Source organism: Phoenix dactylifera, chromosome 16 (assembly GCF_051530095.1).
Source record: "Phoenix dactylifera cultivar Ajwa chromosome 16, Ajwa_hap1_PhDact_Kaust_v1.1, whole genome shotgun sequence".
Lineage (NCBI taxonomy): Eukaryota > Viridiplantae > Streptophyta > Magnoliopsida > Arecales > Arecaceae > Phoenix > Phoenix dactylifera.
The window spans coordinates 319,761-463,429 of NC_143205.1; the positions used below are offsets into that span (position 1 = coordinate 319,761).

Here is a 143,669-nt window from a genome sequence, read left to right on the forward strand (position 1 = left end):
TTAACTTACTCTGGTGGAGATCATAAGTATGATGTTGACAATGAGAAGAAGCATGCTAAAAATAGACATTTGGGTGCCAAGATAAATTCAGAGTGAATTTTCCATACTCACTCATTTACCACATTGGTTACTACCGTGGTTTAACATAGGGGCTAACTCCGAGTCAAATGACTCAATTCCAGTCTGCTACATCTCCAGGTCGAGGAGCCCCCGTTCAACAAGCATCCCCGAGCCATTGTAACATTTTCACGCCCTATAACCGTCTTGCTATTATGTGTAATGATAGAAAAAATAAGAGTTGCTATAATATATTATTTAGTGTTACGATGATCGATTATAGTAATATAAATAGCGGTGATTATTCTCACTTGTATCTTTTTTAATTAAATAGTTTTTCTTTTTATAGAAAATCGTATCAATTTTCGTCCAAAAGAGGTTGCGCAGCTTAAGAAAATTATACTTTTATTAAACGAATAGTATTTGAAAATTTATTATATTATTTTTATCTAGTTATTTTTTATTATAAAATTATTATCGCAAGTACTATAATAATTATTATTCGATATTTTTTTACCACTCGCGAACCCAGAATATTAGGGGAGTAAATCCAACCAGGCCAAAAGATCTCCTTCGACCCCCCCGCCCCCCCCCTCGTTCTCGACGGACCGTAAGCTTCTCCTTCTCTCCGCCTCTGTCCCCACTGCCCTAATCTCTCCCATTATTCATTATTCTTTCTTTAGGGTTTTGCTCGGCGCTGGGTCCTGTCATCCGCGAAGGGAAAAGATCGATTCGTCTGCGATTCTGTGAGCTCAAGTCCGTCGCAATGGCAGTGGCGGCGCGGCTATTCTGTGAGCTCCCCCTCAGACCCCCCCCACCACCACCATCGCCTCCTCCTCCTCCTACCGGAGGTGCTCCCTTGCTCCACAAAAGATCGTCCACCAGTTGCCTTCTTTCTCGTAGACCTTCGCGTTTAGGCGCTTGTCTTGCGGCCTCGGGAGACCACCTTTTTCCCCTCTGCGAGGAACCGGAGAGCCAGGAGCTCTCGTGGGAGTCCTACGACCGTTTGATCCAGGCCCATTGCTCGAGGGGCCGCCTCGACCGGTCCCTGGACCTGCTGGCCCGGATGGAGGCTTCCGGGTTGCGCCCCAGCGCCGCATCCTACGCCCGTCTCGTCCGCGCACTCGGGAGCGTCGGCCGGACTCTGGAGGCCGACGCCGTCTTCCGGGAGATGAAGTGGGCGGGTCTCCGGCCGGGCCTCAGGGACTTCAACGCCCTCCTGCGGGCGTTCCTGAGTAAGGGGCAGCTGCGCCTCGCCGACTGCTTGCTGGTGGAGATGGGCGAGGAGGGCGTCCGCCGGAACAGAGAGACCTATCTGCTCCTTCTCGACTCCTACGTCCGCGCCGGGCGCCTCGAGGACACCTGGTGGGTGCTGGGAGAGATGAAGCGGAGGGGGATCTGGCTCGACTCCCGCGCGTACAGCCAGGTCCTCAGGCTCTACAGGGACAACGGGATGTGGAAGAAAGCGATGGGCCTCGTGGCGGAGATGCGGGAACTCGGGGTCGCGCCCGACGGTAGGATCTACAACGAGATCATCGAGACGTTCGGGAAGCACGGTCAACTGGATGAGGCGGTGGAGGCCTTCGAGACTATGCAGGGCGAGGGTCTGAAGCCGGATATCGTCACCTGGAACGCTCTCATCCGGTGGCATTGCAAGGCCGGCCATCTCGACCAGGCTCTCGGGTTCTTCGCCAAGATGCAGGAAGACGGGTTGTACCCTGACCCCAAGATCTTCACCATCATCATCAGTCGCCTGGGGGAGCAGGGAAGGTGGGATGAGATCAGGAACATCTTCGAGAGCATGAAATGCAGGGGTTTTCGGAACAGTGGGATCATATATGCGGTATTGGTGGATATATATGGTCAGTACGGCATGTTTCAGGATGCCGAGGAGTGTGTGGCTGCTCTTAAAGCACAAGGTCTGCAGCTCTCGGCTAGTGTGTTCTGTGTACTCGCAAATGCTTATGCTCAACTGGTATGTCTGTCCTCTTTCCTTTTCCTTTTTCCGTAATTGATTCAAGTTTATTGTTTCTGTTCGCTGTCTGGCTGTGTGCTGCTTATGATTTGGATCATCTGATACTTCTAGTTCATGCTTTGTGCTTCGAAGATAGAATTGAAAGACCATTAAATTTGGGATCATCTGATACTTCTTGTTCTCTTCTGACAGACAATGCAACACACAATTTAATGTCACACTATTAGATCTCGAATCCCTTCATCTGTATCATAGTGCTTTTTCTATAATAGGCTTGGCTTTAGGGTAAGATGAATAGAACCAGACTAAGCAAAAAAATGGGTAGGAGGATAAAAGGAAGAAATAACAAGAGAAGAGTTAAGAGGAAATATGGGGAATCCACCATGAAAACCAAAAACTTGCATATACAAAATACCCAAAATTATCTTTTGGTGGCTCTGATATCGAAAGGATCACTCATGTGAACCTTGTAACAGCTCTAAATTCAAACTCCGTACTTTAACGAGTTCTTGATCAACTCATCACTCTATAAAATATATGCTAATTCTTGTTTTTCTCTCATAAACTCCAGAAAAAAATTAGAAGAATAAAACATAGCACATGGCCTAGATTCGATAATGTAAGTAACTAATAAAATTTTAATATTGAAAACCCTTTAGGTAGACCTTTTCTTAGTTTCCATCTTTGCCGTCTACCTTAATATTTTATTTTTCATCTCCTTTCCTTTGTTCATGTTACTCTTCCTTTTTTTCATGGGCTTGTTATACCACCATGCGATGCCCCCAACCCCCAACCCCCCCCCCCCCCCCCCAAAAAAAAAAAAAAAAAAAGCGCTCGATATCCAACTGTACTGTCATACACGGATATTAGCTTTTGTTCCTTTTTCTTCAAGTTTAATTTTGAGATTATAGCAATTGTTGTACAAGGGATGGTTTTCTTTGAAGCAAATGATGACAGTGTTGGGAAGGTTGGATTGCTAATAAGTTCCTAAGTGGTCCTCTTGCAAGTTCATTTGTTACTCTCTTGCAAGATTAAAGGGGTCTCAATGGCCCAAGGCATCGATATCAAAAATTCATGGTTCTCATTTCTTGCTTTTCTTCGTTTGATTAAAGGTATTGAAGAAGATGCATGACTAGATGCTAAGATCTTTAAGGGTGGACCAAGGGGAACTTTTATTTTGGAAATAATTTTTACACCAGCAAGTTTGTTCTTGATTGGTGGTTTTGCCAATAAGAAGGATTGGAGGCATTAAAGCGTATGGAAGACAGAGATTACATGAGCAACAGTGTGGAACAGTGGGTCTACTAGGAATTCAGAATATCTCTATAAATTTGGTGCAACTGCCTCTATAACTTTGGCACTGCCCCACTTAATATCTGGCACTGTTTATTATACTTATGCTAGTGTTGCAGATCAAAGAAAGACTTATTTATCACTCAGTGGATGACCCTGCATTGCTTTCCTTTGGCAGCTTACATATCTGCAATGCTTTTCCCTTGTATATTCCTCCATCAATTCCTTTTCTCTGATTAAAAGTAAAACCTTTATTATTTTGTAAATTTCTTCACTAGGCATACTTATCTCCTATACTGCAACTGCAAAACATATGTGCTTTTCTTATTTTTAATATTGACCTCTTAAAAGTTTCCAATTACGAAATCCTTTTGCTTCTGTAGTCCCACACAGACTTCAAACATCAGGCTACAAGGTTTTGAGCATGGACTTTCTGAGGTCATTTGTTTCCCCGTAAGGGGAGAACATGTAGGAAGTGCTCTTAGCAATTTGGTCAGGTGTGCGAAATCAAGCAATAAACACCCTACTGAAACAATTCTTCTATGGTTTCCCTAATGGCATCAGTAAGATCTGTGCTTTTGAATGAATTAGACATTCATTTTGTTGGCTGATACCATTATCCTGTGTGGAATTTAAACAAGTATTCCATCTTATACAGAAGTTTGAAAAGTAGTATGTGTCTCTCACTTTGCACTGGAGCAATATTTATTTTCCAGATATAACTAGTTTTGTGGCGTACATAATTTTGCTCTAAACAATCTAACATATCCAACAATTAACTTTGCAATGTGTCTATGCATGATATGTAGGACATGTATTTCCCATCAAATGAAGATCTATGCTTACAAACAATGAAGTGTATTAGTATTCTGATCTAGCTTCTTGTTCTCATCATCTATCTGCATTGCTTTTAGATGTACTTTTATCGGAGTAATATGAATAACTACACTCTTTACCTTATAACAATTTCTTTTTTGGAAGAATCAATTTAAAAATATCCTTACCTTATAATAATTTAAAAATTCTCTCTTTATTTCTCTCTTTATTTCTCTCTTTCTCTCTCTTTGAACTAAATATTTTTATAACTCAATTATTTGCATCTCTTTCTGTCTAGGGGTTGTGGGAACAAACCATAAAAGTACTAAGAATGATGGAAGCAGAAGGGATTGAGCCAAATCTTATAATGCTGAACTTGTTGATCAATGCATTTGGTATTGCTGGAAGGCATTTGGAGGCACTGGCAGTTTTTGAACATATCAAGGAGAGTGTAAGTAATTAATATAAAGGAGATAAATTTCTTTATAGTTGTCTTCTCCTTTTTTCTTCCATTTGGTTTATTTTTTTCTTTGAATCATTACTAACCACACAAATACTACTGCTTCTGTAGGGTATTAGTCCGGATGTGGTTACTTACAGTACTCTGATGAAGGCATTCATGAGAGCAAAAAAATATGATCAGGTCAGATTTGTTCGATACTTAAACAGCTGCCATTAATTTTGAGGTGTTGGTTGATGCGCAACCTTAAAATTTATATTTCAGTAATCTACAGAAAAATGCCATGCTTTCCGGTTCCATTAATCAATGTCAGTCGGAGAAGTAATTATGTAACTAGCATTTAGCATATGCTTCCTCATGTCTCGATGAAGGAAGAAAGGAACATAGAAAGGTTACTATCTCTCTCAGTGAAGTAATAAAAATAAAGGGGAAAAGAGGGAATGGATTCTTGAAGGAAGAGAGAGGGAAAAAGAGAAAATTGGTGGATCTGTGGGAGGGCTGGGGTCCATGGTCAAGTGCTTTCATGGAAATTAAGAAAATTAAAGGGACAGATTCTTGAAAGGTTGCTCACCCACAACATAAAAAATAAAATAACATAAACGATGGAGTTGAAGGAAGCATAGGTCCAGGTGGAGGGGAACTTAGAGGGTGGAGATAAACGCCCCAAAGTTCAAATTGTAATAGTGGAAGATATTTATTTATTGTTCTACTGTAGAAAAAAGGTGGATTTTAAAAGAAAATGCTTTTCCACTGTTGTTGATGCTATTCTACTTCTTTAATTTCATATGCTAGATCTGGAGGCTAGTGTTGCCTAGACACTTGGGCATGGGTGCTAAGCATCTAAGCCTCCTTTGGCATCGGATATGAAAGCCTACAATAGTCTGGGCATAGGAATACAGGATGGTATGCTATATAACAAATAAATTAATAGAATAGCCATGACTTTGTGAGGTGTTTAAGTTATTCATTTAGTGTCATGATAACTTTATACAAAAAAGATAATGGCAGCTCTATGTTCACATAACTGTGATAACTTAAAGTCAAAACAATAGTATCAAATGAGCATTCAATGAAGTGTCAAACACTCGAAAATAAGGGTACTCTACATGAGAGAGAGAGAGCATATCTACATGTTTTGCTGATGTCAATGGTACATCTCAGAGTGGACTCTCCAGCAATGTCATCTCATGTCAGTGTCTTGCTGTGTCTAAGAGTCGAAAATTATTGACACTTACAAAAATCTTAAAAGTGGAGTGTGAAGGTGAGTAGTCGGAGGCAGACACCTTATTCTGGAAAGAGCATAAAGAAATATCTTTCATTCTCAGGTTTCCTTCGAGAAATATCTTTTATTCTTGGGTTTTGTTATAATTTTACCATAAAAATAATAGCAATCCATTTTCAAACTTCATTAGAGGCTTCTGAGGCTCTATACTTAATTATTTATTCTTTCCAATCAGGTCCCAGTAATCTATAAGGAAATGGAATGTGCTGGGTGCACACCAGACAGAAAAGCTAGGGAGATACTGCAAAATGCTATAATTATACATGAACAGAGAGGTGGTAAGTGATACATATGGTGAGTCTATGTGTTTACACAAGAAAGGAGTAGAGGATTTATCTTATTAATTGCCTTTGTAACAGGTCGTGTTTCACTTGATTCAAAAACCTGTTTAACTATTCTTCTAGTTTATTAACATCTCTAAGAATCCCAAATCAGGTTAGCTGGGATATCCTGATTTCTTGAAACAATGTCAAAAACAGTTAGAGCACTTTGTCATTCGTATATAATGTCGAAAAGCCTTTCAAATATTGTTTTCGTTTGATCATTTGACTTTTTCAAAGTACGAAAAACAAGCATTTTGCTCTGTGAAAAAAAATGATGATAAATCTATATTTATCCTTTCTCATAAATAGTGTCATTATTAGACTTCACGGACTTTTTTGTGTAGACTACATTTGCATGCATGCTAATTGTTTTTTCTCCTAGGTCTATATTTGTAGTTTTATACTTCTGCCTTGGTACCACATAAATAGTGAATTGTCAAACTTGAGAACCTACATTATTGGTTGCATTTTGTAGAAAATAGTAATCACTATTGCTTGCGATACAATAGAGTACTAAAGAATTTATTTTCAGTGGGTTGATTAATTGTAACTGATTTTAGTATTAGAAGCCTAGAAAGGCAAGATCAGCTTTGATATTTGTTCCAGATATTTTTCCAATTGGTTCTGTTGGTCATGCTTTCAGAATTACTCATGCAAAGTTACACAACTAATTTATTGTAAAGTCTATTAACATATTTGCATGGAGAACATTTTGTCCACTTTATTTTCTATAAATTTGATTAACATGTATTTATTTTTTTTAAAAAAATACAGTTTTCCATTGAGCTTTATGATTGTTAATGGATTGCATGGTACACTTCTTAGAAATGATTTGGCATCCACCCCCTATGAAAATGCTCCCATACAGGGCAACCTTTATTTTTTTCTCTTTTTTTTTTCAGGTGGTCTGTTCCTCAAGGATGGTTAGATGTTGCCTCAAATCAAAATGCTCTCATCTAAATAAGGATGTATGCGCAGCATTTTTCAGATCTAAATAGTTTCCAAGCATAATAGAGATCTGTGAGCTTGGTGAGATAAGCTTAACTCCGGTTTTTTATCACAATTGTAGCTGAAACATAGCTGCACGTTTCATTATGGTTCCATGAGATACTAACTTCTAGCTTGGGATAAAAATATGCAGTGTTAACAAATTTCTGCATTGGGACAAAGATTTCAAATATTGCCGGTGTTTGTTATTGCAATTTACCAAATGTCCTCAAATCAGTTGGATCAATGACAGTGATTGGGAATGACGACCCGAGCAATTTAAAGCAGCAGCACACTGCATGATAGCCTTACATCATGGTGTATCCATACTTATGAAATTGAGGAGGAGAATGTGTTGACTTTCTGATCAGCTCACTGTAGGCGAAATTTTGTGTGGCTGCTACTGTGCTATTTCCTTCAGGAGAGCGGCTTTGCACTTTGGCCTAGTTATGCTCCCAATGCTGCCTATCAGATGGCCACTTGCATCCGAGAATCTGTTTAGGAACTACTACTGTAGACCTTGTGGCCCCCTGATTTATTCCTTGAGATCGATTTCTGCATGCTCCAGCTGATATACTCCAACGCTGGTGATTTTTTTATTATATAATTCACAACCTTTCCATTGTGTTCAAGCTCTGTGTCTTTTTTTTCCTTTTTTGAAGTGGGGAAGCTCTCTGATTTGATTCTTGTTATTGCCTGGCAACTGTAGAACACACTACCCAATTTCTCAAAATGAACTTGAGGTTTCAAACTGACCACACAACCTTGGAAACTCATCAGAAATATTTGGAAGCCACTGACGAAACACAAGGGAACAGGATTTTTGTATGACATATCTATTAGTTAAATGAAGTTATATAGATTTACCATGACTTGTGAATTTTTTCTAATTTGTTTTACTTTTTAGGATGCACGCTAAGCCAGCATCCTGATTTTGTTAGTTGTCTCAGCTGCCTGCAGTAATTTTCTTAGTTTGGAAGCTACTCTCAAATGGCATCTTCATGGTTGAAAGCCTGCTTGTTATTGCTAAAATGGGGACAACTGTTATTTTCTGGTTTCCCTTTGATCCCCCCCCCCCTAGAGATGATTAACAACCATGCATTACATTAGGAAAATGAAAGGAGTATATTGAACGCCCGTAAAGGTAGAAATTAGTCTCTTGTATCTGGCAGGTTGACATGTTGTTGCAGAGAAAAGGGTGGAGATTGGAAGGACTGCTGATGGATTTGCGCATGCGGAAGCTGGCCTTCTTTTCCTTCCTCGGAGATATCAGATTAGGTACTAGCAATCAAATTTCTATGTAAAATTTCCATTTGCTGAGCTTGTGACAATCTTGGTTGAGCAATGCTATTCTAATGCACTTCATAAGTATGATGCTTTCTTCATGGCATATATTCTTTGAATGCTATCCATCTAAGTAACTACTTCCATATGCTCAAATTCTAATACCATTCTAGACCAGGGAGACCTGAATTCTGGAATAGCGAATCAAAACATGATGATATTTTACATTAAAGATGGACTAAAGATGATACAATTTCTTCAAATCAAACCTTGTGTTACTTTTTGTTCCGGACTTTCTCCTGCTCCATGAGAATATTGAGAATTATGCCTTGACTAGAGGAACTGCAACTTTGTACTCAAACATGCCAGGTCTCCTACCGAGTTCGGCAGGCCTTCATCATTCAAGCTGCCTTCCTGGTAAATTCAACGACAATTTGAAGGATTGATATGAGGTTGAGAGCTAGCTCTAAAACGCTCATGAGCTTTGACGGATCTTGCAATGATCCATAAAGACAGGACTCTTGGTGGAGGGTAAGATTAAATTTTAAGATTAAGAAAAAACTGGCATCTTTTCACAAAGTTTATCTTGCATTTGATTGCAAAAAGAAGGCGGATGGTTCACGCAAGAGGCAGAATCAACAAAAATTGTTCAACTGGTAATGTCATCAGCTTCCTTTTTCTGGTCAAAATACTAATCAATTCACAAGAAAACTTAGATGCCTTTACCAAATTATGCATTTTATTAGATTTGGATTTCGTAAGTCATGTGATCTCCCACAGTATAATTGAAATGTCACTGGGTACTGGGCATCTTCACACTTGGTTATTTAAGGACCTTTTCTTCGTGGGCGTTCTCTCTCCTTCCGAACCCCCTTTTCTCTCTCTGTCGCGGCCACAGCCCGCCCCCTCCCTCTCCCAAAACGAGATCCTCCATGGAGGAAGGGGAAAACCCCGTCGCCGACTGGCCACGACCAATGCGGAAAGGAGATCCACCGCGTCGCCGCCGACCGCGCCCCGATCCGGCGAAGAGCTGTCTTCCCCGAGCACGGCTTGCCTTCCGAGCGGAGAAGAGATCCATGGCAGGATCCAGAGGAGGAGGAGGCCTCCGCTAGCGGCCGCCACGGCTCGCGAACCGCACACCGGGTCGGCCGACCTCCTCCCGCGGCCGCGGCGGCCCGCCCTCCTTCCGGCGCCGCCGACCTCGCGGGAGGAGAAGAACGGAGGAGAAGCAAAGAAAAAAGAAAAGAAGAAAAAAAGAAGAAAAAGGAAAGAAAAAGAAGAAAATAAAAAAAAGAGAGAAAAAATAAAAAATAAATAAATAAATGCATAAATAAATATATTTATGAGGAACGAATAAAAAAATAAATAACTAAGATAATAACTAAATATATCTCAATGAAATAAAATAATAAATAAATAAATAAGAAGGGAGGAGAGGAAGAGAAGAAAAAAGAAAAGAAAAAGGAAAGAAAAAAGAAGAAAAGAAGAAAAAAAGAAATAAATAAATAAATGTATAAATAATTATATCTATGAATGAATGAATAAAGAAATAAATAAATAATTAAGATAATAACTAAATATATTTCAATGAAATAAAATAAAAATAAATAAATAAGAAGGGAGGAGAAGAATAGAAGAAAAAAGAAAAGAAAAGAAAGAAAGAAAAGGAAGAAAAGGAAAGAAAAAGAAAAAAAGAAAAAAAAGGAAAGAAAAAGAAGAGAAGGAAAGAAAAAGAAGAAAAGAAAAGAAAAAGGAAGAAAAAGAAAAATGATTAGTGAGTGGCAGTTAGGTTAGTAAGCTTGGTATATATGTAATATAGTATGGCACATATTTAAATAAACTTGGCACACAGTTAGTCAATATTTAAACACTTAATCCAGCCTAGCACACAGTTAAATCTTACTTAACTGTGTGCCAGAAGATTTAACTATATGTCAGGCTAGATTAAGTGTTCAAACATTGATTAACTGTGTGCCAAGCTTATTTAAATGTATGCTATGGTATATTACCTATGTGCCAAGCTTCTCTGCACGCACTTAAATCTTCTCTGCATATAGTTAATTATTCTATACATCACACAATTAAGTTAAGTATTATATGTACACAATTAAGTCTTTTTTGCACGCACTTAAATCTTCTCTGCATACAGTTAAGTGTTCTATGCATCACACAGTTAAGTGTTCTTTTTCTTTTCTTCTCTTCGTTTTCTTTCCTTTTTCTTCTGCATCTTTTCTCTTTTTTTTTATCTTTTCTTCCTTTTCTTTCCTTTTTTTTCATTTTCTTTCCTTTTCTTCCTTTTTCTTTTATCTTCTTCTTTTTCTTTCCTGTTTTTCTTTTTCTTCTTTTTCTTTCCTTATTTGCTTTTTATTTCCTTTTTTCTTTGTTTCTTCTTTTTCTTTCCTTCTCTTCTTTTTCTTTCCTTTTTCTCTTTTTCTTTCCTTTTTTCCTTTTCTTCTTTTTTTTCCTTATTTGCTTTTTCTTTCCTTTTTTCTTTTTTTTCTTCTTTTTCTTTCGTTCTCTTCCTTTTCTTTCCTTCTCCGCACACAATTAGGTATTCTTTGCATTACACAATTAAGTGTGTGCAGAAAAAACTTAATTGTATACAGAGAATACTTAACTGCGTACATCACATAGTTAAGTATTTTTTGTAGACAATTAAGTTTTTTCTGCATACAGTTAAGTGTTCTATGCATCACACAATTAAGTTAAGTATTTTCTGTACATAATTAAGTCTTCTCTGCACACACTTAAATCTTCTCTGCACATAGTTATGTGTTTTTTGTACACAATTAAGTTTTCTCTGCGTATACTTAAATCTTCTCTGCACAAAGTTAAGTGTTCTATACATCAGATAGTTAAGTTAAATATTCTCTGCATACAATTAAGTTTTCTTTGCACACACTTAAATTTTTTTTGCACACACTTAATTGTGTACAGAGAATACTTAACTGCGTGCATCACACAGTTAAGTGTTCTTTTTCTTTCCTTTTTCTTTCTCTTTTTTCTTTTCTTTTTTTCTTTTTTTCCTTTTCTTCTTTTTCTTTCCCTTTTCTTCTTTTTCTTTCCTTTTTCTTCTTTTTCTTTTCTTTTCTTCTTTTTCTTGCCCTTTTTTCTTTTTCTTTCCTTTTTTTTCTTTTTCTTTCCTTTTTCTTCTTCTATTTCTTTCCTTCTCTTCTTTTTTTCTTCTTTGCACACAGTTAAGTGTTCTCTGCATCACATAGTTAAGTGTATGCAGAGAAGACTTAATTGTGTACAGATAATACTTAACTGTGTGCACCACACAGTTAAGCTTTTCTGTACACAATTAAGTTTTCTCTGCATACACTTAAATCTTCTCTGCATATAGTTAAGTATTCTATGCATCATACAGTTAAGTTAAGTATTTTCTGTACACAATTAAATTTTCTCTACATATACTTAAATCTTTTCTGCACACAGTTAAGTGTTCTATGCATCACACAGTTAAGTGCTCTTTTTCTTTCTTTCTTTTCTTTTTCTTTCCTTTTTCTTCTTTTTTTCCTTTTTTTCTTTTTTTTCCTTTTCTTCTTTTCTTTTCTTCTCTTCTTTTTCTTTTCTTTTTCTTTTTTTTTCTTTTTCTTCTTTTTCTTTCCTTATCTTCCTTTTTCTTTTCTTTTCTTCTTTTTCTTTCCTTTTTTCTCTTTTTTTTCCTTTTTTCTTTCTTTTCTTTTTCTTTTTCTTTTCTTCTCTTCTTTTTCTTTTCTTTTTCTTTTTCTTTCTCTTCTCTGCACACAGTTAAGTCTTCTCTGCACACACTTAAATCTTCTCTCAACATAGTTAAGTATTCTATACATCACATAATTAAGTTAAATATTTTATGTACACAATTAAGTCTTCTCTGCACATACTTAAATTTTCTCTGCATACAGTTACGTATTCTATGCATCACACATTTAAGTGTGCAGAGAAAACTTAATTATGTACAGAGAACACTTAACTATATGCATCACACAGTTAAATGTTCTCTATACACAATTAAGTCTTCTTTGCACACACTTAAATCTTCTTTTTCTTTCCTTTTCTTCTTCTTTTTTTCTTTTCTTTTCTTTTTTTCTTTTTCTTTCCTTTTCTTCTTTTTTTTCTTTTTTTTCCTTTTTTTTTCTTCTCTTCTTCCTTTCTTCTTCTTTCTTCTCCTCCCGCGAGCCGGCGGTGCCGGAAAGGGGCCGCGGGAGAGAACCTGGCCGTGGCGGCTTTTATTTATTTATTTATTTATAATTATTTTATTTTTTATTAAAATATATTATTTATTTAATGATTTATTTATTTATTCGTTCATTTATATTTATTTATTTATTTATTAATGCATTTATCTATTTATTTTTCTTTCTTTTTTTCTTTTCTTTTCTTCTTTTTCTTTCCTTTTCTTTTTTTTTCTTTTCTTTTTCTTCTCTTCTTCCCTTCTTCTTCTTTCTTCTTTCTTCTCCTCCCATGAGCTGGCGGCGCCGGAAGGGGGCCGAGACGTGGCGGCCGTTGGGAGGAGCCACGGGAGGGGGCGTGGCCGCCGCCGCCGCTGCTGGCCAGCGGAGAACGCCTCTCCTCACGTGAGGTCGGCGGCTCCAGAAAGGGGCCAAGCCACGACGGACGCGGGAGGAGGACGGGCCGTGGCCGGCGACGGCCGCAGGAGGGAGCTCGGGCGGGGGCAGGCCATGGGAGGGGGCGAGGCCGCGGGAGGGGGCTCGGGAGGGGGCGAGCCGGGGCCGGCGGCGGCCACGGGAGGGAGCTCGGGGGGGGGGGGGCGTTCAGTGGCGGCCGGGCCTTTTTCTTCTTCTTTTTCTTCTGGGAATGGAAAATCAGGAGGGGCAGGGGCACGGGAGGGGGCGGGGCTGCGGGAGGGGGCGAGCCGGGGCCGGTCGCGGCCGCGGAAGGGAGCTTGGGCAGGGACGGGCCATGGTCGGCGGTGGCCGTACCTCCTCCTCCTTCTGGGGATGGAAGATCAAGAGGGGCAGGGGTATTTTCGGCATTTTTTGAAAAAAATAAAAGGGGCTCAGGGACCAGGAATTAAACTTGGTGGAGATATTGGACGGAACGGGGACTTTTTGTTATAACCCGGTCTTTTGGAGGGTGGGGAATTAATTATCCCTAACTTTTAAAAGTGGGTATATTACTAATCAGATAGATTTATTTCTTACTAGAAAAATTGATCCAAGTTTTGCATAAAAATTATAAGGTTGTATCACTTGAGAGTTTAACCACTCAACATAGATTGATAGTTTCGAATATGTGTATTAGAAAATAGAGAAGAACTAAAGAAGTAGATGCTGAGTCTTATAAGGAGGAAAAAATGACTTTTAAGAATAGAATATCGAAAGAAGAAAAATGGAGTTATACGGAGAAATCAACACTATGTGGGAAGGGATGGCTAACCATATTAAGAAAGTCGCCACAGAGGACCATCATGTAAAGAAACTAGTTGCTAGAATGAGAATATTTAGTTGGTAATTAAGGCTAGCTAAAAGGAAGTGTTATAAAAGACTACCTAAATGTTGGAATAAAGAAGTTATAAGATGGCTAAGAAATAAGTTAAGATGGTGATATGAGATGCTAGATTCAAGGCATCCGAAGAGTTATATCATAAGCTAGAAAAATATTTGTAAGATTGCAAGATTAAGAAAAATGAAAACTAGAGACTTGATTCAGGTTAAATATATCAAAGATAACGATCAGAAAATTTTGATTATGGAGGATGAGATCAAAGAAGATGGAGAAGTTATTTTAATAAGCTATTCAATAAAAGTCATTTTAGGATATCTTACTAGTTCAACCGAGGCTAGAAATATTAGATCTACGTAGAAATATGTGACACAAAGAATGCTATGAAAAAGATGAAAATAGAAGAAATAGTTGGACCTGATAGATTTCCTCTTAAGATTTAGAAGTGTTTAGGTAATATAGGAGCAACTTGGTTAAGTAATTTATTTAATAAGATCTTAAAGACTAAAAAATGATCTCTAATAAATAGAGAAAGAGCACTATAGTATCGATTTTATAAGAGTAAAGAAGATATTTAAAATTATTATAACTATCATAGTTTTAAACTCATGTTCCATATTGTGAAACTTTGTGAGAGATTTAGTACAAATTGAGATGCGATACAAAAATATCAAAGAATCAATTTGCTTTTATGCTAAGAAGGTTGATTATGGAAGTTATTTTTCTTCTTTAGAGGTCAATGGAGAAGTATAAAAAAAGAGGCAAAATCTTCGTATGATTTTTATTGATTTAGTGAAAGCATATAATAGAGTCCCTCGATAATTTTATGATGGATATTAGAAAAGAAAGGAACTACCTTTAAATATATTAAAATGATCAAGAACATGTACGGTAGTGGTTATTAGTGCGAGACTATTGGTGGCAATACTAATGAATTTCTAGTCATAATTAAGGATGCAAATGGGTCGAGTTAACGTGTGATCCGACCTGCTTAGATTCGATCCGACTCAATTTTTGGACCTGCGGGGCCTGGTCGGGTTTTAATATTGGATCTGTTCTATGTTTCAGATCGGATATGAGTTTATTAGAATCTTGATCTGGGTTTGGACCCGATCTAACCCTTTTTTTGGGATAAATTTTGAATCGTTTATTCAATGACTGATTCAATCCGAACCGAATCCGAATTATCCGTTTAGACCCGCAGTCCACATGTCCATGATCTACTAAGTTTTAAAAAAATAAACAAAAGGAAGGAAAAGGAGGTGGGAGGAGTGGTGTTGTGCTCAGGCGATGGACCACAGTCCCCCTTGCACCAGACGATGGACCGCAGTCCCCCTTGCACCGGACGAAGGTGTTGTGTTCTCTAGATCGGATGGGATGGGGGACGCGGGGCCGCTGGCTCGCTTCCCTTGTTCTGCCTGGCAATTATTGCAGCGGCGAAGCGGACAAGGACAAAGAGAGCGATGCCATTGCCGGGAATTGTTTTCACATCGTATCATCATCATACGACCACGGGGCTATCAAATCCCCTCGCATCTCCAAAAAGATCATTAATTGGAGGGTTTGGAGTTGGTGGTTGGATCTCGGACAGGCCTAATCGTGAAAGACGGATCACATGGAGCTGCGTGGTCACAGTTATCGATGCCGAAGTTGATGGGAGAACTGAGCAGCATACTCCGGTCTCCATTACATCCAATCATGGTGTATGCTGCCGCTCTTCACTACTTTTCACATCTCTGGTAGACCGGCGCCGAACCACCCATGGCATGACCCAACAGTACTAGTCGTCTTCCCTTCTCCTCCCCCCCCCCCCCCCCCCCCCCCCCCCCCCTCTCTCTCTCTTCGGTCCTCCTCGTCGTCGCTCGATCCCTCCCTGCCTCTCTCTCTCCAACCACACCGTAACCCCTTCCCCTTCACCTCTCCAAATCCACCCTCAGACCAGCCGTGGCGCTCTGAGCTAGCATACAGGGGGACGTGCTGAGCGACGCGGGGACCGCGGGCTGGCGGTGCTGAAGATGGCCGCGGACGAGTCCGGGGTGGCGGCGGGGCGGCCGCAGGTGGTGGTGGTCAAGCGGGAGCTTCTCGCTGCGTGCATGAAGAGTCCCCTCTGCCACAACCTCCTCCGCAACGCCACCACCATCACCGAATGCTTTCATACGTATGAGCCGTCCCCTTATCTGCTAACTTCATGCGTTGCCCTTGTTCATAAATTAAATTTAAGCAGTAAGTTCCGATCCGAACCTGATCCGGACTCGACTCAGACCCAACGCAACCTGAATCCAAATTTTTTGGACCTGGATTATATGTGGACCTAACCCGACCTAAATGACTCATTAGGTCAAAAATTATAGTTATGGACCTGATCTGACTCGATCGGGTCTGGATCCAAAATTAAAATCCGAATAAAAAATCAAAGTCTCTTAAGACTCGACTCGATCCATTAACACCCCTAGTCATAATAGATTTACATCAAGCCTATTGAGGATGATATTTTTTATTGCATGCTGTTTGCAGATAATATAGTTTTGCTAGATAATACTAAGGTCAGAGTTAACTGTAAATTAGAAATTTGGAGAAGTGCATTAAAAACCAAGGATTTCAGGTTAAAAGGACCAAGATAAAATACATGAAATTTTATTTTAGTAAAATTAGACATAGAGACGAAGATGGAGTCAAAATTGAGGATCACGAATTCTCTAAAAGTGATCATTTTAGGTATTTAGAATCAATTAATCATAAAGAATGGGAGATATAAGAGGATGTTAAATGGAGAAATGTAATTGCGATATTATATGATCAATTAATACCTTCTAAGATGAACAAAATATTTTACAGGACATCAATACAACCAACTATATTGTATGGTACAGAATGTCGTGTAGTTAAAAAATATGTGCCTAAGATTAGCATGGCTGAAATGAGAATGTTGAGATGGATGTATGATAATACAAAAAAAGCAGAATAAAAAATAAAGTCATTCTTAAGATATAGAGGTAGAACCAATAAATGACAAATAGAGAGAAGGATGGCTAAGATAGTTTGGACATATACAATATAAACCAAGAATACACAAGTACAAAGAAATGATTTGATATATATAGAAGATGGACCGAAAATTGAAGTAGTAAGGAAGGACTTAATATCTAAATATTTTTCAAAAAGTATGATCCTAATTGAGCGAAATGAAAGAAAAAGATTTATGTAGCCGACTCTAACTAGTTTTGGATTAATGTTTAGTGGAGTTTAATGCTGCCCATTTGTGCAACCCAAGAGCGGAGATGAATTGAGCTTTTAAAAAAATTTAAACTATAAGTGCTGCGAGATAAAAATTTAATATATATGTGACGTGCAATGGGAGATATAAGTAATAAGTAAGTAAATATGCAAAAAGAATAAAGCACACAAACCAAGTACCACAAGCACAAAAAATTTATAGTGGTTTGGTGCCAAACCGTGCACCTACGTCTGCTCCCCAAAACACCATTTTTAGAAATTTTCACTATAATCTCTTCAAGATTATAACAAGATTATTTTTAACGGGCTCACAATCAACCTAGTTGATTTTTTACAAAAAATCAACCAAACCACCAAGCTTTTTCTAGGCTTGATACACTCCAACTCAAGATTTGGATGGATCTTTTTTAGTTTTAACTCTTGAAACTGGTTACAACAAAGTATGAGAATTTGTAAAAGAAATAAACTAAAGCTCCCTAAAAGAAATTTGATGGAGAGTTGATGGAGCTTTTGAAAGTAGCTGGTTGGCCTTAAATGGCTTTGAATGCTCTGCGCCAAATCTTATTGACAGTGAAAGATATAATCTTTAAGCTCACACTTAAAGCACTTAAATATTTTTTGTTTTTCTCTTTCTTTTCTTTTCTTTTTTTGTTCTTCTCTCTCTTTTTGTTCTTCTTTTCTTCCTATCATCACCTCTGTCTTTCTTAGGTATTCTTATGCATTTATAGCTTCAAAAAGTAGTTGGAAGATGTTTCTACCTGTTAGACAGATTGAATGAGTCATTGTGAGATGAAACAATCGTTCTATTCTTATAGAAAAATTAGTCGTTACTATTGTCATGTGCAAATGGGTTGACTCAACATCTTCAAGAGTCGGCTCGTGATCTTTAGAGATCGACTCAAGATCTGCAAGGTTGGACTCAGGACAACTCTTGTTTTTGTTGCGTTGTCTTTCACCTGTGGTCATTGTGGAGCCGACTATTTTATTCTTTAGGGTCGACTTGTCCATGACTAGGGTCGACTCGCTAACATACTAATTTTGGTTGCTTTCTGTCTTCTATTTGTGGCTATTCTAGGGTCGACTTTTGTTCAACAAGAGTCGTGTTGCCCAAGGTGACAACCCAAGAGGGGGGGGTGAATTGGGTCTTTTAAAACTTTTAAACTACTTCTAATCTTTTAGATTAATTATGCTAAGTTGTATGGATGCTTAGTGAAGCTTAACCTTAGCAAGAGTATGATTCTAATCTAATCAACTATTAAGCAGTGGGTTCAATAAAAGATTAGTCTAATTTTGCCCTAGTATGCTATTCAATTTAATGATTGAGTAAATTGATTATGCTTGCAACTAAAGGATGCACGAAGAAGAGTTAAGCAAGCTTAATATCTAAGTAAGTGAGTGAGGAGGTCAGTCAACAAAGAGCATCACAAACACAACAAAAATATAGTGGTTCGGTGCATCCCAGCACCTACATCCACTCCCCAAGACCTCTTGGGAATTCCACTATAATCCTACAGATTACAGCCGGTTGTTTTACAAGCTCACAACCCAACTTGTTGTTTTGCGAGATAACAACGAACTCGGTCGGTTTTCCCAGGCTCACCGACTAGAACCACCCCCGATTGTTTTCCCGGGATCACAATCGAACCCTTACACGTTGGTTTTACCCTCGGCTCACCAACAAACCTAAACCCCGTTGGTTTTCCCTTTGGCTCACCAACAAACCTTACACCGTTGGTTTTCCCTTTGGCTCACCAACAAACCTTAACCCCGTTGGTTTTCCCTTTGGCTCACCAACAAACCTTAATCCCGTTGGTTTTCCCTTTGGCTCACCAACAAACCTTACACCGTTGGTTTTCCCTTTGGCTCACCAACAAACCTTTAACCCCTTGATTCAATCCCTTGATTGAATCAAGTTACAAGATATTGAAACAAAGAATAAAAACAAATCAAAGCTTCTTAAACAAGCAGATATGACAATATAAACAAATAGAGTAAAGAGAAGCCCTCAAACGAGTTTTGAAGATGGAGGAGCTCGGCTTCTTCTTTACTTGATCCTCCTCTGATTTGGCATGAAGTAGAGGATCCCCGAGGCAGCACACGGATGGAGAGGAAGCTTTCGGATTCACTTGGATGCTCTTCTTCTCTCTATTTCGTTTTGGATGGCCCTTTTGTGCTTATGGGAGATTTCCTTTGTAATCTCTTTGAGATCTCTTTCCTAGATGATCTCTCCCACTTCCATCAGTTCTCTCCTAGCTCTCTTCTTGTTTTTATAGCTTTTGATAACGTGGAAACAAGAATATAGCCGTTAGAGACAAAAATAGAGCCGTTGGAACCAGTCTGCACCTCCTGACAATATGACCGTTGGGATCGGAGTCGACTCGCGCGATCAGGAGTCGGCTCGCCTGTTGCAGGAGTCGGCTCGTGTTTTACCGGAGACGACTCGGCCACTGTTCCAAATTTGAATTAATGTGCTTGCCTCGACTGGGAGTCGACTCGTCTTAACCTGGAGTCGACTCGCCAACTTCTGGAGCTGACTTGGCAATTTCGGAGTCGGCTCATCCACTGAAGTCCGTGGATCCAATTTTGAATTTTGTCCTCTCGAGTCGACTCGACTGTCCTGGGAGTCGACTCGAATCTCAGAGCCCGAACTCCCGATCCTCTGTCTTTTGGCTCGTCCAGTCTTGGAGTCGACTCGAACTTCCTTGGAGTCGACTCGGCTCTCAGTTTCCGAAAGTTGGTCTTCTGCCATCTTAGTGTAGCGCTGCCTTGGAGTCGACTCGAGCTGTCTGGGAGTCGACTCGAATCTCAGAGTCGGAAAACTGATCCTCTGTATTTTGGAGCCGCGCTGCCTTGGAGTCGACTCGACTTGTCTTGGAGTCGACTCGCCTCTCAGAGACGAAAATACCGTCTTCTGTCTTGGGGTTGCGCTGTCTTTGGAGTCGACTCGGACTTTGTGGGAGTCGACTCGAATCTCAGTGTCCAAAAACTGCTTCTCTGAGTTTTCTCTTGTGTACCACTGAGAGTCGACTCTCGCTTTCTTTGGAGTCGACCCGACAACCATTGGAGTCGACTCGCATTCCTCAGGAGTCGACTCGAATCTCAGGGTCGAAAATCCCTCTCTGACTTTTCTGCCTTTTACACCCTGGAGTCGACTCGTTCTACTCTCGAGTTGACTCGCCAAGCATTGGAGTCGACTCGAATTCCTCAGGAGTCGACTCGAAGACTATTCTTTTAAATTTTCCTTGAATTTGCTCCTCCAATTTGAATCTTTTGAACTTGAGACTTGGGCCAATAACTTGTAGCTTTCTTCCAACTTTTCTTGAGTGCTTTTAGAGGCCTTCTTGTGTTCTTCCAACTTGCTATGTTCCTTGCAACATAAATATCTTTCTCCTTGCAACATAAACATTAGTATCTATACTTCAAGGTTTTGTGATCATCAAAATCAATCTATGAATCAATCTTTGGGTCATCAATCTCCCCCTTTTTGATGATGACAAAACTTGGAGTATATGCAATATAAAAGATATTGTTTTCTAGAAGTAATACATAGCTAAGTTGCATGAAGTAGAAAACATATATATTTGAAACATACTTCATGATACTGCTTTAGATTCAATCAGCTTAACACAATCAATTTAAGCTGATTTGTACTCAATACAAAAAGCATTATAAGCATATACTTAAATATTTCTCCCCCTTTTTGACAACATCAAAAAAAAATAGGGAAACATTAAGCACAAATATTTCTTTTCCTTATTGTACTCTGATTTGAATGTTGAATTATTGCAAGAATATGAATCATATAACTCAAGGCAATAATATTGGAATCAGATTAGTGAGCACAGATCAGAGCCAATTAAGATAATTTCAGAGCAGAACACATTGAATGTGATTTCAAGAAGTTTTCTAATTTGATACCACAGATAGTTTTCTAATCAAGTGTGGGTGGAATCTCTCTTAGGTTAATTCAAGAAGTACCACAAATGATATTCAATGAAAAGCACGAATGGAAGTCTAACATCTCTTCAATAATAAGTATGAAAGCTTGTTCATTTAAGATCTTTTGCCCAATCTATTAAGTGTTTTATCAACAGGAGAGCAATTTAATTAATTTTCAGAGTAACAGGTCAAAACCTATATATGTAAAAGACACATCATCATGTTGGATCATTAAGTCTTAATAACTTCAAAGTTCTTTAATGATAATAAGATCATTGGGGCACAAACACCAAAATATGAAATCATGCAACATGATTTCTTTAGAGACTTTCTTTTATCTCTGTAGAAAGTAAGCACAATTTGATACATAACAATATGAATTGGCACACAATTTAAGTTCTAAAGTTCAAGTCAATTACACGTTATTCTCCCCCTTTTTCATTAAGTTAGAGGCTCTCAAGATTTGTAATTTGGTTCATGAGTGATGCATAAGATATACTAACCAAATAACACGCCTCAAGGTGTATCATAAAGATTTTCAGATTTAAATTTCAGATGATACATATTGGAGAGTATTAGGATCACTTTTCATTTAGTATTCTTTCCCTCTCCTATAGATTCATGTAATTAAGTTCCATAAGACCTCTCCTTCTGAAATTTTCTTTCTCCCCCTCAATTGATCATTCCATTTAAGAGTTTAGAATCCTAAGATAATGTTCAACAAAATTGTCAATCTCAAAAATATATTTTCTATAAGTTTCAGCTTATTTTCATAAGACTCAAGGTTTGAGATAAGACAACCTTTATAGAACTCATCTCAAGGTAATTAAAGCATGTCTTGCAATATAAGGAGGTTCATCAAAATCAATCCATAAAGTTCAAAGCATGCATCAAAATAAAGTGTCTTTGGGATAGGATACTGAATATCTAAAGCTCCCCCTCAAAAGATGCATTCTTCTTTAATCATTTTAAATTGTTGAATTTCAGATTATAGTGATAAACGTGAATAACACTGAAATTCTATGACATCGAGAATGTAGAGTAATCTAGTATTATTCAAAATTTGTAGCAATTACTCTTTCTAATCCTTTAAGAACAAGGTATGCTTCCTCTTCAACTTTGAGAAAATGTACTGAAATATTAATCAAAAATGATTCATTTGAAGCTCAGTTTCTTTCAAAACCATTTACATTTTCTTTCTTTTAGACTCATTTGAGTGAGGTGAAATATTTCTAGGCTTTAAGATCATTCACTATATTAATGGAAGTCTTTTATAATGTAGGAGGGAAAAACATATAGATGATCATTGAGGTATATATTTTATAAACTTCAATTTCTTAATCACAGTTTTTCAGCTATGTACACATGAAGCTCAATAAAATTTTAAATATTAAAATAAAGTCATATATTTAAAAATATTTGCTTGTAATCAAGATCATTGAAAGACACACCATTTAGACCAATATGAGTACACTTTGAAGATAAGAAATGATATGTTTCGGAAGTGTATCGGAGCGATCAAAATAAATTCTGTTTTTCTTACATTAACATTTTATTTAGTAATCATATGGAGTTTAAACTTTTATACAAAATCATATTCTGAATTTCATAAAGATTTTCAATAGAGGCTTTTTAAGTCATAGTTTGAGATATGTATCTTTCACATTGTGGCTCATCTTAAATTATTACAAAATAAGGATATTTTAACAAGTATTAGAACATTATGTATCAAAGTTAGGCAATTAGAAAGATAGATCAAAATCAATTTATTTTTCCTAAATAGAGATACTCTTCTCTTCTCCTTTCTACAATTTTATTCGACTTTCAGATTTTAGAGATGATTATGAATGACAAATCTGAAATTTCTTTTCAATAGAACCAAACAAAAGATGTTATGTAGCAATTCAAACATTCAAACAAATTGTCCAAGGATGAAGCATTACAAAACATTGAGAATCAATAAATCAAGACATCATACCATATGCAAAATATACCATGTGTTAAGTCATGCATTAAAATACTAAGTACAAGAATGTCAAGGATCAAAATCAATTCTTTTCAAATAAACTCCCCCTATTTATATATAATCTTGCACTGAGTTCATCCTTAAAGTATGTTTTCAAGTGTTTAAAAAATTGACTTGATTCTTCTTATATACTTTTATTAACTTTGTCTTTCATTTTTACTTTCTTATGCTCTATACTCTATTTGCTCCCTATCCGGTGGAGTTGGGAAGGGGCACGAGGTACTACCACTAGCCTCCCTCTTGTGCCGTCCCTAATATGCCCTACACCGAATAGTTGGGTCAAATAGTGCCGGGTACTACCACTAGCCTCCCCATTGGCACCATCCCTATGATGAGCAATATAGAAAGGTTAAAATATTCACTCCAAACTCTCCCTGTTTGAGTGTAATTAATTATAGATTTTATCCCTTCCAAATGTGCCGAATATATTATGCTTGTTTTGCTTTTCCTTAAGATTGAAGTACTTGCCTTTACTCAGATTTTTCATCTCTTGAACAATGTCCATTTTCTTTTCTTTATCTCTCTCTCTTTTTGTCATTCTCAAGTAATTTACATGAAAGAGTAGAATAAAGAGATAATCTTATGTATCATATAGATGTATATTATGCAAACAACATTTTCATTGTGCTCAAGGATTCATAACTTCTCACAAGTTATTTTACATCAAAATTTTAAGCATATACTTGTGTATTTCATGGTTATGATATAGGCAAAGATATATTTTAGTTTGGGCAAACCATGAAATAATTTCTAAAAGTATAAGTCAGTCACTACACATATAGACATGATATCAAAAATTAATAATTAAAGAATTTAATCATGCCATAATAAGGTTTAAGTTACTGACTTTGCTCAACTAATTTGTGAGAAAGGTATCTAAATTACCTATTCATTATATGTTCTTCAAGCCAAACTAGATTTCTTATGTGTGAACTTTTGGCTGAAGAAGATCCTCTCTCTTGTTTGCATGTGAATCTTTAGTGTATCTTACATGAAGATATCCTTCAAGTTGAAATTTCTCATTTTTCTTTCTTGAAGGAAGGTCATTAGTTTCTTCAAGATACAAAACATTCAACCAACATATTTTTATTTAAACTAGATGACTCAATCATAAGATATGACAATAATCAAATGTTGAATCACTTTACTCAAGAGATTGCCTAAATATAAGCAAGCACATTTCACTTGAACTAAAGAGATAGTTTCATTAACCAAGATAGTTCAAGGACAAGCATGTGAGGCAATAGAAGATTTATCAAGGTCAATTCAATTTCTTATTTTCAAAAATAATTTAGTTTAGATTCTATTTGTTTAAGATAATTATCAATAAGATATTTTAGCTAAGTTTTAATCAATTTTATCTTAAACAGTTGTTTCTATCAGAAATTCAGATTATGATTTATTTGTTATCAATAAAATAAGATTCATTAAAGTTAGATTGAAGTCTTGCCCAAGTGCACATAATGAGCATACATTCTGGTCTATTAGCTGTATGATGAAATAATTATTCTATCAATCTTCAATACAACTTTAAACAATAGATCTACTTTGCTCATCCTATTCAAATTCTACAAGATGGGGTCTTAGATGTACCTTCTTCATGCCAATCTTCTATAAGAGTGTTCTTGTGGACTAACATTGGTCAATGAAGATCCCCTTTCTTGTTTGTCTTAATTTGGAGTTTGAGAGAAGATGTTAATTCATTCATCACACATATTTCAAACTCACCTTACATGAGCTAAGTAAAATCTTCATATAACTCTTCATTAGTAGAACCAAAACTGATGTCATCAATCCATTCTTTGAGCAAATAAAATATTACAAATTCTTCTTTTTGATCCATAGATTTATCACTATTGCTTTCTATCAAAAAGTTTACTTAAGCTTTTATATATTAAGTTTTTGATGCTTGTATCAAATCTCATATTGCTTTATCATATATGTAATGTGTATTTTTAAGTATGGTGGTTATTTTACATAGATCTCCTTTTTAATGAAATAACCACACAAGAGTGTGTTCTACACATTCATTTGATAGAAAATAACGCTCGTAAAGCAAATAAATGATAAAGGTGATTTTTACTTCTAATTATGCAAGAATCTTATCAAGATCTATTTTATCTTTTCTTAATTTAGTCTTTTAATAGTCAAAAATTTTTTTTTATTAAGAGCATATCTGAAAAATCCAATTTGGTTCTAATTATTAACAAGTTTTTCAGATTGTTATATGTAAAAGATTAACCATATAATTTTAGTATCTTGATAATAAATCACTAGTCTCATAAAGAATCAAAATGAATTGATACTTCTACAACTAGAATCTTTTCATGAATGCTCTATATGCATTGCTTGATGAATGATATCCAAGAATAGAAATATCTTTATCAGATTTGGCATTATTTTCATAAGAGCATATCAAGCATAACATGTACGACTGAAAAGGATATGCAATGGTTCATTTTCCATTTTTCAGAAGATCAAAATTTTCATCAAAAATAGATTTAATAGAAGTCATATGTATGACAAGCAGTGATGATAGTCTTTTAAAAATTGTTTGAGTAGATGACTATCATACATAATTGTCTTTTTCATTTCTTCAAGAATTCTATTAATTCTATTTTACTTATGGTGTCCTTGGTGCTGAAATCATTGGATTTAATATTATTTTCTGTATAACTTTTATCAGGATTTTGGTTTTCAACACTGTGTCATGATTCTTCACAGTTTGGAAACCTTTTTCATTTGAAACACTTTTACAGGATTTAGCAAATACAGAAAATACTTCAGTTTTATTTGCCAAGAACAAATCCAATGTAAGCTTTTGAAAACTCAGTGATAGAAACAACATCTTTAGATTTAGAAATTGATTCTTGTTTGTTTCCTTAGTTAACATGCATAGCAAACTTTGACCTTTCAGAAGATACTCTAAGTAAGCCAATGCCAAAGTCTTTTGAAATTAAATCCATACTCGCATGAGTTGATATTATATGCCAAAGATGGTTTCTTTAATCTTGGTATTTATAGTGCAATATTCAAAGGCATACCAAGTACACATTTTCATATCTATGATCAATAAACAATAATGCCATGGATAAAAGCTCTCAATCAAGCATATAGAGAATTCATAGAGTTAATCTTAATAAATTGATTAATCATCTAGCAACTTATCCAACAATAAGTAAAGTATAATATAGAAAGATGGAGAAATTTGAAGTTATTTCTTCTATTTTAATTATTTTTCTTGATTACATTTAAGTTTTATTCTTTAATATATGTCTAGAGCACCCAATGTCCAATTTAACATCTTTTGTTGGAGCCTTGAGTGCTAGACACACCTGCAGAAAATATTTAGATTTTCAACTTAGGAACCCAAGCTCTTTTGGGTCCTTGCAGGTTAGCTATTATTGTTCCTTTTGGAACCCATATTTTCTTAATAGCTATTTTGTCCATAGGCTTGCAGATTTTTGGACTACAAGAAGTGTATTTCTGCATCTTCTTATTAAATTTAACAAACATGGATTTAACATGAGTGGTAGATAATCCTTCAGTTTTCTGTTTTTGCCTTTTAGGTTTATCAAATTTGTAATGTACAGATTTAGGAACAGAAGAGATTTTGCATAACCTTTGTTCCTGTTTATCAGCATTATAAGAATCTATTTTAAAATGATTAGAAACTGTTTTAACAAACATATTCTTGAAAGATTTTTGGGTGTACCAAGGTTGACATCCCAATCCAATATTATCAAATTCAGCTCTTTGATTATTTATCATTAGATTCAACTTTTCAGAGCTCAAAGTAAATCTTTCAACAACAGGTTTTAATTTGTCAACTTCTTTAGTTAATCTTTTGTTATCTTCTGAAAGCAATTCATTATTTTTCTTAAGTTTATCATGGCTTTCAGTGAGAAGTTGGTTTTTCTGATTTAGTTCTTGATTTTCTTTAATTAAGATTTCAGTTTTACTAGTTAGTTTCAGTTTTTCATCTATTAGAATTTGATTTTCATTCTTCAAGTTCTTGTTCTTACAAACAAGTTTCTTATATTCTAAATACAAATCAGAAAAGGCATCGTGGAGTTCATCAAATGTAAAATTGCTTTCAGTTCCAGCATGTACCTCATGTGCCACCAAGCATGGATTTTCAATATGATACTGCTCTCCTTCTACACATGATGTTTCAGATTTGTTAGTGCATTCATATTTGTCTTCAAGCATATTCCATATTCCTTTAGCAGTCATGCAAGAAGATATGCAATTAAACTCATTCCTATCTAATGCACAATATAAAAGGTTCATGGCATCAGCATTCAATTGTGCTAAATCCTTTTCATTAAAAGTTTGAGAGAGTGTGTGAAGATCATTTATTATGATTTTCCATAAATAATAGTTTTGTGATTGAATAAAGATGCGCATGCGTATTTTCCAATGTGTATAGTTTATGCCATTAAATAGTGGTGGTGTATCAATTGATTGTCCTTCTCCTAGAAAACTATCTATTTGAGTTGTCATGATCTTTGGCTCTAGTCGGTTAAGACTACAAATAATATTTGAGCACCTGCTCTGATACCACTTGTTGCCCAAGGTGACAACCCAAGAGGGGGGGGTGAATTGGGTCTTTTAAAACTTTTAAACTACTTCTAATCTTTTAGATTAATTATGCTAAGTTGTATGGATGCTTAGTGAAGCTTAACCTTAGCAAGAGTATGATTCTAATCTAATCAACTATTAAGCAGTGGGTTCAATAAAAGATTAGTCTAATTTTGCCCTAGTATGCTATTCAATTTAATGATTGAGTAAATTGATTATGCTTGCAACTAAAGGATGCACGAAGAAGAGTTAAGCAAGCTTAATATCTAAGTAAGTGAGTGAGGAGGTCAGTCAACAAAGAGCATCACAAACACAACAAAAATATAGTGGTTCGGTGCATCCCAGCACCTACATCCACTCCCCAAGACCTCTTGGGAATTCCACTATAATCCTACAGATTACAGCCGGTTGTTTTACAAGCTCACAACCCAACTTGTTGTTTTGCGAGATAACAACGAACTCGGTCGGTTTTCCCAGGCTCACCGACTAGAACCACCCCCGATTGTTTTCCCGGGATCACAATCGAACCCTTACACGTTGGTTTTACCCTCGGCTCACCAACAAACCTAAACCCCGTTGGTTTTCCCTTTGGCTCACCAACAAACCTTACACCGTTGGTTTTCCCTTTGGCTCACCAACAAACCTTAACCCCGTTGGTTTTCCCTTTGGCTCACCAACAAACCTTAATCCCGTTGGTTTTCCCTTTGGCTCACCAACAAACCTTACACCGTTGGTTTTCCCTTTGGCTCACCAACAAACCTTTAACCCCTTGATTCAATCCCTTGATTGAATCAAGTTACAAGATATTGAAACAAAGAATAAAAACAAATCAAAGCTTCTTAAACAAGCAGATATGACAATATAAACAAATAGAGTAAAGAGAAGCCCTCAAACGAGTTTTGAAGATGGAGGAGCTCGGCTTCTTCTTTACTTGATCCTCCTCTGATTTGGCATGAAGTAGAGGATCCCCGAGGCAGCACACGGATGGAGAGGAAGCTTTCGGATTCACTTGGATGCTCTTCTTCTCTCTATTTCGTTTTGGATGGCCCTTTTGTGCTTATGGGAGATTTCCTTTGTAATCTCTTTGAGATCTCTTTCCTAGATGATCTCTCCCACTTCCATCAGTTCTCTCCTAGCTCTCTTCTTGTTTTTATAGCTTTTGATAACGTGGAAACAAGAATATAGCCGTTAGAGACAAAAATAGAGCCGTTGGAACCAGTCTGCACCTCCTGACAATATGACCGTTGGGATCGGAGTCGACTCGCGCGATCAGGAGTCGGCTCGCCTGTTGCAGGAGTCGGCTCGTGTTTTACCGGAGACGACTCGGCCACTGTTCCAAATTTGAATTAATGTGCTTGCCTCGACTGGGAGTCGACTCGTCTTAACCTGGAGTCGACTCGCCAACTTCTGGAGCTGACTTGGCAATTTCGGAGTCGGCTCATCCACTGAAGTCCGTGGATCCAATTTTGAATTTTGTCCTCTCGAGTCGACTCGACTGTCCTGGGAGTCGACTCGAATCTCAGAGCCCGAACTCCCGATCCTCTGTCTTTTGGCTCGTCCAGTCTTGGAGTCGACTCGAACTTCCTTGGAGTCGACTCGGCTCTCAGTTTCCGAAAGTTGGTCTTCTGCCATCTTAGTGTAGCGCTGCCTTGGAGTCGACTCGAGCTGTCTGGGAGTCGACTCGAATCTCAGAGTCGGAAAACTGATCCTCTGTATTTTGGAGCCGCGCTGCCTTGGAGTCGACTCGACTTGTCTTGGAGTCGACTCGCCTCTCAGAGACGAAAATACCGTCTTCTGTCTTGGGGTTGCGCTGTCTTTGGAGTCGACTCGGACTTTGTGGGAGTCGACTCGAATCTCAGTGTCCAAAAACTGCTTCTCTGAGTTTTCTCTTGTGTACCACTGAGGCTCATGATTTATAAGGGTCGGCTCATGAAAATGTAGTTTTTCACCTTTTTCTATTTTTCTTCTAAGACTATTGTAGGATCGACTCGTGCATGCGTGCCCGTCTTTATTAATGTGCCAAGGTCAACTTGTGTTTTTCTGGGGTCAACTATTGAAACTATACAAAATTAAAGTTTTCTATTTTTGCCTTGGGACATTCAAGAGTTAGCTCGTAGTAGGCCTGTTAACGAGCCGAGCTGCTCGGGCTCGGCCCGTTAAAAGTCCGACTCGAGCTCGGCTCGTTAGTCAAACGAGTCCAAGCCCAAGCCTAGAATGAGATCCGTTTAAATTCGAGCTTGAGTTTGAGCAGTTCACAAGCCCAAACAGGCTCGTCACTTAACGTTGTCTGCTATCAAGCACGAAGCACGCCGAGCTGCTCCGTGCTTTGGATTTGGTTCAAACATTTTTTTTTTTTAATTCCCTCTTCCCTCCCCTCCCCCCCCCCCCCCCCCCCACCTGGCCAGCTTTTACACGCCCACATCCCGTTACCGTACAGAATGCCGTACAAAACCAGTTTTCCTCTTCCCTCAAGCAAAAATCTGCCACTGTTACTCAGCTGCAGCAATTAAACCCCCTTGAAAAGACGTCGCCGCCCCCCTTAACAACGTCACAGCTGTAGCACTGCACCATCCCATCTCCCGCACCCCCAGCAAGCCAACCTAACCCCGTTACCCGTGCTCTTTTTCCACAAAGGACAAGGGCTAACAGTAATTATTCCTCGGTCAGTATAGGCTCCTCCTACTGCGTCGCGACACATGGCCAATAATACTATAAAATCCTAATATATATTCTTTTAGTTTGAATGAACCATCCTGTTCCCACATCTGACTGTAATCATCACCATCTACAGGATGTAACGTTTCTTTCGTAAAAGGTCTCACTGTCGTGCTATTTAATGTGGATTTTTGTTATGGGGCTCGAGCCCGAGCTCGAAACGAGCTTTACGAATCTAAGTCCGAGCTTTTCTTTTACCAAACAAGTCCGAGCTCGAGCTCAATACAGAGCTCGGTACCGAGCCCGAGTTCTGTGAAACGAGCCAAGCCTGAGCCTCCCCAAGCTCGGGCTCGGCTCGACTCGTTAATGTGCCTAGCTCGTAGTGTTTTTGAGGTCGACTCCTCTAGAACAACTTCATAAACTTAAGTCTCATTCTTCCATATTAAGAGTTCTAAATTGATATCTTTTTGACTTTTTGTGAGCATTCTAGTACACTTTAAACAAGTGATTAGTAAACTTTGTACTCAAACATTTTGTATCATCAAAATCAAGCCTTTTAGGTCAACAATTTTTTCTTTTTGAAAAATAACAACCATTGAGTATATATATATATATATTTTTGGCATGAATACCCTTCTAAAAATTTAAATTTACATGAATACTCTCTTACAATTTATATTTATTTTTATATCCTCATAAAATAATGTTTTTGCACAAATGCTCCTAATATAATGATTCATCTAACATCGTTAATAAAAATCATATTTATTTTAATTAAAAATAAAATAAAATTTTGAAATTATTTTTTTGTCCTCTATTGCGATCATCTTATAAATGTTTTTTTTTTTTGCACATCTACCCATTAAGAGTATTTTAGTCATTTTAATTTAAAATTATTAATTTTTAACGGTATTAAATGGCGTGGGTACATATGTAAATACAAGAATAAAAAAGGGGTAGAATAGCAAAATAAGTGTTTTACGACGATATATATGCAAATATTAATTTTGGAAGGATATTCATGCAAAATTCGATATGTAGTAGGGTATTCATGCAAAAAATCTCTTAATAATATATTTACTCATATCCCAAACAGTTTTTACAATTCTTGTGCAGGACATCTGAAGCTCAAATATTTGAAATGTTGTCCATCGTTTTGATAATAGTCTATTTTATGTTAATGCAAAGGGAGAAGTGATGCATGAGCCGGTGGCTGTCCAGTTTTGTTGCTGTCATTGAGGCATCTCTTGGTAGCTTGAGTAGTGGTTGAATCTTGAAAGTTTTAAGCACTCTAATTTCCTGCATAACAACACAAGTTAACCTTTGGGAAGCATATCTTATAAGGAGTCCATGAAGAATCTGAGTACATATTCATGTGTAGAAATGCCTGATTTTGTTGGAAGCATGTGTATTTAAAATTGGCAATTCCTGATTTTGCTGAGGATGTGTATGTTAAACAAAAACTGTCTCCCCTCTGAGGATCTGGCACCTAAAATCTTGATGTGGGAATGAATGATTCAAGTATATTGACAGCTTAACCAATTCAAAAGCCGGATGCCTTTGAATAAGGAATTGTTATGATCTTTGCCAAGGTTGCAGCCCAAACAGATCTTCTGCAAGAAAGTGTTTGTTGTAATCATGTGGAAAATTATGATTCAGCTGGATGACTGTGATCAAATACCATAATAATCTGGCAACAATCTGAACCACTACCCTGCGAACAGGATTTCCAACTACTGCAACTGGGCAGTGCTAGCCCTTTGCAACCACTCTCTGGATAGTTTTAATAGGCCTTCCAATCAAGGGGTTGCAGTATGGATTGCTTTATTTGATCATACGATATGCCAAAAGAACCGTGAGAACAAAAGCACGACTTTGTAGCATAAAAAACATTTTTACAGGCCTTCTGATCAAGGGGTTGCATTGTAGATAGCTCTATTTGATGAACTGTTGTGCCGAAAGAAGCATAAGGGGAAAAGCATGACTTGTTAAACAAGTATGGAACTATGCGGCTATCAAAACAACCTCGGACAAACTCATGAGTACAAATCTGAAGATGATGTTCACATCCCACCATATCTAAAGAAGGGTATTCTAGCACATAAAGCTACTACTATTGCAAGATCTGCAAAAAGTCAGATATATGCAGCCCTATTTTTGTATGCAAGAAAATTATTTTCATATTTCCAACTTATGACATATAAGTTACAACAGAGCAATCTTGTTGTTCCCTCTTTTTTTCCTCAAATGTGAAAAATATAATGTGGCCAGGAGCCCATATCTCATCGGCCCTCATAATACTAAAACCACTAGGAAAGGGACTGAGAATGGTCTTGGGTTTTTTGTCCAAAGACCGGCTTACCTTCAGCAGCCACATCCCTGTACGGCCTCAAGGTGACATGTACATCTCTAGCCAATGGCAAGAGACGCACCACATTACTCCGTAGAAACTGGACAATAGGACCTGACACCAACCTCTCTCATGTCTCAAACTAAAGAAATACTGTTCCAGACTTCCAGTCAGCCAAAAAAAAAAAAGTTCATAACACTCAGTAGCATATTTCATATAAAGTGTTTTTTTTCCTGCTCTATTTCTTTAAAAAAAATCCCAAGGAACAGGGAAAAGAAAATTTAAATTTCCTTTTGGTAGTATAGATTAGTAAATTGAAGGTACAGAATTCCATGGTTAAGCATCCTCAAAGATAAGGATCAATCATGACAGAATATTTGGCCGGTAAAGTGGGGAACACAATCAAGCATCAATAAATACTTGGGTTGCTTAAACTACAAGGTTCTCAGGCCAACCAACCAATATTAAGGATCGCACATCTACAGGTGCTGTCAGCTGTCACTGTATTGGCAGTTATGTTTCCTTCCATCTCCTTTAACTGTGGATAGTCTGAAATATTGCAGCATGGCAATTAAGTTTGGACATCACTAGTAACTTCCCCTGCGGATTAATTGCTCAAGTAAGATTCTAACTAATGAAAGGTAATTTCACACACATCGTAAGTGCTGAGAAGAGGAATGCATGCCAAGGTAGGATAACAGAGGTTAATATAATTTGAAGAACAGGAAATCATGAATGCAGAAATGCCCATTGCTAACTAGCAGTTAAAAGTCAATACAAAACCCACCCAAACATAAAGGGCAATATAGGAGATGATAGTAGACTTGGAGCCAAATAATCCTTGCCATTTCTTAACTATTCCCACTGAGAAAACAATGGTGTTTGTCATCACCATCGTTGTTGTAGGGCATTGCTTATAAGACTATATGCAATAGATCATACTTACCATGCATGCATTTGATGAAATTGTCCAGTTCTGAGAAGCACATTTCTCTTTGCATGAACACAGGAGCCAGCTGTTGGTATGTGAAGAAAGAGAGGTGGCGACGGTCGGGATCATTTCTTGGTTTTGCATTTTCTATGATTCTGATATATGTCTCTCTATCGTGACATGGAAGAATGCTCTGAGCAGCTACTGTTACACCACGGTCCCAGGCAGAATTCAGCGCCTAGAAAAGCAAATGCAAATCAAAACCTATTCTAGGTCAGTATCAGAAAAGGACATGTGGATGCAGGAATAATGAAATAACTACAGAGATCAAGGAGGAAAAATAGAAAATTATTGCAACCTGCCAGCTTAAACCTTCTGAGTCAGCCAATGCTTCATCATTTTCATGAGCCAAGGCCTGTGTCCCACAGCAGACAAATTTCATAGTAACAGAATGTTTCTTCAGCATGTCAAAAATCGGAGAATAGCCATCTTGGTTTGTAGGATTATAGAATCCTGCTGTAAGCTCCGCAGCATGGCTGGCAGTCTTGTACCACCAGTATACTGCTGGAATCTGCATTAGTCATATAGTTAAAAAATTATGTTTCAGCAATCAAATTTCACAGAGGTCAGCAAAATATTTATGTCCAATTATATAGAAGAACTTCAAGATATGATACAGAAGATCCTTATCCCTTGGATCCAGGTTAAATACCACTCACATAGCGAATGGTCCCACAAGTGACAAGCATTAACCTATATATTTTGGGTTGGTATTATAACTATTTCTGTCTTAATTTCTATCAATGGAAATATAATCGGCTGATCTCTTTAAAGTTACTATCAAGGTATTAAATGCATATATTGGAGCATTTATCAGCCTACATTAAATGTAGTTACTATTTAATGTGACAAGTAGCTTTTAAACAGAAATCTGTAGAGGAATTACATAGATTGGAAAGCCAAATGCCTACAACTTCAAAATGATCCAGATTATAAGCAATTAAACAAGCTTTAGCAGAAAAAATCCAGTAAAAGTAATGAGAAATTGAGTTATAGTAAAAGGATTACCAAAATAACTTAGGCATACCTTCACAACTATTTGTGTCCCTTCAAATGCAAGGTTTGCAAGCGATAATACTTGATCTGCATGGTCAATTAGGGTTTGTGCATACCAATGAAGGAAAAAACGTCCATAGTAGCTGTCGTAATCACCTCTATCACAGAAGAATCCAGTTTCATGTGGCCTTGAATTATAATGGCCAGCATTATCAGGCCCCCTGGCCCAGAATGTATGTCCACGCAACTTTGCTGCTCGTCGCAGATTCTGCTGCATGTACTTGTCATAGCACTGCCAAAGGTACATATCAATGAGAGGAAAGTAAACATTTTTCCAGCATCTGATTAATACTTACACTTATAATGTAATGGAATGAGATACATTTAAAAAAAACTGGATTCCTTTATTAAATTCCATGAAATATTAAAATCAAAAGTATGCTTTGTCATCTTACTCTTGGTGGTGGTGTCTCATTAAAATTTGAAGAGCCAGACATATCTGATAATACTTAAGGGCTCACCTAACAAGAGATTATATATGTCAAATCATTCAAGGATATATGTCCAATCTAAAAGGTCACTCCACATTTCGTAACAGTGATAACCAAGCGTCGACAAGTACCAATAGAAATTCCAAAACAGAACCAAAAGAGCTTCCTAAAGCTCAAATAAACACTTGTCCAACTTTCAACCAAGAAGTTACAGCTGTTTTATAAGAAGAAATCCAAATGAAAATACAATTCTTCCATGTTATAGTAGTGGCATTGGCCCTTACAATTGTATCACACTCAATCAATGTGTTAAAACAAGAATTTCCTTTTATCTGTTGATTGCATGACTTAGATATGTTGCGGCAGGCATTGGAGAATGCGCTAAGATATCTAGTTGTAGTCTCAGCGGTTTTGGCCTTTTCCCTGGATGGCTAGGATTCACTATAGGATTGAGTTCTCTACCACCAGTAAATATAATCCTAGAGAGCAATGATCTGGTGCTTTAACCTGAGTTAAATATTATGGAAGAAAGTTTGTTACTGTGTATATTGGCTATCTTTTGATCTATTCTAGTTATTTATTTATCTACAAACATTAAATATACTGTTTTGGGAAGAAGTCTTAAACGCAAGGCTATTAGATTGAATTCTGTAATTTAGCTTTGCAAGAGAGTCATGGGTATTTCTTTACACTTGTCATGCATCTGGTAGAAAGTTATGAAAATGAAAATTGTAATTTCTAAGTGTTGCTGGTGGTCCAAACCGAGAACGATTGGCACTGCGGTGTGAACGGGGTTCCGTCTGAGTTGTCTTGGTTGGTGTTGGTTGCGCTCCACCTTCCGCCAAGAAACCTGCAAACAAGCCTTGCACCACCACCAGGGTGGTGATGGCCCTCCGACGGTCAAGTCAGAGGAGATTGGAGGAGGAGGAGAGGTGATAATCGCAAGTAAGAGAGTGCTCTGGGAGATATTGCTCACCCCCCCTTTCTCCCCCCAGCCGCATATATACCTGGCCGGGGGGTCTCTCAGGGGGGTTCGTTATCGTGGGGCACGATGGTGTGGCCACTGACATGGCCGTTACAGGGCGTCGTGGAGCAGCACCGGGTACGGCCACGTCAGGGCATAGTGGGGCTCCGCTTTGTACGGCTGATGCAGGAGATCGTGGAGCAGCATCGGATACAGCCGTTGCAGGGAGTAGTGGAGCAGGAGGCCGCGGCGTGCCTCTGGGGAATAGCCTGTCGTTATCAAGAGATCTCCGACTCGGGGTCGGAGCGCTGGATCAAGGGGCAGCCGACTCGGGGTCGGGCTGCGGAGCCGAGGATATCCGACTCGGGGTCGGATTGCTGGATCAAAGGGCAGCCGACTCGGGGTCGGGCTGCGGAGCCGAGGACGTCCGACTCGGGGTCGGATTGCTGGATCAAAGGGCAGCCGACTCGGGGCCGGGCTGCGGAGCCGAGGACGTCCGACTCGGGGTCGGAGCGCTGGATCAAAGGGCAGCCGACTCGGAGTCGGGCTGCGGAGCCGAGGATGTCCGACTCGGGGTCGGATTGCTGGATCAAAGGGCAGCCGTAGTCTTCCTGGGCGCGCGTGCCAGTCACGTGGGGCATGGCGGCTTATTTCCCCCGTAACAGTAGCCCCCCACTTCCGAGCCTGGAACCAGAAGGGGAACAGGTGAAGGGAGTGATGTTTCAGGATTGCCGCCGTTCCTCGGAGAGGCGCGCGCGCTTCGAGCTCCCCGCCCTTTTTATGGCGTATGGCGGTTATTGCTGACCTGGCAGTCTGAGAATTTCGGCGGACATCCTTCCTTAATGGTGTCGATTCGCCTTTAGGGCGCGAGCGACCCTTCGGCAGCCAGGCGTCCTCTGGCGTCATCGAGGCGTCACTTGCCTTTCCGCCTATTTAATCGGGGGCCTTTCCCCGTCCGTCTTCTTCTTTACAGATATTTTCAAGTTTCCCCTTTGCGCAGCTGTTGCTGCCGTCGGACTGTTCACTTGTTTCTCCTTTGGCGCTCTCGGCTTTGCTGCCCTCGAGAAGCAACTGTTGGAGGCTCAGGAGCAGCTCAAGGTTGCCTCGGGTCTCGAGGGCGAGGTCAAGAAGGCGGATGAGCGGGCCGAGAAGCAGTCCCGGAAGGCTGCCGACTACCGGGAGAGGTGGGAGAAGGCCCAGCGGTCAGCCGACAACGCCCGCAACCGAACCCGGTCTCTTGAAGCTAAGCTGGGCGAATTGGAGTCGGCCTTGGAGAAGTCCCGTGCGAGCGATCAGGAGCTTCATTCGCGCCTGACGGAGGCTGAGGCTGCTCGCATTGCTGCCGAAGCGAAGCACAAGGAGGCTCGGGCTGAGCTGCTGAGGGTCTCCACCGAGGCGGAAGGCCGGATTGTGGCGAAGGTCTTGGAGGCGAAAGCCCAGATTATGGAGCGGGCAGAGGCGGCGCTGGCCGAGAGGAGTGCGGAAATCGGGCGTCAGGCGGTAGAGGCTTATCGCCAGTCCGCCGAGTTCGCTCATGATATGTCGGAGGCAGTACAGACCTATCGTCAGTCCGACGAGTTTGTCCGTGACGCGTCGGACGCGGGGGCCGAAGCCTTTGTCTTAGGCTTCGAGGAGGGCCTGGCAAGGGTGTCGGCTAAGTACCCCGAAGTTGACCTGAGCGAGATCTCCCTTCTCGACTCCTCTCCGGCGCCATTGCCTGTTGGTTCTCCTGCTGCTTCCCTACCTCCTGCGGACGAGCCCGACGTTCCCGACCCGGGAGTTCCTCCAAGCTGACCTCTTGTACCTTTCGTTGTCTTCTTTTTTTTTTGTATACCGGCGTTTTGCCAAATTGTATGGGCCTCGGCCCTGAAACAATGAAAATTAATGCAAGTTGAATGTTTCTTCATCTCGCCTTCGTCCTTCTTTTTCTTGTAACTCTCGGTAGCGTCTTGCTGACTCCTGGCTCCCGAAATTCTTCCGGCGCTAGGCCAGGCATCCGAGGGTTAGGCCTCAGGAAACTCTTCCGGCGCTAAGCCAGGCATCCGAGGGTTGGGCCTCAGGAAATTCTTCCGGCGCTAAGCCAGGCATCCGAGGGTTAGGCCTCAGGAAACTCTTCCGGCGCTAAGCCAGGCATCCGAGGGTTAGGCCTCAGGAAATTCTTCCGGCGCTAAGTCAGGCATCCGAGGGTTAGGCTTCAGGAAACTCTTCCGGCGCTAAGCCAGGCATCCGAGGGTTAGGCCCCAGGAAATTCTTCCGGCGCTAAGCCAGGCATCCGAGGGTTAGGCCTCAGGAAATTCTTCCGGCGCTAAGCCAGGCATCCGAGGGTTAGGCCTCAGGAAATTCTTCCGGCGCTAAGCCAGGCATCCGAGGGTTAGGCCTCAGGAAATTCCACTCGTTGGTCGACCAAGGCTGGCGCATGCCGAGGCAACTGGTCGGGGCTTCAGGCTAGTCTGCTCCCGGGATGGTCATCGGGTTAGCCTGGCATCCGAGGGCCGAGCCTCGGGACCTTCCACTCGTTGGTCGGCCAAGGCTGGCGCAAGCCGAGGCGACCGGTCGGGGCTTCCGGCTAGTCTGCTCCCGGGATGATCATCGGGCTAGCCAGGCATCCGAGGGCCGTCAAGCCTCAGGAAATTCCGCTCGTTGGTCGGCCAAGGCTGGCGCAAGCCGAGGCGACCGGTCGGGGCTTCAGGCTAGTCTGCTCCCGGGATGATCATCGGGTTAGCCTGGCATCCGAGGGTTGTCAAGCCTCAGGGAATTCCGCTCGTTGGTCGGCCAAGGCTGGCGCAAGCCGAGGCGACCGGTCGGGGCTTCAGGCTAGTCTGCTCCCGGGATGGTCATCGGGTTAGCCTGGCATCCGAGGGCCGAGCCTCGGGACCTTCCACTCGTTGGTCGGCCAAGGCTGGCGCAAGCCGAGGCGACCGGTCGGGGCTTCCGGCTAGTCTGCTCCCGGGATGATCATCGGGCTAGCCAGGCATCCGAGGGCCGTCAAGCCTCAGGAAATTCCGCTCGTTGGTCGGCCAAGGCTGGCGCAAGCCGAGGCGACCGGTCGGGGCTTCAGGCTAGTCTGCTCCCGGGATGATCGTCGGGTTAGCCTGGCATCCGAGGGTTGTCAAGCCTCAGGGAATTCCGCTCGTTGGTCGGCCAAGGCTGGCGCAAGCCGAGGCGACCGGTCGGGGCTTCAGGCTAGTCTGCTCCCGGGATGATCGTCGGGTTAGCCTGGCATCCGAGGGCCGAGCCTCGGGACATTCCGCTCGTTGGTCGGCCAAGGCTGGCGCAAGCCGAGGCGACCGGTCGGGGCTTCAGGCTAGTCTGCTCCCGGGATGATCGTCGGATTAGCCTGGCATCCGAGGGTTGTCAAGCCTCAGGAAATTCCACTCGTTGGTCGGCCAAGGCTGGCGCGAGCCGAGGCGACCGGTCGGGGCTTCAGGCTAGTCTGCTCCCGGGATGATCGTCGGGTTAGCCTGGCATCCGAGGGCCGAGCCTCGGGACATTCCGCTCGTTGGTCGGCCAAGGCTGGCGCAAGCCGAGGCGACCGGTCGGGGCTTCCGGCTAGTCTGCTCCCGGGATGATCATCGGGCTAGCCAGGCATCCGAGGGCCGAGCCTCGGGAAATTCCGCTCGCTGGTCGTGCGCTTGTCGCTCGCTGCCCGACGGGGTTTCTCCGTGGCCAGCCGCGATCATGTTTCTCCTTTTCTCTAAGCGTTGCCTGGGGGAACACGAGAAGGGCATTAAACGCTAATTAATGCGTTACCTGGAAAATCGGATCGCCAGCTGCTGCTTGCGAGGAGTGTTAGTTGAGCGGCCGCGATACGCGGGTTCTTCGAGGAGGATACGGCCTGGGCGCGAGCGGAGATATGTGGACCTAGGGGTACATGACACCCGGATTGTCCTGCACAAAGAATGCGGTTTAAGGAGAATGACGCTTAGGAAATCGCGGGGAGATACGCCTCGGGAGCCGGAACGGCTCCGGTTTCAATGCGCCTGCATTTATTGGAGCCACCCGCATCGGAACGACCAGGGGGCCGCAGTTTGGCTATAAATACAGGTGCAGGTACGATGGAGTTTGCCAAGCCGGAGCTGTTCAGGTTGCCATGGATCGCGGACCTCCTCCTTGGCATATGACTGAGAGACTCCTGTTGAAGGAAAGGGGAGGCGCTCCCCTTGCGACTTCAGCCAACTAGCCGTTTCATCTGGGATCAACAAGGAGGGTCTTCCCGGCGGAACTCCGCTCTAGGCGTTTCATCCGGGATCACATCTCCCCTCCTTGAAGTTCAGCCTCCCGATTGAGCTCTGCACCAGACGCTCAGTCCGGGACCGCGCCTCCATATGCTCTTCCCCCTCGAATTCCTTCTCTTTCCTACCACTGGGGAGGATGGGAATATCCTTTGGAGGCGGCGTTCCCCTGGGGGCAGCGGGAGCTTCTTCTGCGGCGGCTCCTCGTCTTTTTGGTGAGGTGCTGGATGGCGCCTCCGGTTAGAAGCACCCACTTCCGGTGGGATTGCAGCTGCTTTGGGTTGAGGGTTTGGGATCCTCGGTCCTCAGCTCCACGGATTCTCCACCTCTTCTTTGCTTTCTTTACTCCCTAATTCCCCTCTGGGAATTCCTTGTAATCACACGAGCACGCCATTGTAACCAGAAATTATTGAAATGAAAAGTGTTGCATCTTTTCAAATTGTCTTTCTGGCCTTGTTGTTCTACTGGTAATACATCCGCAGGTTAGCGGAATTCCAGCCCCTTGGAATTTCTCGGCCATCTAGGGCTTCCAACTGGTAGGAGCCAGGTCGGTTTACCCAACGAACTTTATACGGGCCTTCCCAATTCGGCGCTAGCTTCCCACCTTCCGTAGGTTGAGATGCCTTAGCTCGCCTCAGCACCAGATCTCCAATTCTGAAAAGCTTCGGTCGGACTTTGGAGTTGTAATATCGGGCCACCCTCCGCTGATACATTGCCATCCGAACCTGCGCCATTTCCCTTGCTTCTTCCAAGAGATCCAGGTTCCCTCGGAGTTGCTCCGAGTTGGCCTCGGGTCGGTGTGCGGCTACCCGAGGTGAGGGAAGTCCGAGCTCTACGGGGACAACGGCTTCCGTGCCATAGGTTAGGCTGAAAGGCGTTTCCCCGGTAGGAGTCCGATGCGTGGTCCGATACGCCCAAAGGACATTCTCGAGTTCCTCGACCCAAGCTTGCCCCGTCCGTCCGATCCGCGCTTTGATACATTGGAGGATTGTCCGATTTGTGACCTCGGCCTCGCCGTTGGTTTGGGGATGCGACACGGACGTGAACCGATGTTCGATCCCGAACTCCTCGCAGAAGTCTCGGAAATGCTTGTTATCAAACTGTCGACCGTTATCCGAGATGAGGACCCGAGGTACCCCAAATCGGACAATGATGTTCTTCTTTACGAACTTCCGGACTTGCGCCTCCGTGATGGTGGCCAGTGGCTCTGCCTCCACCCACTTGGTGAAGTAGTCGATGGCGACAATCAAAAATTTCCGCTGGGCCGAAGCGATGGGGAATGGTCCGAGGATATCCATTCCCCACTGTGCAAAGGGCCAGGGGGCGGTGATTGGCGCCAAGGGAACAGAGGGGACTCTCTGGATGTTGGCGTGGCGCTGGCAGGCGTCGCATTTCCGTACGTGATCCTTTGAGTCTTCCAATAAGGTCGGCCAATAGTAGCCTTGCCTCATGATCTTATGTGCCAGGGACCTAGCCCCCAGGTGCGATCCGCAGATGCCTTCGTGGACTTCGCTGAGGGCGTAAGCCGCTTCCGAAGGGCGGAGGCACCTTAAAAGGGGGGCGGTGAACGAGGTCCGATACAGCCTCCCTTCGTAGAGTACGTAGTGGGCGGACTTCATAACAAGTCGCCGAGCTTGATCTTCATCTTCGGGGAGGATCCCTTCGGCGAGGTAAGCTACAAGCGGGTCCATCCAAGATGGTTCCGGATCAATTGCCATTACCGCTTCAGCCTCGCCGATGCTCGGGGCATCTAGGGTCTCCAGGTATATCGCCCTTGACAAGTTGTGTGCCTCAGCGCCCACCAAGCGGGACAACCTGTCGGCCCTAGCATTTTCGCTCCTTGGGACCTGCTGAATGTCAATACTGCCGAAGTCGGGAATGAGTGCTTGCACCTTCCGGACGTAGCTCTGCATGGTCGGGCTCCGTGCCTCGAACTCCCCTCGAACCTGCCCGACCACCAGCTGGGAGTCGGTGAAGACCTTCAGACGCCGGATGCCGAGCTCCTTGGCGAGTTTGAGTCCCGTGACTAGGGCCTCGTACTCCGCCTCATTGTTGGTCACTGAAAATCCGAACCTCAAGGCATACTCGGCTATCACTCCATCGGGATTGGTAAGGACCAACCCAGCCCCTCCACCTTCAGGGTTCGACGACCCGTCAATGTGGAGCGTCCAGATCGGGAGATCGAGGCTGGGTGTTTCCGGCGGCCTAGGTTCCGCCTCCTGCACAGTGCACTCAGCGAGAAAGTCCGCGAGCACCTGGGCCTTGATGGCGGGCCGGGGCTGGTAGCGGATGTCGAACTCACCAAGTTCTACTGCCCACTTCACCAGCCGTCCCGCATTCTCAGGATTGCTGAGGATCTGCCGCAGTGGTTGATCGGTCAAAAGGGTGACAGAATGAGCCTGGAAATAGGGGCGAAGCCTCCTGGTCGCAGTCAGCAGCGCGAAGGCGATCTTTTCAGCCTTCGTGTACCGCGTCTCGGCATCCCGGAGGACTCGGCTGGTGTAGTACACGGGCTTCTGAAGTTTTGCCTCTTCCCGAACCAGTACTGCGCTGACTGCGGTTGGGGAGACCGCCAGGTAAAGGTAGAGCATCTCCCCCTCTTGCGGCTTGGACAGCAGGGGAGGAGACGCCATGTACTCCTTGAGCTGGTCGAACGCCACTTGACATTCAGCCGTCCAGAGGAAGTCTTTCGGGCGCTTCAACACCTTGAAGAACGGTTGGCAGCGTTCGGCCGATTTTGCCACAAATCGTCCGAGCGCGGCGACCCTTCCAGCGAGCTCCTGAACCTCCTTCACTTTGGTCGGAGGGGACATATCTTGGATGGCCTTGATTTTGTCCGGGTTGGCCTCGATCCCCCGCTGGTTGACAATGAAGCCGAGGAACCTCCCGGCCGAAGCACCAAAGGCGCACTTCGCTGGGTTTAGCTTCATACGAAACTTCCGCAAGGTGGCGAAGGTCTCCTCCAGATCCGCAATGTGCTGATCCGCATGGCGGCTCTTTACCAGCATATCGTCCACGTACACCTCCATGTTCCGGCCGATCTGCTCCTTGAAGATTTTATTGACGAGGCGCTGGTAAGTAGCGCCAGCGTTCTTCAGACCGAAGGGCATTACCTTGTAACAGTACAGCCCCCTGTCTGTTATGAAGGCCGTTTTCTCCTCGTCCTGTGGAGCCATCATTATTTGGTTGTAGCCGGAGAAGGCGTCCATGAAAGACAGCAGCTGATATCCGGAAGTCGCGTCGACCAGTTGGTCTATTCGCGGAAGCGGAAAGCTATCCTTGGGGCACGCCTTGTTCAGGTCGGTGTAGTCGACGCACATCCTCCACTTCCCGCTCGCCTTCCGGACAAGTACGACGTTTGCCAGCCACTCGGGGTAGCTCACTTCCCTTATGAAACCTGCCTCCAAGAGTTTGTCTACCTCCTGGTCGACCACCCGGATCCGATCCGGGGCACAGTGTCTCTTCTTTTGCTTTACTGGTCGGTGGGTCGGGTCGACGTTGAGGGCGTGAGAAATGACCTCCGGGCCGATCCCAGGTACATCGGCCGACCAGGCAAACACATCAGCATTGGCTCGGAGGAATTCCACTAACCGGAGCCGAGCTTCCAAGTCGAGGTTGGCACCGACCCGGACCGTGCGGTCCGGGCGGCCTTCTTCGAGGGGAACTTCGATTACGCCCTCGGCCGGCTCCCCGTGCCGCAAGGCCACTTCGTCTCTGGCGTCAAGGGACTCGACGCTTAGGGCCTCCATGGGCTTCTTCCCTTTGAGAGTTGCTAGGAGACACTGCCGTGCGGTTGGTTGGTCACCTCGGACCTCTCCAATCCCGACCGCCGTGGGGAACCGCATGAGCAAATGGTAGGTAGAAACCACCGCGCGAAGGGCGTTCAGTCCGGGTCGTCCGAGGATAGCGTTGTAGGCCGAGGGGACACGGACGACCAAGAACCCGAGTCGCACCGTGGCTTCTGCGGGTGCAACGCCCGCAGTCACAGGCAGCTCAATGACACCTTCGGCCGAGATAGCGTCTCCAGTGAATCCTATGAGGGGGGTGGATGTTTTGTGCAACAATTGTCGGGACAAGCTCATCTTTTGGAAGGCCTCGTAATACAAAATATCAGCTGAGCTTCCACTATCCACAAGAACACGCCTTACATCATAGTTCGCCATAGTGAGAGAGATCACCATGGCGTCATCGTGGGGAGTCTGAACCCCCTTTACATCTTCATCACGAAAAGCGATTACATTTCCGACCCGCTGCCTCTTCGCGACGGCCACTCCTGATGCTTCCGCCGAGCCCCCTGCGTTCCTCACGGGCCGAGAGCAGCCCCCAGTGATGGTGTGGATCACTCCCGCAACGGGTCGATTCTGCTCCCGAGGCTCCTGAGGGGCCGGGTCGGCCGGACGCGGGTCTGCCGGGGGACGTCGGTCGTTTACATATCGACCGAGACGCCCTCGGCGAATGAGAGCCTCGATCTCGTCCCGAAGCTGGAAGCAGTCTTCGGTATCGTGGCCGTGGTCTCGGTGGTACTCACAGTACGCCCGTGAAGGCCTCCTCCCAGGGATCTTCTTCATCTGCCTCGGGACCGGGAGGTCCTCCCGCCCCTTGACCTCCATGAGGATCTGGGCCCGGGGGGCCAGGAGTGGGGTGTACCGGTTGAAGCGTCGGTGCGGAGAACGAGGGCGTGTGGCGCCGTGGTTCCTTGCTGGTGACGGGCTTCTGCGCCGGCGTTGAGGCGTCGGGCTCCTCCTCTGGGGTGCCTCTTTTCGCCTTTTCTTCCCGGGCTTTAGAGGGGCCTCGGCGGCCTCCTTGTTCCGGTGGGAGGCTGCCTCCTCGGCGTCTGCATACTGGTTTGCCCGAGATAACAGCTCCGGGAAGCTCCGCGGCAGGCGTTTGTCCAGGGAGAAGGTGAGTCTGCCCTTCCGGAAGCCACGCTTCAGGGCTGAGAGAGCCACTTCCTGGCTCAGGTTCCGGACCTCCAGTGTAGCCTTGTTGAAGCGGGTGAGATAATCCAGCAGGCTTTCTCCCTCGTTTTGCCGGACATCAAAGAGGGAGTCGGAGACCAGTCGCCGCCTGCTACTGACGGCGAAATGGCTGATGAAGAAGCGGGTGAACTGGTCGAAGGACTGGATGGAGTTAGCCTCCAGGCCGGCGAACCATGCCCTTGCCGGGCAACGGAGGGTCGCCGGGAAGGCCTTGCAGAGGAGCGGATCCGATGCTCCATGGAGGAGCATAAGAGTCCTGAAACTCTCCACGTGGTCCCGCGGGTCCGCCGCCCCGTCGTAGGGTTCGATCGCCGGCATTTTGAACCCCGGCGGGTTCGGGGTCCGCAGGATCCTCGAGGCAAGCGCCGGCTGGGAGGAGATCTCCAAGTCAGCGAAGGGATCTTTGGAGTGGCCCTTCAGGACCTGGAGTTGTCTGTGGAGATCGTCCACCCGCCGGTCCAGGGAGCGCGACCGGTGGGTGGGGGACAAGGAGCAGCGCGAGGGGGACCGACTGGAGTGCGGGCCCCTCGAGGACTGGGGTGTCTGAGAACGCGCCCGGGTCCGCCTCTCGTACCCCGCACAGCTCCGATGAGAAGGTCCTGGCAGAATGGACCGCACTCGAGAATCCTCCTCGCGCCGGCGCTCCTCTCCATGGGAGAGGAAGGAGCGCGGGTTGTGAGGAAGAGGCGAGTGCTCGGGGGGCAGCGGCTCCTGAGCCCGTTGCGGCACCCGAGAGATCACACCCTGCAGATTCTGCACTGCCTCCGCGAGGGTGCGAACCTGCTGGGCTAGCTGGTCGAACTGAGCAGCTTCGACCGTCTGAATGGGAGAAGGGGCGGTGGAATGCTGCTGAGAGTGCGTTGGGGACGCAGCAGCCTCTCGGCCGGAGGCGCGAGAGGCTCCGCGACCGGAAGCATTGGAAGCTCCACGACCACCTCGCCGTGCCATTACGATCGTTCTAAGATTCGGCCCTCCTTCTAGCGCCAACTGTTGCTGGTGGTCCAAACCGAGAACGATTGGCACTGCGGTGTGAACGGGGTTCCGTCTGAGTTGTCTTGGTTGGTGTTGGTTGCGCTCCACCTTCCGCCAAGAAACCTGCAAACAAGCCTTGCACCACCACCAGGGTGGTGATGGCCCTCCGACGGTCAAGTCAGAGGAGATTGGAGGAGGAGGAGAGGTGATAATCGCAAGTAAGAGAGTGCTCTGGGAGATATTGCTCACCCCCCCTTTCTCCCCCCAGCCGCATATATACCTGGCCGGGGGGTCTCTCAGGGGGGTTCGTTATCGTGGGGCACGATGGTGTGGCCACTGACATGGCCGTTACAGGGCGTCGTGGAGCAGCACCGGGTACGGCCACGTCAGGGCATAGTGGGGCTCCGCTTTGTACGGCTGATGCAGGAGATCGTGGAGCAGCATCGGATACAGCCGTTGCAGGGAGTAGTGGAGCAGGAGGCCGCGGCGTGCCTCTGGGGAATAGCCTGTCGTTATCAAGAGATCTCCGACTCGGGGTCGGAGCGCTGGATCAAGGGGCAGTCGACTCGGGGTCGGGCTGCGGAGCCGAGGATATCCGACTCGGGGTCGGATTGCTGGATCAAAGGGCAGCCGACTCGGGGTCGGGCTGCGGAGCCGAGGACGTCCGACTCGGGGTCGGATTGCTGGATCAAAGGGCAGCCGACTCGGGGCCGGGCTGCGGAGCCGAGGACGTCCGACTCGGGGTCGGAGCGCTGGATCAAAGGGCAGCCGACTCGGGGTCGGGCTGCGGAGCCGAGGATGTCCGACTCGGGGTCGGATTGCTGGATCAAAGGGCAGCCGTAGTCTTCCTGGGCGCGCGTGCCGGTCACGTGGGGCATGGCGGCTTATTTCCCCCGTAACACTAAGCAAACATATAGATGGGAAATAGTACAGGTTAACCTCAAAACAGATACCTGAAACTCACCGATACCAGGGTACCTCCATCCCATTCTTTCTGGATGTGATGGGTATTTCAACTCCCCTGAAGTACCTAGTCCAATTTCAACAGCAGTAATGAGACCCTCTTCAAATAAGTTATTGAATTCCATACGGAAGCTTCTCATGAAGTCAAAGCAAACCTGCATAGAATAGATTCAAATAAGTACCATTTGAAAACTCAAAATCTGTTCAAACTATCTACACCAAACAATGCCATAATATGTTTATAAGAAGTGAAAATAATGTGCTATAAAGAAATTGTTCAGGTTCCAAAAAAAGCTTCCAAATATAATAACTGCAAAAAATCTCTCTGATGGCTTCTTCTAAGGCTCCTAGTAACATTAAGGAAAAGTAAAAAAATGAGAGTCCATGCATAAAGCAGGTTTTGGTAGCAAATAGAAATGCAGACAGAAGACAACCCCAGATGTACATAATAAATGCAAATGACATGCATACAATATAATAAGTGCAAACCTATCTATGATGGCTTCTTATAAGGCTCCAAGGAACATTAAAGAAAATTCAAAAAAATCCATGCGTAAAGCAAGTTTGTGATCGGAAATAAAAATGCAGAGAGAAGAATAACATGCATCTACTCCTTTTTCATTTTTTTAATTAATCAGTTCAAGTTTTCTCTTTTCTTAGATCAAATTTTGTTCAAGAAAAAGAAAAACTAATATAATGTAGAGGAGTAGATTTATCAGAAGAAAGTATGCTAATAGTAATCAAATACCTCAATGCCAGTTCTTCCTCTTAATATGCGTTCCTTGTCAATACCCCAAGAAAGACATTCTGTGTTTCTCCTCCCTTCACGATCTGTGAAAAATATATCCTGATTATCTTTTCCAATCTCTAGAACCCACTTCGGAAGGGAAATTAATATTTCACCAGATCCATTTCCTCCACACTCATGAAATGCCATTACAACCTTCAAAAGTTTGTAAAAAGTTACAAGCAATTTAAGGATATCCAGCAAATGTCATCTATGCTTTTTAGATGAAAAGTTAAAAATTATTCTATTTATAAAGCATCAAAGTAGAGAAAAATCCATTTAACAGTAAGAATGCGTTTGTGCCCGATAGCTATTGCTTAAATGTATGCTCACTTACATCAATCTGCTTTGAATATTATGGAGTACGGACTAATAGAAAGTATTTTTTTTTCTCAAGCGTCAATTTTTTCTAAAGACATTTATTTCTTAGAACAGACCAATAGGATTTTCATCCTGAAAACACTATCAGTCAGATGGGAATGATAGAATAACAGGTTTTGAAACATGTTAGCAGTTCTCTTTTCTGAGATGGGAAGAAAAAAAATGTGCCAGCAGTTATCAGTATTCATTCAAATAAAGGTCCGCATTCTTGCTATTTTTTCCACAGTGGACTAGAGATGTAGCATACAGACTAATGTCCATATGCTTATGTACTATAAGGACAAGGTTTATGAACAAATATACTAAAAGCACTTTAGTCATGTTGTATACAGAATTTTAAAAAAAGGCATGTGCAACACATCCAAATGCATTGAAGGAGGCAAAGGAGGGGGCAGGGGATCATTTTTACTAATCTTTTCACCAAGTATCAACTCAATCAGTTTTCCTATTGACAAATGTAATAAAGTACACCTGGTTTGACATCATGGTTGCTTCCATTATTGAATTTCTGAAAATAATTTCGAGTCCAAAGCTTACCTTCTTCCTTCCTTCCCCTACTCACAAATGAACATGTCCAATCTCCATTCTGTTGTCTAACACTCTGGAGTCTGTTCCTGATCTTAATCTGTCATATAAGTCAAGGATGCCTCATTTTTATCTTCACTGAAGTTTGCCAAGTGTAACATAATAATCCCTTTTTTACCTGCATAACTTTCAGTGACTAATCCATAGCAGCATGATTTATAAATTTGAAATCCTTCTAGTAAACGTCAACCTCATTTGTTACTACTACGTTGTCTAAGCATCTAATTTTCATCTAAATTGATTTGAATTTGGTTTCTTCAATCTATCAACAGTAAACTGTTCATGAAAACAAAATTCTATATTTTTCTTCCAATTTTAATTTTTCTACAATTTCATTTAGTTTGGCTTCTTGATTACGCAGTTGCTATAGTCCAAAGACTCTTTAAGTGGGCTGACTTACCACTCCATTGCAACTTGCAAGATATAGATTTCTCATGAGGAACATGGCATTGGTAATAGAAGCACAGTCTCATGGCAGTTATTGACTCCTTTAAGTCCAAGATATTCAAAAAAAAATTCTGTATACAACTTTCCTCATCTTTCTGTTTCCCCTCCAAGAAGTTGGCTTTACTATTTTAAAGCACTAGCATAGACCACCTTAAATCCACAAAATTACTTCTCTCTTTCCACTTTCAACTATTAAATTCTTCAAGGGTGACTACAGAAAATGTTTCAGTTCCACCTTCTTTTTCCAAATTCATGTGCCATAAAAAAGCTAAATCAGACACTATCTAGCTGCATGTTCACTGAAGACCCCAAATATGCCATGTATTGAAGGAATGTATCCTGCTCTTGGGACAGTACTCGCTTCAATCTAGGCCATTCTAAGCCTAAAACTTTTAGAATATCATACACACACACACCCCAAATATGCCATGGATTATGTGCGTGCGCGTATGTGTATGCGTGTGCGTGCGTGTATGTGTATGTGTATGTATATATATGTATATATATATATATATACACATACGTATGTGCATAAGCATATGCATATGGATATATGGGTATATGGATATTGATATTTATATGGATATCTGTACATATGTGTGTGTGTGTGTGTGTGTCTATCTTCGACAGTTGAACATAGCTTTTACTGTCACACCATTTTTATTGACAAATGCAAATCTTCTCTAAATGTTGTTATTACTAGTATATCATTTATTATTTCAAAAGGTTTTCTTTTAATATTCTAATTTTAGGGTTAAATGTTGCCTTGATTTTCTTCCTGCATTTGGATCCTTCCTGACCAAGTTGGTCTCGACCATTTATTACATTTCCCGACTAGATCCTCTTTCCACAAATTTCATCCATTATGTTAACCTAAAGGTATTCCAGTAAGCTGATAAAAGTAGGTCTTTCTCCTAACAGCCACACTTTTCCTGCAATCATTAAATCTTCACCTCTATACTTCATTTGGCTTGACATTATTCCTTTAGTCCAATGTGTTAACCTAGAAATCTTTCAATAAGTTATGAGATGTGGGTGTTTGTCCTCGCAGCCACTTTTTATCTTTTTCGCAACTTTCAAACCTTTACCTCTATACTTCCAAGAGAGATTTCTTGATGTTCTTCATCTACTATATATGATGTGTGAGAGAATAAGTCACAGAGGAGGAACCTCCTATCTTCCAGTCACAGACTTGCAGTACTGAAGTTCAAGTTCACATGTCATATATTCCTCCTCCACTTCTCCCTCCAAATAAATAATACTAATAGTAATAATAACAATAATAATAATAATAACAGAAGAGCCTTCTTCTTTTAAACATTTACAAAAATCAAACGTTCTTCCTACATTTAAATGATGGATATGCAAACCAATCATCAATTCTTATTTTAGATTTTATTTTTACATGCCAATTATCCTGGAGAGAAAATAAGAGACTCAGTCACCTCATCTTATAAGAATTTATTTATCCACATTAACTATAATGATTAAGACATAATAACCTATACTGAAAATAATGTGGATTTACATAAATTCAAATAGTGAGACATGCCCCAGCCAACACTAAAAGAAGTGGTCCAAAATGTTATATTAAACTTAAAAAAAGGGAGAATATTATAACCAATCTGTTGTCAAGATGAAATTTAGTAAACCAATGAATGTGACTCTAGCGTATCACAGCACAAAACATGCAAATCAAGGTCCAAAATTTTCAATGGTAGAAGCAGGGTTTAATATTTCATTATTGGCAACACAGAACCATGATTGTTCTTTAAAATCTATTTATGCAAGGCAGAGCTCCAATCATCTAACATCATAGATTACTGATGTATAATTTTATCTAAAACTTTTCAATTTTGGTACTTCTCAATTTTGGTGCCAAAAAAAGGACTTTTGGTGATGGCATTAAGGGATAAACATATAATAGTGCAAGTAGTAACAAACATTTTAGCTGAAGTGCTGATGAAAAGCATAAAATACGAAAGGAAATCCTGCATACATGTGTCATATATCATAATAAGCATTTTGAAGCCTGACCTGCAACTTCAGGTTAAACTCTCGAATGATATTAAACAGGTCACCATAACCAGACCATTCGTATTTTTGTGGACTCCAGCCTTCCACAATTCCCCACCAACAATCTACAACCACTCCATCAACATTTAAAGACTTCAGATGCCTTAGTTCTTGTCGTGTAGCTTCTGGGTCCACCAGTTGGCAGTAACTGTTGATAATGCTAGTCTACAACAGTTGCAACCAAGAATTCATTAAATGGAATCTAGATATGGCAACCAAATTTAATATTTTGTCCTGGAAGTAAATTGGCACTAGTGCAGCTTATCAAGAGGAGGAAAAAGGATGAAAAAGGAATGACAAGAAATCATGGGGTTCAAGAAGTATTTCTATTCATAATTTATTTGTGCCAAAATGGAGATAAAAGCATATACTTTGTAACACAAAGAGCACTCTTATGGCATGCAAGGGATCTCTCTTCCACATATTCTTCTTAGGAAGCTTTTCAATTTCAAATTTTGTTCTTGCTGCTTGTGCAGGAAAGACGGACAACTTAGGGATACAAGGAGACAACTAGTAGTTTCATCCAATCCTCCATTGCAGTGAGTGAATTATAGCAACATTCATAGATTTACTGCCATAGGTGATGTACAAACAATCTATATTTCTATGTATTTTCCCAAATGTTATTATTCAAGTATATCGCTGATGATTGAGAGTTTGCTGTTACTCTGTTAAGTCTTGCTTGAGTTGAATCAGATTAGTATCAAAGAAAGTTTCCTGCCACTTTTTTTTTTCATGAGGCTCAAACTGCAAGCTGGAGATCATCAATAAAGACAAAATTTCTACCAGGCAAGAGGGTTATAATCTTCCTTAAAAGCAGGTACCTTTTAAGATGATTATCACAAGCTTAGGAACAGATTGATCGAGACTCAAAAAGATCCATACAAGATTTGGTTTTAATGCCTATAGGTCAAACGTTGCTGGACCATCATTTAAGCTATCATTAGTATGGTCAATAGTTATATCCTAACCGGACAACCATTTAACCTATCATGCAACCTAGCATTTGGTGCTAATAGTTTTTAACTCAGGAATAACATTTTCCTTAACATTCTTATCTATTCTTTTTTTTTTTTTTACCTCCATTGATATATAATTTCCTCTTTCTTTTTGCAAAACTTACCACTGGAGCTACATCACAATGACTTGGAAATTTCATGAAGCAATGCTGAGTTTTTGGAGTTGAATATTCCAGCCATGGAGAGGCTAAAGCCACGACTCACATGAAAGCATGTGTTCAACAAGAGGAGAATGGTGCAATCAAGGTCCGCCGTACCGGTACCGGTCGGCGTACCGGTGGCCGGCCGGACCGGTACGGTACCGGTCCGGTCCGGTACGTACCGGCCGGTACCGGTCCGGTCCGGTACGTACCGGCCGGTACGCGGTGGTTTCAAAAACCACAGCGCGCGGCGCTGTGGTTCTATAAAAAAAAAATCGTACGGGCTCCGAACCGGCCGGTTCGGATAAAAAACCGGGAATACCGGTTTTTTATCCGTTCCGGTACCGGTCTAGGACCGGACCGGTACGTACCGGCCCGTACCGGCCGGTACGGGCTGGTACGGCATTCCATGGGTGCAATAAATAGAGAGAGAGAGAGAGAGAGAGATGGCAATTTGAATTTGAGAACTATTGAGGATTGAAATTTCAATGCGAATGCAAACACAATGTACAAATAAGGTGTTAAGACATGCTACTTATCTACCTTCCCTGAGAGGATTTTTGACCTTATAGGTTCTTTCTGCCTACTTGTGCAAGAACAGCTATACAAACTACAGTTCAGAAGAGTCCATGCTGGAGCAATCCAATCCCTCCGCTAGTGTGAACAATATGACGATATTAGGTCTAACTTTGTTCAACTGTGTATGTTATTCAAAGTAATGGAGTTTTGTGTGATTTGCCTTTTACAACATGGTCTACATCAGTTGCATGTGCAATCTTGAATAATGAAAGTTTGGGAGATTAAAATCTAATGAGAACAGCATGACAAGAAAGAAAGAATAGATGGATGGAATAAATAGTCAATTTAATGGCATTTCATTGTTGCAAAAGGAGGGGGGTAATCAAAAAAGGATAGTGGTTGCTACTTACAGGAAGCATCACATAAACTGGAATATATGGAGTTCCAACAAAATCACCATCATGCTCTGCAGGGTCTCGCATCAACTGAAGTTTAACCATCAACAAACAATAGTAAAATATGTTAGAATGTAAAACAGATTCTAGGTCAGGTATCTGCACACAGCAAAGGCCAATGGCACAAGGACAGCAGTTTTACTCCCAATGGATAGCAGTAGTTTCTAACAACAAATTAGCATAATAAACAAAAATCTTCTTGTTGACATAAGGTGGATTTATTCCCAGAACCTAATTGCTGGCATGTTCAAGTCTCCAACATGATAAAGTAAGTTGTTCTGCAGGCTCTCTCATAGCCTGCATACTTGGGACACGGCCTGCTTTTTTGATGTTAATATTGTTAACATCGAGGTGCTCAAGCAATTCAAACTTTCTTTTGACCAGGTATCTATATGTGCAATATTTTTTATTATATAATATGCAATTAGGTACCTGACTGTTATAAAGCTAGAAATTTGCTTGTACATGGCGTACATAAATTCTGCATATCAGCTGATTATTTAAATACTAAGATAGAATGTATAACTGCTGCATATGTTTGTGAAATCTTCCGGCTATTGTTGCCCTATGAATATCAGTCAAGATGCAAAATTTCACACTCTTTTACCTGATCAACTTCCATGCGTTCTGGTGAGTTGTTTGGGCTGGCATTTATATATTTCTCACTTTTTGAAGATCCTTCTGCAACAACTGAATCTAGAGATGCCGGGGATAAATTCTCATCAATCCGGAGAAGAGATGCCTGAGAGTCTAATGTTGCTTTTATGGAACTGTTCTTCAAAGAAATGGTGGAGAGGGGGCTTTCAATTGACCTAACAGGAAATGGTGCCTGCATGCAGATAATTCACCCAGTAACTACCATGCTTGCAGAAGATGAAGCGACACACCTAACTGAGGTTTATATTTTTCCCAAAATTTCATTAAAAAATCATTATAGACCCTGTCTTTTTTGCTGTTTAACTACATAATCCAGCCCAAGGAGTCATCAAAAATAACATTGTTTGACCTAATCAATCGAATGCTAAAAAATTCTTTTACGATTCAAAAATCACTCTATGAATAACATTTTTGAGGCAATGCCCAACAAGTCCCATAGGGTATTGTCCATAATTTTAACAACTAACATGCAAGTTGTTCTAGCCCAAGTAACTTCTGCAGCTGTCCAACTACAAATCACTGCATAACTTGGAAGTAATGCGGCCATGGAAGATTCACCATCAGTCTCCATTAAATGATTGTCCGACCATGCTGTTTGCATGATCCCACCAGCTTCGACAAGCGACCAGCTAACTATCTGCGAGGAGCTGTTTGACTGCAAACGTTTTATTGCAGGAATTTTTTTTTTCTATAAGTACAAAGACGGTTCAGGCGAAACAGAAGCAGAGTACATTCGTTTTACGACTAGTTCAGACGAAACAGAACGAAGGAATATCGACCCTTCCTTTGGAAACCCAGCAATGGCAACATCAACCTAGTCATAGAATTCTTCTCGATGCCCCACCAGTTTTACAGAGGAAGCCTAGCAGACCCATCACGATACATTCCACATCTAGATTAAGTAGAAGAAGGGGAGGGGGAAAAAAAAAACAAACCAACCGAACTCCGGGGTTTTGTCAAGAAAAAGAGTGAGATAGCAAAAATCAACCAACCATAGCGAAAGCCCCCATCTTCACGACACAGAAAGACATGGAGCGGAAGTAGTATTGGACAGAAAGAGCGAGAGAAGGAAAGGGGGGAAAGAGTGGAGTCGAGCATACCAGTGGAGTAGGGGGCGGAGGCGGTGGCTGAGGGGGCGGGGCCGCGACGGCGACCGGGGAGGGGCGGTAGGTGGTGCCGTCGGGATCGACGGTCCAGCCGGCCTCGCGGGCGAGGGCGGCGAGGACGTCGTTCATGTCGGCGCGGGCGGGGAGGAGGAAGTGGCCGTACTGGCGGAGGCCGGCGAGCATGCGGCTGGTGATGGACCGCCGGTGCCGCTCCCGGAGCTTCGTCCGCTCCTTCTCCTTCTCCCGCTCCTTCCGACACTTCCCCGACCCACCCGCCGCCGCCGCCGCCGCGAACCCCCGAGGGCGGCGCTGGGGGTGCTGGTCGGAGCTGTGGTCGCTGTGCTGCCGCTGCTGCTGCTGCTCCAGGTCCTGCTTCACGTTCATCGCTCGCCCCTCCCAAATCCCACCTCTAAGCCCTCCTCTTTTCTCTCTCCACCGTCCCTCTCGCTCTGGTTATTATTGGTGGGAGGGTTTTCTTTTCCTTTCCTTTTTTTTTTTCTTTTTTATCTTGGGGGGGGGGGCACTTTCACATAGCAGTTCTTACTGGACTTCCATCCCATCAGAAGAATGCTCAAGCCCACTTTCACATAGCAGTTCTTACTGGACTTCCATCCCATCAGAAGAATGCTCGATGCGGATAGAAATAGCTATATATTGGGCACCTCGATCGATTTTACTCATATTCTCATGTCCAAACAACAGCCGAAGCCACATTTTCTGTTTTGATTGTTTGTTTAGAACAGAAAAGGGGAGGGGTTTTTTTTTTTTTTTCGGTGAAAGTATGCCCCGTTTGCTTCCTATATTTTCGAGCGAAGGGCGTTTTGGTTGCCGGACAAAGGATTGGCAATTGGGGATTGGGGAGAATTAATTAATTAGAAACTACGGAGTAGTGAGTACATACATATGGGCGGTAGAGTTAGAAAGAATGGTAAAGATGGATAGAATACTGTGTGCTGTGCTCGCTGCTTATCTTCGAGATCTGGTCGCTATACAAACTACGTGCAGGTTGGGAAGCCATTGTGCGTTCCAAATATGGAGATTCTTGCTTCATTCTTGAATGAGATTCTCTGACCGTCATTCAATGGTTAAAGAAGATATCCCATTTTGCCGCAGTATTTCTTTTGCTTGGAGAGATCTTTCTGTTAACATCATCGCTTCAGAACTTCACGATTCATCATGTTATGAGATAAGGTAATGTTGCTGATGGATCTCGTATTCACCCGGAGTTGGCCTTATTGCTGGAAGCTGATGCAAGAGAAATGTGCTATCCTCGCCCCCCATAAAACGATACTTGATATCTTGTCATTTCTTTCTTTCTTTGATTACTTTCCAAGTGGTTTCTATTCAGATTACCGAAAAATAAAAAAGTAGCGTCGCCGAACCGACTTTGCCACTTGGCGTGGAAGAAGTATTCTTGCCCTACTTCACCCATGATTCGTTAATGAAATAAAATTGGTTTATGAAATTCTTCCGTATGACCTATTGCTTGAATTCAGCATCGGAGGAAATAGAAACTTTAGTGTGCTTCCTCCAAATAGTAGATATTTTATAGCTCCATGGATATTAAAGTATATTTTCCAAGCCCTTTCCCATGCATACCAAATAAGAAGGCTCATTTTCAGGGGGAAAAAAATGCAGCAGAATGTTTGATAAGCAACGATCTACTAGGGACTTTTAATTTCTTACCGAGCTTATATACTTTTTTCTTGAAAATATTTTGTATATATAATGCACATGCCAAGAAAAACTTTTTTCTCCCTTCATGCAACTGCACCTCGTAGGCCACTCTCTTCTTTCATATCAATGAGATAAAATACCACCGAACAACATTGAAAGATAATAAAAAGTACAAAATCAATGATTTTTGATAATTACAGATAACTAAATTTGTTGCCGCCAAATCTGGGCTAAGATCGGAGCACAGCTCGGACGATCCTGAGGTTGCCTCCTTCCTGACTTTTCTTATAAGCCCTTGACTACTATAAAGAAAGGACAGGGGGCTGTTCACCTTTGCTTTTGAAACAGTTTGCTTAACTCTTTGCGCAGTTTCATAATGTTCCTCACCAACGATTCGAGGTTGTAACATAGTTGACGTTGAATCTAACGGATCCACTGCTGGATAAATACCTTTAGCAGCTAATACTCTGCTGGAGACAAGCTGAGCAAGCTGAGAGAGGTCATTTACGACCTCTACTTTGGTCATGTACGACCTAGAGAGGTCGAGCGGCAAGCCAAGCCCTTGGCATGGGGATCGGTCTTCTACTTGGGCCATTACAACCTAAGGAGATCAAGTGGCAAACCAAAACTTTGGCCTAGGGGTTAGTCTTCTGCTTGGGCTATTTACAACCTAGGGAGTCCGAGTGGCAAGCCAAGCCTTTAGCACAGGGGGCGGCCTTCTACTTGGGCCATTTACAATATAGAAAGGTCGAGTGGCAAGTCAAGCCTTCTGCGCGGGGCCCGGCCTTCTGCTTGGGCTATTTATGACCTAGAGAAGTCAAGTGGCAATCCAAGCCTTCAACAAGGGGGTGGACTTTTACTTAGGCCATTTATGACTTTGAGTTCAATCTTGGACTAGCCTTGAGGAGGCCTCAAGCGTTCCTGGGGTGTCTCTTTTATTGGGGCCCAAGCGTCCCTAGGATGACCCAACTTGAATACAATTGTCGCAGTCATCCAATCTGAAAGACAAAAATATGACAAAAAGAGCTTTTATTAGAGATAAGTTCGGGAAACAAAGGATCTTACTAATAATAGGTGCGAGGGTTGCCGTAGTTTCAACCTTGTGGGATTGAGACGTCGCTGAGGTGCCCCAGCCTGTACGTTGAAGACTTTCAATTGCTGATTTCGAGTTCCTTTGAAGGCTTGAGTCTAGTGATGAGGACTTCATGCTTAGTTTTGTTGTTTGAGGTGGAGAATTTGAATCAAGAAGTGTACCCCATGATTACTCTATCAGGGCTAGTGAGTATGGGACCAGTCCCGCTACCGAAGCCCACACACATGTAGGATCCATGGTCGTTCGATGGTCATCCTTTTGAAGAGCTCGATTATTTGAGGCACTCGGGGCCTTGGTAGGTCTGCCAGCAATGGTGTTGATGATGTCTGCTATCGGATGATTGTCGATCGGTTTCGGAGATAGTGGATCAGAGGCTATGGTGGGTACTCCTTAGTTTTGCTAAGGGTGCACATACCGGTCAAGCTGCCTACATTGAATGAGTGCTTCAAATTTGTTCTTGAGCTGCATACACTCCTCGGTGGCATGGCTACAGTCTCGATAAAAGTGACAGTACTTTTTCTGACCTCTCTTAGTTATCGGGCCCTTCATTGGATGCGGAGGGTGCAGATAGCCTTGGCCTTCAATTTTCATGAAGATCTAGGCCCTCGGGGCAATAAGAAGGGTTTACTTCCCAAACTTTTGAGGAGGGTTCTTGGCCACGACAAGGCCCTCTCGTGCCAAGATGAGACACTCCTCGGCTCTCTTCCCTCCTCGCTTTCCCCCTTTCCCTCTAGTAAATTCATGATGGGAGGCCATAGCTTCCTATGCATTGGCATGCTTGTCGGCCCACACCAGCATTTTGGCAAAGTGAATGGGAAAGCACTTTGTCATGGAGAAGAGGAAGCTTGATGGCCGCAGGCCGCCCTTCATCGTTGACATCAACCGATCGATCTAGGTCACGAACCTTCAGCATCGCCGTATTGAAGCTGCTAATAGTCCTTGAGGAACTCTTTCTTTTTCTGCGTGATATCGAGGAGTGCATCCGAGCCGCAGCACCATATTCGGCTGGAGATGAAGTGTGTCGCAAAGTGACAAGCGAGCTGTTCGAAGGAGTGGACGAAATTAGGTTAAAGCCTGAAAAACCAAAATCGAGCCACCTTACGAAGGGTTGCGGGGAACATCTTGTAAAATACGGTGTCAGTAGCTCCATTTAGCATCATGAGAGCTTTAAAGCTCTCAAGAGAGTCCGGGGGATCCGAGGTGCCGTCGTACGGCTCTACCTGGGGCATCTTGAACTAAGATAGAATCAGTTCCTCCATGATCCGCTTGGCGAAGGGTGGCTCTGAGGAGAAATTGAAATTATTGTTCGCCCTGAGATCCTATCTCCTGAGGACTCAAATCTGCTGACCCATATTCTCGATTCTTCAATTGAGCTCGGCATCCTGTCGGGACAGAGGCTCCATGAAGCGAATGGGTGAGAGGCACTAGATGGAGACCTCACCGAAATGGGGGTTGGAGTATGCTATTTTCTATTCCAATTGGGATTGCTCCGCAGAGTATGCCAACACTGGTGAGACCGTTCCGAATTTTGGCATTGGGAGTTAGCTAACTATGTGCATGTCATGTGCCGGCAACCAAGAGTGTTGGCTGGGTTGGCTAGATTCTGGCTGGACTAGCTATGGTCATGCCGTTGCCTACTATAGGCCCTAGACCGCCAAGGCCAGCGTCTGTATCTGTTGAATGAGCAGGTCGAACTGCTCATTACCTACAGGCGCAGTGGGCCATTCTAGTGGAGTTGGCCCTAGGCTTTGCAACGACCCCCAAGAGGTCGGAGCGCGGCGCTGCAAAGCACTCAATGCATCGTGGGCTCCTTGCATCTTCATGTTGGTTGTTTGTCCCCTCGATGGGTGTCGATGTTGCTGGGGGCTGGTGAGCCCTTCCTCTAGCTTCAATCTGTTGCCGTCGAAACTGGGTTGAGGTCGAAGTGCAGCTCGAACGATCCTGAGGTCAACTAGAAATGAGCTGAGCAGGTTGATTGAGGTGCCGGGGGTAGATCTCCTTTGTCTGTGGCCTGCAAAAAGTCTACTTGTTAGAGAGTTTCTAGTGGGGTTCCTTTCATTGCCTAAGTCAGAATCAAAGGGCAATAGTGTGGAAGTAAGGAAATTTCAGCAGAGTATAGGCCCTATGAGTAATATTGTATACGTACCTTAGGTCTCCCGGGCTGCCTCTTTATATACGAGAGTGCATTTTGTCATTACTTGACTTGACGTGGCATGCCATGATAGTCAGGTAACAGCAGTAGTACGGCCAAGGCATGGGTGCTAGTCCGTGTGGGCGGTGGGCAACACCGATGAGGCATAGGTTTTGGTGCTTCCATGACTTTAGGTCGCCAATGTTGTCACTTGTTAGGACTGTCAGTCCTTGTCGACATATGTTGATTGTTCTCCTCGGCTAATGTCTTCTCGGCTGGGATCAGGGTCGCTCATTTTGGTCAGTCGGCTGCTTAGCTGGGGTCGAGGCCGTTTTCCTCAGTTTACGTTCGGGGTCGAGGTGGCAGGTCTGGTCCGAGATCGAGGTGTCCAATATTTTTCTTAACAAAATTTATCAAGTTATACAAATGGAATATAAAAATTCTTAATTATCCATGGATCACAAAATCATCCATACTTCCTCTGACATGTACGCAAATATTTAAATTTAGTTCCACTTAGAAGATAGTAAATTGTTTTTCTATAAATCTTTTTGTTAGTTTAGAGCTAATTTTGAGCTGGGTCTTGAGCCTCAACTATATCCATTTTCGACCGGGTGATGGCCATCTCTAGTCCCAACCAACACACGCACATGAAGGAAAAAAAGAAAGATTTTTCATTTTTTTCAGGTAGAGCCCATCTATTTTTTGCCTCTCATCTATAAAATTTGGTAATTTATATTTGCTACAAATCTACTAAGAAATACTTTGGAATTGTTATGGCAGATATTATTGTATTTAAAATTTCAAGCTAATGTGCATGCGAGTCTCTTATTTTAAGCTTAATATCAAATTATTATCACCTTGCATAAAAGGATGCATGATTGTGATTAATTAAACAGTTTACTAGCTATTTCTATTGAACAATAATCCAATCCCTCATCCACATCCTTAAAGATATAGTATAGTTTGGACAGGCACATGGAAACCAACAATCGATATGCAATGCATGCTAAAAAAATAAAATAATAAAAAAAAGTTCAAGGTAAGGCCTATCAAATGGGTATCAGTATGTTAAGAATCATGCTGGTATATTACTAGTTCAGTACGGTATGAGATATATATCATACCAAGACAAACTTTCAATATTTTTCTCAATTTCACATATGGTTCTATCTGATCGACACTTGAAGGTACACGTACTGGCCATGTTACCGCATGAAATTGGACGGTAAAGATTGGTACCATATGGTATAGGTAGTTCTTCTCTGTTTGGATTGGTAATAGCGCTCATACACCAAACCGAGCTTTGCTATCTACTTAGGCATAATTATGATATATATAAATATTTAAATTTAATAAATCTAAATAGTTGTGGTTTATTTATTTTTTATAAATAATCTTCTTGACATAGTTGTGGTTGTCCGCTACTAGGGCATTGTCTTTCGTTATTATTTGCAAAAAGTTAGCTCGACGACAGAGAACAATTTGTGTCTAGATGGGCTTCTTATTGAAACCATGATCCTTTTTGTTAACAGCAACTTCCACATGTTCGTTTTGATATAAGCAACAGCAATAGAGGACTCCACACACATTCCCTGCCCCCATAAAGGACATCAGGATTCCTCCATGCCTTATATCTCAGCGAGTCAAAAAGAGGTGAAGGCATCTCAGGAGTCATGGCATGGTGCTTGGCATGAAAAAAACGAGAAATCACACCATTGTCAAGAGTCAAGTCCACTTAGAAGTCATCTAGCTCCATAACCCAAAACCTTCTATAAGCCATCCCAACCTGGTTTCTATCGACCACATACATAGCAAATACCATAAGCTCTGTTCATCTAGTGGATGTCGAGCATTGAATGCGAGAATTGGAGGTGATCAAACTCATTGCTGCAAAAAAGAGTCTGGTTTCCTCCAATGTCTCACCTTCACTGCTCGACCGTAGGAGAATGTGGGGCGCTGAATGTGAGAATTAGAGGAATCTGAACTCGTAGAAGTTGATTGTCTCACTTTCGACAGCTCAACAATCACAAACTCGGCTCGTGGGTTTCCTTGTTTTGGGGCTTTGGATGTGAGGATTGTAAGGCACCGAGCCTTCCCAGATAATGACGGGTTCGGTGTCCTCCAATATCTCACCTCCATCCACTCCAAGTGTGGTTTGGATTCAACAAAGAGGAGTAGGGCTCTGAACGTGAGAATTGGTGGAAATCAAATCCATTCGTGTTTGCTTCGGTGGGTTTGATTTCCTCCAATATCTCACCTTCAGCTGCTCTACTATTTCCCCCGTGCTGCAGCCAGTATTTAGAGCAGGCAAGCTAGTGATAGTTGAAGGAAGCAGCTCTATCTTACAGTAAGCTTGGCTTTCTCCTGTCATCTTTACTAAAATTGACCTAGTAATAACAAGTATGTAAGCATCCACTTCTACATTGTGTAGTATAATGTGCACTCATTTGAGCATTGGGGGCATAATGGCCAAGTTCAAAACAAACCATTTTTTGCCAAAAAAAATGAATCCAACCCCTTTTTGAAGAAAAACATATATAATTCTTTTCTGCAAAAATCCCCTTGGTAAGGAAGTTTTCTTTCATACCATGCAAACCTTAACTTGATGGCAGGAATAAAGAAATGCCTTCTATGTGATAGATTGAAGGAAGCACCACGGACATGATAAAAGAACATAGGATTGAACATGGAACACCGACCTCCCACCAAAATTACGTGGACCTCCCAAAGGTTGAGATATTCCATAGCAGCATACTTATGGTACATATGCAAATCCCTTGAGCATAACTCTCCTCCATACATGACCAACGCCATACTCTTCTCATTTACAAATGCATCTTAAGAACATAAATCATGCTTCAGCTAGAATAGTTTGCACCATAAGAAAAATAATAATCCATCTTATTGCAGGTGAGTATTTCCATTTGTATTCCAGATCTCAAAGTTTTTAGTTTAAATACATCTGTTCGCACATGTACATGTACAATGATTTTCCAGTGAGAAATAACTCTAGAAATACATGCATGTTCCATATTCTCTTTATATATATACAGTGACCGCAATATGCCATTTCACTGTTTCACCAACAATGCCTCCAACCTCCTCCTCCTTGCGGCATGCTTCAGTTTCTCCAACGCGACAAGCCCCACTTGCCTGACTCGTTCTCTTGATAAGCCAAACCTGATGAACAAACGGCACCATCAGCAAACATATGTTTTCGAGTGTCACTCTGTAGGTTATAAGGTCTGTTTGATTAGGTGCAGTGCAGGAGTAGCTGTGCTTAAGCAGCTGTGTTTAACCTCCGAAAACGAACACATTTTGGGATTCTACTTACTGTCTGCTGATATCCTCCCAAGTATGGGATTCATTTCCTATACCATAATAGAGCCTAATTATGGCTCTCTCCCGTTTGCTAAGGGTCGCATGCAGAAGCTTGTTAACTTCATCCTGTAATGAACAACACAGATGGCAAAGATAAACCAGAACCCGAGATGAAAGCATGAATCCGACAATAATTTGACATCCAATCAGGACCATGAGGTGAACAATTGAATTATCTTTAAGAATGTAACTTATTATGCAACAGAATAAATAAATACATACAGAATATTTTCATGAGTAAGAATGAACTGTTTATCTTCATTATTTTCACAAAAGCGTATGCTCTACAAATACCTTGAGAGACCAATCTTCAAATCCATGCCACGGAATATTTGCAAGGTTCTTGTCTGCAATATACTAAATTTAAAGCAAAGATAATATCAGGTTTACGATATACAGATGTTTCAATCGGGAATAGAGTTTTGATTTGAAAAATGAGTAGATAGACATACACTATGAAGAGTCTCGCCCGGAAGTCCATTCATTGAGGGAAAGGCTTCCCTATCAAGAGAAAATACCTTGCTGACAGCCTGCATTCTGACCGTTCATAGTAAGAAGAAAAGAAATATTAACAGCATCATATAAACCAACATCAAAAGGTTGGACGAATGTAAAAGGGTACCTCTGTAGCATTCTTGACTTTCTTTGGCGACATATTAAGGGACTCCGCAATGTTCTGACAAAGATCAAAAGAAAATAATCCATTTATACAGAATGATTAGACATGTTATTCCACCTATCTCCACTTACTGTTCGTAAGTCTATAAAGGACTTGCAACCATGGTGCTGAGATTACTTTCTTACTAATATGAAGAAAGGTTGATTTCCTAAATGCAAAAAAAAATATCTCAGCCATGAAAAAAGGAGTTAGATGGGGAGGAGGAGGAGAAGGAGATGAGTAAGGATTATAATTGGCATCAAAACCCAATTTTGCACCACATGAGAAAAAAAATAAAGGACGCGCGTGTGAAGAATTACGTAGTTTCATGGCAAACATCATCAAATGGTTTTTTTCAAGGCCATCTATGTTATTATGATCCAGATGTTACAAGGAAACTGAAAATCAAACAACATATGTTGCTGAAGTAAAACAAATCCATAGCTGAAAAATTAAATTAGGTTAATACAAAAAATAAATTAGGTATGTTGCACTTACGTAGTATAAGCCCATAATATCCCTATATATTCACAAGCCATGACAGACGATGCTGTACTTATGTATATTCCAACAGAGATGGAAAAACATGAAGAAAATAACACTTCTTTAGTCACTTAAATGCAACAAATTACTTACATCTATTGATGGCATAACTCCTTTATCTTCCAATCTAATCTTTGCATTCCGAATCAAACTTAATCTTTCATGTAAATGGGAAGGTAGCCTTAAAGTTCTGGAGTTTTCAACCAGTGCTCGTGAAACACCCTAGCAACAAGAGAAAGCCAAATGATTAGTCTTAGTGCACCAAAAAAAACACAACTGAGTTATATGCTATTCTAATTTCGCACATAAAGGGAGAGCTCACATTATAGAGGGACTTGCTGAAACTTGATGGAAGAAGATTGTTCAATTTTGCTCAAATTATAGACCTTAATCCTTTATCATACACATATTCTACATACTCTTAAACAAGGTAGGCCAAACTGGACCAGACTGCCCGGTTTGTCCCGTACTAAGCCGACCCGGTGGGGAACTAGGTCGGTTCGTCTATTAAATTCGGTTCTTGCCCCAAACAGGCCAGAACCAGACCGAACTAGCCAAAATGATTCGGAACTGGCCGATTCCATTCGAATTTGATGTGAACCGTCCGGTTCTCACCGAGTCGACCCGGTTTGGAATCGGGCCCCTTCCCCCTTTTCTTTTTTTGTAACATCTTCTTAACTGTTTGGTTTAGGCTTTAAAGTCTAAACGGCTCCCCCTTCCCTCCAATTTGCAAAATCACATTGATTTAATATGTGATTAAAGAAAAATCCAAACTTAAATAAGGTGTGCTTCCTCTCTCCTATCTCATTCTCTCTATTTTTTTGAGGAGGCTTCAAAAATAGCTCGAAATTTGCAAAATAAGAAGATATCATGCCAAAATTTTTGATTTAAGCTTAATTTTATGATATATTATAAAATTATGAATGATCTACACAATAACATAAAAATTTTAAATTTTTAGATTATATATAATTTTTAAAAAATTAAAATTATAATTTTAGATTAAAAATAAAAAATATATATTAAAAAATATGCATTCTACATAGGATAGAGACCATGGTGCACGATTTGGTGGAGTCTGTGAGATACAATTGCATTTAGGAGATAGGCTCCTCAACATCATTCAGAAGAACACTAGCTGTAGATGACCTCACACATAGAGTAGGATCCATATACGTCTCATGTTCCGAGTTGTATACTGTATCTTATTATCCGCAGCCACAGATAGCTTATGACCCATACGAATACATATATGGATATGGTGCGTCTGAGAAATCTTTCGGTGGCTACTACCCTATGCAGTCTGAAGCATCTTACGAGTCGAATTTTGTTACCAGCTTATTCAGATGGACTTCTTCACAACCGTTTTATCAGCCATTATCAGCTAAAGGATACCTCTCAGAGTCAGAGCTTCAGCGAGAGATCCGAGAATGCTAATAACTTAGAGCACATTCCTTACGGGATGAATACACAAGACTACAACACCACTTAGTTAGAGGGGTAGGCTGATCTGCCTCCTAACTATGCTAATGATCCGGATATTTATGAAAGGCATCACCATTCGATGAGATTTTAAATATGAGTATGCATGTTGCATTTTAAATATATATAATTGATTGTATTATTTTATATTTTTATCTCAATACTTGATTTGAGGATATTTCATATTGCTTCTTATAGCATGCAATATCTCACTAATCATTTTATATTTTGTATCATTTTAAAACAATAAGATGCATCATTTAGGTTAAATTGAAATCATAAAAATATCAAAAAACATCAAAAAATATCAAATTAGACTTAAAATTGTTGAAAAAGATTGATTACCAATTAATTAAACTTGAAAAACTCAAAAAAATGGGTGTGTCGGTACGGTACCGAGCCGTTACCGTACCGACCCATACGCTGACCGGTACAGGTTCCAATACCGGTTCAGTAGACCTTGCTCTTAAATATTAGATACTAATGCCTTTGCCATACCCCATGCAACTCCTCCACTTCCCCATAAGTGGCTAGAATTACGTCCTCTCACATAACGATAATTTCATTACTTGTGCACCATAATAATTAACCTAACAAAAACAAAGCTAAATTAAAACTCCAATAATACTTATTTATCAACTACCACCCTGTGTACTTCACGATTACCTTTCCTCAAGGGATCTCTTTCAGATCGATTTGCATTTTTTGTTGATTCCGAAGGAAATAGCTAAAAGAGAAAACTAAAAGTGAAGTATTGGTGAAAATGGAATTTTTTTCAACATCCTCTCCCTCAGCGTAGGTATCATCTTCTGGCCAGATCATCTTTGGTCATCAATAATGGTTTCATTGGAATGCATGATTTTACCCAGGGCAGTGAAGATCAGGGTAGTGCGATACCAAGTAAAATAAAGATGCAAATCTAGAACTCTTCTGACATATTTTCCCTCACTTTTCAGAGCTATGCCACAAAAAGAAAATGATAATTTATCTTGAAGCCAGAAATCCAACACCTAATCATCTGATCTTATACTGTAATAGAACAGAGAGGAAATCAGCACTTTCTTAACATGTGACTATCATCCAGATATAATTAAAATCCTGAAAATAATCTTCCATAGGCAGGAAAAAAATAATGCAAAAGTCATAACTATACCGACTTAAATATTAGCATTATAGATAAGGACCATGCATCTGGTAGAACAAAGAGAAACAAATCAGACTGGAATTTCAAATAAGGTAAGCAACCCAATGTCATACTTTAAAAGGAACCAGGACTACGGATTTTCTGAAAATGGAACCTATAATCCGCAATTCATCCTACATAATCCAAGCTATTCAACTCATGGTTCCAACTAGGCGCAGCCAATTAAACTCACCTGACGTATCCACCAGTAGACATAAGTTGAAATTTTACAGCCCTTTGAAGAATCAAATTTCTCTATCCCACGAAGCAGTCCAATCAGACCACCCTAAAACAAAAAAATAATTTAGACTGGACAAGCCTATGATGGTACTGCAAAACTAAGAGGAAGACAACAGGACGTACCTGAATCAGGTCAGCCATCTCAGCACCCAAGTTATCATATTTTTGGGCTATAGACATGACCAAGCGAACATTACTCATTGCTAGCTTCTCCCTTGCTAGAGAACATTCAGTTAGTTTTGAATGCAATTCAGCATGTGACATCCTCAAAAAAGATGCCAACTGCTTATCAGAGGGTTCAAACCCCAATTTTTCCTTCAGTCTGAATCAACAGCAAACTCGATTAATGGATATGATAGATTTACAACAGAAAAAGGGAGGAAAAGCATGCAAACTAGTAGTTGCTGAGTTCACGTTTCCTTTGATAATGCAAGGACAATATAACAAACTGGATATAGAAGCTAGGAAATGGAAAATGGGTAACATTCCTTATAAGGATACATTTGCTGAGGAATAATTATCAAATTTAAAATCTACTAAATAAATCCTATTTCTATCATTCATATTATTTTTACTTCTCATATTCCAGCAGCAAAATATACTATCTTTATAAGGGTACTTATTCTGAGAATAATGGTAGTGCCTAAAACAAGAATTGTCATTGAAAAAGATTGAAATTTTAATTAATTTTATGTAGGCTTCTTAATCCTACAAGATACTCATTGAAGAGAAATGCATCATAGCTAGAGTTTTTTTTCAAAATTTTTTGCTTCACAAAATTGACATAAATAATATATGAAATTATCAAGGTTCTCTTTCTCATTGGATTCTCTAACTAGAAGGAGGTGAACTAACATCAGACAAGTAGGAAAGCAGGGGCACAAAAAGATTATCAAGCAATGTTTTTAAAGTAAACGACTCCTATCTTTTATTAGAGCAATTACTTACTTCATTCTCTTTTCCTCCAAGGAAAGACCAGCCCTGATTTTCCTTGACAAATGCACAACTTCAGCATGAGTGAGCAGGTTTTCACTTACTGTGCCCCTCACATAACCTCTTACACGCGTCTGCAGCAATTCAGGACTAACAGTGGAGCGAAGCTCTTTTCCCTCTTCCCCTCCGTTAAAAGGTTCCATATAAGCACTCCGATTAAAACATCTCCTGCGGGTAACTGTTCTCCTTTTCCGAGCAGAAATCCCTGAACGAATAACTTCAGTTTTCTTGCAGCTTTCTCTAGGATCATCAACTGTCTTTATCTGTTCAAAAGGAAGCTTCCATTGTTTTTCCAGCATAGACTTCTGCAGCAAAATTAGGACCTCTAGAGAATATTCAAGATCGGATTCACCATCCTCTAGGGGATCAGGCCTGCGAAACCAGGCATCAGCGGTCGCAAGAGCGGCAGTATCGACATGCTCTTTAAGCGCCTTGATAGCTTGCGAGTGCCGATTTGATGGGATATTTGTGCCAAAATTAGAGGATCTTTTTGCAGCTATCGTATTCTTGGTTGAGGAAGTTGAAAATTGCATTGATCCATGGTCTGGGACAGCGAACAGCTTCTCAGCAAGATCAGCTGGATAGAATGAAGTGCTCAGAAGCCTCTTTCCAGTGCTTAGCCCAATAACTGCAGCCGTTGCCATGATCCTGCTTCTTATGTCTGCGCATTACCATCACACTTTGTCAAGAACCCTGTAGAGCCAAAACCATGTCATCTGAACTTTAAGATAATAGCAAGCCACCTAACAACAAAATGATATGCCTTCACCGTCTTCGAGAGAAGCTCCAGAGCACCTCAAATTCAGTTACTGGTGATAAGATGAAAGGGATGATCAAAATGCCATCTCACAAGAACAATGAATCAGAACCAACATATCTAAGTAGAAATTCAATCAGACAAGCTTCGAAAGAATAGAGAGTAAGGAACGGCGGCAGAACAGTACACAGCAAATCCGTCCAAACATCTTTCAGTCGAGAGCTTAAACAGAACAGATTCTTAAATGATAGATAATTAGGATAGTCGAAGAAAACATGGGAATTACATAAGAATCTCTTTCATCAGCCGGATAAAGCAATAACAAAGCAAGGACAGCTTTGGGCGATCACAAGTCCTAAATAGCACATAAATGTTGTAGGAAAGGGATATAATAGGCATCTGATCCACGAGCAACTCTACAGAGGGCAGAGCTCAAATACCTCTACAACCAAAAGTTGACGGAAAGGTTTGAAAGGTTGCTTGCATGAAACCAGTCAAGTAAATATTCTTACGAAACCAAGAGATGTCAAAACAAATTACATGCAATAATAATGGAAGTCATCAGAGTTGTGCTGATAAAGCTGGCTCTAGTCTCCCAGGGGAAATTTGCCAAAGAATTCCCATGCACTAAAATCCACATCCAAAGAATATTTTAGAAACACAAATTCAATGACAAGAAGAACAACCCATGTTCAAATCCAAATGTTGAAAGCAGAAAGACGAAATAGCCGAAAGAATAAATTAATTTTGGCCTTCAAAACCATGTGCATGTGAGTACATACCGATTGTATTGCGGTATTAACCACAAATATTCAGGGAAAGGATTTCTTCTTTTTTCTCTACTGCCTGACATGCCATGGCTAGAATCATTAATTAACACGGAGAGACTTACAGGCAATCAAAAACACAAAAAGAAAAAGAACATTAAAATCTATCAGGTTCGATCATTAAATTCTATCTAACATCAATAGCAAGAGACCATCTGCTGCAGTCGGGTGGGCATGGAAAACTGGTGCTCTCAGAAAAATTTAGCAAGTGGGCAAGTTCGGAAAGACAGGATATAGCTGACAGGAATCAGAAATGAGCGAGATCTCTTGTGTCATAAGTGAAGTGAAAAGAAAAAAAAAAAGGATCAATACCGCACGACACGTCCACATGAATAATTCATAACCGGAGAATTACCCCAAAAAAAAGTGGAGGAAGTGAATCCAATCAAAACCAGGAACTAAGTTTGGGTGATCTTTTATCAGTTAGATAACTCAAATTCTACAAAAGCTAGCGTGGGGTACCTGAGCCCGAGGAGATGCAGGCAGGCTGGAAGCTCGGTTGGTTGGTTGGTTGCTTGGTTGCAGCGGTGAAAACGGAGAGACCGGCTTGCTCTCTTACGGGGAAGCTGGCGAGCAAGCTGCGGTTCGGCCCTTTTGTTTTATTATTATTATTATTATTATTATTATTATTATTATTGTTGTTGTTATTCTTATTTATATTATATGATTTGTTTTTGTGGGAATGGGGGTGGGGGGAGGGGATATGGGTGAGAGGACGGCCATTGGTTGGAGGAGATATTTGTCGCGCTCGAGTGGTGCGCGTGGTTCCTTCGGGCGCCCACCCTCAACCTCAAACCACAACCTCAACCTCCGGCCCAGCCTCAGCTCGGCAACCCGACAAACAACATACAGCGCCCATAGAAACAAATCTAACGGATCCCACGCCATCTCTTCAACTCATGGGGATCATTTCAAGAAGTAAATGGTTGAGGGCGCCCCTCGCGTACCAACAGAGTATTAGTCTTTCCAACCATATTAAGATCATCAGATTTATCAAATCGAGAGTACCAATTGTGACAGCAAAACGGTGTGACTTTTTATCTGAGAACGCAACTTCATTGCCACTGCTGTATCTAATTGTTGTTCGAACTTGATGTGCACAGCACTTCACATCTACCAACCGAAACTTCTCCTGGCATTGAAGAGTTTCTCCATTAGCGACTCGTACCTCAAACTTCTCCGTGGTATCTACAGGCAGTTGTAGCATCTTGGCAATGAGGTCGCTCACGAAGTTGTGGGTCGATCCAATGTCTATAAGGACGGTCAGCTGGTGTCCCCGAATACGAGCTACTACCTGCATAGTTTTTGGCTCGTTCCATCCTAATAATACATGTAACGAGATCATCGGAGTCGCCTTCTTCGGTCTTGCCTTCCCCATCATGTCAAGATCACCGGTCATTAGTTGCTTCCGTTTCCTCCTTGCAGTCTGCTTCAATCAAATGAACCTGTAGAGTCTTGCACTGGTACTCCGAAACCGTTCGTTGCATTTGAAGCAGAGCCTGCGCTCTCGACGCTGCTGCTTCTCCTCTCAGGTGATGTGTCGGACAGGTGTTGGAGCAGGGAGGCGCAGTGTGTTGGTAGGTGTGGTTAGAGCTCTTGGGACACCGGTGATGCGAAGCCCAACATGGCGTGGGGCACTTCGATTCTGGTCCAGCCTCTCCTCTCTCATGCAAGCAACGATGATGGCTTCTCGCAGCGAATGGGGTTATCTCATGCGCACCTCCTTGGCTATCTCTTCCTTGAGTCTTCCGACGAAGGTACTGATGCCAGCCACGAGCTCAATTGGCCAGTTTTTCAAACTCCTATTGATATTTCCTCACCGACCCCCTCTGCTGAATACGTGACAACTTTTCATTGAAGTTCACATATTCATTGGGCCCGAACCTAGCCAGCAACTTCTTCTCGAACAACAGCCATGTGATCACCAGCCCCTCGTCCCGATATGCCCGACATAACCATTGCCACCAGTGGTTTGCCTCCTCGTCTAGGTAGAACGAGGCCGTGGAAACCCTGTGGTTGGCCGGGGTACCTTGACTGGCGAAATATTGCTCCGCACGATCAAGCCATACAATCGAACCATCCTCAGTGAACCTTGGGAAATCCATCCTTGGAGGACATAGGTGCCCGATGGTATCCTCCAAATGCCCATAACCTCCTTTCTATGGCGATGGGGGAAGCGAAGTCCGGCTCTAGCGTTGGTTGCTGCGGGACGGAGAGTTGAAGGCTGCGAATGGCCTCCAGGACTTCGGTGAAGCATCCCTCCAATCTTATCTCTACGCTGCGCAGCTCCTCCTAAATAGTGCCCATCTCGGCTTCTAGGCGCTCGATCCTCTCTTTGTTCGACATCTTCCGACTCTGGTACCAACTGTTAGGTCCCAACCAGGGGAGAACGAGGCGAACAGAAGAGAGAAAGAAATGATATTCAATAGCTCTACTTTGGGTGAGAGCAACCCATGCAAGCCAAACCAAAACAAAGAAAATAAACTCTTCACTCCCCTCTCACGCTCCTCGACCCTTATTTATTCTCTCTGATAACTATAACTGACTAACGAAAGATGGGCCCATCATATCGGCGAACCGTTTCCCCCCGCTGCTCACGTCCCCGCGTCGAAGCCGTGTGCATGGGCCTCCCATCGTAGAACTCTCTTCCTCTCCTAGCTCTGAACTGCCTTCCGCTTCCCTCGCCTTCGCAATGGAGTCCCGTCTTCCTTCCTCTCCCAGCTCCATCGCAGCAGACTCCATTTTCTCCGGCGACTCCGTCACTGAGTTCCCGCATCGAAGACACGGTCGATGGCGACCAAGTAACGAGGGTTTGGCCTCCGAACCCGCCATGGCCTAGTGGACTTGGTGAGCTTATCATACCTTCATGACAAATTTTAAGAAGCTGTTCATGTTGCATAAGCTTCATGTATGCATAGTCTTGGACGCAATGCTTTTACCTAGAATATTAATTAGAGTTATCCCTTCCCAAGATCTCACTGGGGGTTTTATTACCATCTGGAAGAAAGAATTGGGGAATGTTTGAGTTCATCTCTACATCTGAAAAATGTTTCTATGGTGTTTTTCCCTTAGCGATGATGCTTAACCTAATCACTCTAATTCCAAAGTGTAGGAACCCTAACTTGCCTTCTCACTGCAGACCTATTAATTACCTCGTGTGACACTATATATAAGTTGGTGGCAACAATTTTTTCCTCCGTATTCCGAATGTTATATGGAAGCTTACATCAGAGAAATAAGCCACTTTCTCAACGCATATATTCATCTGCCGCACACATCTCAAAGCAATTAGTGGATGATCCGACAATGGCTTCACTCGAAGGAAAGCAAATCCTTTTTTCACACAAAAGCTTGCACCCCCGACCCTTCTCTGTCTACTTTATGCCCACTTATTCACCAAGATAAATATTCTTGTCCAAGAGACTATCATGTTGGTTAACTCAGCACAAATCATCAAGCTTGGGCATGTTTCATCATGAATGTTGTCCAAGATGTTAAACACCTTGAATATCGTCAATGCCTCCTTCATAATCATGTCACCCACCGAGTACTCGTAATACTCATCATAATACAGAGATTCTTCATTTATAGAAATCAATTGGCAGTGTCTAAGCATAATAGATTCTGAATCATGTTAAAGATGCATGATATAAAGGTTCATAGCACTTGTTTCTAGATTGTACTGCATAAATTCTTTTGCAGTGTCTTCGTAATTGATGCTGCATCGTGTTAAACACGCATAGATATATATAGGTTCATAGAATTTGTTTCTAAATTGTACAGCATAAATCTTTCTTGTAATATATATGAAGAGGAATGGCTATCTTGGCCACAGGCAAGCGGCTTTACATTGTTGTAAATAAGCACCCAAGATGTCAAGGTTCAGAATTGAATAAAATTCAAAAAGACAGGCCAACCAAGCCATATACATGTCATGATTTCTTCCCTCAGCAACGATAGAATGAATCTCCCAGGGGATTCTTTCAGTTGCGTTAGTTATGGAAACTGTAGCCACTGAGGACTTGCTTGACTTAGGTGCCAAGTGGAGGAAGATACTGGAGGGCTTGGCAGCTAGCTGCTCGGGTTGTATGAAGCTGCAGTCCGATCAGGGATGTTCAGGAATATTGGTTTTGTCCAACATTCTGGTTTATAACCAAGTTCCAACCTAAAACAACAAAGACGAAGGGTGCTCTTGCTAGAGAGCATCCAGCAGAGGACTCTCTAATGCCTAAGTCAGATCGACACTCAGAAAATAGAGGAGGTTCTTTGGGAGTGACAGTGCAATGGTCTATCAGGGCATCAGAGCACTTGCCTGAAAGGTCCTCCTAAAAGTAGATTGTATAGGAGAAGACTAGCATCTGTCACTAAGAAATTCAGACACGTGAGTCAGCTGTGATTGGCACATTCCAAGAATTAGGCACAAGCATTTCACACTCGCATGACACCCCATACATCTCACTGGTGCAATCTCGAAAACCGCCTAGGATCATGGTTGAGATGTTTCTAGTTGTGGGAGATTTTGAAATTCGAAGAGCTGCTCGTGCGCTTTTAGGTTTGCCACATGATACACTTTAGTTGGCAGGTCAAAGGCTTCATGAGAACTTTAGTTGGCCAGTCTTTTATATGAGCTGTAGTTGGCTCCGAGACACATTACTTGTCCACTTCCGTAGCGAGCCAAGCCTACTGGCTCGTGTGACGGAAGTAGTTCCGTCGATAAGGCTAACTAGTCGAAGTTTCCTGTGAAGCTAAGCTAACATCGTTACCACTTTTCTATAGCTATCTTTTTGGTACCTATGTAGAGATTTACCAAATATCACATTTAATAAGAGGCATGGTTGTCCTTGTTGTTTTCAACGCGTTGTGATTTGTGGCAGGGATATCTAATTAGATGTCTGGAGTCCAACAATGATCCGAGGGATCGTTTAAGAGCAAAGGCTCATGTGATATATGGCCAAAGTAGGTGAGACGTCGTACTGGCATAGGTCACCCAAGTTTCCATATATAAAACGAACGCCTGCCATGATCCTTCTATCTCACCGAGGTTCCAATTCTCCGTCATTTGTTAGGGCTTCCTTTAGGCCTTCGGTGGGTATCTCCTATTAAAGGGCAACCTAATCTGCACAAGGATAATTACCTCGATGCCAAAGGTAAGGATGAAAGGCGTTTCTCCTGTTAGAGTCTGATGCGTGGTTCGATATGTCCAAATAATGTTGTGGAGCTTATCCATCCAAAGTTCTTTTGCTCCATCCAACTATGCCCTGAGATCTTGTAAGATAGTTTTGTTGGTTACTTCGACTTATTCGTTCGACTAGGGATGCCTGACTAATGTGAGACGGTGCTTGATTTGCAAATTGGCACATAATTTTCTGAAGTGGGCATTGTCGAATTCCTCCCATTGTCAGTGATAATAGATCGGAGAAGCCCAAAGCGGCATTTCATACATCTCCACACAAAATCTTGGACATTCTTCTCGATGATCCGAGCTAAGGGCTTGGCTTCGACCGACTTAATGAAGTAGTTGATAGCCACTATCAGAAATTTTCTTTGCCTAGTTGCTTGGAGGAACGATCTGAGGATATCCATCCCCCACAAGGTGAATGGTCATGGCACAATGGTCGGCGTAAATGGCATCATAAGCTGCCACTGAACACTTATGTGTCTTTAACATTGGTCACACCTTCTCACAAAGTCAGCGGCATCCTTCTGTATACTCGTCCAATAGTAGCCTTATCGTAGTACCTTATATGCTAGCATCTCATAGTACCTTGTAGGCTAGCGTTCTATCTCCTAGATGGTTTCCACAAATTCCATCATGGATTTCCTAAAGCGCATACTCAGCTTTAGAGGGATGGAGATATAGAAGAAGGGGAAGAGTAAACGACCTCCTATAGCTTGGCTTTTCAGCCTTTTGGGCTTCTCTTTGTTCATCTGGGAGTTTGCTATCATGAAGGTATACCATGAGCGGGTCCATCCAACTCAATTCAAGATTGGTCTGCAATATAGGGGTCGGCTCCTCTTCTATGCTCATCCGATCAAGCATTTCCAAATAGGCCATCTTGTGAAGGTTGGGATAATCTGAGGTGGCCAGCTTTGATATCAGGTCGACTCTAGCACTTTTTGATCTTGGGATTTGTAGAATTTTGAACTCTACAAAGGTTGAGGAGACTTAACCTTCTACAGTACCGTGCCATCATTGGAGACTTTGCCTCAACGTCCCCTCAGACTTGTCCAATGACCAACTGGGAGTCGATAAGAGCCTTTAGGCATTGAACCCCAAGCTCATGAGCAAGTTTCAACTTGATGAGGAGGGCTTCATATTCCGCCTTGTTGTTTAAGGCCTAAAAGCTAAAATGTAGTGCATACTCTGCAACAACTCCTTTCAGTCTAGCCCTGCTCTTGCTTAGGTTAGAGGACCCATTGATATGAATTGTCCAAGAATCCATTGTCTCACACTCCTCTAGCAACATGCTGACTTTTGTATCCTCGGGGATCGAGCATTCCACGATGAAGTCTGCCAATGCTTGCGCCTTAATGGAGGATCTGGGGTAGTAGTGGATGTCAAATTCTCTGAGCTCAATCATCTATTTGACTAACCTTTCCAATAAATGCAGCTTCTACAAGATTTGCTTTAACGGTTAGTCAGAGAGCATAATGATAGAATAAGCTTAGAAGTACGGTCAGGGAACACAATGATAGAATGAGCCTAAAAGTACGATCTGAGTCTTTTGGCCAAGATGATGAGAGCATAAGCTACCTTTTCCAACTTGGGGTGCCTCGTTTCTGCATCCCAAAGGATTTGACTCATGTAATATACAGGTCTTTGGATTCCATCCTCCTCTCAGACAAGGATCGAACTTGCGGCCAGTGAGAGAACAACTAGATTACCAAGGCTCGACTTAGAGAGGAGCAGCTGAGTGTTGAAGGCCCTGTTTGGGAGAGCTTTTGGAGGGCCAGAAAGCACTTTCTGGCCCTCCAAAAGTACTTTTAGATGAAAAACTATGTTTGGTAAATTTTTCAAAAAGCTGTTTCAGCTTTTGCGGGAAGCTGAAAACAGCTTTTGGGAGGAAGCTCCAATTTGGTGCTTTTGGGAGGAAGCTGTTTCAGCTTTTTCGGAAAGCTATATTTTTGACAAAAATGCCCATATTAAAATAACATAATTACATAGTTTATCCCTGTATAAACCTAAAAATCTGCTGGAGCCAAAAACCCAAGCCGTCAGACTCCCTTCCGTAAGAAAATGTATTTTTCTTTTCAATTTTTGTATGCATCTCTTGAACCACATTTTAGAAGAAAAAAATTTTTAATCCTTTTCTATACCTTCCAAAATCAATCTATTGTTTTTTTTTTTTATCATCAACCTCGCGGCCCACGCTGAGGTTCTCCTCGAGCGTGGACCATGAAGAAGAGCCCCTGGATCGCGGAAAATTATTTTATGGAAAATTATGAAAAATTATTATGGAAAATTATTTTATATTAATAATTATAATATTTTATATCTTTATTTTTGTATTATACTATAAATATAATATCATATTATATTATATCATAATACATTAATATGTTATGTTAAATAATTTAATATTATATTATATTATGGAAAATTAATTTATACTAATAATTATAATATTTTATACCTTTATTTTTGTATTATACTATAAATATAATATCATATTATATTATATCATAATATATTAATATGTTATGTTAAATAATTTAATATTATGTTATATTATGAAAAATTAATTTATACTAATAATTATAATATTTTATACCTTTATTATTGTATTATACTATAAATATTGTATTATATTACATTACATTATAATACATTTATATGTTATTTTAAATAATTTAATATTATGGTATATTATGGAAAATTAATTTATAATATTAATTATAATATTTTATACCTTTATTTTTGTATTAAACTATAAATATAATATCATATTATATTATATCATAATACATTAATATGTTATGTTAAATAATTTAATATTATGTTATATTATGAAAAATTAATTTATACTAATAATTATAATATTTTATACCTTTATTTTTGTATTATACTATAAATATAATATCATATTATATTATATCATAATACATTAATATGGTATGTTAAATAATTTAATATTATGTTATATTATGGAAAATTAATTTATACTAATAATTATAATATTTTACACCTTTATTATTGTATTATACTATAAATATTGTATTATATTACATTACATTATAATACATTAATATGTTATTTTAAATAATTTAATATTATGTTATATTATGGAAAATTAATTTATAATATTAATTATAATATTTTATACCTTTATTATTGTATTATACTATAAATATTGTATTATATTACATTACATTATAATACATTAATATGTTATTTTAAATAATTTAATATTATGTTATATTATGAGAAATTAATTTATACTAATAATTATAATATTTTATACTTTTATTATTGTATTATATTATAAATATAATATATATTACATTATATCATAATACATTAATATGTTATGTTAAATAATTTAATATTATGTTATATTATCAAATATTAATTTACTCTAATAATTATATTACTATTATGCTATATTAACATAATATTATTTTATATTACAATAATATTATACTATATCGTATATTTATGTATTAATTTATGTTATGTTTTATTATGTTGTGTTGTATAATACTATGCAATGTCCTTTATGGTAATTTTGTCATATAAAAGTACTTTCTCAGTTTGTTTACCAAACACAAAACAAAGTACCACAGCACTTTACGAATGTAGTTACCAAACAGCAAACAGCTTTTTATAACAGCTCTACTTCAGACAGCTCTACTTCCAACAGCTCTACTTCCAACAGCTCTACTGCCAACAGCTCCCCCAAACAGGGCCGAAGTAGCTTTGCAGCTGTTCAAATTTGGCTTGACACTCTTTTATTCAGCAGTTGTTCTTTGACCACCTCAAAACCTTGAAGAAGGGTAAGCTTCTTTTTGCCGATTTTTTCACAAATTTGCTCAATGCTGCGGTGCGATCCACAAGGCGTTGAACCTCCTTCTTAGTCTTTGGATGAGCCATTTCTAGCATGGCTTGAATCTTTTGGAGATTAGCTTCAATCTCGTGCTGCCACCATGAATTCGAGAAACCTTTTTCAAAAAACCCCAAATGCACACTTAATCAGGTTGAGCCTCATATAGTATTTTCTCAGAATTTGGAAAGTCTCATCTAGGTCAACAATAAGATGCTAGACTTGTCGACTATTCACCAGTATGTCATCAATATAGACCTCCATGTTACGACCAATTTGTTTCTAAGTATTTTGTTGACCAAACTGGTAAGTGGCTCCTGATTCTTTAGTCCAAAGGCCATGATCTTGTAATAATAGAGCCCTTTATTTGTGATAAATGAGGTCTTCACCTCATCTTCAAATACCATCTTGATTTGAGTATAGCTTGAGAAGGCATCTATAAAGCTGAGCATTTGGTGTCCAAAGGTGGCATCGACCAACTAATTGATCATCGACGATGGAAAACTATCCTTCGGGTAAGCCTTGTTGAGGTCAATAAAGTCAATGCATACTCGCCACTTTTCGTTGGTCTTCTTAACCAGGATGATATTGACCAAAGTTCGAGGTAATCGACTTCATAGATGAAACCCGCATGGAGAAGCTTGTCAACCTCTTCATCGATGGTCTTTTGTCTCTCTAGGGCAAAACTCCACTTCTTCTGCCAAACAAGCCAGTGGGCCGGGTCCACACTCAACCTATAGATGAGGATGTCTGAGTTTATGCCTAGCATGTCAAAAGCCGACTAGGCAAAGTCATCAGCGTTGGTCTAAAGAAACTCCACAAGTTAGGCCTTAGCAGTGTTGTCGAGGTGGGCTCCAACCTACACCATACAGCTCGACTCCACTTCATCCAAGGGAATTGAAAGGAGTTCATCGGCTAGCTCCCCATGCTGCTGCCTCTAGTCATCTCAGGTATTGAAGCCCTTGATAGGCAACATCTTCTTCAGCTTCTTTTCCCCAAGTATGAAAACATAGCACTGTCGAGCAAGCACTTGGTCACCTCGGACTTCTCCCATGCTATTTTTGATTAGGAATTTCATCAACAAGTAGTAGGTGGAGACCACGGCATGCAGAGAGTTCAAACCTGGTCGCCCTAGGATGGTGTTGTAAGCTAATAGGACCTTGACAACTAGAAAGTCTAGCATCATCATGGTTTGTATCAAGGCCTGTCCCGCTATAAATAGAAGAGTGACGGCACCTTTCTCAGCCAATCAGCCTATAGATTCATTCTACAGAAAGTCTCATAAAACAAGATAACTTCTATTATCCACTAGAATTCCTTTTACATCATAGTATACTAAAGAAAACTATAACAGTATCATCGTGGGGGGTCTGAACGCCCTCAACATTAGTATTCGAGAAGGAGATGACCTCATTCATTCTCTGCATTTTTAACGTTGAGGTTCCAATCTGGGCAGCTTGTACGTACGCACTTCAGGCAAACAAACTCATGCCACATTGCCACTAGTGGTCATTCCACCAGCACTCATGTTGATGACCCTTATGGTTAGTCGATTATCAACCTGCACCTCAAGGGCGGGCTGCTACCGACTAGCATCTACTCGATCTCATAGGTCACAAACGTACACACCAAGGTAGCCTCACTAGATGAGGGTCTCAATCTCATTTTTTAGCTGGATGTCGTCTTTGGTGTCGTGCCCGTAATCGCGGTAGAACTAACAAAATTAAGTTAGGTCCTTATGGGCCGCTACTTGCATCTTCCGGGGCCACTTCATATAGCTCCAGTAATGAATCTCCATAAGGATTTGCCCTTCTAAGTATTGAGAGGAGTATACCTCTTGAACCTCCAAGATGGGCTTCTTGGTTGACGAGAACCTTCTTTATTCCTTCTTAGCTTTTTATTAGGCTCCTCCGAGTCTTCTCGAGCCTGCTTATTATTCTTCTTTTTGTTGGACTTGCTTTTAGCTAACTCATGCTGAGCTATCATGGCCTCTTTAGCATTGATTTACTTGTCAACCCTATTCAAGAGCTTGGTATATTCCCTTAGGAACATCTTTTCTAGGAAAAAAAGGAACCGAGACATCTTCAATCCTCTCCTCATGAAGGACATAAAGACCAAGTGATTTAGATTGCAGACTTTTAGCATGGTCATATTAAAGCAGCTAACGCAGTCCTCTCCCTTTGTTTGATAGCAAAGAGGGTGCCAGAACCCTTTTTTTGCCTCTTGCTGCTCATGAAGTAGGTAATGAATATTCTATTGAATTATGAGAATGAGTGAATGGAGTTCGGCTGCAGCCCGATGTGCCATAACCAAGCCATCTTTCGAAGTGTGGCAAGAAAGGCCCTACACAACACCGCATCGGTGGCCCCTTTAAGCATCGTAAGAGCTTTGAAACTCTCCAAATGATCTAGTGGTGCCGTAGTATAATTATAAATCTCCAACCGTGACATCTTGAAATGAGGAGGAATGGGTTCCTTCATTATTCTTGCTGAGAATGGAGTCTCGATGGTGAACTCCATATCTCTCCCTTGCTCAGCCTGGTGCTACCTCAGGGCCTCGAGGCATCGAACCATATTCTCAAACTTGTAGTCGAGGTCTGCTCTCTCAAATCGACGAGAAGAAGAGTGATTGGACACTGACTCTTTCCATTATCGAAAATCGGAGGATCGGTGTCACGTATCCCACATAGGACTTTCTGGTTGGGATTGGTGACTGCATGGGGCCTTTTGCATGCTAACTCTGTTGAGCCCACCTCCTGCTTCGAGAAGGGGAGTGATGGTCTGGCTATATTAAGACTTCCTAATGGCTCGACTCGCAAGGCTGCTACTGCCATTACCAATTGGAGATTGGCTGCTACTGATTGGCGGCTGGCTACTACTGATTGGTGGTTGATTGCTGTAAGTTCTAGACAATAGTAGTCAATGCCTGAACTTGTTGTATGGGCAGTTGAAACTGCTCAAGAGTTACCACTAGTGCCACCTGTGGTTTCGACTGGGGTGGAGCTTTCCACAGGCTCTGCAAAGAGCCATCAAACTCCTACGGTGTACTTGGATGAGTGTTAGAAGGTGCTGAATGTGCCCTTCGAGACTTCATGGCGACGAGCTATTTATTTTTTAAAGAAGAGATAGGATCACAGCCTTTTCTCTAGTGCCAATCTGTTGTCATTAAAGACCAGCTTGACTCAGGTGCTGAGTGGAGGAAGGTGCTAGAGAGCTCGACAGCAAGCTGCTAGGGTTGTACGAAGCTGCAATTCATTTGGGGCTGCTTCAGAAATGTTGGTTGCATCTCGGGTCATGGTTCGTGACCAAGCTCCGACTTGAAACAATAGAGATGAAAAAGTTCTCTTGCTAGAGAGTATCCCGCTGGAGACTTTCCGATGCTTAAGTCAAGGCGACACTTAGGAACAAAGGAGGTTCTTTAGGAGTGACAGTACAATGGTATGTCAGGGCACCAAAGTATTTACTTGAAAGGTCCCTTGAAAGTGGAATGTATATGCGAAGGCTAGTGTATATTGCCTAGAAATTCGGGCACATGGGTCAGCTATGATGGGCAAGATACCGTAGGTTCCGAGAATTAGACGCGAGCATTTTGTACTCATATCACGCCCTGAACATCTTGCTAGCGTGGTTTCGGAAACCACCCAAGATCATGGCTGAGGTGTTGCCAGTTATGGAGGATATTGAAATTTGAAGAGCCGCACGCGTGCTTCTAAGCTTGCCACATGGCAGACTTTAGTTGGCAGTTCAAAGGCTTCATGGAAAGCTTTGGTTGGCTAGTATTTTGTACGAGGTATGATCGGCTCTTAGGCATATCAGAAACAAAGGTGAGAGAATCACTTTTTAGGATGAACTTGTTGAGCTTCATTTCAACAACTCACTATGAAGGCCCTCACATAGCCCAAGCTTCAACCATAAATAGACCTCGTTAGGTACATTTTGTGCTCCTACAAACAAAAAAAAGACTAGAATGTGACCTCATGATAAAAGCTATCCCTCCATGAGACTGTCAGGGTGATAGAAACCATCATTTGTTCACCATCATCCAGCCATCTGGAGGGTAGGACCAATAGACTGAAATAAAGGTACGAGAGACCACTTCATGTTTGTTTAACTGATTATTATTTGGTTGGAGAAGAACTCTAGAATCTTTCTTGGAAGGAAATCTTCCAACCCTCTCCAAGACATCGCATACCTTTCAAAGCTAGGGATTTTTATGCTGTGGAAAAACAAAGGAAAGCCATCCAGTTTTGAGTGATCCCCTTCCTTCATTATTGCAAATGTTTAGTCTCTAGTCTCCTGCAACTTGTTTCTATCTTTACTTTGGACATTTGACTCTATTCACTAAAATTGCTAAGGGTAGTTTCTCACTTCCTCCACTTTAAAAGAAAAATCACCCACTAACCAGAAAGCTTTCATCAAAGTGCGAGCAGGGTCTTCCAACTCGCTATGGAATACCTTCATCTTCCCACACTCCCAAATATGCCAGATTAGCCGAAATATGGCCCAAGAATCACTCCTTCTGTTTGCCCTTCAAATAATCACTCTTCTTGCATCATGGTTGCGACCAAACGTGTAGTAGATGCCTGGCTCTTACAAAGGTGACCATTCTGCTACAACTGAAGTTGCAATTCTCGTAGCTGATTCCTATGAGAGGCTTCTTCAGTTTTACCGTAGAAACTCTAATATAGTTGTGGCTGATGCTAGCGGTTGTATACATTTAAAAATTTTATAAAATATTTGTTTTTTTTTAAAAAAAAGTTGTAAGTCCAGACTATTTATTTTGACTAGAGCAAGACTGGATTCTTCACTTTTATCTTGTTTTATTACACTTTGTTGTTGCTTTTCAGGGCTTTCAGCAGGTCCACCCACCGTCCAGACCTTCCGTGGGCCCACGTAGTGTCGCGGTGCGGTGCCTACATGGCGTATCCACAGTCGCTCACGGCCCATCTCGTCTCTCCCGCCAACACCAACGCTCTCCTCTTCTTCCCTCCGACTCTGGGCTCCCCCGTTTCCTCCTCTCTTTCTCTCTCTGTTCCTGATGACACCGTACGCGGTGGCGCCGCTGGCCTCCCTTCCCACCGCCTCTCTCCGCTGCCTCTTCTTCGCTTCTTCACTTCGTCTTCCTCACCTTCGATCTCCCAGATCCCATTCTAATAGAACTCCAACCCCCTCCTTCTCCACTGCTCCCCGCCGCTGCCCTCCCTCCGCCGCTTCCGCCGTCGACTCTCCCGCGCCCTTCCCCTCCAATCAGGTAACGCCATTCGCACCCCCTCTCCCTCTCCTTCTCCTCCTCCATTCAATTCTGATCTCTCTCAAAGGTCTCACTTTTCTTCTTTTCTCTTCTCGTCCTCAGGCCTCCAGATTCCAGCAGTGGGACTCGATGACCGCCAAGTTCGCGGGCGCGTCCAACGTCCCTTTCCTCCTCATCCAGCTCCCCCAGATCCTCCTCAACTCCCGCAACCTCGTCGCCGGCAACAAGGCCGCCCTTTTCGCCCTCCCCTGGCTCGTCCGCACCACCCTCTCCATCCACCCTCATTCCTTTCTTGCTTACTTTTTACCTTTTCTCATAACGCTGCGAAAAACCGTGGCAGGGGATGCTCACTGGCCTGCTGGGGAACCTGACGCTGCTGTCCTACTTCGCTAAGAAGAAGGAGACCGAGGCCATCGTGGTGCAGACTCTGGGTGTCGTCTCCATCTACGTCGTCATAGCGCAGCTAGCCACGGCCGGGGCCGTGCCGCTGCCCCACTTCACGGCGCTCTCGGCCGTAGTGGCGTCTGGACTCGTCTTGAACTTTATGAACTACTTTAACTGGATTGGCGAGGGAGTGTGGCTGCTTTGGGAGGATTTCATCACCATCACCGGGCTCTCTGTTCTTCCTCAGGTGAGTTCTGATGAATGGGTTCTGAGTGTTAAAAGAGTGTTCTTGAGAGCTAATGAATGGATTTCTTATGATGGATATGCAGGTCATGTGGTCGACATTTGTTCCGTTCGTCCCGAACAGCATTTTGCCAGGAACTATCTCTTGCATCATGGCAGTTGCGGCTGTCATCATGGTATGGTTGCTGTCATCATGCTTACATTGTCCATGCTTTTGATCGCAAGTTTAAAATTGGTTGGCTTTAGAAGGAAATCTTTCATCGCATTTCTAGCTTATTAAGGGCATCTATTTCGATCGAAGGTAATTAAGAGTTCGAATGATATAGCCAATGTCCCATTGCCCATCCGTCAATCTATTTAATGTGAAATACCTCCCAATTTCTCAAACAATTTGCCATTTGTAGATTTTAACAGTGATGGTTGAATTGCATGGGTCAGAAGGCTAAAAGTGGGATCATTTAAGATGCAATGCTCCTTGGACTGTGGAACAGGGTGAAAGATGATCGGTTGTTGTAGTAGATTACCTTCGTCTTTTAGTTACTTCAGATGATAATTGATACATGAGGGTATTTTAGACTCCAGTTAGGGTAGCTGTGATTTGAGATGGTTGACATGTGAGCTGCAATATTTCCAATAGACGTTACTCGTTAGCCGAGCATGTGGCCCATAATTTGTGTTCTTTTTGGTTACAAACTGTGCATGAACACATTAATAGATGGATAAAGAAAAATGAAAGGGAATTCCTTGAGGGGTTGCACCTTTGTTCTTGGACTGAAATAGAAGTTCCTCATTCACCTTGGATGAGTCCTTAATCATTTTGCATCGCCAGGAAGGTTGGAATAGCATCAGCTCAATCGGCTCTTATAAAAAAATAAAATATTGAAGAATAAAAAGAAAATGAAGTCGTTATTGTATTTTGAGCACTAAGAATTAACCACACTAGTAAAGCGTCGGCATTAGAATAGGAGGACACCATGAAGTATTTCATTGGATCAATAAAAATATTACCAGATCCAGAATAATTATTATTAGGAAAACAAACTAAAAAAATTAACACCATAAATTATGAGGCCTTGGACCTTGGTTTTGAAAGTTTTTACTAGGAATTTACCATTGAAGCAGCGTGAAATGTTAACTCACATATATTAAGGAAATGATTGACAATTATTATGATTAGCAAATCCTAGTTCCATCTAAGACTACTCAGGGCATATTAACATTGTCTGCCACCCCAATTATTTTTTCTTGCATGGTAACCCTCAAACCCAATGATGGTGAGCGTAATGGTAAGGTTGCTTTATTGTAACTTGAAGATTATGGGTTCAAAACAACCTCTCTGTATGCAGGAGGGTAAGGCTGCATACAGGTAACTCTTCCTATATCTCAAATGCCCTTTTTTGGTATCCCATAAACTCTGTAAAGATAAACAATGAAAAACGAAAGACCAGTGGGAGTCTCAACTACGGTTTGTAAAGTCTAGGCAGCGACTGAGTCCAAAAATGTACCTCTAAACTTAAATCTGATAATGACCCAATCAATATATTGTAGTTTATTTGGTCTATAGTACTCAAGCAAATGATGTGATACATCTCGTGGTTTTCTAATAACTGCAATTTCTTTATATTGGTGGTAAATGAGAAGTTTGGTTATGTGCAAGCAAAATTTACTTAATGCATTTGTTACCAATTTATCATATCAAATATGGTTATTTTCTCTCCAACAATATTTTCTGAATGACAGTCTTATTGTATGGGCAACTCTTGATTCCGCAGTTACTAAGACATGCAGGCACGAACTGGAAAACTTTCTGAGAAGGGAGTGAAATTCATAAGATCGGTATCTGGATGGACTGCCACTCTACTGTTCATGTGGATGCCCATTGCCCAGATGGTATGATACTGCTTTGTCTTTAAATCTGACATTGTATATCTTTGTACATTGACCTTATGTCCGAGTTGTTATTATGTGCAGTGGACAAGCTATCTCAATCCAGATAACATTAAAGGCTTATCAGCTTTCACATTATTGCTTGGCATGATTGGAAATGGTCTTATGGTCCCGCGGGCACTATTTATTCGGGATCTGATGTGGTATTTTATTAAATCTTTTCAGATTACAGATGTACATACCTGGAAATTAGATATCTACTTTGTATTTTGAAAATTACTTAAATACTTAACTGAGTGTAAAAGATAATGCAATTAATTGTTTTAGCCCATTGAGGAAGTCTCTTGTTTGGTGTATTTTAGATCAGCAGGTCCTCCTCCTGTTTTCCATTGTTAAAAGTTCTCTGTAAGTGGCAGATATGGTTTACAGTTTAATTTCTGGGTAGAAGTAGTCGACTACCCGTTGGAGGTGTGATGTATAGATGAATGTGTTTAGTGCATCAAGTATTAGAAAAGAAGATTTCTTTAATCTCCGCATCGTTCCATGCATGTTTTGACATTTAAGTATTGAACTGCTGGCTTTCCTTTGCAGATTACAAAACTATCATGCCTTTCTAAAAGCGCAGTTTTATGCTCAGAATGTTAATTATTGAATCATTATTTGGACTGCAGGTTCACTGGTGCATCTTGGGCATCATTTCTGCATGGGTGGGGGAATTTGGCTTGGATGTACTGGTAGGTTTTGTTAACTTTTCAAGCTCTCTCTTCTAAACGAATTTCAGATATATTTCTTTAGAATAATTAGGACATCTAACGTTTGCAATGTCAGTGCAGTTTCAACAGTATTAGCAGGGAATTTTTCTTGGCAGCAACGCTGGGTTTGTTCATATGGATAGGTTTTTCTTCTACCCTTTGTACCTTATGATGTATGTTATTTTCACATGCAATTTATCAAGTCTTTGTTTTTCAGTCCATTTTATTAATTGCTCATTTAGGTGGAATATAAGTCATTTGGTCTGTTTACTTGTCTTTCTGGGAGGGATATACACTGGATTCTGTTTGTTTGTGTAATTTGGGATATTCTTTTTCTGTTGATAATGCTATGACATCCGTTTCCAAAAAGAAACTTCCCATAAATTTTTTGGGATACTCTCTTTCATTGCCTGACATGTACGGTACATCTAGGATATGTGATGTGTTAGGCACAAGAAGAGGCCACATTGGTTCAATTTGGCAGTGGTCTTCATCACTGTGTTGCTCCTAAAACTTTGCTTTGCTCTGCTCATAAACTAGTTGCTGTTCCTGGCTGCCTGTCATAGGTTACAGAGACAAATAAAATATCGTTTGATTGTTTTCTTCTTGATCAGGAATTGCTCTGTGGAGAGACACCATAGCCTACGGGTACAGTTCACCATTGAAATCCTTAAAGGAACTAGTTTTTGGACGATAACGTGCATGGACTGGCATTTGCTTCCACCAATCACATGGTTCGTGAACTACCAGAGCTTGTTGTTCTGCTGCTCCCAACAAGATCGAACCACTTCGTGCCCATTATTTTTGGTGACAAACAGGTGCATGCTATCATTGTTGTGGTCCAATTGTTGATTCCTGGGGAGCTGCATAGGGCCAATGTAATGTAGAAATTCCACAAAATGAATGGGTTTGTTAACAGGCCCTGCTCGATATGGCAGTCAGCTGCCAGTAATAGCTCTCTTCTGTCCTCAATATAAGTTGTAAATGTGCCTGATGACAATACCGTATCACATGTACAATAACAATGTTACCATTTATCAGTTTGGCTTACTGGTTATAACTTCTGTTTAATGTGTATCTACCTGATTGATTTGCACATGACTGATTGTTCTATATTCTGGTTGTCCCTAGTCAACTAACATATGTAAGGCTTAGAAGGTTAAGCAACAAAAGTATTTAAGAAAGCAAGGCAAATGTAATAGAAAAGAAAATGTAGAAATGGATGCTGTAAAATTAGAAAGGATATAGTGGACAATGAGTATGTGAGAGGAGTTGTAAAAGTTAACCTGAATTGAGGACAAAGTGATGGAGAAGCAAATGAGATAGTATGGTTGTGTACAAAAGTAAAAAATTTTGGAGGAGGTACTCGAGTCTTATTCTAGGAAGAGGAGGGAAGAACGAAAGTACCATAGACGGAGTTGCAAGGAAGAGGTTGGAAAATTTGACAAACCAAAGCTCGCCTTTGGGAGGAATGATTGGCTAATGAGGGTTCATAAAACGACAGGTAGCTGACTAGCATAAGATTGGAAGCCTTTTTCTATTAATCATTTATTGAAACTCATCAATTTCAATTTTCTTAAATGCAAAGCAGTATTTTCTGGACATGGATGGTAACTCATATAGAAATGCAAAATGTTTGTACTTAATATATGCTTCTACTTGGATGAGACAAATATTTACATATGCTTTTAAGACCGTAATGAAAGATTTTATGGCGAGCTTGTTGTTCATTGTATCTATGCCGGTTGAATGTTCAGGTACAAATCCATATCTTGATTGGCAAAAACCTGATGATAATACCAATTCAGAATGTTTCATGAATTTGCTCAATGCAGAAGCCATTTAAAACAAGAATTTGAGGATTAAAAAAAGTACAAAATCACTAAATATCTCAATAAGTTATATAACTTTTAAAAAAAATAAGTCAATGAGTGTATCAATATTAATTGTTAGTTTAATGTTTTGTTTCTAAATGTCTATTGCATTTATCAATTGCTAGGATGAAGAAAATTGTTGGTAAATTATTTATCAGAATATACACCCTCCAATTGTAGCTTATAAGGACGGTTGCCATAGATGTATTCGAGATCACCTTATCTTGTAAATGCATGAATTTGGTTCCATTATTACTTTATGAAATACTTTTATGCCATGTGAAGTTGTTTCATAGACAAAATATTGTTGAAACACTGCATTACAAAGTCCAAACTTTTTAATGCACCTCCATGTCAAGTCTCCACTCTAACTTCTAAATACATATTCACAAAATTTTGTGAAAATTCAGGGTGAACTCCAATAATCATCTCTTCACCAGAAAAGAAAAATTAATAGACCTCTATTATCGAAAATCATTATCCTATAAAGCTCACATGATGGGATCATAGGACTGGAGAGCACTACTTTATGATTCTTGATTTCTCAAAAGTCACAACTCATGAAGGTGATAGGATTTAGTTGTTTTAACTTCAAAGAAGAGAAAAAGGAAAATTCACAAAAGCCATTTCCTAATTTTCTAGGAGAAACCATGCAATGAAAGCTAGTTTTGTGGATGGAGAAGAAACACATCTTTAAATGTATAAATGCACTTTTTTTTTTAAATCAAAAAGGAGGAGCTGAATCTCCACTTATCTTCGTTATGAAGCAAAAGACATAGCACTCTTAAAGTTGAGGATCAAAGTGGAGCAAATACCCTCTCACAGCTCTCTAAAGAGTATTTATTAAGAGAGAAAAACAAGTCAGCAACCAAGAAGGCTTTATTAGTTCCCAAATTGAGAATAATTCTAGGGCATATTTGCTGGAGGAGAGTTGGGTTCTGGAATGGGAATGGAAATGATTGACTCTCATTCTAGCTATTTGGTTGGGGAGAGCTCCACTCGCATTCTTATTCCAAAGACCATAGGAATGCTCCAATCCCTCAAAATTCAATCTAGACTATCTCTTAGTATTCAAATTTCATTCTGATTCCAATTCCAATTATCAACCAAACACTTCAAGAAATATGGCCATTCCAATTTCTTTTCTAATCCATTCCAATTCCGATTCCAAACCAAATGCATCCTTATAGCTTTGAGGAGTATCTTCTGGGCAGCTAACGCTTAGGAATATTTGGTTGTTCTTCTCCAACCATAATAACATGCCAAGGCGAGCTCCAAGATGAAGTATAGAACCCCAGACTCTTATATTTCCTTCTTAAAGTCTTTCTCCTTGCCACCTTATCCTTGGCAAGGCGTCAGCAATTTCCAACATCTCCTTACATAGTGACAATTTAATAGATGTTTAATGGTTTCCCAGCTTACTCTGCAAAGTGGACACAAAATCATAGCATAATATCCCTTTTATTTAAGATATTCCTTGTATTTACTATTGAAATATTCTAATCTAATATTGTGGCTATTGTTTAATTATTTAATAAATAATTTTCTGTTCATATGCTGCAAAATAAAATAAGTAATAAATGCTACTCGGTTCGAGACATGTTAAGAGTAGAATTCATCTTGCTTGACTGCAATGAGTTAACGGTGATTACTCTTAGTATACAACGAACCACTATGTATCCTTCTCAAAATACACTTTAATGAAGAAAAATCAATATTGAACCCAAACTAACCAAATCTATATAAAGAGAAAATCAATAAATAATTTCAAAAAAAATCTCTCTTAATTTATTGCAAAGTCTTTGCCAGGTTGCTATGGAAGCAATGTGGAGAGAAGTATATAATGTTCAGAATGGTTATAGTATCTCATATGTTCAAGTAAAGCTATTTGTATTTGTTGCATCCCTTTCCACCCCATTTCGGATGAACTAGAAAACTCAATGTCCTAAGAAATTCATTCAGTTGGGACAGAGGGCACGCTGCCAAGATTACTTGGGCAAGGGTTAGATGCATGTACGCATATGTCACCTGTGTTGGTCTAGCTAGAAAGATGTTAACAAAGAAAGGATAGAGAGTAGCGTAGGTCTAGATGCTTTAACCTTTAAGAACTTTCACAATTGTTATACTACTGCTCAAAAGAAATAGAGCTGGATAGAGATATAGCGCTGGGCTACAGTAAAATGGTGTAGCACTAATCTATGTAAGAGTGTAAAGCTGGGCTATGATAAGGGCATAGTGCAAGGCTACTGTAAAAATCTAAGTTATGCCTACTTTTTGGATAACAAATTGAGATAGAGATAAAAATAATTGGATTGGATTGATTGTCGAAGAGTCCTCCATATAAAGTACAATTTGATATTTATAAGTGACTCCTCTTAATTGATAAGATGGGTGCCACTACTCGTCTTAGATTCTTATTCTTACTATTATGTGCTATATGGCCCACTATTGTCATACATGATAGGTAGTGCTACTCCACCTCTCATGTCATGGAAAGTTAAAAGTTGGGTACCACTACTCACTATGGACACTTATCCTTACTATTGGTGCCACCACATGGGCCACTATTCTTATGCGTGGTAGGGAGTTTGACCACTTCACATATGGATAATTGTAATCATTGGCCAACCACTATTTTTGGACTTTATTTCATCAAGACTTCTTCCTAGGTCAAGAGCTCTTGCTCTTTGGGTGTACACTACATTCATTTGGCTCGCACCTCTCTTGGTGACTTTGTCTTTTAATCGCAACCAATCTAGATGTGGTGTAAATAGTATCTCATTTCTTTCCCCATTTTTTGCTATTATGGACAATGTGCAAATATTTTTGTGATCAAGTCATTTTTGGTTCTTACTTAAATTTGTGTTCGTTGAATTTATAATTTAAAATGCATCTTGTTAAGCTTTCTTTATAACACATGAATTTTTAGTAATTGCGGGAATCTTATTTGAACAAGAAGTCATCTAGAAGTCAAACAAGTTATAAAATCATGGGCTTGATGCAATGAACCCACATTAGGCGCCATTAGCCTAAATACATATATTTATGTCGTTGATAACCCAATTACGCATGCACTTTACATATTATTGTTAAAATTTAGTATGACATATTTATGTAGTTGCCTAAATAGATATATTTTTTGTTATTATTGTTCTTGAATAGCGGTTAAATTTTATCCTGATTCAAAAGTAAGAACAATTTTTTTTTTATAAATTGTTCTTATTAAAGAAATGGTCCGATCCTAACTCGAACACGACTTAGACCTAAATATTTTAAGTTGGATGTGGGTCATACATGACCTTGACCTAACCTAAATGATTCGTTAGGTCTAAAAAAATTTTCATGGATCCGATCCGATCGTCTATTGGTTGGATCTAGGTCTAATATCAAGATCCGAACATAAAACCAGGTTGGATCGAGGTCAAGCATGCCTCGGTTTGACCCGACCTATTTGAAATCCTAGTTCCTATAAGATCTATAATTGTTAGAGTCCTATGAAGTGCAATTAGTTATACCATGAATTAAATTAGGTGTGACATCCCATTTCAATGAGAATTGAAGAATTAGGCCATTGAGATTCATCCGTGCCAGGTGAGTACATATTGATAAAATTTTTATATTTCCGTGGCTTTCTTTAATAGAGTAACAGATATTTTTTATTAAAATCAATTGGTTAAGAAAAGAGAAAAAACTTCTATATTTTCACAATTAAGCATAAGTTTAGCTAATTTTCCTAGGTTAGGTCAGTCTAGCTCTTGTCAGCTCAAGTGAGAATTTAAATCAAATAAGAAATTTTATGTTTGTAGAATATTAGATTAAATTTGAATTGGTTAGGTCTAAAATCAGGTAAAGTATCATTATAGATTTGTAGTTTTTGTATATTTTTATTTATTTTAGAGCTGTTATTTAAATACGCTTAGGGCATGCTTAGGGGTGCAAATGGGTCGGGTCGGGTCGAGTCCTGGGTGACCCCGATCCGACCCGGTTTTTTATTCGGGTCCTAATTTTGGACCCAGACCCGACCCGGTTGAAGATCGGATTGGGTCCGAGTTGGGTCCGGGTCGGGTCCGAGTCGGGTCGGGTTCGGGTCTGAATCGGGTCCAATTTTTTTGTATTTTTGGAAAAGAATTTGGGCAAATCTAATTTGGTCATATTATAATTATGAGGTGCTGGGTGACCCATGACTTGAAAGAGTTGCAATTGATCTCCAGTCAGAACAGATGACCCCGACTTACTAACTAAGTCGGTCTACAAGCCAAATTTCATATCGCACTATTTTTTGTCCATATGACTGATTGGACGGAACTTGGTGTCTCCCAGCTCCCCTCTCACGGGGACAAAAAAAATCCCAGACCTTCTTCCAAAATCCAATTCCATTGCAGGAAACTGGCACATGACCCATATTCAGTTCGGTGTTCCCTCACTTCCCCCTGTAAAAGTTAAAAAAAACAGAAACCAAAAAACCGAAGGAAAAAAAAAAGAAAACCCAGCTACCGAGACACGACCTAGAGATATCAACAGTGTAATAGACCGAGAGAGAGAGAGGATCCTGATGGATCAATAGTGCCACGACCCACACCAAAAAATAGAAAAAAAAAACTCTCTTTTGCTTTTTTCTTCTCTCTCTTTCTCTCTTTGGGTCCATTCGGATCGGATTAGATCCATTTGGTAAACCCAGACCCAACCCAGAAAATGATTCGGATCCAATTTTAGGACCCGATTCGGACCCGTGGGTCCTAAAATTTGGAGCTGGATCGGATCTACATGGGTCGGACCGGGTCGGATCTCAGGCCAACCCAACCCATTTGCAGCCTGAGGCATGCTGTTCATTCACGTCACTTAACGCGATCCACCAAGTATTTGCAGGCTCCGCATCCGTGCCAACTTTTGCAGCTTTGCTTGACTTTATGGGGGAGTCTTTGTCGAACGGTCTAACGAACCGGCGGTCCGGAAATTCCCCGGCTCACTTTTGCGAACGCGATAAAGCTGAACCTACGACGGCTCCACGAAATAACCCTAGCGCTCCCCAAGGCCAGAGAGTGAGACAGAGACAGAGGTTTCTTGGGACCTAGAGTTTCCTTTCCCAACTTGGATCCATGTCCAAAACCCTTGGAATCCCGCCGGATAATACCTTTGTTTGAGCTTGCTCTCCCGGATTCGCCTCCAATTCCATCTTCTTCTCGTGTTCTTCTCCACCTCCTCGATCCAGGGTTTATTTCTGTTCCAGGATTATGTTTCTAATTTCGTTCCTTGTGTCTTCTTGTTCGATCGCGGATTCGATCTCCTCGGTTCTTCAGAATCTTCGCGTCTTCGGCCCTGGGTTGAATCCTTTTGCGCCGTTCGGCATGGGCAACTACTCGGTTTCCCGCTAATTTTCTGGCTTGCCGGGGGGCTCTTTTCAAACTATGTAAACCCTCGATCTTGGACCTGTTTCGATCGATCTTTTGTGCTACAGTTTCAATTCTTTCCACAAGATCTAGGTTCTCCTTTCTCCTGGAAAAATTCAGTTTCTCCCTTAAAATTGGGTATTTTTGAGGAGTCATCTCATCTCCTATCTCTTCCTTTGGGAAAAAGAAAAAGAAAAATAAAGCTTCGATTCAAGGTTTTTCCTTGGGGGAATCGGCTCGCTCTTGATTATTTGGGTGTGTTGTTGCAATTTGGGAAGCCATGCTGCAAGAAGAGGTGGCACAGCCTCGCCGCCACTTGTTGAGTAGGCGATCCTTCAGGCAGAGGTCGAGGGAGAGGGACGATAGGGGTTGGACCCTGCTTCACATCGGTGCTCGGAAAGGCGACCTCAAGGAGGTTGGTGTTCTTGGCTTACTTTCTGTTTTGCTTGTTAGCTTCTTTAGATCAAGCTATTTCAAGAATTTGGTGTATCTGATACTTTTTAGAATTTATGGTATTGTGACTGATGATAATCTTCGTATATCCCCCCACCCCAACCTCCTTTTAATATGTCTCTGAATGATTTGTGGTTTTGGGGGATTTTCCATAAGCTATGTTGTATATGGTAAATTTGCAGATAACAAAAGATGATCCAAAAACTTAGGAATGCTTGTAAGAATTACTAAATATACATTTGTGATAAGTTGTTTATTTATTTCTGGGAATAACTTGAGCATCGGATAAGATGACTTAACTACTCATGGATCAATAATCTAAAGCTTATCTCAGCTAAACTAAAATGATAAATAGAAGTATTTTATACTCTCTAAGAAAGTTTTTTTTTTCAACTAAAGAAACAGAATTAAATATTTATTAGCAAGTACTTGTTAGGGACTCCTCAATCATGCTTACTTCTTAACAATTTAGTTGTGTTTTAGTTTTTATCACACAAGCTGCTAATATTATGTGTTATTCAAACGAACAAACTTTTATCCTTCTTCATGGCTGAAGTTAAGTGAATTTTGAGCTACCATGACATTTAATGGCAGAGAAAGTCTAAATGAATTGGTTCCAATTTGTTCCTTGATCTAAGTTTAGGCCTTTCTTTTCGCAGTTAGATTGTCTGCATACATTGTACTTGATGAGAACTTCAATCTCTTTTCTCTTTTAGCTACACTAGGACTTTCTTTATTTGAAGTTTGATCCTTATTTTCTATTGGCTTTTTTAATGGTTTTGTTTGCACTTGAGCTTGACCAATATTGACTGTGATCAAGATTGGTGAGTCCAACTTCAGAATGCAGCATGGAGGGTTTTTTTTTTTTGTGTGTTGGGGGAGGGGGGGTGGAGGGGGTAAGAGAAGCAGAGAGAGAGAGAGAGTCTAGGGGAAGTAGATAGAATAAGGAATCACATCCTATCTTAAACATTCTTGTCACAGTTTATTATGTTGAATGTAGGAAACATGGGGTTGCCAGCACTTTACATTTCTCTATCATTTTCCAATGCATGTTAAATCCAAGTGTCTTAACATATTCAAATCCTGTTCTCATAGTCTCATGTCTATGTTGATTCAAAACTGTGAATGACCTATTTTTACGTCATCCACAAATTATCACTTTATAAAATTATTCCATATTTCTGTTTATTCAATTTCTTTTTAGAACTGTCAAGATCCATCACCAATTTAAGAATAAGTAAGACAACATAAAAGCATAATTAAAAGCATCTGCACTGCTTTGTGCTTCTCAAGATTTTACTTTCAATTGGATCACATTAATCAATATGCTCATATTTGCGAACTCTGAAAACAATTAAAAATTACTTGTGTGGTTTCCCATGTCCTTGGTCTAAGCAATTTTATTTGGTTGGGTTTTCTCTCAATTGACAGTTTGACCTTGTTGGCCATGTATTAACATGTCGCTAGCTTCTCCTAATGCTTCATTAAGTTGATGTTTTTCAACATGTATAATCATGGATTATAAGTGCTTGCGAGTTTCCTTGTCTGAGTTCTAGACCAGTTTCTTGATAAGTCATGCTATTCAAGTGGTATGTCATTTGCAAATCCAAGTCATCCCTCTGCTGTGCAATGAAATGATTTGCTGCTACAAGCTATAACATGGATTCACCCTGTCTGATATGGAAAGTATCAACTTGCTTTACAGCAACCTAGATCATGTTGAATGGGTTCTATGGTTTTAGTTTACGATCTGAAAAGCACAATAGCATTTCTGGCATTTATTTTAGACAAGCTATTAATATTTTAGGTTAATTAATTAAACGTTTGGATGATATAAGATTCTTAGGCAATTCTGACTTGTTTGAATATGCAGATGATACTAAGAAATTTTGAAAAATTCAAGTGAATTAGGGATGAAAATGTCTTTGTGTCTTTTGGTGGCTGGGGTAGATACAAGGTAATGTTGTAGAAGGATGAAATTCTAATCTTCACATGATTTGGGATATTCACATTCATGATCTAGGGCCAATTGTCAAGCTTTGAAGCATAAGAGAAAGGGGTAGAGAAAAGAAGATTAAAGGAAAGAGAAGCTAAAAACCAAGTTTAAAAGGAAAAAATATTTATGCAGCTGCAATCTCTTTTGTATGAGCCCCATGGTGACATGTAGGCCAGAGTTACATAACCCTAAGAAACCTTAATGTAATACCAACCATCGCTTGACTTAATAAATTCTGATTCTTAAACCGAAAATAGTGGTCCATTATACTATTTATGCATAATTGAGAATGCATTCATCAACAAATAGTGAGTGAATGCTTTTGAAATGATAGTATGAAATCTGACAAATCAGGTAAGGCACATGGGCTTAAGTTCTACGATTTGTTTTAGGAGTCTTGAAACATAATAACCCTTATCCCTCTTCTTTTCTAGAGAAGATGAAAATTGAAATACATTTTTGCATATGTTATTACAGATAATAGAAATTATGAGCTTGATTAATGGGGAAGATTAACATTAAGGTTGCTCCATTATGACCTGGAGCTCTTGGGTTAGAAATACGGAAATAACCTCTTCGCATATGGGGATAAGGCTGCACACATCTGACCATCTCCAGACTCTACAATGGTGGGAGCCTCATGCACTGGGCTGCTTTTATATGGAAGATCTAGGTGGATAGAAATTGTTGTTATATTACTTATTTTGGCTAACTGTTAGAACTACAAACCACAATTGTAATTGAGAAGCCATTTCCATTTAAATTGGGTTTTAAGGTTATAGCTTGCATTTAAACTTTATAGGATGCTATTTATTCTATTATTTCAGTCACACCAGCTTTTTTATTCACGCTGACATAACCATATGGTTTTCTATGACTGTACTGTAAAACTACATGGCACATACTTCATGCCATGGCCAATATGTCGGTTTTCTGTCAGTTCAGCATGTTGATGATCAGATATAGTATGTTATAGCAATCTCTAACTCATTGTTTTAAATTATCTCTTTATTGCTTGATTTGCTTAATCCATTACTTTTTCAGGTGAGGCGGCTGCTGGATGAAGGTATGGATGTTAATGTGACAGCATGGGGCCCTAAGGCGCAAGGTGTGACGCCTCTCCATCTTGCTGCTCAAGGTGGACACCTCAAGGTGATGGATGAATTACTCGAGCGTGGTGCAAACATTGATGCTAGAACAAAAGGCGCATGTGGCTGTAAGTTGTACTTATTTTGACTCAGTTTTTGACATTTGGAATTGTGAGGGATTGCAATCCTACATGCAAAGATACGTTTCGGAATGGATTCTTTTTCATTTGTTCCTGTTTTCCCCTCTCTTATTGTTCATTAGTGTAAATGTTGCCTGAGTTTGGTTAATACAGTTATTACTTGTCTTGGAATGTGAACCTGATTTGCAAACTTGCATGATTGTTTTGTATATTATAATTGGCATCAGATCCTGAACAACTCCCACCTCCTTCCTCCGCCACCCCCCCCTCTTCTCTCTGTCTCTCTCTCTCTCATGCACACACATCAGATATCTTTATTTATATTGATTTGGTTGCCTAATTTTCAAAACCTAATAGACTCAATTTTGGGAATGGATGATTTTTCCCCCTTCCATATTGCATGACAGACATCCAATGGCCATGTGCTAAATGTAGCTTCAAATCAAGACCGTGTGTTTGTATTATCTACAAATTCTCCTTCCCTCCATGTTATTCTTCTTTGGTATCCTCGTCTAATCTGAATTTCTAGCTGAGGTTACTTGTTCTATTGTCTGGTTTTGCACCATTATAAATAGGAGGATTGAGTTAGTATTAGGTTTTTGCTGAAGTCATCCTTGCTTTCTGATGAACCAGGGACTCCTCTCCACACTGCAGCCAAAGAAAGGAACAAAAAAGCTGTCAAATTCCTAATCGAAAATGGTGCATTCTTGCCCCCTGACATGAATGACCACAGATTCAATCCACCCCTTCACTACTGCCCAGGTCTGGAATGGGCCTACGAGATAAAGCGTATACAGGATGAAAGCTTCTCTTCAAGCGAAACTACTTGCACCTCTGAGAACTAAGCCAAATGTTTTCTTTGCTGGTCATGCTCATCTTGTTGCATGCAAGTTTGTAAAACAGCTGAGACATTGATGTTGTGATGTGTGCTTTGCTGTTTGCCTTCGACCTCCTTTTAGGTGATGTAGATCTATATTACTCCGTCTGGGGAAGCTGCTAGCTTGTGATGGAACGAATATGTTTCTTGAAGTTAGTATATGCAGTTGTGAAATAAAGGATTTTGTGCTTGTCCGATTTCATGGTTGCCTGATTGTATTTGTTTTCAATTTTGGTTGTCATTGCCTCCTGAATTAAACAGAACCTATGCTTGCAAAGGTTAACCAAATTATTATACCTGAACTGTCGCGCACAATTTCTGCTAGTGAAGGTTGCTATCATGCTAATCTGAGAAGCCAAATGTGGATAGTTTGCCAGGAGTATAATGGTTAATAAAAGAAAAGGAAAATAGAGAGTGTGGGGGACTATTTGTGGCCCTGTTTTCATCCTTTTTTTTTCTTTTCTTCCTCTTTTTTTCCCCCTTCCCTCATAGGCCTTTTTGTCTTTTCTCCTTCTGTTTTCTTTACTTTTCTCTTTAATCTTTTCGTGCTTTTCCCCTCTTAACCATCATTTTTACAATCTTTTAAACATTCTAAGCTAAATCTTGGCTGCCTCATTTACTGTTAGCACCATCTTAGCAGATCTTCTTCCTGGCTTGATTGATTCTGATCAATCTTGCTATACTTTGGAATCATCTTTTTATTAGTTGTTTGTAAAAATAAATTAAATAACTAGTATCAAGAAATAGATAATTACTTAAAATTTATCTAAAATCATGGCTCAACCAAGCATAAACTAGCTTGATCCGGATACCCTTGCGATCTGAGTCAGGCAAAGCTATGACCCATAATTGAAGCATTAAAGTACCATGCCCAAAATAACTATAAAAAAAAACTTCTGATCGAAATGCAACCCAATAGGATTGCCCTGGGTCATTTTTTCAAGGTTGGGGTAATTTTTGCCTCTCCTAGATAAGTTATCGAGAAGGATGAAAAAAGTAAAGAGGCAATTGGTGGGTAGCCTTGATAATTTAATAATGAATTTCACGTATTTCAATAAATTGGCAGGAAGCCTTTGTTATTCGACGAGCACAAGGCTTGACATCAGATATGGTGTTGGCTAGTTAGCAGATGTACGGAGGCATTTTCCATTATATCAAAGGCATGCTGTAGCAGACCATCCTCTACCTAACCAACAATAATTCTGGACTCATTAGGTTCATGATAACAACTAGGCACGCGACATCATGTGCTCCTATGTGCTTTCATCACACGAGCTCGGTTCACTCGCTCTATTACTAGTCCAACTCTTCCAATAACCATGCTCAAGCTTGTGCTTTGGCTCAATGCCTTGCACCATCGAGTCTCCCTGCTGCATCAAGTCCATGCATCACTCAATGTCTTGCTCCGTCAAGTCCACTTAATCAAGTTGGCAAATTATGACCACCATGACTCAGCTCTATCGGCTTGCATATTTCCATTCTAAGACCCATCAATATATGCGTGCTTCACCATTTGGAAAGTTGTGCCCATGATCATTGCCATTAGCTTTGATACTTGTTGGAGAGACTAGGACTCGAAACTCAAGGGGCTGGAAATATATGTAATTAGAATCTATTGAGTTTTGGGCCTAACTAGTTTCTCAAACCATTCACTTTTATTTTCCTATCTGAGTTGGTCTGTCTTTTAACATATGGATTCCCAGCAATGTATTTGGCATGCCAATTAGAGCCCCCACCTTTGTTGGAAAATCAAACCATACATCAAAATAGAGCCAGCCGTGCAAAGGAATTGCTCACTACCAGAGGTAGACGTGCAAAGGCATGCATGGTCGTGGAGTTCCAATTGTGCTTGAGAGAAGGCTGAAAACAAGGCATTATTATAGCGCCCTCTAAGAGGTATTTCCTCTAAGAATAATTGTGCTTGAGTTTTGCTCTCTAGAGAATCCTTTCTGAGAAAACCCTTCTCAAGAATACCATTTCTGAACATCCGGCTTTGGAAATGCCGTCCTCTCCAAATTTTATCAACTTGGAAATACCTCCCCAAGCTCCCACCAACTTAGTAAATCTGATTTCTTGCTCTTTCCACATACTTCCACCTCCCTTTTCTCGATATGGAGTCCTAGGGAGACATGAAGCACTACAAGAAACTTGGACATTAGCGACGCTTTTTTTGGCTATTAGCGACGCTTAAAAGCGTCGGTAGAAACCATCCCGACGCTTTCCAAAGCGTCGGTAAAGCGTCGCCTATGCTACAGTGGAAAAAATATTTTCCGACGTCGCTAATTTCAATTTAGCGACGCTTTAAAGCGTCGCTCTTTCCCGACGCTTTAAAGCGTCGCGAATTCTCATTTGCAAAAAAATTACCATTTCCGGTCTGCATCTTCTCCTCCATTCAGAAATACAAACAACCTTCCCGATCGGTACCTTCATTCCGTCTGTGTAGAGTGGTTGGGTTTGGCTATATAAACAAATTTTTTTTTTCAGATCCGCCGATGTGGGACTAAAATGAGGTGATTTTTTAGCTTCCGACGACGCTTTTAACGACGCTTTTAAGCGTCGTTATTTAACTACGCTAAAAAGCGTCGTTAAAAGTGTTGTCAATTACATATTAACTCCGACGACGCTTATAAGCGTCGTCATTAGCCGACGCTTTTAAAAAGCGTCGGCAAATGTTGACGGGAAAAATTTTTTGCCGACGCTTGGAATAAGCGTTGGCAAATAAGAGTCGGTAATGTCCTTTTTTTGTGTAGTGAAGGCCATTTCACAAAAGTGAAGAAGCCCTCATAGATTGAGCTTATAGCACAACGACCACTTGAATATTTAAGGGGATTACCAAACTCGATGTGGAACACTTTGACCACTACAAGTATTCAGAAAGATCCCCAGACTCGATGCAGACCACTTTGACCACTACGAGCGGGGCCGAACAAGATTCAGGAGCAAGATCCGCCACACCGGAAAGCTGAATCGCAAGTTAAACTTCCGGAGGCTATAACTTGGTCATATAATTTTCAATTGAGATAATTTTTGTTTTGAAATTGGGTATTTTTTTTAGATCTACAACTAGGACTTGAATAGAGATGAAATTCTACCGTTAGACCCCGAAACAGACTGGTCAAACTAAAAGTTTCTTTTCAAATAAGATTTTGATCGGCGTAGCTCTCTATCCAAGAAGAACCAAGTGGAGTGATAGAAATTAGAGTTGATGTAGAAGTCAAGATCCATCTTCTTGAGATTCTTATTTTTTTTAATAGAGATGCCTATTTAAGAAAAAATAGTCCTATTAGGATTAGAAAGAGAAATCCGATCCAAATTGTGTTAGGGCAGAACTCATATTATAAATAGAGGCTATATACCTTATTTTTTTTTGAAAGATCAATGAAAGAAAAAAGGACTTAAAGCCTTACTTTCGAGATTCTTCCATCTTCTTCTACTTTTTTTTAAGAAAGATCCGAGTTGAGTGGGTTGAAAGAAATTTTTTTTCTCCCTAATCAGATCAAGTTGGTACCAGAGCCATGCTCTTACTTGGTGGAATTCCAACTTGATCAGATTAGATCAAGTTGGTATTAAAGCTTTTGTCTTCTACATTTATGGAATTCTTAGTACATGGTTCAGATGTGTGAGCGATACAAGTAGTCAGGAGAACCACTATCTGTGCTTGAAGTATATTGGAGGACAAAGGCAAGTATGGCTGCTACTTCTATTTTGACAGATGATGAGATAATGAAACGTCTCACACAAATAAAGAAGAAGATAGCCCATCTCACTATGATCGTGTCTCGATTGGCGATGCTTTCAATACAATCACCAACAACTCTATCATTGAGCAAAATCAAGTGGTTCAATCGCGGGCAGGGAAGCAAGCATTTTTCATCTTCAATTCTAATTTAGCAAGAGCTAAATTCTCTAAACAGGTGGAGCTCTGATTTTAGAGGATCATCTGACTCGATGTGGACTATTTTAACTACTACGAGTATTCGGAGGATCACCAACTCGATGTAGAATACTTTGGCTACTACGAGTATCCAAGAGGATCACCAAGCTCGATGTAGAACACTTTGACAACTACGAATATTCAAAAAGATCACTAGACTTGATGTGGACCACTTTGACCATTACGAGCATAGCTGAACAAGGTTCAGGAGCGAGATCCGCCACATGGAAAAGCTGAGTCACAGGCCAAACGTTCAGAGGCCATAACTTAGTCATACGATGCCCGATTAACATAATCTTTGTTTTGAAATTAAGTATCTTTTTGAGATCTGCAACTAGGAGATTAAATTGGGATGAAATTCCACCATATATTAGAGCCCAAAATGGATTGGTCAAACCTAAATTTTTTTTTTTTCGAATAAGACTTGGATCGGGGTAGTTCTCTATCCAAAAAGAATCAAGCATAGCAACAGAAGGTAGAGTTGATGTAGAAGTCGAGATCTACCTTCTCAAGATTTTTATTTTTTTCTACTAAAGATGTTTATTTAAGAAAAAAAGAGTCATATTAGGATTAGAAAGAGAAATCCAACCCAAATTGTGTTAGGGAGGACCTCACATTACAAATAGAGGCTATATACCTCTTTTTTTTTTTTAAAGGATCAGTAAAAGAAAAAAAAATTAAAGCTCTACTTTCGAAATTTCGCTATCTTCTTCTACCTTTTTTTTTTTTTGAGAAAGATCCAAATTGAGCAGGTTGAAAGAAATCTTGCTTCTCCTCGATCGGATCAAGTTGGTATTCGAGCTGTGCTCTCATCTGGTGAAATTCCAACTTGATCTAATAAGATCAAGTTAGTATTAGAGCTTCGGTCCTTTACATTTATGGGAGCTTTAGTGCATGGTGCAGATGTGGAAGTGGTACTAGCAGTCAAGAGAAGGACTATCCATGCTTGAAGTATATTGAAGGACAAAGGCAAGTATGGCTGCAACTTCTACCTCGACAGATAATGAGATCTTGGAACATCTCATACAACTAGAGGAGAAGATAGACCAACTCACTGTGATCGTGTTTCGATTGGCGATGCCTTCAATACAATCACCAACAACTCTATCATCAAACAAAACTAAGTGGTTTAGCCGCGAGGCAGGGAATTAAGCATTTTTTCATTTCAGTTCTGATTTAGCAAGAGTTAAATTTTCTAAATAAGGGGAGCCTTAATTTTAGAAGATCACCATAGTCGATGTGGACCACTTTAACCACTGCGAGTATTCAGGAGGATCACCAACTCGATGTAGATCACTTTGGCTACTACGAGTATCCGAGGAGATCACTAAGCTCAATGTAGAACACTTTAACTGCTTTGAGTATTCAGAAAGATCACCAAACTCAATGTGGACCACTTTGGCTATTACAAGCGGGGCTGAACAGAGTTCAGAAACAAGATCCACTACATCGGAAAGCCGAGTCGTAGGCCAAACTACTGACAACCATAACTTAGTCATACGATATCCGATTGACATAATCTTTGTTTTGAAATTGAGTATCTTTTCAAGATCTACAATTAAGAGGTTGAATTGCGATAAAATTCTACCTTTAGATCCCAAAATAAATTGGTCAAACCAAATTTTTTTTTTAGGTAAGACTTTGACCCGGATAGCTCTTTATCCGAAAAGAATTGGACAGAGCGACTAAAGATAGAATTGATGTAGAAGTCGAGATCTACCTCCTTGAAATTTTTAGTTTTTCTTTACTAGATATTTATTTAAGAAAAAAGAGTCCTACTAGAGTTAGAAAGAGAAATCCGACCCTAATTGTATTTGAACAGACCTCATATTATAAATAGAAGCTACGCACTTTGTTTTTTTTTTTTTATGTGTAAAGAATCAATAATAGAAAAGAAGACTTAAAGCTCTACTTCCGAGATTCCTTCATCTTTTTCTACTTTTTTTAGATTCGAGTGGAGCGGATTCAAGAAAATCTTTCTTCTCTCCGATCGGATCATTATTCTTTTAACTTGCGAATGTTTTCCTTTTTTTTTTCTTAGCTGATAGGGTGGGATGGGTGGAATAAGTAAGAAATGGATGCAAATTAGTAATAGATTATCTCTTGTGTATAGAAATAGAGTGAAAAATTTTCATGACTTCGCATTCGAGCATACAGATCTAAGAGATAAAATTTGGTGCCCTTGTGTCAAATGCAATAATACTCGATATAAATCTCAAGATGATGTTGAAGCAAATCTAGTGATTCATGGGATAGTCTCATCTTATACTCAGTGGGCGTTACATGGCGAACGTGTAGGTAACATTAAAGATGATAATGTTGATGTCTATGAGGAAGCTGATATGGAAGATAAGGAGAGAGATGATATGCAAGACGTGTGTGGAGTCCCCTATTTAGAGGATGACAACTTTACAAATTTAAATGCGAATGACCAATAGGAGGCCAACGAGGGATCTTCAAAGTTTCGTAGACTAGTAAGTGAGGCTGAGACAAGTTTATATCCGAATTGTGAGAAGTTTTCAGAGCTCCCTTCTGTTTCGAAGTTATAGCAACTATAATGTCTTCATGGATTAGTAATTTTATGATTTAGATACATACTTTTTTTTTTTGCCGAAAAAAAAAATCATTTCCAATGAACTACAATAGTTGGTAATAGTCCTTCCAGCAATTAGGTGTATCAGGTGGAAGCATATCTTTTCTGACGAACATAACCATTGCGAAAAATAGTTTGTCGTGAGTTGATACTTATTTTGCCAACGGATAACTACTTGTTGGCAAAAATTCCAATTATTCCCAGCAGTAACAAAACTGTGGTAAAAGAGTTTATTTTTTTTCTATCGAACAAATTTTCACCGTAAATACATTTTTTTTTCCGACGGAGTAATGGTCGTCGTAAAAGATTGATTTTTTTCCAGCGGATTTATCCATAGTTAATTTCAGCCGACAAGACTTTTGCGGACGACTTCCAACGAGCTCAAAATCCGTCAAAAAAAAAAAAAAAATTCAATGGTTTTTATTATTTTTCTTTACAGAATTTTTCGTTGGAAAAGTCTTTTTCTCCTGTAGTGTACGATGGTTCCTAATCATAGGACATGAGAGAGACGGCCCTCACATGTAATTCCCTGGCTCTAGCTCTGCCTCTAGGGCTTTCTTTCTCTAGTCACCTCCAGGCAAAATCTCGGACTTGGGCTCTGGGGCTTCCTTTCTCTTTGTTTGTTCGGAGAGAGCTTTTTTTTTTTGCTTTCTCTAGTTACTTGTTCCAAGGGCAGAAATAAGAAAATAAAAATCAAGTACATGCACGTAGAGATGAAACAGGAGGAAGGCTCCCGCAAGTCAAGTCTACGGCTAGCAAACCTAGGACAAACAAAGAACAGCCCATCACTTAACTATGCAACGGCAAGTAGAAAAGGATTGCTGCGAGCACCGAACAGAGGAAAGTAGCCTGCATGCCGTCGCTAGCCCTCGCCAAGCCCAACTCTTGTATCTTTGTGATACTCGCACAAGCAAGGATGCAAAGTCAACATGCATGGGCATCTCACCAACATTGGGAGTAAGTGAAGAAGGTGGATCTTGGAAGAAAATGAATCTGGTGACATATCCACATTCGCAGCCTAGCTAGATGTTTAGTAGTACTGATGGAGGACCACTTGTATCTAGTGGCAGTTTTGTACTGAAGCCTTATAATGACCATGCAATTAATCATCTGCAAAGACAGGGATGGATGAGTTGCATGCATAGCGTTGCCACCATGGCTTGGTAGCCCTGGTTGGTCAAGGCATGGTGAAAAGAAGCAAGATATAGGCTACCAACACACAGAATAAATAGCTAAAGTGATAATGGCTACACTTGGCACAACCCTATTATGACGGGCGACCCATCGATAAGCAAAGCAAAAGTCAGGTTGGAGACAGCTTCTAGTGTTAATTGAAGCCCTTGTCTCAATGCGCTTAAGATAGTGCTATCTAATCCAATCATAAGCTCGTTCCATATCGAGCTTGATCATCATCAGAACTTGATGGGCATGGGCTGCCTAGATGGGGTGCATGATCTCTTTGTTAGATTTTTTGACCTACATAACTAATCGTGGTTGGTTACTGGATGGTTATAGTAATTGACTCTCATAGAAGTTGTTGTAACTTCCTTATCTTTGATGAAAAGATAAATAGTGAAAACAAAACAGTCTCTCTGCCTATTTAAGAAACACAAAAACAGTCTCCATCACCATGTTAAAAAAAAACAAGGTCAAAAGATTTTACTCTTCAGATTATTCTAATGAATCTAGGTATGCAATTATTTACAGTGTAAAAAAAAAAAAGATAATTATGATCATTCAGATCCTGTGGATTTTAGTTTACATGTAGTATTAGAGCGGGTTTATGAATTTTTTAATTATGATATTATTGTGGATCCAGAATGAGATGAACTCCTCTGTTGTTTTTATTTCTTGTTTTGCTTTCATGCTGCAATGGAGTGATTCGTTTCTTGCTGTATGTGAGGAATTTCGGTGTTTTTGAAACTCTCTTCTTTCAATTTTCCGGTTTTGGATTCTGAAACAGAGCCACCCTTGATCCGTCATTATGGCATAGAGGGAGAGGGAAATCCCAGTTTCTTCCTCAACTCTGCACTCTTCTCTAGGCAACGAAAGAACGAGCGCTACACGTACCATATCACCCAAAGATCTTGGTTTCTCATCCCCGACAGTAACTTTTGACTCTGAGAACTGGGAACTCGGTTTTCCGAGTTAAAGCTTCATAACAAGATGGTGTTGGTGAAGAAGAAGTTTTCAAAAGTTTTTGGAAAAAAAAAAAACAGTTCCTTTGGAAGTGATGAGGAAGGGGACGAGTGGCTCGCAGGCGCGCCCATTGTGGCACTGGTTGTTCGAGATCCGAAAATAAATAAAATAAAATAAAAGGAGAGAGGGGCCACATACTACAAATTTGTTGTTGGCCGTTAATGTTTTTGAATAATTAGTTTACAGGTCAATGTCGGGTGGCTGATTTTAATACTGCAGATAATAGTTGGGATTATATACAATTATCTCGAGTTTTCAATGCTGACATGATGACTTTGATTTTATCTTTGCCTCTTGCGGATGGACAGTGGTTTGATCAGCTCGGTTGGGTTTTCCCTAGATCTCAATCCATTTCTGTTAAGAATTTAATTACCTTTCTTCATAACAGGGAGTTCTCTTTTGAAGCCTATGATTTCCCCTAGATCAAAAAACTATTTGTACTCATGCGAATTAAATGTTTTTGCTGGAAACTTCAGTGGCTTAGCTTTCCATGTAAAGAGTTGTGAATTCGTAGACATGTGGTATAGACTAGTATACTTGATAGGTTGATATGGCATATATTGTGATCACATAGATAGGTAAAGAATTATTTTCATGAAGTCATTACCAATGACTATTGCTTGAGTATGTCAATTACATATTATGTTATATACATATGAAATATAAATTTTATTTTAATTGTCGTATTATAAATTGTCAATTATGTGCAATATCATTATTTTAATTTGATGTCTATGTTATGACATAGTTTGGTAGTTACCAAAGTGACCCAACTAGAATGCTTAATGGACATCAAGTCATTAAAAAAAAACTTAATACTCTTATCCCAGGTATTAAAATAATGACTTTGCAAATTATGATTTATAATTTTCAACCATCAGATATTATGAAATGGACCAAAAGTGCACCACTTTCGAATGATTGATTTACTGAGTTAGGATGATTAGCGAGTATCCTTGATTTAATAGGTACTAGATGCTTAAAGGTGACATGCCTATTTGAATTTTGGATCCATATCATTTATTATTTTTAGGTGAATTGGGAATCACCATAATAGTAATTTAGTATTTCATAATTACTACCCAAAGGTGTATTATGGTAACATTGTTTATGTTATTCATTATTATTATTGCGAAACTCAAAGTATTAATGTTGTAAGCATTTCTTATTGCAAGTATTAATGTTATAAACATTATTTTTTATTGCCGGTTTTCTTATTGCAGTATGTATTCCTGTTTCGCTTCATTCGCAAGCTTCTTCTATTTCGATCTTTAATGGAACCAATTTCTCAGAGTGGAATGAACAAGTCTAGTTTCACCTTGGTGTTTTGGATCTTGATTTAGCTCTCCAAACTGAGAAATGGGCTGGTATTATTGATACAAGCAGTGCGGAAGAAAAGACTTTCTAAATCTTGGGAAAGATCGAACAGACTGAGTATTATGTTTATGCAGATGAGTATAGTGAACAACATTAAGCAATGCTTTCTGAATGTGACAGTGCTCAAGCATTATTGAAAGCTGTGGAAGAACGTTTCCGATTTGCTCATAAGTCTTTGGCAGGGATATTAATGGCTAAGCTTACCACTATGAAATTTGATGGTACTCGTGGGATGCATGAGCACATCCTTGAAATGACAAATATAACTGCTAAGCTGAAGGCTCTTGGGATAAATGTGGATGAATTCTTTCTGGTTCAATTTATTTTGAACTTTTTGCCTCCTCAATATGGATCATTTCAAATTCACTATAACACTATCAAGGATAAGTGAAATGTGAATGAATTGACCAGTATACTTGTCCAAGAGGAGACAAGTCTTAAGCAGCAAGGACATCATTTTGTCCACCTTATAAGTTATGAAGCCAAGAAGAAATGGAAGAAGCCAAAAAAGAGCATGAAAGGTGGAAACTTTTGTTTCAACAAAACCCACCAAGTCCACTTTCTGAGATCTGATAAGAGATCTTATTACCCTCTGTCTACTTCTTTTATTCATTCCACAGACACTAAGGGTAAAGAGCCTCATAATGATAAGGAGGGTCACAAGAAGAAACAAAACAATGATAGATGTCATTTTTGCAAAAAATCGGGACACTATCAAAAAGATTGCCATAAACAAAGGGCATGGTTTGAAAAGAAAGGTGAGCCTTTGGCTTACGTATGTTTTGAATCAAACTTTATTGAAGTTTCTTCTAATACTTAGTGGTTCGATTCAGGTTCTAATGTTCATGTTTCAAATACGATACGGAGATTCCTTACAACTTAGATGCAAAATCCAAATAATAGTTTTATTGTTATGGGGAATGGGGTGAGAGTTCCAGTTACAGCTATTGGGATCTATCATTTGTTCTTAAATACTAGTTATCATTTAGATTTGCTTCAGACTCTTTATGCTCCTTCTATTTCTAAAAATTTGATTTCTATTTCTAAACTTGATGTTGAAGGATTTTTCTTCAAAACTGGGAATAGAAGTTTGTTTTTTTTTTTCAAAGATAATATTTTTCTTGATTTTGGTATCTTGTGTGATGGCTTATACAAAATAAACCTTGATAATCATTTTGTTGAAACTCTTTTGACCTTGCATCATAATATTAGAATTAAATGAAACCTAATGAATGAAAGATCTTCTAACTTGGGGCATAGAAGATTGGGTTATATATCCAAAGAAAGGTTAGAGAGATTAGTGAAGGATGAGATTTTGTTAATCCTAGACTTTACCGATCTCGGTATGTGTGTGGATTGCATTAAGGAAAAGCAAACCAAACACACAAAGAAAAATGCCATAAGAAGTGAAGAACTTCTTGAAATTATCTATACAGACATTTGTGGGCCTTTTGACTCCCAATCATTTGGTGGAGAAAAGTATTTTATCACTTTTATTGATGATTTTTTATGTTATGGTTATGTCTATTTGTTGCACGAAAAATCTTAGGTGTTGGATGCCCTAGAGGTGTACATTACTGAGGTTGAAAGGCAATTAGATAGAAAGATAAAAATTATCAAGTCTGATAGAGATAGTGAATATTATAGTAGGTATGATGAAACAGGATAACATCCTAGCCCATTTGCTAAACTTTTAAAAAAGCATGGCATATGTGCTCAATACACTATACCGGAAACGCCACAGCAGAATGGTATAGCTGAAAGACATAATCGTACACTTATGGATATAGTTAGAAGTATGTTGAGTAATTTTCTGTTACCCATATCGTTGTGGATGGAAGCCTTAAGATCATTGTATATATATTAAATCGGGTTTCTAGTAACGCAGTTCTAAAGACTCATTTTGAGTTGTGGACATGAAGAATACCGAGTTTAAGACACTTACATATTTGGGATTGTCAGTAAAGGCTAGAATTTATAATCCACATAAAAAGAAATTAGATTTTAGGATGATTGGTGGATACTTTATCAATTATCCCGAAAAATCCAAAGGATATAGAATTTACTATCCTAACTATAGTACAATAATTATAGAGAGCAGTAATGTCAGATTCATTAAGAATGGTGAAACTGGTGGAAGTGATAAACCAGGAAATGTGGAAATTCAAGAGGTTAGGGTGTAAGTCCCTTTATCGATGACTTCAAGAAAATTGTTGTTCATATAGTTGTCACACAGTTTGACAATATTGAACAACAAATCAACGATTAAACACTCCATGATAAAGTTATCACCACTGAACAGGTTGTAAAAGAATCACATGGGATGACATTAAGAAGATCTTAAAGAGAAAGAAGATCTGCCATTCCAAATGATTATATGGTTTATCTACAAGAATCTAATTTTGATATAGGGACAAGAAAAGATCCAGTTTCTTTCAAACAAGCTATAGAAAGTGTTGATTCTGTAAAATGGATTGATGCCATGAATGATGAGTTGAAATCAATGGAATAGAATGAGGTCTGCGATATTGTTGATTTGCCCGAAGATTGTAAACAGTTGGATGTAAGTGGGTCTTTAAGACCAAGCTCGACTCAAAGGAAAAATGTTGAACGATATAAAGTTAGACTAGTGGCCAAAGATTTCACTTAGAAAGGAGGTATTGATTACAAAGAGACATTTTCTCCTGTGTCTAAAAAGGACTCACTCAGAATTATTATGGCTTTGGTTGCACATTATGACTTAGAGTTGTACTAAATGGATGGAAAAACTGCTTTTCTGAATAGAAGTTTAGATGAAGAAGTCTATATGGATCAGCTCGAAGGTTTTTCATTAAAAAAAAAAGCACATTGTTTGCAAATTAAAGAAGTCAATATATGGACTTGAACAAGCTTTCTGACAATAGTATCGTAAGTTCAATGATACCATCACTTCCTTCGATATTAAGAAAAACACTGTTGATCGGTGTATATATCTGAAGGTTAGTGGGAGCAAGTCTATTTTTCTGGTTCTATATGTTGACGACATATTGCTTGTTAATAGTGATCTTGGCTTATTGCATGAAACTAAGTATTTTCTCTTAAAGAACTTTGAAATATGAATGAGGCAACCTACGTGATAGAAATTGAAATATTTCGTGATCAGTCATGTGGATTGTTAAGGTTGTCTCAAAAAGCATATATAGAATTCTAGAGAGATTTGGTATAGAGAATTGTTCAGCTAGTATTGCTCCAATTTAGAAAGAGGATATATTTAGTCTCATGCAATGCCCACAAAATGAATGGGAACATAAGCAGATGAAAAATATTTCTTATGCTTCGGTAGTTGGAAGCTTGATGTATGCTCAGACCTACACTAGACCAAACATCAGTTTTGCAGTTGGAATGCTAGGCAAATACCAAAGTAACCCAAAAATAGATCACTGGAAAACTGCAAAGAAGGTGATAAGATACTTGCAAGGAACAAAGAATTACATGCTCACATATAGAAGGTCTGATAGCTTGAGGTGATTGGCTATTCGGATTCAGATTTTGCTAGATGTGTGGATAGTAGAAAGTCAACGTTTGGCTATTTGTTCCTATTAGCTGGAGGAGCAATCTCATGAAAAAGTTCCAAATAGACTAGCACTGCTTCATTCACTATGGAAGCAGAATTTGTGGCATGCTTTGGGACCACATTTCATAGTTTGTGACTACGTAACTTTATCTCGAAACTTGGGATTATCCGACTCTATTGCTAGGCAGCTGAGAATTTTTTGTGATAATATTGTAGCTATTCATTTCTCCAAAAATAACAAATATTCTAATAGTGCTAAGCACATTGAGCTTAAATATTTTGTCGTCAGGGAGAAAGTTCGGAAACAACATGTGTCTATAGAAAATATAAGGATAGAGCTCATAATTGCAGATTCTTTGACAAAAGGTTTACAACCGAAGACCTTTAAGGAGCATGTTGAAAGAATGGGTCTTTGTTGTAGCTCATAATGTTAATTGAGGATTGTACCTTGTTTATTTCTTTGACACTTGAAGCTAATTAATTATGTTTCTAATTTTTCTATCATGCATGAGTTTGAATGAATGACCACAGGAATTGTCTCTAACAAAGATAATGTTTGACCATAATAGATACTTCTCATTTATGGACTAAGGTTAAATAATTTGTTAGTGCTGTGGTACTAGGAAAGAATTATATCATTTTTTAGATGTGGAACTGCCATGACTCGCACTAGTAGGTTGTTTAATTATGGTATTATCATGACCAAACTAACTATGGATTGGAATGTTGCACGCCTAATGTTATCTTATTCTGTCCAAATAGATATTATGGTCATATAGGCCAAGTAGGAGAATGCTAGATTTTTTGACTCACATGACCAATCGTGGTTGGTTACTGGATGGTTATAGTGACTAACTCCTAGAAAAGTTGTTATAACTCCCTTATTTTTGATGGAAAGATAAATAATGAAAGAAAAATGGTCTCTCTCTCTCTCTCTGCCTATTTAAGAAACACAAAAACAGTCTCCATCACGGTGTTAAAAAAACAGGGTCAAGAGGGAGAAACGAATTTCACTATTCATATTATTCTAATGAATCCAGGTATGCAATTATTTACGGCATGAAAAGAAATTTAGACGATTATGATCATTCAGGTCCTGTGGATTTTAGTTTACACTCTTCTACTATAAGAATGTTATCAGAAATACAACTGTACATCGCACAAAGCTCATTTCTTTGGTGAGATGAGCCATGGAATAAAAGTCTCGAGGCCATTAACAAGAATTTTGCCAGTAATTATGTAAGTCTGATTGGATAAGCTTATAGGTCGGAACTCGGAATGACCTAGTTTAGATAGGGAATCCTTCTTAGGCATAAGTAAGACCGACACCACCTTCAAGGGCATATGGATGGTGTGGGAAAAATGGTAAATGGCTTGACATGCTTAGTTCCACACAATAGGCTAGTGTGCCTTATAAACATTGCTAAGAACCCATTAGGATGTGACACTTTCTTGGATGGAAGAACACACACCATGATGTAGAATACAGGGAAAAAGAGATAGAGAGAGAGAAGAGGAGGAAGAAGAAGAAGAGGGGAGAGTAAAGAATAAGGAGGAGAAGAAGAAGAGAGTGGAGAGCAGAGGGAGCGAGAAAGGAAGATATCCCAATAATTAATATTCTCAATAATGTAAAATGTGTTTTTAATTAACATAACCATAGGTTTATATGGACAATCCAAAATCCTAATAAAAATTTGCTTAAAGTTAAAATTCTAGGGTCCAAATAAAATTCTAGAATCTAAAAAAAAAAAATTCTAATTTCTATGACTGTGTCTAACATAAGTGCATCAAGATTTCTTGTCAATGCATAGTCCTCCATCATACTTTCCTAATTGGAATGAACTCGACTCTGGATAGTTTTATTGCAAGTACAACTTTAGAAGCTTAAGATTCAAGGCGTGAAACTTATCCTCTCTAATCTAAGAAGCATCGAATGAAGACGTCTTTTCCATTAGACAATATAATGATGGAAGCCACCATTCAAAAGAAAGACTACCTCATCATCCAAAATTGTCTCAATCTTGTCTTCTTTTGAGAAAAATAAGGCACCTTAGGAACTAAAAACCTACAAAAATATTAGATGGCAAAGCATGAGGCTCAGTGGTACCTCCATAAGGTAATAAATCATCTACATTGAAAACAGGACTATAAAATTAAATACAACATGATGTAGACTCACGCTGGAGTTATCATTCAAATCAAACACATCGCATTATCCATAGTAGAATAATCATTGCAATTAAATAAAATTAATTAAACCATTATTTATCATTCATAGATCAAATATCTAAAGAATTTTCAGCCCATTCCGAGATTTCCAATTGGTCTAACCGTGGACCCATTCCCACCCCATTCATCCACAGGTCAAGATCGGTCTATATTGGGATTGTGTTGTGTCTAGGTCAAAAAATCGAGTATGTGATAGCCATAGTTACTTGGATTCTTTGACTTATCAACCTTCTAGGAGCAAGGGTCTGCATGCAATAGCAATGGGTATGCAAGTGAACTTACGAAGGTAGCTATGATGGTAGTTATTTGCTCCCCGATTATATTTACTTTTTCTCAAAATCTTGACTATGAGAAGCGTCCCCCATCAGGGGAGGATTTTGAAATGGATTCGGACTCTTGTTACTGTTAAAAGGGGCGTGTTCCTTCTTTGGACGCAGCAGTCTTTTGTTCCTTTTGTTTTGTGTTGTTTGCTTGATGCTGATATAACTGGCTGTGTTCATGTTAGGATAGTGTAGGTAGCAGTTTCAAAAAAAAAAAGAAAAAAAGAAAAAAAAAGGGCATGTTGAGTTGCATTGCCTTTATTTTACCTACCAGACCTTCTTGGGTTGTCGATAATAACTGGCTCGTGTGGGCCGGCCCGGCCCAGGGTCCGAAACAGAAATCTCCAGAACTTTTCGTGCTCCCAAATTAAGCCCATCAAGCGAATTTCGGCTTTTCACCCCACAAAAAGAAAAAAAAAGAAAAATAAAAAAGAGAAAGTTCGGCCGCCTGCCTGCCTTATCTCCGTTTACCCCCTCTTCTCTCGAAATCGTCTTCCCTCCTTCTTCCCGCCACGGTTTTCTCCTCCCAAGAACCGGGCCCCCTTCTTCACGAACCCTGATAATGGTGGAGAAAGCCCTCGAAATCGACCTGTGATCGAGAGCTGCTCTGTGTCGACGATGCGGCCCGCCGCCGGCGCCAGGCTCTTCTTCTGGTGCGCCCGGAGGTCGCAGAGATCCACTTTCCCCCTCCTCGATGAGTCGCCAGTCCCTCCCGTGTGATCTCTCGCCTCTCTCCACTTTCCTCGTTTCGTTTCTCTCCGTTTCGAGAGCTTCTTACCCCTGTTTTCTTTTCCCCCGTAGTTGGAGGGTTCTTCTCGCCGGCTTGCAGCGGGGATTTGCAGCTCTTCTTCCCCCAAAACAGGTGCGATTCATCTATTATAGTAAATTGGGGAGAAAAAAAAGTTGCTTCCTTCCCTTTGTTCATCCATCATTGTAAATTAGTGATTCTGGATGCTTCGATTGAAAACGGATAATTATGAATCTGCAGCGAATTGGAGGAGGTTTGAGATTTCGAATGGACCGTTTCAGGGGCACTATATTCCAAGCAGATTATTTCATGGTAACCTTCAGTGCTTGCTTTAACTGTTTAGAAGCAAAGGATAATACCAAAAGGATTAACCTGTTCTTTCAACGGAGATAATATGTGGATAGATTGTTCTTATTTGTACTTCTATGCATATTTTTGTGTTGCGGCTTTTAGGAACAAGATCGACGTCTGCAAGAGACTACTATGAGGTACTAGGAGTGAGCAAGAATGCAAGTGCTTCAGAGATCAAGAAAGCATATTATGCGGTAGGTTTTAAATTCTAAGTACTATCAATAGCTTCCTTCCATCATTGCTACTAATGGGAACTATCCTCTTTTGCAAATAGTTATTTGGTGACGAAGGAGCTCAATTATACAGTAATATTTATGACCAACAAGACAAGGATTGATTGTGTTATGATGAAACTGTGCAATAAGATATGATTCTTTTGTTAGTTATCCCTTCCAGATAAAATTTTGAAACCCAACATGGACCAACTATATGCTAGGCTTGTGACATAACCCTTCCTGGGTAATTGAAGGCTGACAGTCATTCTTGTATCTTGATTGAGCCAAAAAGCTTAATAATTTGTGCCGATCAATTGTCAGAGCTTTTCTTATTGTCAACCTACAGGTTAATACTCGTGCTGCGATTTCATTAGTCAGTGTCTGGGTCATTGGAACTGAATCTTTAAATTCTTGATTTGCCTAACATGTCTCCATGTGGTCAAGGGCAAGCTAAAATGCTTTGCCGTACGTCATTTGGTTAAATTGATGGAGTTGTGGATTTGCTGCTTTGCAAGAATCTACGTTTTTACAAGTACTGTTATTCATGTGATGATAAGCTTCTCTTGTAGTTATAGATTTGATAAGTTTTCTGTTAAAAATGCTAAAAATGCTTTCAGTGATTGTTTTAAACTATTTTATTAGTCTCTTTGGTATGACCCTTTCTTTTCTTTTTTGTTTTATTTGTTGACTTTTTTAATTTTGTAATATAATTAGAGGAGTTAGGACAACTTTTCTTTTCTTTTTTTTTTTCCTTTTTTTTTGCTCAAATTGTGGAATTTTTTCCTCTTTACATCCTGCTTATCTTCAGTTTTGTTTGTTTTTCTATAGCTTGCAAAGAAGCTACATCCTGATACGAATAAAGATGATGCTGATGCAGAAAGGAAGTTCCAAGAAGTTCAGCGTGCTTATGAGGTAATTTGATCTAAGTTGAGGTTTTGGTTGGATGTTATATAGGTTAGACATTTAGCTGCCCATTTCTGAGAGTAAGACTAAAAGGGCTTTGATTTCATTATGCCTTGCAGGTCTTAAAGGATGAGGAAAAGCGCTCACTTTATGACCAGGTGCCGTAGCTGTAGTATTTTGTTTCCATTAATGATTTGGTAAACTTATTTTAGTATGGCTTAATACTTGTTGTGTGAAATTCTGATATTGTAAAAGATTTACATATCTTTGGGTGATTTTCCTTGGTTCAAACACAACCAAAATTTTGAGGAGTTAAGAGTAGACAGAGAGTAGTCTAGACAAGAAGAGGTTCATAATGTCAACAAACATGTGATGTAGATATACGAGGTATAATGTTGCCGAACATATTCCTTTAGTTTATTTGTTAGGTTAAACATGATTACAGTGTAAATTTGCTTTGAAGTTAAATGCACATGCTTGGTTTGTATAACAAAAAAAAAATGCAGGTTTGGCTTTATAATGGATGCTAATCACAAAGCCCTTTTTTTTAGTAAACTTGATGCAGCAAAATGAATCGGCTGTGGATCTTGATAGGAAGAGAAGGGATAGGTCAAGATTTAAGTAATGACACAAAGGGCAAAACTTAGGCAATCAAGGGGCTGTTTTGCAATAAATCCCTCTAGCAGATATTCCTCTGTGAATAACAGTGAAGAGTGATAAGTGATATTTTGTGGGATATGGGTTAGTGATACTTTTGTGAGATATCTTGGGGATTTTGGAACTTCTCTTTAGACAAACAAAACTACATTCTTGTTACAATAGCTTCTTTCTTAAACCTTCTGTCTTTTAGAGTTCTTTGACAGCTCAATAAGAAATATCCTTTTCAAAATAATCTTACTCTTGAAACATCTGTGCACATGTGCATGCATGCATGCATATGTTTCTATGTCGGTTCTATTCATTCTCCTAGCAGCATGACCTATGAAGAGGCTTAAAATTGTACAAGAAAATCTATCCCAGTGAAAGGCCTTCACCTTTTCCTTATATGCTCCTTTTGTTTTCTTAAACTCTCTTTTCTTTGACAGAGAAAGTAATGATTTTTTTTTTTTCTGCGTTTCATAATACGGTGCCTTACTTATTTGTCCATGTTCTTATTCTCTTTTTGGATTGTCTATCATTGAGGTCTTTTGAAAGCACAGTTAACCACCAATACAAGCACTTAAACAGTCTCTTATTACATTAACAGAGAAGGTTATTGATTATATCCTTTATGGCTTCTAAGCTTATTTGTATACTCCCAAGTAAATTTTTGCAGTACAATGAGTAGTCATGTTCATATTAGTGCCTGATTTGACACACATTCTGGTCAGTGTCTTTCTCTTCTTAGGTATGTAATTAAATATCAGGGGTACTCAGTTCACTATGTCAACCAATCTTTACCAGTGATGCCAGCTTATGCATATGTCCACTTTGCCTATATCCTGTATGAATCCCTAGTTAAAATTCACTGTATTGAGCAAGTGTAACTTATTGTATGTGTTTATGAGCATCCCAACAGGTTGGCCCTGATGCATTTGAACAAGCTGATTCAGGAGGCGATCCTCGTGGACCATTTGGAGGTTCCGGATTTGGCAGCCCATTTGAAGACTTATTTAGCGGTGCAGGGGGAATGAATGATGTACGTATACTTTGCAGAATAATATGTTACCTTTTTCTTACTATAAATAATATGTCTGTTTACATTCATATAGCAAATCACTTGTTACGTTGGTTACACATTTTTCTCATTGGTTATTGACATGCTGTTGCCTTCAAGATAAATAAAGAGGGGCGAGTTTTCTGAGGTCATCTTCATATTATACTCTGTTAGACAGCAGAAGTTTGTTTGTTGTCTGCAATTTTGTTCTTGAACCTCTTCTTTTGTTCATTTTTGTTTGCTGCTTTTCTCTTTTAAGGTTATACAGTTGATTAACACCTTGACAATTGGCAACTGGCAACTTCATTAGTTTTTCTGATTTATTTCTGTTGCAGATTGGGTGAGCCTATATATTAGCTAGTTGACATGGTTATCTGCAACCTTGAGGTTAGGTTGGCTTGCTATAATATAATTTAGCTATAGGTTTAAAATTTCTTTTTGTGCAGTTCTGGCCAAAGAGGATGCCTATTAGTGGCTAATGTTATGATATTATTATGAAGCAGGCACAACTTTGTTGTTTTCCCTATTTTAGTAGGATGCATCCAGAAGAATTTACATAATTTGACCTTATTGCTTTGGTGTCTTGACAAATCATGTTTTCTACTCTATAAGCATGGGTCATGTTGTCATAATCATATCCCAATCTCTTATGATTCAGCCTGTTCATGAATGTTATATTTCTTTGGTTATTGTGTGGAAGCATAAGTGATAGATGAGCATCTACCACCCATACAGTGGAGAGGGGAAGAGGATGTTTTGTAGTATGGGATATCATGAACTTATTAATTCCCAAGAAACTTTCACTTCTGGATTTGCCTTCAGAGTGTTACATGTATTTATTATTGGCTTACTGATATCCATAGTCTGCATATATTTGGTATCTTTAGGGACTGGGTTGCAGAAGACCATCATGATCTTTCATGCATGCACAACCACCCGATCATGCTTTGAGATGCATGATCATATGCAATCAGGCACGAACAGGTGTGATCACACATCTCAAAGAAGCTCTGAGGAATGATTGGGTGGTTTCACATGCATAAAAGACTGGGATGGTCTTTCGTGTGAATGGCATTACCCCATTCCATATCTCTATCATCATTAAACTCCCTTTATTTTAATTTGAGATGCATGCGAAGTTTATACTTTTGGCAGTTTTCATTTTATGCAAATGGGCAGAAGTTGGTAAATATAAGCTATTACAGCAAGCATCATTCTTCTTAAAACATCTAGGCCTGATCTGACAGGTAATGGTTGTTCGGATCAGGTACATTGCCTCTGATTTTGTGACCAATCCAACTCAGTAGCTTGGCGTTTTTTTTGCATGAGGGCTTAATCCACTAGTCAGTTCTAGCTTTTTCCATTTGTCCTTGGGAAACAACATTTGAAGATTTTGTTAGAGTTTTGTCTGGTCTGTTGGTTTTTTGGGGTTGGGGTGGTAAGCAATGTTGGTGTTTAGAAATCTGGGAAGGTACTTGTAAGTAGCGTACACTTTACACAGCAATGGGAACTCAGATGCAATCCACAATGAATCCCATGCACATTGGGTAGGGTACGAGTCTTAATATACCTGAACCTGACATGAAGACTTCATGGATCTTATTATATTTTTATTACCTGAGCCCATACCTGACCTGATACTTCATTGAGCCAGGTACGTAACAAAATTTAGATCCAACACCCCAATGTCTAGTTCTGGGTTTATGGAATCATGGAACAGATGAATCCGACTCAAAAGCAGCCCAAGTCATGATGGGGTGATGCAGCTGGACATGGAATCAGACAAGAAGAAGTAGACTAAATTGCAGAGATAATTTTTAGATCTGATTTTTTTATTCCTTCAAAAAACAAAATTAGTTATAAAAAAAGAATAATTGGAAGGTTATAGATAAATATAGGTTATGGAAAATAGGTAGAGAAGAGAAGATAGAATAGCTACAGTGCTCAAAGGAGAGGAAAATGCATTTAAATTATTCAATATTTATCATCAGAAACTGATTTTTATACCTTATATCCTCCTTTTATAGCTATAAGGGCACTCATAGACCTTTTCACTGCATCTAACTGGCAAATGAAGGGACAAATTCTTTCCTAAAAGTTGCACAATGCTCATGATTTTTGAAACTTCCTAATCCAACATAACCCTAGGGTAGGACTTTTAGATGATATTCCTCATCAAAATAGAACTAAAAGTTTCACTACAAAAGTAGCCATGAAATAAGTTCGAAAATTCCTAGAAAATTCTAACCATCTCCCAGAAGAGTTAACTATAAGATTTTGAGATTCATCAAAACAGAAAATTAGTTGAAAATAGAATCCAAAAAGACTAAAGGGTCTAAATCTAATGGCTTGAAGCTATATGTTCTGCAAATGTTTGAGAGATATATGGATTTGTGCATGTGGAATATGTAGGTTGTGTGTATCTGGTTGTTGCAGGGATTCCTTTTCTTTATTTTTTATCTTTTTTTTCACCTTGTGTGTGTGGATGTGGTCTGCTGGAGGGGTTTTTTCTGCAGTTGTATTGCGTACTTGGTAGAATATTTTTTGGAGTTGTCATGATATACTGAAAACTTTTCGTATTGGTGGGTATGCCCTAGTTCAAAAAGGTCACTACTTAAGCACTCCTCATGCCCCTAAAATTGACTTTTTTATTAAGTTGGACAATCTTTAATGATTTTGTATAGTAGTAAAGAAATATAAACAAAATGATTTAGTGATATGCCTGATAGAAGAATTTGATTACATTTCTACCAGACACTACAATACTTTTGATAGTTGGTAGTCTAGCCAAACCTCCATGACCGTCTCGGTATCGGATTCCGTACCGGTGCCACACTAGCACAGTGTCGGTACGGTACAGGATTGTTTTGACATACCGAGTATTGGTACACCACTCGTGCCAGGTATCGGTACCGAACTAGTACGTTATGGTACGCTCCGTACTGTCCGGTTCGGGCCAGTACAGCATACCTTGCCTCCATGTATATTTACATGTGTTAAATAGTATATGTAACTCTTATGAATAAATTAGCTTGCTAACTCCTTCTTTCCTTAGTTATTGATAATGGTAGTAATAATTATCGAGACTGCTATTCTGACCAATATTAAATTTAATAGCCTAACACTTACTTTGTGATATTCATGATGTAACACTATTAATGTTGGTAGTCATTCTTTTGCATATTCCTCCATATGTTACTGCTGATGCTATGTTGAACTAGTTGAAATGACATATTTGTAGAATATCTTTAGGAGTTGTTATCACGTAGTAGAAATTTTCCGTATTGGTAGGAATTTATTAGTTGAAACAACTTTATTCTTTAGGTTCTAAAGTCACTACTTAGACTCTGCTCATTCTTTAAACTCGCTTCTGTATCCTATTAATTTAACTATTCTTAAATAACTCTCTATAGTAGTAAAATAAAAATATAAAGAAAAAGGATCTAATGATATCCATGATAGAAAATTTTAATTATGTTTATACAGGAATACACAATGCTTTTGACTATTGAAAATATAACCAAACCTCCATGTATTTACTTAACTAGTACAGATAATTCCATTATGTTAGCTTTGACAAAGATATGTTTACTACGTTACCTAGCACTACTCCTCGTTTCTTTAGATAATCAGGAATAAATAATAATAGTAATAATTATTTAGACTGTTATTGTAGCCAATATTAATGCTAATACTATGATAGTATTACCACTGTAGTGCCATTAATGTTGGTAGTCATTCCTCTACATATTACTGACTGTAGTAACTCTTCTGCTGACACAAAGGTTGACTTATGTTGGTATATGGTACAAGTTTCTATATTTTTAATGGTATTGATAGAAAACTTTAGATACTTCCAGTTTGATGGATAAACATTAAGTGTGGGGAAGAGAAAGTGAAAGCCTCAGAGCATGGTAGGAAGCCAGTATATTATTTGAACAAAACACTTGTTAAATGAATCGAATTTAATGCTCTTTTTTTTGTGCTTAAGTAGTGTTTGTTTGACTTGAAATAGAATTCTGAGATGCTTATGTATGCCTACAGAAAAAAGCATGCATGTAGTTGTACTGTTTTAAACTTCATGTTAATTCGTCTCTATAAGTTTGACCAATGCATATGTATAATATTAAGGCCTAATCGACTTGAGACTGAAATGTGAACCTGGAACCTGACTCAGTATTACTTTCAAGCTTATAGCTCAATCCTAAAGTCATTCTGCAGTAATACTGTGGCAGGTTCATGAAGTTTGTTTGGGGATATGGTTTTGATTCTTCGAGCATAGGTGGCTAACAGATTATTGATTTTTGGCCCCCACATTTTAAATTTTCCTGGTAGAACATCTTTGACATGGAATTGCCTTCATTTGTTTATTTGCAATGGCTTAATGATCTGATTCTGATGCTTATTTGTGAACCAGTTCTTCAAGAACATCTTCAGAGATAGAGACTTTGGAGGACAAGATGTCAAGGTTTGTTCTTTTTTTTTAAAAAAAAAATTCTATACTGTTGTATTTCCATGTCTGATATGTTAATGTGGTTTGCTGTTTGTCCCAATTGTCTCACCATCATCTTCCTATAATTTCCCTCTGTAGGTTTCTCTTGAAATTTCATTCATGGAAGCAGTCCAAGGGTGCACCAAAACAGTGACATTCCAAACTTCTGTACCCTGTGAAGCTTGTGGTATGATACATGCTCTTCTGGAAAAAAGTCTTCAAGAATTTATGATATCAATTAACACTACTCGATTATCTTTTTGCAGATGGGACTGGTGTTCCTCCTGGAACAAGACCTGAAACATGTAGGCCTTGCAGAGGCTCAGGAATGGTGAGAGTCCAATAGGAATGTTTTCTGTTTCTCATTTTTGTTATATTTCTTATTCTAGTGATAATCTTATGCAGTTAAAATTGATGTCATATCTTGTGTTGGCAGATATTCATGCAAAATGGCCCCTTCAGGCTGCAGACAACCTGTTCCCAATGTGAGGGATCTGGGAAAACTGTGAAGGTACGATCTTTTATCATGCATATTCTGCACTATCAAGAATAAAGCTGTAATGGCGACCATTCAAACTTTTTGTTTATTTTTGACATAGATATAGCAAAATCTTGTATGTATCTATCTTCTGTCCTTCTACATTAGCGAATCGCTGCTTAATGAGTGGAGAATATCTATGATATTGGAATGCTCATTATTTTGATATCTTCGAGAAAGGCTCCTGAAGGCCAAAAGTTAGGAATGGAGAAAATTTTGATATGGTTTGTGGAAACACTAAAATAGGATATGAAAACAGGGAGAGGTCAATAAGTGATAGAGTAGAGGAACTATTAGCATGAGGTTGAGTAAAAGATGATCCTTTGTAAAATTGAAATGGCAAGAGGAAAGCTAACAATCTAATGACAATTAAGTCTAGAGGAGGAACTATAGGAGAAAATATATTACCCACCAATTATTAACTATTCTAGCATTAGTGGGGGCTAGCGGTAGACAGGTTAGAAATTCATTGGCAATGATGATTAAGGAAATTAATGCCATCTATCTTTAATTTTTCGACTCACAGATCAATGAACTTCTTTTGCATTAAATTTTGTTTTCTTATCTTCATGTCTAATTTTCTCTTTACTGATTGAATCCCTAACTTCTACATTTTGCAAGTAGAGCCTCTGCAAGTCATGCAAGGGACGGAGAGTTGCGAAAGGAATAAAATCAGTCAAGCTGGATGTGATGCCTGGTATGTTTGAATGTTGTAAGTATAATGGACATTTAGTTTGAAAATATCAGCTTATGTGTAAATTTCTTCACACTTGATTATACATGACCAACTCATGAATGGTAACGGTTGTTTGAATGTCTTTATAATAAAATTGGTTCAACATTTCCAAATGACATTTCTAGCAAGACTGATTTGATGGCTGTACCTAAGATCAAATTGTCTTCTGCGAGGAGTTTAATCTTAGCTCTTATCAAATTTAAAAATATGTTAACTGAGCTGCTATTTTTAAGATTCTGCATATTATAACTGAGGTGCTATTTTAGCTCTTTCTAAAATTTAAGATTCTGCATATGCTATTCTTAACTGATCTGAAATCTCAACTTCTTCAAAATTTATATCAGACAGAAGGAAATTATACTATTACTTTTTTAAGGCCCTATTTGATCATCTAGATGAATAGAGGAACATATACGCTTTAGTATGTTGACTTATGGACATGTCAGACTTTGGCTTCACATATGTGTCTATGAATGACTGACTGTTCCAAGGTAATCTTTGCATCAATGAACTAGCTGCAAAGGAGTTGAGATGAAGTTTGTTGCATCTGAACAGTTGAAGTCCTGGTTTATCTCAAAACTATTAGAAGCTCTTTTTCACATGATAGAGCAATATCTGTAATATTGTTTTACTTCTTGATTTTTTAAATAAGTGTTGGGGGTGGGAGGTTGGGTTTTTCTAGAATGTTTTTCTGGTTGTTCTTACTCAGATTACAGGTATTGTATATTTGCAGAAGTGGTATAAAGAATTTAATGTTTCTAATAATGAGCATGGCCTGTTATATCAAAATATTGTCATGGACCTGCCACCATATCATATTCTGTCTGCAGACTAAAATGACAGTTAATTTCTACACTTGATAATCACTGGATAATTTTTATTTGTTAATATTTTATCCCTTGCAAATGTACTTTATTATTATTATGTCTAATACTACTTATCGGGTACTCTGCAATTTATATCATATTACATACAGGACTGGATGACAATGAAACTATAAGAATTTATAGAAGTGGTGGGGCAGATCCTGAGGGCAGTCAGCCTGGTGATCTTTATGTTACTATCAAGGTTAGTGCCTTCAAATCATTGTGTTATATGTATGAATGATAAACTAAACAGTAATGTACTAATACCTGCAATTCATTTTCTAAGGTTCGAGAGGACCCTGTTTTCCGAAGAGAAAAAGCTGATATCCACGTAGATGCTGTGCTAAATGTCACTCAGGTAATTAATGCTATTTCCATAGTGCTGGCCAACAAATCTAGAGCATGCTTCTGATGTTTGAACCCAAATCCCTTTAATTAAGATATAGAAAGAAATGGAGCATTATCTTGTCTTATTTCTGTTCTGAGTTGCTTGATGTTCTCCTCAGAGAAACTGTGAGCCCACCGAATTTTTGGACTTGGAATAAATTGGTTTAATTAAATTTAGGATAAAAATGTTAACAATCATATTCATATAATATTCATATTTGTTCTATTACTGCTACTGCTAGCAAGTCTGAATCCTGCTAATGTAGGCCTATTCATTGAATGAGTTTTTTCTGCCTAGCTTGTATATAGTCGATTAAGCTTTATATAATTCTAGAGTTTAGCACATGTGATGCATGTGCCACAAAGCTGGTTCTTTTGCTTTTGCTATTTTTGGCGAGATGTACCCATAGGAAATGGAAGGAAACACAAGTATCTAGTTTGTTTGTTTGTTTATTTATTTAGTTTTTGTTTTTCTGGGGAGTGCCGAAGATGCGTTACGTGGTTTCAAACTGTCTAAAGAAGAAATTTTGAAACGCGAGAGATAGGAATAGGTTCTAGCAATTTTTTTTTAAGAGCACTGCAATGTGGAGTGTTTTGAAAGTGTTAGAATTGATCAATTTGGTTTTTGGTGTTTTACTTTTTGTTTCTTTAATTTGGTGGTGGGCTAGAGGCATGCAAGGAAAAGATACATATGGTGAGATGCAGTTGGTCTCCTCATTTCCCTTTTTTTTTTGGAATGCTGAAGCCATGAGGCTTCAGGCCATGGTGATGGAGGCCAGCCATGTGAATCTGGTGTCCAGGCTTTCCCATTACATGTACCATGCGATGCGATGTGCTTGCACATGCAGATGGCAGAGGAGTTGTTTTTTCTTTTCTATTCTTGTGTGCCAGGGAGGGGGGCATGTTGGCAACATGCTCGTATGATGTGGTGGGGCCCAGGCAGGAGGGGGTGGGGGGTTGAGGGGATTTGGATGGTATATACACTATATTCGAAAAAAATGATGGTGCATGATTTCAAGTTCTAAGGTTGGTCTCAGAGCCTTTCTCGTTATATATTCCATATATTTTTATCCTCATTAATGGTTTCTTTTTTTTCCATGTTTATATCTCATTTGTTGCTTAACAAGGATCTAAATTGTTGGCTGAAAAAAATTCACATAGTTAAGAAATATTTCAAGTGTTGGAATGAGATCTAAACACTGCTCTTCATAGAAACAATGGAGTATCTTCAAGTCATGCGTAGGTCTATTGATTGAATGTCTTATTACTTTGAAGGGGGCTGTTATCTGGCAGTTTGTATTGTGGATAATATTAATCAAGTTGGTGATGAGAATAACACAATTAGCATATGGCCAAGCTTGAGTGGGCCTGGCTAGCTCTAGCTCAATCAGTTACCCTGACTGCCGAGAATTCAAATAGAGACCACCCTATTGCATACCCATGGTGTCTTGCCAATGTGACATTCAGATCTTGCCTAATGTTCTATAATGTTAATTCAACCTTACCGGAAGGTATTGCTGGTTTCTTTTGAATCCAGATTAATTGCCTATTAAATTTGCAGGCGATATTAGGTGGAACCATTCAAGTTCCAACTCTCACAGGGGATGTTGTTCTTAAGGTATGTATGAATCATCTCTCATATATATTTCAGAGTTTTATTATATACGTCAAGTTGGATTTTGTTAAAAATCCATGGTGCATGCTGAAAATGTGTTATTATTTGCAGGTTTGGCCTGGTACGCAACCTGGTCAGAAGGTCGTTTTGAAGGGGAAAGGTAACCATGTCACAAATGGATTAAAAATCTCTTTTTCCCGTGGAATGATATTTTAGAATATCTTATATGAATATGGCACTGCAAATTGTCATTTACATTTTATGCAGTGCTATTGGTTTATTTGAATGCATCTTATTCTGCGGAATTTACAAAATATTTGCGAATCGATCACCATTGTTTAATTCAAGAGAAGTTGAGTGATGCATCCTTTTATTGTCAGCCATTTGACTGAAACCTAGTAAATATCCTTGGTCTTATGCAGGAATAAAGACAAGGAACTCTTCCTCTTATGGGGATCAATATGTTCATTTTAATGTCAGCATCCCTGTGTAAGTTCCTATCTTTCTTTTTTTTTTTGGGCTACAATGGATGACTTATACATTTTTAGTATGAATACATCAAAAAAAGTCAAAAGATGACAAGTTTCTATCTTTCAGGCATGGTTAAATAGTATCTTTGCAGCTCTTTGTTTGGTGCAGTGTGTGTGTGTTTTCTTCTAAATTGTGTCTTTTACTGGTCTTTTTTTTTTTTCTGTACAGGAATTTGACACAGAGACAGCGTACACTAATTGAAGAGTATGCGAAAGAGGAGCGAGGAGAATATGACAAGGGTGCTGCAGCTGCAGGAGCATCAGGATAATTATGCCACTTTTTGGTTAATACGTTTGAAGCAGACCACTTGAATTAGAAATTTTTATTGGAGAAATCAGGCCTTTTCTAGCATAAGTTTTGTATCTGATGTTTCCTGTTTAACCCCCAATAACATTATATAATATTTACAGCTGTTTATCTCATCCAAAGGAGAAAAAAAAAAGTTTATATGGCTAATTACAAGAAGCATTTCTGCATGGATCTGGGATCTGTACATATTAAAACCCTGACATTTTTTTTGCAGTCTTTTTTTTTTTTTTGTTTCTTTGATTGGCTCTATTGGTATGCGTTTGATTTCGCCTTCATCGAAATCAGTGAAGGCGAATTTTTGCAGAGGTATGGAGCTACTGTCACTATCAATTTGTTGGTTGGTTGGCCATCTATTAATGTATATAATATATAGATGTATAACAGCTTTGAAACTTTTTTGATTCAAAGCAACATTGAATTTTTCAAAAATATGTATATTCCTTTTGATTAACAATTCATGAAATTATACAGCATCTTCCTTACGTATTGATGTATGGATTATAATTCCTTGTATAAAAAAAATATCAAAAATATAAAGGCAGTATATGCATATATAAAAAAATGATAAGCAACTAAGTATGGTTATGATAACATGTTCATCTATTAGGATACAATAGGATAGAAATCAATGCTCAACAGCTAATTGTACATGTTGGGATTTATTGAATCCCAAAACTTTGCAAGTCTGATTTTTATTTTCTAATTGTGTGATGGCAAACTGTATTCCATATCTCTTGTTATTCTGGTTAAAAAAATATACATAATATGATATACATACACAAACTATGAAATTAGCCAAAAGAATAATGACATTTGATAATTCATAATATATTAATATGCAGTAAAAAATTACCTGAAGACAAGTCGACAAAAATTTTTCGATAAACAATATTTTTTGTATAATTATGAAAATTTGCACATTCATTTTTTATCAAAATTTTTAGCGTAACTCGTGAAAGTACAATATAAAGTTGACAATGAGCAAACACTGGTTTTCAATGTTTGTCTCTGACTTTTGTTAATTGTCATGGCATAGCAAAGTCTCACTAAAATTGTCTTCTCTTGAAAATAAATGGCAATTTTGTTTCTATTATTTGCATAATAATATACGGAATGTAAACCTTGGTGTCAATATGATTACAAGTGATGATTTTTCCTTTAATTACTTTTGTAGTTAGTTGTGTCGTTATTAATCTAATACCATTACAAAAGCCGACACTTCGATTAATATTTCATAGTTTTTTAACCTCAAATTGTGATGTGGAGCACCACTGAATTTTAAAGAGTTCAGAAGTTCAACAGAATAAAGAATATTTTCAGCAACAACATCTATTGACATTCTGCAGATCGTATTGGAACTCAAAATATTTTTTCTTCACCTGGTACCAAAGAAAGTAGATACATGTTTATCTCATCAACAAAATTTTTAGGTGTCATGATAGATCTCTTCTCGAAATACATATAATTGTCATAGTTTTCTTCAAAATTTGGATAAGCTATGGAAGCAATATGTTGAATATAATCTGTCACTTTTTATAAATAGGATATCCGGAATCTTTATCCAAGTGGGTTCTTCTTCATCTTCTTCTAGTTTAATAGTACGAGCTTTTCCATCACCAACATCTAGAATCCATCTACCAAAATTAGCTATTGATATCTTGGATTCCTCATCGAAGTCATTATTAACAATCACATATTTTTTTAAGAAAACAAAAAAACTTGTAGTAATTCCATAAACATGATAAACTTATCGATGCATCAACTGTTTCTGCTCTACTTCCTCTAACAACAATAAGAAGAACTTGTCTAAAATCTCCTCCGAGAAGCACAGCTTTTCTAGCAAGCGGTTTTTCTCTGGTACTTGAATCTCCTTTTTCCAAAATATCTTTTAAAGATCTATCAAATGCTTTAAAACAATTTCTATGATTCATAGGAGCTTCATCCCAAACAACTAAACTCGCAGAGTCAATAGTTTTGCAAGCTGAATACCCTTTTTTTATTTCACATGTAGAACGTTCATCAACCTAAATTGGTATCTTGAACCTTGAATGGACTATTCGTCCACCAGGTAACAAAAGTGATGCTATGCCAGGAAAAGCAATGGTCAAAACATTTTTTCCTTCAAATCAAATTTTCAAAACTATTGTTTGCCAAAGATAGGATTTTCCTGTTCCTCCATGACCATATACAAAAAATAATCCACCTTTGTCTTCATATGCAACATTCAAAATAGCATCATAAATATATTTTTGTTCTTCAATCAACCTGCTAAATAATACCGAGTGTTCTTGTTGTAGTTCATATACATCATAATCTAACTTCTTTCTCGATAGTCTATCATTTACTTCCTCTGCTATAATTCTATTGGGCATTGGAAGATTATAATCCGAAATAGAATAACAATTTTTGTAAACAATTTCTCTAGTTCAGACAAAACATAATTCTTCAACTATGATTTTGAGATTTATAAATTAGGTAGTTCTAACATGCTTTTTAATCTACATATGATATCGTCCACAAGAATTTTTCACTGCATTTTGAATAATTTACAAGGATCAGCTATTTCATAGTAGACAACCAAGATTACAAAAAGTTGTCTCAATTAAGATGTTGTTGTCTAATAGGAAGCTTCATCCAATGCTTCATGCCATTCTTTATCATCACATAATAAACCAAGTGCATTACTTGCAGATTGGATCATAGGATGGATAATACTATTTACAGTCCTGATTTCATCATAATTTCTAGGTCCTTGAATTACATTTAGAAGCATTCTTAAATAACATAATTTGTCGGGACTAGGATGAACATAAACAATTCTGCCAATTAGTCCTTTTTGTTTTCTTCTCGTCCAAATTTTGTCTTTAGAGTTGCACACCCATTTTGTAGGAAACTCTGCATAGGTCAGGTTTCGAGCATCTTTAAAAGTTTCATTAGTTTGCATCCATTCCATAAACATTGTTTTGTCTACATCTTTTCACGTAACAATGGATGACAAATTTTGACTTCCATGATAGGTAATTTTGTTCATACATGGGAGATGCACAACCAATTGCTTAACAGTTGGTTCTCTAAAATAAATAGTAAACTGAAATAATCTCCATACGGTTTTATATGCTGACAAATATCTATAGTCTAAATAGATTTTAACTTCATCAACTTGTTCATATCGCCACTCACCAGTGTCATTGTTAATTAAGACATTTTATGTTATAAAAACTCTTATTCTATTTGCACCTTTATTGACATACTTCAATAAATATTTAATCATCCTTGATTTATTACACCATTCAACATTTATGTGCACCTGATAACGTATGATTAGATCCAAATTATGTGGAACAACAAATCTGTTATCAAGTTCAATCCCATTTTTCATAGCGTATCTTTCATCGTTCCTTCTCCTGTAAATAGCAAAAATATTTTCATCAACCGTTGTCTCATTTTGAAATTTTCTCAGAATATGTTTTGAACATTGTCCTTTGATCATACATGGAGATTTAGGATTGTCTAATCCACATGGACCATGCTTCATAAACTTAACAACATTTTCATATTTAGTTGGATCAATAATTTTGTTAGGTACTTCTGCAGAAATTATAGAATCTATATCTATTGCTCTTGAAAAATGATATTTTGGATCTAACCAAAGCAAGATATGAACATTTGGTAAACCATGTTTCTAAAAATTCTATTGTGTACAAAGCTGCAAATAATATTAAAAATATCATATTAGAATATCAACTACAATCATATTCATAAATATATATAGGAAAATTGATCGTAAAGAAAGAACTTCATACCCCCAGTCGTTTTTCTAAAATGTTGTTTTCTAATAATATCCGGCATCAACTCTTTGAGTTTCATTTTAGAAACCCTACTAACAATATCTGGTCTATCTTTAGGTCTTGGACCAGGAATTAGATTCAAAGCAGTACGAATTTTTGGCCATTGTGCATTGTAAGTAAATATGATAAATAGATCTGGATGGCCATGCCATTTGCAAATAGCTATTGCATCATGATAATTTTGAATCATATATCTTAGATTGCCAACTGAACTTGATGGTAATATAATCCTTTTTTCAATTGCAGCCCCATTAACATCACCTCTAATTACTGCATCTTTGATGCCTTGATAAATTTCCAATCGAAGATTTGTTTGATTTCTTTTGACATAGTCCAGTCTTTCTTCCTCAATACACAGAAAAGCATCGACTATATATTGTTGAAATAACTTTCCCCCTTGTTTAATGTTTTTTCTTCATTGATTCTCTGTTGTAATCTATAAGCATACAATTCTCTCATGGTAACCTACTGCCTCATAATTGAATACCTACGCGAACATTCTTTGTATTTGATATCAATTCTTAAAACCATCCTCACCAAATAGAAATAAGATTAGGTAGTGTATAGCCATGAAGCTAGGATGTAAGTCACTAATGCATTTCAATCCTTCTGTTTTATGTTCCACTATAATATCACACTAATAGTCTGCCTGTCTTCAGAACATGAAGGAGCGCTATACTACACACTATCTTCCTAACAACTTCCAAATAATCTTAAATGCACGGACAAAAATTCTGGTTGACTAAAACGATCTCTGACCATTCTAAAAGCTTTAACAATTTCATTTCCATGATCAAACATCAGCATCAGTCCTTCTACAATTTCTCGATCTATATCCGAAAAAACATCATTCGAAATCAATACCTTTATTCTATTTGTTGCCCAGATAGACAACCCAAGAGGGGGGGGTGAATTGGGTTTTAAAATAATTTTGCAATTAAAACGTTTGTGGATGACTAATTAATACTTTTGCAAGATGATTAATTAGTTGCTATGTGCTGTGAGTGAAATGAGAGTGAGAGAGAGAGACACAAGCAATCACAAACACAATGTTTATAGTGGTTCGGAGCTAACCCTTGCTCCTACGTCCACTCCCCAAGTCTCACTTGGGAATTCACTATAACCCCTTGGATTACAGCCGGTTGTTTTACAAGTTCACAACCCAACTTGTTGTTTTACGAGCTCACAATGAACTCAGTCGGTTTTCCCAGGCTCACCGACTAGAACCACCCCGATTGTTTTTCCGGGATCACAATCGAACCCTTACACGTTGGTTTTACCCTCGGCTCATCAACCAACCTCTACACTCTTGATTCAATCCCCTGATTGAATCAAGCAAAGACAAGATGGAAAGAACAAGGACAAACAGAAAAACAGAGCTTCTAAAAAATAGATATACAGCAATATAAACTAGAGAGAAGTTAAGAGCCCTCAAACACGTTTGAGTTGGAGTAGAGTAGGGCTTCTTGAACTGTGAGTCTCCTCTTGAATGTCTGGTCGACTTGAAGGCAGGAGGAGACTTCTTTAAATGCTGGGAAGAGGTAGCTGGATGGAGTTAATGGCGCTCTTCCTTCTTTTCTGTTGAAAACCAGTTGGCAGAGATAGGATGCTTGATTTCTTTGAGTGGAATGGTGCTTCTCTGCCTTGCTACAGTCCTCTGTGGCTATTTAAGCCATCTCCCACGAAAACTAGCCGTTAGACACCTTTTTCTGCCCGTTCTGCACACTCTGCACATCCTGACAATATGTCCGTTAGGGTCGGAGTCGACTCGCGCGATCTGGAGTCGACTCGGCTGTAGCGGGAGTCGACTCATGCTTTTCTGGAGTCGGCTCGGCAACTGTTCCGGATTTGAATTAAAGTGACCTCCGCGACTGGGAGTCGACTCGACTTAACCCGGAGTCGACTCGCCAACTTCTGGAGCTGTCTTGCCATTTTCGGAGTCGGCTCATCCCATGAAGTCCATGGAGCTAATTTTTCAACTTGGCCCACTCGAGTCGACTCGGCGCTCAGAGCCCGAACTCCCGATCTTCTGTCTTTTGGCTTGTCCAGTCTTGGAGTCGACTCGAACTGTTCCGGAGTCGACTCGGCTCTCAGTTTCCGAAACACAGCCTTCTGCCTTTTTGATGTAGCGCTGCCTTGGAGTCGACTCGAGCTGTCTGGGAGTCGACTCGGCTCCCAGAGACAATAATTCGGTCTTCTGTCTTTTTGGGGTCGCGCTGTCTCGGAGTCGACTCGCGCATTGCGGGAGTCGACTCGGATCTCAGAGTCCGAAAACTGCTCTCTGACTTTTGCCTTGTGTACCACTGAGAGTCGACCTGCCAACCATCGGAGTCGACTCGCGTTCCACAGGAGTCGACTCGAATCTCAGGGTCAAAAATCGCTCTCTGACTTTTCTGTCTGTAACTCCTTGGAGTCGACTCATACTACTCTAGAGTCGACTCGGTAATCATCGAAGTCGACTCGCGCACTTCAGGAGTCGACTCGCTGACAGGTTTTGAGTTGAGTCTTTCTGTTCGTCTGTCAGTTCTCAGTCGGAGTCGACTCGTAATGATCCGGAGTCGACTCGAGCCCGTGCCAGTGATTCTGATACGCTTGGAGTCGACTCGTAATATCCCGGAGTCGACTCGAGTCTCAGACTTTGGTTCAAACTGACTTCTTAACTTATCCAAAATATCTTGAACCAAGTCTAGAAACACTTAGACAAGATTTTCACTGAAACACTCAATTGAATTCATTAGTAAACAAAAGATATACTCAAATGCTTTGAGCTCATCAAAATCAAATAGGGTTTTAATCAATCACTCCACAATCTCCCCCTTTTTGATGATGACAAAACATTGAGTATATGTAAAGTGAATTGCTCAATAAACAAGGAAATGAAATCTATAAATGAATTCAAGTGTCTGGTTTTTTAATTTATCCAAACTTGAAAGGTGTGAAACAATAAATTTTGGAGTTAAAGCTCTCCCTTTCATTTGGAATTATATAAGCCTTCATGTCATGCACTCAATTGTTTGGCTTATATATATTTAATGATTTGACTTTCTTAAAAATTCAGATTCTCCCCCTCAACATATGCATTCTACTTTGTTTTGATTCTCTGAATTTCCTTTTAATGCATTGAAGTTTTTGAACTGAAATTTTTGGTTTTTAGAGAAAAAATCTGTCAATTTGTTCTTGAGTAGGATTCAACTAATCTCCGAATATCCCTTGAATAGATTCTGGAGATTACTCCATTAGGAGCCCCAACAGAGAGATAATGAGCCTCGAGGTACCAAATCCACTAAGAACAAATTATGTTTTAATTTTTGATTTCTTTTATGTTGATTCCATTTACATATCTATTAAATATTTCTCCCCCTTTTTGTCATCGTATCAAAAAGGAAATGAGTATAACACGCAATCATTTAGAGAGCAAATTGCACAAAATTAAAGAGAATATGTCTACTCATTGTATTGATGTGTATGTAAATATATTTGTGAATACAATAAGTAAAGCAAAAAGAATACATGTCAAAATACAAAAAGATATCTAAGGCTTCCTCGAGGAGGATGCGGCTCCCCGGGGCATGCACTCTGCAAGTAGTGTGACTGCATTGGTGACGTGCTCGAGCTGTCGGATAATGGCCGAGGTGGCGCTGCTATGTGTCGTATCGAGCTCGGTCACCGACTGCTGAAGTGTGTCAAGCTTGGCGATGAGCACATTCGCCAAGCGCTCGGCCCCCTGGGTAGTGGTTCCCATGTCGTGTCGCATGTCATCGCGCATCTTCCGAGTGGTGCTCGTGACATCGCTCATACTGGAGAACTGGGCCTGAATCAAGCTCCTGACGTTGTAGATCTCTTTCCGCACATGGGCCGTCATCTCAGTCACGGCTGACAGGGAAGGGACCAACGCTGAAGAAGGTGCAGGAGAGGGACCAGTCACTGTACCTCGGTGCTCCCTAAGCAGGTCGTCCCGGAGATCTCTAACTATCTCCTGCCGCAACTCCCGGAGCTGCTCAGGAGAGATCCGGACCTCCATGGGCTGAGTAGGTGGAGCTGAGGAGGAGGGTCCGGCAGAGGTGGTGGGAGCAGAGGTGGAGGGAAAGGTAGGATAGTCTGAGTCTGGGTCAGGACTGGGGAAATGTCTGGTGGTATGTGTGGAGGTGGATGATTTCCTAACCCAGGTTCCCTCGACCTTCCGAAACCCCATCCTGTGTAGGGTTCCCGGACGCATGCGATCTGTCCATCGCAATGCGCGAGAGGGTTCCCCCTCAGGAATGGGAATCTCGGCCTCCCTAAACAGAAGAGTGAACATCATGCCATAGGGGAGGGTGAGCCTAGGTCTATCTAGTGGCTCACATAGGTATCTATACATCATCTTGGGAAGGTTGATTGGGGTGTCCTGGAGGATGTAGAACATAAGAGCTAGGTCTCTCTCAGATGCAAAATCGAAGCGGCCAGTCTTCGGAAAGAGGGACCTAGAGATGATACTCAAGAGGAGCCGCATCTCAACTGAAAGTGAGCTAGCAGACACCTCATCTAAGGGGGACTGAGGTGGATGTCCTAGAATGGCCGTAAGGGCCTCAGTCCTATCCTCGGGGTGTGTGGGAGCCACCCCTACTTGTGGAAGATGGAGGACCTGAGCAATGATATCCTCCGAAATGAACAATGGGACACCGGCTACCGCGCCCTCGATACCCCCATCGCCCCTATGTACAGTACCGTAGAACTTCCTAACTAGGCCAGGGTATGTGGGGAGATCTAGGGAACAAAAATACTCTAAGCCCTGGGCCCGCAGTCTCTCTCCTATAGTAAAGCCCTCCCGGGAGAGATAGTCGAAATCGACGTATCTCCCGGTGGAGACCGCCTTCCCGGCGCACGGCCTCGAGGGAACCTCCCTCGGCGGGGAACGAGCCGGAGGTTGTGGCCTCGCGGGATCGTTCCGAGCCTTGGAACGCCGCTCGGCACCGGTCGCGGGTTGGGGTCTCTTCCAGACAACGGCTTTACGAGGCATTTTGACCTAGGGAAGAGGAAGGAACCTAAAGAAGCGAGGAAGATGGACGGAAAAAACCTTAAGGTCGGCCGGAGATGCTCTAGGAGTCGGCTCTAGGGCTTGTGAACAGTGGCGGCGGTGAATAGAAGTGTTGAGTAAACGATGAAGTTAGGGTTAAAAAAAAAATCGGATCCCGACTGCGAGTCGACTCCTCTGAGTCGCGAGTCGACTCGACCTCGAGTCGACTCCAAAGTTTGCGCGAGTCGACTCTCCTTATGCGCCTATTGACCTCGAGTCGACTCCCGACTGTATGCGAGTCGACTCCCCATTACGAGCCGACTCTGAAACTTGCTCGAGTCGTCTCGAACTCTGGCACGCACCTAAAAATCATGCTATGTTCGTGCCGAATGAGGGAAAATCACTAAGTTATGATCTGATTTGATGATCATTGTAAAGAAACTCTAAATTAGCCACAATCTAATCATCAAAATCAATGAACTAGTGGAAAATACCACTAGGATGGATCAATCACTCCCAATCCCCTCCTAAGCACACTAAATCTCTCTTCACTTAAGGGTTTTGTAAAAATGTCAGCTAATTGATCATCAGTGCAAACAAATTGAAGTGTCACATCACCATTCAGTACATGATCTCTTATGAAGTGATGTCTTATCTCAATATGTTTAGTTCTTGAATGCTGAATTGGATTTTTAGTTAGGTTAATGGCACTTGTATTATCACAATTAATGGAAATTTTATCTTGTTTAATGCCATAGTCTTCCAATTGTTGTTTGATCCACAAGATTTGAGCACAACAACTCCCGGCTGCAACATATTCAGCTTCAGCAGTAGATAATGCAACCGAGTTTTGTTTCTTGCTAAACCATGAGATTAAGTTTTCTCCTAGGAATTGACATGACCCGCTGGTGCTTTTTCTATCAAGTTTACATCCAGCAAAGTCTGAATCTGTGTATTCTATTAAGTTTAGGCTAGATTCTTTAGAATACCATAACCCTATATTCTTTGTTCCTATTAGGTATTTAAAGATTCTCTTGACTGCAATTAGATGAGATTCCTTAGGATTAGACTGATATCTAGCACGCATGCAAACACTAAACATGATATCAGGTCTACTTGCAGTAAGATACAATAAAGATCCTATCATACCTCTATATAGTTTCTGATCTACAGATTTACCTGATTCATCTTGGTCTAATTTGCATGATGAGCTCATGGGGGTGCTGATTGACTTGTTCCCCTCCATATCAAACTTCTTAAGCATCTCCTTGATGTATTTAGCTTGATTGATGAAGATGCCTTCTTCAGATTATTTGATTTGAAGCCCGAGGAAATAATTCAGCTCTCCCATCATGCTCATTTCAAATTCACTCTGCATCAAGTCAGCAAATTCTTCGCAGAGGCGATTGTTAGTAGCACTGAAAATAATATCATCAACATAAATCTGCACTAACAATATATTTTTGTTTTTCTTCTTTAGAAACAATGTTGTATCTACATTACCCCTAGAAAACTCATGTTCTAATAGGAATTTGCTAAGCCTCTCATACCATGCTCTAGGTGCTTGTTTCAAACCATAAAGTGCCTTGTTCAATTTATATACATGATTAGGGTATTGATGATTTTCAAAACCAGGAGGTTGTTCTACATATACCTCCTCATTAATATACCCATTTAAGAATGCACTTTTTACATCCATTTGAAATAATTTGAAGTCCTTAGAGCATGCAAATGCTAGTAAAAGTCTAATTGCCTCAAGTCTAGCTACAGGAGCAAAGGTTTCATCAAAATCTATACCTTCTTCTTGATTATAACCTTTTGCTACTAGTCTAGCCTTATTCCTTATTACAATTCCATTTTCATCAAGTTTATTTTTATAAATCTATTTGGTACCTATAATTGAATATTCAGTAGGTCTTTCAACTAGATTCCATACTTTGTTTCTAGTAAATTGGTTTAATTCTTCTTGCATTGCATTTATCCAATTTACATCTTTTTCAGCTTCTTCTATGTGTTTGGGCTCAAAATGTGAAACGAAAGCTAGATGATTGTTTAAGTTCCTAAGAGATGCTCTAGTCCTAACAGGTTGAGATGGATCATCTAGAATTAATTCCTTAGGATGCCCGTGAGCAAACCTCCAAGCCTTAGTCAGCCCATGATCCATAATAGCCTCTTGGCTTGATGATGCATTTCCAATTAATTTTTGATTATCATCTTGTAATGTCATCTCATCTATCTTCTCTTCAAGAATTTCACCATCATCATCAAAATTAACTCTCTTGCTAGAAGAGATATCACTAAAATCATCAAAAACAACATGTATGGATTCTTCTATAACTAGGGTTCTTTTATTAAAGATTCTATAGGCTTTACTAGTTGTGGAGTACCCCAAGAATATACCCTCATCAGATTTAGAGTCAAATTTTCCTAGATTATCTTTCCCATTATTATGAACAAAACACCTACATCCAAAAATATGAAAATAGTTCACTTTTGGTTTTCTGTTTTTCCAAAGTTCATAAGGTGTTTTCTTTATGATGGGTCTTAATAAAACTCTATTTAATATATGACAAGAAGTATTGACGGCTTCTCCCCAAAAGTACTTAGGGAGGTTACTTTCACACAACATAGTTCTAGCCATTTCCTCTCCACAACTTCATTTTGTTGTGGTGTCCTAGGTGCAGAAAAATTGTGTGTTATCCCCTTTTTACTACAAAACTCATCAAATAAATGATTTTCAAATTCGGTACCATGGTCACTTCTAATAGCTATTACTGAAGTATCTCTAGCATTTGTTACTTCTTTATGAAATTTCTTGAAAATTGAAAATGCTTGATCCTTATGGCCTAAGAACATGACCCAAGTATATCTAGAATAATCATCTATGATAACTAGACCATATTTATTTCCACCTAGACTTGTGGTTCTAGTTGGTCCGAATAGGTCCATGTGTAGTAGTTCTAGAGGTCTAGAGGTAGAGACACAATTTATAGATTTAAAGGAGTTCCTTGATTGTTTGCCAAATTGACATGCTTCACATATTTTATTCTTTTCAAACTTTAATTTTGGCAAACCTATCACAGAATCTCTTTTAACTAGTTTAGATATGGTGTCCATGCTTGCATGACCTAACTTACGGTGCCATAACCAACTAGCATCATTATCCTTAGTTTCATTAACAACTAAACATGGGTTGTGTTTGGCAAGATCCTCAAGATTTACAACATACACATTTCCACGTCTTATTCCTTTAAAAACTAAACTATTGTCATTTGGGTTTGTTATGATGCATAGTGATAGTTTAAACATAACATTATAACCTCTATCACATAATTGACTAATGCTTAATAAATTATGCTTAAGACCATCAACATATCGAACATTATCAATAAAAGTTGAAGGAATAATTTGTACTTTACCTATACCAATGATGTGACCTTGGTTATTGTCTCCAAAAGTCACAACACCTCCCTTCTTAGCTTCAAGGGTGAAGAATTGATCCTTGTCACCCGTCATGTGTCTTGAGCAGCCACTATCTAAGTACCAACAATTTTTGTCGACCTTGGCTGCAAGACACTCCTACACAAGCAAATCATATAATCTTAGGTACCCAAGTTTTCTTGGGTCCTTCATGGTTAGTAATGTTGGTTCCTTTTGGAACCCAAACCCTCTTAATTTTTCTTTTAGTTTTTCCTTTCCTATAATTACACACATTTGCTTTATGTCCTAAAGTTCCACAACAAAAGCAGGTTATTTTCTTAGTTTTACTTTTTCCTGCTTTAACAAAGAAGTTACTAAGAAGTTTTTGCTTATGTTTAGGTTTATACCCTAAACCCGCTCTATTGAATACCGCTCGTTGACTATTAAGTATCATATTCAATTTTTCAGAACTATATGTAAATTTTTCAACCAAGGGTTTGTATTTTTCAAGTTCTTTAGTTAGTGTTTGTTTTTCTGTTTTTAGATCATTTAGTTCTTTTGTGAGACTCTCATTTATATGTTTATTGTTTTTGGGTTCTAATGTTTCTTTGTTCAGCCTTTCATTTTCTTTAGTTAAGGTATTATTCTTTTGTATCAAGATTTGGTTGCTTGTTTTAAGTTCTGCATTTTCTTTGATAAGAACATCTTTATCCTTAACTAATGAATCATACTTACGGAGATGAGTTTGGTTAGTTACTTTTAGTTCTTTGTTTTTAACGTTTATTGTTTTGTATTCATCCATTAATTCATTGAAAGCATCATATAATTCATCGAAAGTAAAATCTAAATGTGGTGCGGATGTTACCTCATTTCATTGGCCATGAAGCAGAAATTGGCCTTTTCTCCTTGTTCCTCATCCGATGATGATGATGATGTGTCGGAGTCCGATAGGGTGGTGACAAGGGCTTTCTTCTTCTTGTACTTGCTCCCCTTCTTCAGTAAAGGACACTCAGCTCTGATGTGTCCCGGCTTCTTGCACTCATAGCATCCAATCCCCTCATTTTCTCTTTCCTTACCTTTATCCTTTCGATAGAAATTTGAGGGGCCTCTCCTTTGATGAAAGGACTTCTTTTGGTTGATGAATCTTCTGAACTTACGTACGAGAAGAGCCTCATCATCCTCTCCCTCGTGATCTTCTTCTTCACTGCTGCTACTGCAAGACAAGTCTTTGTTAGATGATGTAGATTTGAGAGCTATTACCTTTTTCTTATGGGAGGACTCTTCTTCGCTGTGTTGCTTCATTGTTAGCTCGTGCGTCATTAGGGATCCAAGAAGCTCCTCAAGTGGTAGCTTGTTCAAGTCCTTGGCTTCTTGGATTGCCGTCACCTTGGCTTCCCATGACCTTGGTAGACAGCGAAGAATCTTCCTGACAAGATCACTGTTAGTATAGTTTTTGCCAAGGCTTTTTAGGCCATTGACAATGTCAGTAAATCTAGTGAACATGCAAGTGATTGTTTCATTAGAATCCATCTTAAATAGTTCATACTTATGAACCAATATGTTTATTTTGGATTCTTTGACTTGATTCATGCCCTCATGGGTCACTTCAAGTCTATCCCAAATCTCTTTTGCAGAATTGCAAGTAGAGACTCTATTGAATTCATTCCTATCTAATGCACAGTAAAGCACATTCATTGCTTTGGAATTGAGTTGTGCCTTTCTCATGTCATGGTCATCCCAATCCTTTTCGAGTTTGGGTACAGTGACACCCTCTACATAGATGGATGGGATGTATGGTCCATTTACTACAATGGTCCACATCTCATAGTCTTGGGCTTGGATAAATATTCTCATCCTAGCCTTCCAATATGAGTAGTCGGATCCATTAAAGAATGGGGGTCTTTGGGTGGACTGACCCTCAATGTGGGAAGATCCAAATGGGGTTGTCATTTTGATCTTTTACTCTTAGGGTAGAAGAGTTTAGGCTCTGATACCACTTGTTG

General features: G+C 39.8%; 7 protein-coding genes across 17 annotated transcripts; 4 read left to right on the plus strand and 3 right to left on the minus strand.

Annotated features, from left to right (window-relative positions):
- The first annotated feature begins 653 nt into the window (after positions 1-653).
- Positions 654-8,578, plus strand: LOC103720739 (Tetratricopeptide repeat (TPR)-like superfamily protein). Of its 3 annotated transcripts, none has more exons than XM_026809853.4 (6): positions 654-2,032; positions 4,440-4,592; positions 4,713-4,784; positions 6,059-6,177; positions 7,109-7,235; positions 7,348-8,578. In XM_026809853.4, the coding sequence occupies exons 1-4, from the start codon at positions 824-826 to the stop codon at positions 6,167-6,169; spliced, it is 1,545 nt and encodes a 514-aa protein (XP_026665654.4). In that variant the 5' UTR covers positions 654-823; the 3' UTR covers positions 6,170-6,177; positions 7,109-7,235; positions 7,348-8,578. The 3 variants fall into 3 exon arrangements, with proteins under 3 accessions (XP_026665654.4, XP_038970685.3, XP_026665655.4); XM_039114757.3 differs by having other exon boundaries at positions 6,059-6,161; positions 7,348-8,062; XM_026809854.4 differs by lacking the exon at positions 6,059-6,177 and having other exon boundaries at positions 660-2,032; positions 7,348-7,487.
- A 17,781-nt stretch (positions 8,579-26,359) lies between these two features.
- Positions 26,360-28,508, minus strand: LOC149751077 (uncharacterized). The gene is made up of 2 exons (XM_089927882.1): positions 28,430-28,508; positions 26,360-28,313 (listed from the first exon to the last, which is right to left on the minus strand). The coding sequence occupies exon 2, from the start codon at positions 27,628-27,630 to the stop codon at positions 26,473-26,475; it is 1,158 nt and encodes a 385-aa protein (XP_089784008.1). The 5' UTR covers positions 27,631-28,313; positions 28,430-28,508; the 3' UTR covers positions 26,360-26,472.
- Positions 28,509-32,988: 4,480 nt separating this feature from the next.
- LOC103720729 (beta-amylase 8) lies at positions 32,989-56,091 on the minus strand. Of its 2 annotated transcripts, XM_008810570.6 has the most exons (10): positions 55,468-56,091; positions 54,318-54,539; positions 53,666-53,740; positions 51,539-51,742; positions 48,050-48,244; positions 47,292-47,456; positions 34,732-34,992; positions 34,003-34,215; positions 33,660-33,882; positions 32,989-33,313 (listed from the first exon to the last, which is right to left on the minus strand). In XM_008810570.6, exons 1-10 carry the CDS (start codon positions 55,855-55,857, stop codon positions 33,285-33,287), a joined length of 1,977 nt encoding a protein of 658 aa, XP_008808792.2. In that variant the 5' UTR covers positions 55,858-56,091; the 3' UTR covers positions 32,989-33,284. The 2 variants fall into 2 exon arrangements, with proteins under 2 accessions (XP_008808792.2, XP_088568489.2); XM_088712363.2 differs by lacking the exon at positions 51,539-51,742 and having other exon boundaries at positions 55,468-55,955.
- A 7,166-nt stretch (positions 56,092-63,257) lies between these two features.
- On the minus strand, positions 63,258-71,064 carry SIGA (sigma factor A). Of its 7 annotated transcripts, XM_088712508.2 has the most exons (12): positions 70,904-71,033; positions 70,397-70,460; positions 69,601-69,666; positions 68,813-69,518; positions 67,988-68,186; positions 67,818-67,910; positions 65,053-65,181; positions 64,381-64,434; positions 64,211-64,288; positions 64,053-64,115; positions 63,712-63,824; positions 63,258-63,557 (listed from the first exon to the last, which is right to left on the minus strand). In XM_088712508.2, exons 4-12 carry the CDS (start codon positions 69,499-69,501, stop codon positions 63,449-63,451), a joined length of 1,527 nt encoding a protein of 508 aa, XP_088568634.2. In that variant the 5' UTR covers positions 69,502-69,518; positions 69,601-69,666; positions 70,397-70,460; positions 70,904-71,033; the 3' UTR covers positions 63,258-63,448. The 7 variants fall into 7 exon arrangements, with proteins under 7 accessions (XP_088568634.2, XP_008808795.4, XP_088568635.2 ...); XM_008810573.5 differs by lacking the exon at positions 70,397-70,460 and having other exon boundaries at positions 70,904-71,064; XM_088712509.2 differs by lacking the exon at positions 69,601-69,666.
- A 13,349-nt stretch (positions 71,065-84,413) lies between these two features.
- Positions 84,414-89,062, plus strand: LOC103720731 (maltose excess protein 1-like, chloroplastic). 2 transcript variants are annotated; one of them, XM_008810577.5, is made up of 9 exons: positions 84,414-84,732; positions 84,835-84,987; positions 85,073-85,363; positions 85,446-85,535; positions 87,148-87,249; positions 87,331-87,449; positions 87,918-87,980; positions 88,080-88,141; positions 88,613-89,062. In XM_008810577.5, the coding sequence occupies exons 1-9, from the start codon at positions 84,520-84,522 to the stop codon at positions 88,693-88,695; spliced, it is 1,176 nt and encodes a 391-aa protein (XP_008808799.3). In that variant the 5' UTR covers positions 84,414-84,519; the 3' UTR covers positions 88,696-89,062. The 2 variants fall into 2 exon arrangements, with proteins under 2 accessions (XP_008808799.3, XP_026665656.1); XM_026809855.4 differs by having other exon boundaries at positions 84,430-84,732; positions 88,080-88,171; positions 88,613-88,746.
- A 5,822-nt stretch (positions 89,063-94,884) lies between these two features.
- Positions 94,885-100,013, plus strand: LOC103720732 (phytochrome-interacting ankyrin-repeat protein 1-like). The gene is made up of 3 exons (XM_008810578.6): positions 94,885-95,674; positions 98,753-98,924; positions 99,570-100,013. Exons 1-3 carry the CDS (start codon positions 95,540-95,542, stop codon positions 99,779-99,781), a joined length of 519 nt encoding a protein of 172 aa, XP_008808800.1. The 5' UTR covers positions 94,885-95,539; the 3' UTR covers positions 99,782-100,013.
- Positions 100,014-116,405: 16,392 nt separating this feature from the next.
- LOC103720734 (chaperone protein dnaJ GFA2, mitochondrial-like) lies at positions 116,406-129,572 on the plus strand. Its single transcript, XM_008810581.6, has 18 exons — positions 116,406-116,732; positions 116,820-116,880; positions 117,007-117,078; positions 117,220-117,311; positions 118,161-118,244; positions 118,355-118,393; positions 119,794-119,913; positions 124,349-124,399; positions 124,523-124,610; positions 124,690-124,754; positions 124,860-124,934; positions 125,586-125,658; positions 126,674-126,765; positions 126,850-126,921; positions 128,512-128,568; positions 128,677-128,725; positions 128,988-129,054; positions 129,265-129,572. The coding sequence occupies exons 1-18, from the start codon at positions 116,637-116,639 to the stop codon at positions 129,362-129,364; spliced, it is 1,353 nt and encodes a 450-aa protein (XP_008808803.3). The 5' UTR covers positions 116,406-116,636; the 3' UTR covers positions 129,365-129,572.
- Positions 129,573-143,669: the final 14,097 nt, after the last annotated feature.

Bases quoted from the DNA above. Each gene is read 5' to 3' on its own strand.
- LOC103720732 (XM_008810578.6), top strand. From the start codon at position 95,540: ATGCTGCAAGAAGAGGTGGCACAGCCTCGCCGCCACTTGTTGAGTAGG. The intron at 95,675-98,752 runs GTTGGTGTTCTT...TTACTTTTTCAG, and splicing joins GGAAAGGCGACCTCAAGGAG to GTGAGGCGGCTGCTGGATGA. The intron at 98,925-99,569 runs GTAAGTTGTACT...CTGATGAACCAG, and splicing joins AACAAAAGGCGCATGTGGCT to GGACTCCTCTCCACACTGCA.
- SIGA (XM_008810573.5), bottom strand. From the start codon at position 69,501: ATGGCAACGGCTGCAGTTATTGGGCTAAGCACTGGAAAGAGGCTTCTG. The intron at 64,435-65,052 runs GTAAGTAATTTG...GATCTTTGTCAG, and splicing joins GAGTTATGCCATCAATAGAT to AACATTGCGGAGTCCCTTAA. The intron at 64,289-64,380 runs GTACCCTTTTAC...GTCAGAATGCAG, and splicing joins AAGTCAAGAATGCTACAGAG to GCTGTCAGCAAGGTATTTTC.
- LOC103720734 (XM_008810581.6), top strand. From the start codon at position 116,637: ATGCGGCCCGCCGCCGGCGCCAGGCTCTTCTTCTGGTGCGCCCGGAGG. The intron at 116,733-116,819 runs GTGTGATCTCTC...TTTCCCCCGTAG, and splicing joins ATGAGTCGCCAGTCCCTCCC to TTGGAGGGTTCTTCTCGCCG. The intron at 119,914-124,348 runs GTACGTATACTT...TTTGTGAACCAG, and splicing joins GTGCAGGGGGAATGAATGAT to TTCTTCAAGAACATCTTCAG.
- LOC103720729 (XM_008810570.6), bottom strand. From the start codon at position 55,857: ATGAACGTGAAGCAGGACCTGGAGCAGCAGCAGCAGCGGCAGCACAGC. The intron at 48,245-51,538 runs GTCAGGCTTCAA...AAACTTTTGAAG, and splicing joins AGTTTAACCTGAAGTTGCAG to GTTGTAATGGCATTTCATGA. The intron at 34,993-47,291 runs GTATCTGTTTTG...TACCTTTGGCAG, and splicing joins CTGGTATCGGTGAGTTTCAG to TGCTATGACAAGTACATGCA.
- LOC103720739 (XM_039114757.3), top strand. From the start codon at position 824: ATGGCAGTGGCGGCGCGGCTATTCTGTGAGCTCCCCCTCAGACCCCCC. The intron at 4,593-4,712 runs GTAAGTAATTAA...CTGCTTCTGTAG, and splicing joins TTGAACATATCAAGGAGAGT to GGTATTAGTCCGGATGTGGT. The intron at 6,162-7,108 runs GTAAGTGATACA...TTTTTTTTTCAG, and splicing joins TATACATGAACAGAGAGGTG to GTGGTCTGTTCCTCAAGGAT.
- LOC149751077 (XM_089927882.1), bottom strand. From the start codon at position 27,630: ATGACAACTCAAATAGATAGTTTTCTAGGAGAAGGACAATCAATTGAT.
- LOC103720731 (XM_008810577.5), top strand. From the start codon at position 84,520: ATGACACCGTACGCGGTGGCGCCGCTGGCCTCCCTTCCCACCGCCTCT. The intron at 85,536-87,147 runs GTATGGTTGCTG...TAAGACATGCAG, and splicing joins CAGTTGCGGCTGTCATCATG to GCACGAACTGGAAAACTTTC. The intron at 87,450-87,917 runs GTATTTTATTAA...TTTGGACTGCAG, and splicing joins TTTATTCGGGATCTGATGTG to GTTCACTGGTGCATCTTGGG.